At 46.5% G+C, this 134,465-nt stretch overlaps 1 protein-coding gene across 1 annotated transcript; it reads left to right on the plus strand.

Moving 5' to 3' along the window:
* The first annotated feature begins 47,954 nt into the window (after positions 1-47,954).
* Positions 47,955-101,668, plus strand: DUSP22 (dual specificity phosphatase 22). Its single transcript, XM_060244255.1, has 8 exons — positions 47,955-48,102; positions 48,278-48,364; positions 59,157-59,190; positions 68,280-68,362; positions 79,678-79,727; positions 86,575-86,649; positions 89,999-90,170; positions 99,589-101,668. Exons 2-8 carry the CDS (start codon positions 48,344-48,346, stop codon positions 99,763-99,765), a joined length of 612 nt encoding a protein of 203 aa, XP_060100238.1. The 5' UTR covers positions 47,955-48,102; positions 48,278-48,343; the 3' UTR covers positions 99,766-101,668.
* Positions 101,669-134,465: the final 32,797 nt, after the last annotated feature.

Raw genomic sequence — 134,465 nt, forward strand, 5'->3', positions numbered from 1 at the left:
CACTGTGTGAGACGGGATGCAGGACTAGGTGGACTTTTGGTCCATCCGGTGGGGGATGGGAGGAGGGTTGCAGATTTGAGGCTGGACAGGCAACAAACAAACCATTAGGAAAGACCATCAAAGCATAAACAGTATTAATAAACCAAAATTGATTCAAAAAGATGTCAGGCTGGTTATAAACGACTGAATGGCTGAATGTTGAATATGAGTATTACTGCTGGTCTTTTTTGCTCCTATTAGAATTTCTTTTGTGCACATACATAGACAGCCAGTCTACTAAAGCTGGATATGTACATCACTGCTAGTCCTTTTGCTCCTATCAGAAACTTTATTGTAGATAAAGCCAGTTTGGTGTCGCGGTTAAGTGCGCGGACTCTTATCTGGGGGAACCGGGTTTGATTCCCCACTCCTTCAGTTGCACCTGCTGAAATGGCCTTGGGTCAGCTATAGCTCTTGCAAGAGTTGTCCTTGAAAGGGCAGCTGCTGTGAGAGCCCTCTCAGCCCCACCCACTTCACAGAGTATCTGTTGTGGGGGAGGAAGGTAAAGGAGATTGTGAGCCGCTCTGAGACTCTTCGGAGTGGAGGGCGGGATATAAATCCAATATCATCTTCTTCTTCTAGATATATTTTAAGAGCAAGAGACAGCAATTCTGTAAAATTAGAGACTTTCTTCTTGGACACAGATTATTGGATATTGGATATGGAACTTTGTCATGTATTACCCTACGACTGTTACTCTTTGTAATCTGTAATATCGGCTGTGAGTATATACTTTAACATGTTTTGATTGTTTGACCACCGATTATATTTTGGAATTATTCTATTTAAAAAATTGGAGTCTTCTAAAATTAATTTTGGTTTATTAATATTGTTTATGCTTTGATGGTCTTTCCTAATGATTCTTTTGTTGTCTTTCCGAGTGTTGGGTTTCCCTTGTTTCTTGTCTACGTTGTTTGAGATTTGCAGGGCTTTTTTTCTAGAAAAAAACCCAGCAGGAACTCATTTACATATTAGGCCATACTCCCTGACATCACCATGGCTTTACACAGGCTTTTTGGTAGAAAAAGCCCAACAGGAACTCATTTGCATATTAGGCCACACCCTGACACCAAGCTAGCTGGAACTGCCACCAAGCCAGCTGGAACTGCGTTCCTGTGCATTCCTGCTCAAAAAAAGCCCTGGGGATTTGAGGAAGGAGCCTGGGGAGGACAGGAACTTCAGTGGGGTGCAACGCCAGAGTCCACCCTCCCAAGCATCCATTTTCTCCAGGGGAACTGGAGATGAGCTGCAATTCCAGGGGATCCCCAGGCCCCACTTGGAGGCCAAAGACAGCAGAACTAAAGTTATAGTGACCGAATAACTAAGAATTTATTGAAACAAAATCATACAAACATGTTCAATAGAAGACTAAATAGCAATAACAATTCCCCCAAAATTTCACAGTTCCATCATAGGAGCCCCAACAAACAGGAGGTCGACTTGATTGTTCCTGATTATTCCCAACAGACAAATAGGGAAAGGCCTTGAGCCTTCTGGAGTTTAGTGCCATTTTGAAATCTTACTGGAGACTTTCTGTCCCATTGGTCCGCTGGGAATTCTCTGTGCAGTCTTTGGACACGCTGGAAAAGAATCTTGTGGGTTCTCCCACTTTTTGCAGCTTATTCGTGCATCAGAAACACTTTGATATTTTCCTGAGCTTTTTGCCTTTGGTTGAGAGATGTGGTTGGAGCCCCCGATGCTAGAAGAGGATTTGCAGCAGGAATAATCAAGTTGACCTCCTGTTCATTGGGGCTCCTTCGATGGAACTGTGAAACTTTTGGGGAATTGTTATTGCTATTTAGTCTTCTATTGAACACATTTGTATGATTTTGCTTCAATACATTCTTAGCTAACACCTGTACACCTGTTATACAAATAGGCTTTCTTATACTGGCTCTTTGTTGGCCTCTTGCCCTGAATTCTGAGTCGTCGCAGAAGGCTGATCAAAACCGAGGTCTTCAAGCGCAACTGAATACAACTCGGTTGGTCTTAAAGGTGCGACTTGGCTCCTGCTTTGCTCAACTGCTTCAGGCCAACACGGCTGCCCTCTTGGATCCCTCTGCGGCGCTTTTCGTTTGGGTTAGTTCCTCAACTCACCTCCCTTGCGAAGCCTAGCAGCTGGGCAGAAAGGGAAGAGAAACAGGCACAGCTGAGGAAGAAGAGAAAGAAGAGTTCGGCCTGTGCCCCTGAACTTTTCTGTGCAAAAAGTCACTGAAACCGTGGAAAACCCACCAGCTGTTTGAACAGGCAATGGAGAAAAAGTCTATTAAAAGAGCCGCAGGAATCAAAGTAGCTGCTATCGAACCAATATGCAGCGCGTACAGTTGTCACTGGGACAGCACCTTGTTGCACCTGCTGAGATGATCTTTTTTTTTTTAAGAATGGGGAAATCACCACCATATTTTTACTCCCCTGGCCCCTCGCTTGCCGTCTCTCACCCACTTCTGCAGGCCTTGGACTGATCTTGTTTCATTGGAAATAGCAGTGGAGAAACTGAAGGGAACAGAGCCAATCAGAAGGAGGTGACAAGGGAGAACGAAGAGCGCCCATTCCCTTCAGGAAGGGTTGCCAGTCAGCGCCACCCAGTGGGCATCAGGAGGAAGGCAGGGACATGGAGCCCAATGGCATTGCATCACTTCCAGGGGAAATCAGGCAACGCCATGCCGGGAATCTATGAAAACGCTATGGTTAAAATCATAAAAGTTTCCAGCAATTTTTTAGAGAGAGTCATAGAATCCCAGAGAGTCATAGAATCCCAGAGAGTCATAGAATCCCAGGCCATCAAGTCCAACCCTCGGCTCAATGCAGGATCAGCTTAGAGCATCCCTGACGAGGGATCTGTCCATAGAACCAGCCATGTTGGTCTGAAGCAGTAGAACAAAGGAGGAGTCCAGTAGCACCTTTAAGACCAACCAAGCTTTATTCAACAAAGCAGTAGACAAGTGCACCTCTAAGACCAACTAAGTTTTATTCAGAATGTAAGCTTTCGTATGCTCTTAAGCAGACTTCATCAGATGTCGGATGAAGTCTGCTTAAGAGCATACGAAAGCTTACATTCTGAATAAAACTTAGTTGGTCTTAAAGGTGCACTCGTCTACTGCTTTCTTCTATTGCTTCAGACCAACACGGCTGCCTACTAAGTTTTATTCAGAATGTAAGCTTTCATGTGCATGCATACTTCTTCAGGCAATGGAATTATTATTATTATTATTACATTTTATTTGTATCCCGCCCTCCCCGCCTGGGCAGGCTCAGGGCGGCTAACAACATTCAATGTTGGGGTACAGTGAACAGGGCTACTTATAGCTGGTGGACAGAGGTTAAGAATGCAAAGTGGTACAGTTAGAATCCAATGGCAAAACAGTGACATTAACAAATTGAAAGACCATTTGGTCTGGATAGCATTTGCACGGGAAACCAATAAAAGGTAATAAAAGCTGTCTGTTAATTGCTCTATTGCTTACAAGTTTGAGTTAAACAAAGGACATATTTCTCCTAGTGATGTTCCTGTTCACCTAATTTACTTTTTAACATGTAATATATATTTTAAACATCATTCTAGTTTGCCATTAGGAAAAAAAAAAGAATACATTAAAATATAGTGAAAATGGGTTTAGTATGTGTAATGAGATAAACAGCCAATATCTCGTATTTGAGTAGGTCAATACAAAAAACATTATTCTGATACGCTAGTCTAAAAGAGAAGCACATTGCAATACTGTGGGTATATAACTATACTTAGTGACAGGGGTCGTTTTGTAGAAAAATAGGTGGTGGAGCTCATCCAGGGATTGTTATGCAGCTGCACCTACTATTCAATGGACAAGAAGGTGGAACTCTCAGAAGGAGGAGGAGGAACTCTCAGAAAGGTTCAGGAGCTGCACTCCTGTCAGCTCCCACTGAATCTGAGGCCTGCTTAGTGAGAAAGGGTTACAAAGGAGAATGCAGCATATGTGTCCTTGGGGAGGTGTTTGTTCCAAGTTTCACAATAATTTGTAATTCAGCAGTTTTCCTCTCCATTCTGTTCTTGAAGTTCCGTTGCAGTAAAACAGCTACTTTGAGGTCATCAATTGAATGTTCTAGAAGGTTAAAGTATTCTCCCACAGGTTTCTCAGTTTTGTAATTCCTGATGTCAGATTTGTGTCCATTTATCCTTTGGCATAGCCACAGTGTATATATGTGTATGTGTATGTGTATGTGTGTGTGTGTGTACACGTACATACACACACACACATATTGGCCACTGTGTGACAAGAGTGTTGAACTGGATGGGCCATTGGCCTGATCCAACATGGCTTCTCTTATGTTCTTATAGGGTTTGTCCTTCTTTGCCCTATGTAGAGAACTGAAGGGCATTGTTGGCATTTAATAGTATATAGACTGTTGTAAGATGAACAAGTGGATGAGCCTGTGTAGTTAATGCTGTTAGACCCAGTGATTGTATTGTCTGGGTGTATGTGGCAGCAAAGTCGGCACTTGGGTTTATTGCGTTTGTCCAGCCGCTTCTTCAAGACTGTGGTTGATTAACTAACCAGATAATAAGTGGATTTTCAATTGTAATATTTGTCATAAATAATGTCACAAATCACAAATTCATTTCAAATTCCATACAACAATATGAGAAATATTGCAATTTGAAAATCAGTTTATTATATGGTTAGTTAATCAACCACGATCTATTTTTGTATTATGCTGCTACTTCTGTGGTCCTCTGCATTATCATTGCTGCTTGAAGACTCGCAGCTGAATCTCTCTCTCTCTGTGTCTCTCTCTCTCACACACACAAACATTTTTATCCTGTCCTGGGTAATCCGAGGAGACTCCATTGTCGTCCCTTTCCCTTTTATCTTTCCAACAACTGAGTGAACAAGTGAGGTTTAGAGAGAACAATTGATCCAAGACTGTCCAGGGAGTGTCGTGGCCAACTGGCGCTTTGAGATCACAGCCCAACCCTCTAACCACAACACAACGTCAGCCTGACGGTGTCTAGTACGCAGTGACCTGTTGTTAAAGACACAGCTAAGCAGGCATTTGGAAAGACAGTTCAGAGTTGCTGAGGTCCAAACTTTTATGGAATGTATCATTTCTATTGCCTCTCCCTCCCCACCCTTGGCACTTACAGGGGTTAGGAAACTTTAGTGGGATCTTCCATCAATTCCTGAACTACATCTTCTTGGAGAGAGGCAGCTTGGGAGTATCTCTGTGTCTCCCATACGGTAAAGCGGTGTTTCCAGGCCTCAGATTCAGCAGGAGCTCACTGGAGTGCAGCTCCTGAACCTTTCTGAGGGTTTCCCCCTCTTCCTCCCCAGCTACCCTGTCCACTGAGTAGAAGGTGCAGCTGCTTAACAATCCCTGGAGTAGGAGAGCGGGCAGCCAGCCAGCCACCAGGGGCTTTGCCACAGCCCCAGCAGCCCTCATTAACCCCTGGAGAACCCCGCACCACCCTTTCTCCACTTTTTTTGTGATTTTGGGTGGTGGGTGGCTTGCTGGCCTTTTGACTGGGGGGGGCAGCCCAGAAGAGCCCCAGGCGAGTGAGGCCTGCTTGGGCTGGCTGGATCTCTAGCCAGCCCAAGCAGGCTTCGCTTGCCCAGGGCTCTCCTTTTTTGCATCAGGTTTCTTTTGGCTGGGGGGGGCATATGCTAATGAGTTATGCTAATGAGCTCCACCACCTATTTTTCTGCAAAACTACCCCTGACTGTTTCCCAACTTGTGCGTCAGTACCCAAAAAATGGTGGTCCCTAGAAAGAGAAAGAATCTTCACAGAGATTTAGCAGAAGAATCTTAGCAGGACTTGTAGGTCTCCATACTGAAAAGGTCGAAAAGCACTGGTTTAAAGCGTGATTAAAAAAAACAACCTGTGCTTAGATCCAGGCACTGCTTTTGCCTCCTCAGCCACCAGAGGGCGCTATGCAACCAAGCATCTGGCTATTTACGCACCTGTAGAACTGTGCAATGCCAGATTTCGCTCTTAGCCGACGGAGTGTATATATGCTGTTCTTTAAAAACGTTTTCTAAAATGAAATAAGTGTATTTTTATAGACATGAGCTCTGGGCACTTAATGTTCCTTCAACCGATGAGAATATCTTCTCATCTCAGGGATGTCTTAGTGGTTCCAGGATCCTGGGCAAATATCAAGGATGGGACGACAGAATCACAGGGTGTGGCGGGGCGGGGGCAATCGGGGCAGAGGCCTCCCACCTGCCTGAAGTCGATTGTCCTGCTTTACAGGCCCAATGGCACTAAAGGTGGGGAAGCGTCACCTGCTGAATGCCTGCCTGTCCGGTTGCTATACAGCAAACCCAGTCCCAGATGAGACAAGAAATCCAGTTCTTCATTTCTACTGTGGGCATTGTTGAGTCTGGGATTACCTGGTTCTCCCTGCACTGTTGCTAACTGAATTAGCAGGAGATCTCCAGGTGCTGCAGCAGTGCCCTGTGGTGAAGAACGTTCCCATCTTGGCTTTGTAACATCCTTGAATGATGAGAGAAGGGGACTATACCTTTCATTTATTTCAAGTGCAAATAGCAAATAGCAAGCCTTTATTGGCATAAAACAGATTTAGCAGTAAAATAGCAGTATAAATAATATAAAATCCTAGATTATAAAGTACATAGGGAGCTAAAATACATAAAATAAGTAAAATATATATGAGTTGAGTTTAGCCAAATTAAATAATTAAAAGATTAAATGTGGTCATTCCAGAACCATTCTCTGTCGTATTTCCATGGCCTGCTGGAGAAATCTAGCCACCATTAAAGTTACCTCAGCGCAAGTGTCATTTAAAAGTTTGTGGACTTTGCCTGAATCAGCACAGCCCAACATATCTGCTAAGATATCTTTCAAGTATATACAACGGATATCATCATAAAGAGGACAGTTCAGTAGTATTTCAAGTGATAGAAATTCCCTTCTTATGACCTAGGCTGTATGTAAGCGGTTGATGTCACTTGGTGTAGCCATCGTGGCTTCCTCCCAAGGGAAGAAAGCTGGGACTGCAGGCCAGAACTTCTGAGCCAGATACGCCCTGTGCATTCAGGGAAGTTCATCCTTCCCCGGGGGTGGGGGGGTCAGGCTATTTTTGTGCCTCAGGCTAAAATGACCAACCACCCCAGAATTTTGTTGCATGCAGCCGGGCGCAGGGTTGTTGTCCCACCTCCAGCATTTTCCAGATTTCAGGCTCCACACTGCAGCACCAGAGTGGTGTAGTGGTTAAGTACGCGGACTCTAATCTGGAGAACCGGGTTTGATTCCCCACTCCTCCTCCACATGAAGCCTGCTGGGTGACCTTGGGCAAGTCACAGAACTCTCTGAGCCCCACCTACCTCACTAGGTGCCTGTTGTGTAAGTAGGGTTGCCAAGTCCAATTCAAGAAATATCTGGGGACTTGGGGGGGGGGGGGGGTGGAGCCAGGAGACTTTGGAGGTGGGGCCAGGAGACTTTGGGGTGGAACCAGGAGCAAGAGTGTGACAAGCATCATTGAACTCCAAAGGGCATTGTGGCCATCACATTTATAGGGACTGCACTCCTTTTAAATGCCTTCCCTCCACTGGAAAGAATGAAGGATAGGGGCACCTTCTTTGGGACTGTCAATCCAGTCCTGGAGGTTGGCAGAGGGACTTTTCGCCTGTCAGTCTAGTCCTAGAGGTTGGCAAAGTACATTTTTCTCCTGTCAGTCTAGTCCTGGAGGTTGGCAAGGTGCCTTTTCGCTTGTCAATCCAGTCCTGAAAGTTGGCAAAGTACAGTTTTGCTTGTCAATCCAGCCGTGGAGGTTGGCAGACAACCTACTTTGGAGGCTCATAGAATTGGACCCCCTGGTCCAATGTTTTTGAAACTTGGAAGGTATTCTGGGGAGAGGCACCAGATGCTATGCTGAACATTTGATGCCTCTACTTCAAAAAAACAGCTCCCCCCGAGCCCCAGATACTTGCAGAGTAATTCATTGTACCCTATGGGAATTAATCTCCATAGGAAATAATGGAGTGCCCAGCAGACATTTCCCTCCCCCGCTTTCTGATGACTCTGAAGCGGGGGAGGGAGGGCCTCCAAACTGGGGGATCCCCTGCCCCCACCTGGGGATTAAATAACCCAATATGAATAGAGAATCACAGATAAATGACTAGCAGGGGAGCCCCTAAGGGTTCTGTGATTAAACCAGCCTCCAATATAATCAACAAATTTTCATTGAAATTTATAAAGGAAACATAAACAACCACTTAAAGCAGTGAATTGTACATAAGGTGAAGTCATCCAGTATGCTCAGTCCTTTATAAGGACAAAATTAGGTGAAGTATTATAGTATGCACAGTCTTTCTTGGGACCAATAGGCCTCCAAATGGTTTCAGCCAAGAACTGGCAAAGTAGAGTCTTCTTCACAAGTCAAACTGCTGTAGAAAAAAGCCAACAGTAGCAGACAGCTACGAAGGCGGCGCCTCTCTGCCTCCGTTTCTCTGAAGCTTCCACAGGCTTAATGCAAACGATTACAATTTTGATAATGGAAATTAATCCAAGTGCAATGAAAGTTATGTTTATAATGTGGTGAAATGAAAATCTGTTGATTATATTGGAGGCTGGTTTAATCAGAGAACCCTTAGGGGCTCCCCTGCTACCCTCCTGGGGATTGGCAACCCGCTTGGAAACTACTTAAGATAGAGAAAAGGGAGGTATAAAAACATGATAGACAATGGCTTCCACACCATGGAACATTCTTTCAAGAGTCAAAGGTGTACATATATATGGATTGTTTTTCCTTCAAGGAGGCTTCTAATCTGCGGCCACCTCTGCAATTTTTTGGCTATTTGGCCAGCTTTGCACCAGGTTCTATTATCACCAGTTAAGTGTAGCAGTTAAGTGTGTGGACTCTTATGTGGGAGATCCGGGTTTGATTCTCTACTCCTCCACTTGCAGCTGCTGATATGACCTTGGATCAACCACATGTTCTCTTGAGGCTGTTCTGGGAGAGCTCTCTCAGCCCCACCTACCTCACAGGGTGTCTGTTGTGGGGAAGGGAAGGGGAAAGAAATTTGTAAGCCACTCTGAGACTGCTTTGGTTAGCGAAAGGCAGGGTATAAATCCAATCTCTTCTCCTTTTTCTTCCCCACAAGCAACCACATGGTATAGACTGAGGACAGCCTTGGTGAGGCTGTGACTTCGGGAGACCTTCCCACATGGCTTAATAGAAGAAGAAAAAGACAGAAGAAGCGATTGGATTTATATTCCGTCCTCCACTTTGAATCTCAGAGTCTCAGAGAGGCTCACAATCTCCTCTATCTTCCTCCCCCACAACAGACACCCTGTGAGGTGGGTGGGGCTGAGAGGGCTCTCCCAGAAGCTGCCCTTTCAAGGACAACTCTGCGAGAGCTATGACTGACCCAAGGCCATTCCAGCAGCTGCAAGTGGAGGAGTGGGGAATCAAACCCGGTTCTCCTAGATAAGACTCCACACACTTAACCACTACACCAAACTGGCTCTCTTAATACTTCCAGAGGCTGAGGTGGTAGTTGTTACCTGATCTCTTCAGAGAGGTGGAAATGCTGTATTTCCCTTTTCCTCACCTTTGGTCCATAATATGGGGCTAGAAAAGGGGCCATATGTGATGCTGGGAGGGTCAGCGATTGGGTCACCAGGGACTTGTTTAGATGCTGAAGGCTGAAGTAGGATGTAGTATAGATTTGAGGACACAACTCTGCAGAGTGGTATAGCGCTTTTCGGACCAGCACTTAAAACTTACTGCCTCTGCACAAATTCTCTGGTCAAAATTGGCTCTGCTAGGTTGTTTGGTGTTCTGGTAGGGGTAAAAGGAAGAACATAAGAGAAGCCATGTTGGAGCAGGCCAATGGCCCATCCAATCCAATGCTCTGTGTTACACAGATCCAAATAGGCAGCCGTGTTGGTCTGAAGTAGGAGAACAAAATAGGAGTCGATTGCACCTTTAAGACCAACCAACTTTTATTCAGAACATAAGCTTCCGTGTGCATGCACACTTCTTCAGACGAGGAATGGTGGTCAAAACCCAGGTACCATCAGGAGGACTACCAGCGGGGACTGGTACAGAGTTTTTGTTGTCGTTCAGTCGCACAGTCAAGTCCTGATGAGGAAATGGTCCAAAATGCCTCCTCTCATCTTCTGGCTTCAGGCCTCCTGAAAATGCCAGCCACAGTGTGCTACAGGGGTTAGAGTGTTGGAGTAGGCTTTGGGAAAACCCAGGTTCAAATCCCCATTCCACCCTGTAAGCTTGCTGGGTGACCTCTGGCCAGTCACAGACTCTCGGCCTAAGCTCCCTCACAGGGTCATTGTGAGGATAAAATGGAGAAGAGAACAACGTGAAGGGCTTCTGGGGCCCCAATGGGGAGAAAGGCGGAATAAACATGAAGTAATTTTTTAAAAAAAAAATTAAAAGACAGGTATATATTTTAAGGAACTTCCTCCCTCAAGGCCTAGGAGAGGAAAAAGTGGGTATTCGTGTCATTTTTGTCTTTCCTCCCCTACTGGGGCTTAAGTGGCAGGGGAGGGATTTTCCATGAGGGAAGTCGCAGGTCTCCAATCCCATGGTGTAGTCTGGCTCCGATTTACCAGGCTAGTCTGATCTCGTCAGACCTCAGAAACTAAGCAGGGTCAGCCCTGGCTAATATCTGGATGGGGAGACCTCCAGGGTCATGACACGGAGGCAGGAAGTGACAAACCACCTCTGGAAACGTCTCTTGCTTCAAAAAACCAAGTCTAGCGGGCCGCCTAGCAGTGCATAATCTTAGGATCTCCTGGCTATACTACACACACTGGCGTACAATATTATTATTACTTATCTACCTCACAAGGCCTGATCTAACATGGCTTCTCTTTTGTTCTTAAGGCTACCTCACAAGGCTACCTCACAATCCTCATGTATTTGGGGTGGTTATTTTGGATGGTGTAATATTGAATCCATGTATGATCTTGTCAGGGGTGGAATTCTAGCAGGAGCTCCTTTGCATATTAGGCCACACCCCCCCCTGATGTAGCCGATCCTTCAAGAGCTTACAAAAAAGAGCCTTGTAAGCTCTTGGAGGATTGGCTATATTTGGGTGTGTGGTCTAATATGCAAAGGAGCTCCTGCTAGAATTCCAGCCCTGGATCTTGTGTGCTTGTGAGTTGGAACCTTCACAACTCTCTGACTTTTGATGTCTTTCCTGACCTACTGAATATATAAATCGTTCCATTTTAGGATCGTCATTGCCTGTTAGATGGGCACTGATGGAACATAACTGAATGACATCTGTTAATCCTAGCATCTTTTCACATTTCTACACAGCCAGCTCACTCTGCTCCACGTAAACTCAAGAGCGCTGTGAAAACATGGCAAAGCATCTAAGACTTATTGGGCAAAATCCATAGAGTTAATTGTCTGGTCTAGTTTTGTCCCCCCCCAACCCCCCATCACAATGGTTTTTTGTTTGTTTTTTAAATAAACTTTATGGAGCTTTAATATTCAAGTTACATCCAAAGCTATGAGATGGAAGTTTTAAACCGCTTACACCACATAATTTCAGATCCCCTAAAAGGGATGATCTTTGTCTGTATACATACATGACGACTCATAACAACAACCAGTACAAACCAGTAAACAAATGAAACAGTTCGAACAATTACATTCGTTGTCATTATTAAACCAATTGCACAGTTGATTTAGTTAAAGAAAAGCAAGATTACAGTTAAATATATAAACTCATTCTCATTAATAAAAAGCAAAGTCTAAGTACTTATGTGGTACTCTGAGCTCAGGTGTTTGATAAGATTGTATTAAATCAAAAAAATCCAAACAATTTTTCTAGAAATGTATCTTCCTTGTTTCCAGAAGAATCCAATGTTATTTTGTGTATTATTTATCTAAATCCCTAGGTGATGCTCAAATATTTGGAAAAATAGCAGTGGTGTTTACTACAAGAATTAACAGTGAAAAGAGTGCCCAGTGTATCTCTGCAAGAGACCCTGTTGCGGCCTGGCTTCTTTCCAATCAACCTTTATGTCAGATGAGTGATTTTGCTGCCTCATGTAGCTCTTTTAGTCACTCCCAAAGGAAAATTGCAGCAGAGTTTCACATATACGAGAAAAGTTGCCTATTGCGTCTCTGCATGTTCTTCCAATAAGGAGACAAACCCTTGTCATGGACTCCTGCAAAAACAATGTGGGGTGGGCTGTATTTTGAGGTTACGTGTGCTTTACCCACTTTAAAAGCAAACCTTCTCAGGCGTGAAAGTGATGTTTGCTCCCACTTCAAGTACAAGCACGCCTCGGCCCTGGGAACCACCATGGCCTTAGAAGCAAAACACACTTTTTGATACCACTCATATTGCACTGGCCTCTACAGAAAGCCTCTTTGTGAAGAAAGGAAGGAAGGAAGGAAGGGGATCTCAGCCACAATGAAACCAAACTGGGAGTAATGAAAGCACCATCTGTGCTGTCCTTCAGGTTGCCTTTTCATTGTTAGAGGACCAAAACTGAGAAGGGAAAAGAATATACTTTGCTGATCCTTTTTTTTTTTTTTTCATCTACCCACCAATATTTTAACTATTGGGAGCCAGTTTGGTGTAGTGGTGAAGTGAAGGGACTCTTATCTGGGAGAACCGGGTTTGATTCCCCACTCCTCCACTTGCACCTGCTGGAATGGCCTTGGGTCAGCCATAGCTCTGGCAGAGGTTGTCTTTGAAAGGGCAGCTGCTGTGAGAACTCTCTCAGCCCCACCCACCTCACAGGGTGTCTGTTATGAGGGGAGAAGATATAGGAGATTGTAAGCCGCTCTGAGTCTCTGATTCAGAGAGAAGGGCGGGATATAAACCTGCAGTCTTCTTCTTCTATGCTCAAGTACATATTTTGTCTAATAAGTGTCAAGTGCTGCACAATCCCCATCCACGATCACCTCCATGACGAAATCAAATAAGCTTTATTCATTAAATGAAGACATTGCAGTTCCATGACCAAGTCTCGGTGAAACTGAGACCTCAGGCTCAGGCATACAATTATAACCTTGGGTCCAGACTGTTACATGTTTGAAGCGCTAAGCACCTTTCTTCTCTACCAATGAAGCGTCCCCTATTCCCCCCTTTCTTATCAGTTTTGGCTGAAATAGGTCACTCCAAAAGCGAAAGTCTCTGAGCTGCGGCTGACCTTCACAGCCTAGTCGTACCCAGGGCTTTTTTGTATCAGCAACTCCTTTGCATATTAGGCCACACCCCCTGATGTAGCCAATCCTCTGAGAGCTTACAGGGCTCTTAGTACAGGGTGTACTGTAAGCTCCGGGAGGATTGCCTATATCAGGGGTGTGTGGCCTAATATGCAAAGGAGTTCCTGCTATAAAAAAGCCCTGGATACGATTACCACATTCCCAGGATGGAAGAAGTTACTTGTAGCTTGTTACAGACATAACACAGTTAGGGTTGTCAAGTCTAATTCAAGAAATATCTGGAGGCTTTGGGTGTGGAGGCAGGAGACTTTGGGGGTGGAGCCAGGAGCAAGGTTGTGACGAACACAATTGAACTCCAAAGGGAGTTCTGGCCATCACATTTAAAGGAACCACACACCTTTTAAATGCCTTTCCTCCATTGGAAATGATGAAGGATAGGGGCACCTTCTTTGGGGGCTCATAGGATTGGACCCCCTGATCCAATCCTTATGAAACTTGGAGGGTACTTTGGGGAGAGGCGCTGGATGCTATGCTGCAAATTTGGTGCCTCTTCCTCAAAAAACAGGCCCCCTGCACCCCAGATACCCATGGATCAATTCTCCATTATACCCTATGTGAATCTGTCTCCATAGGGAATAATGGAGTGCCCAGCAGACATTTCCCTCCCCCCCCCCGTGCTTTCTGATGACCCTGAAGCGGGGGAGGGCTTCCAAGCTGAGGGATCCCCTGCTCCCACCTGGGGATTGAGCAACCAAAAGAGCAACATGGAAAAGTAAAGCAGGTGTAAAGCACAAAAGCATCCACGAACAACCAACAACTCTGGAAAACTTTTGCAATAATATATTGATTAGAAAAACACTTATAGAAAATACAAAGTACAAAATCACAACAAACACATTCCCCCAAGACACAATCTTATCTTTCCGGTGCAAAGTTCATCAACAAAGTGAATGTCCGGGGAAACTTTCTTGAAAAGCCGTGAGCAGGAATTCCGAGAGTGTTCTTTCCCGTCGAATTGGATGTACAGTGTTATTCCACTAAGGCAACACAGCGCAACTTCGCAATTTTGGAAGCGGCAAATTATAGACAGAAGCGATAGATCGCTATTTCGCAAAAGCAGCAGAGCTCATTTGAGCAACAGGTAAGCGCATATAACCTTGTTTCACCAGAGGCTTTAACAAGCTGCATAGAAGAAATAATAATAGTAAAAAGTGTAAACAACAAATTGAGACTCACGAATATGTTACACGACTAGTTAAAGTATATGCAGACCTTCACTAAGCCTTAAAAATTCGTAGACTGCAATTGCTGGATACATTTTCTGCAGAAGAAAGAGGCTACCACACCTCAAACAATATATATGAGCATGTGTCAAGTATTACTTACATTCTTAAAGTTACAGTACATGGTAAGTTCTTTAAAAGTACAGACACAAAACCACAGATATCCACAGTACAATTATTTTCATTTGCAAACAGAAATTGAATAATCATAAAAAAACAAGAGAGATCCCAGTCATTATTCAAACCATTAGGTGACAAAGAATTCGATTTAAAGATCCACCTCATTTCCTGCCTGAGTAACCATTTTTGAGGATGTACTTTACTTTGAAGTCGTAAAGGAAATTTTTCCAAGACAAAAAACCTCAAATCGTTAGAGTCATGAGCAAGTTGGCGAAAACGCTCAGCGAGAGGAGCCTCAGAAATGAATTTTTTAACGCGAGACTTATGTTCAAAGAACATAATAACACTGTGCATCCAATTCGACGGGAAAGAACACTCTCGGAATTCCTGCTCATGGCTTTTCAAGAACGTTTCCCCGGACATTCACTTTATTGATGAACTTTGCACCTGAAAGATAAGATTGTGTCTTGGGGGAATGTGTTTGTTGTGATTTTGTACTTTGTATTTCCTATAAGTGTTTTTCTAATCAATTTGTTATTGCACAAGCTGCCTCATCTGGGGACTGACAACCCTAAACATAGTAGATTAGCAAGCAAGCAAGTTAAACATAGCAAATCATTACAAGTACAATCGTCTGGACCAAAATGAATGTGCTCATGGCAAGAAGCATTCCTGACCATAAGGATCTCAGGCTCTGGGCCTTTGACATCTTCTGATCCACAGACCCTCCCAACTAATCCAGCATTTCAGATCTGAGTTTGGGCAAGCATTGGACAAAGAGGAAAAACGGGCAACTGAGGACAATTCCCCACTAGCTTTATGCTGCTCTCACTCTCCTCTTCTCTGGGGGGGCTTCTGTTGGATTTCACACTCTCTTCCCCAGGGATGCAACTTGCTCTGCCTTTTTTGTGTAGCAAACAAGATCCTCTAAAAAACAGTTTCTGTTTGCCATGCGAAAAAGGCGAAGCTAGTTGCAACCTCAGGGCAGATAGTGTGAAATCTGATGGAAGCCCCGCAGAGAAGAGCGTGAGAGGCTAGTGGGAAATCAGTCTGAGAAACCTTAAGGGAAAAGATGACTTACAGGGCTTTTTTTGTAGCAGGGACTCCTTTGCATATTAGGCCACACCCCCTGATGTAGCCAATCCTTCTTGAGTTTACAGTAGGCCTTGTGCTAAGAGCCCTGTAAGCTCTTGGAGGATTGGCTACAGCAGGGAGGTGTGGCCTAATATGCAAAGGAGTTCCTGCTACAGAAAAAGCCTAAAGTTGTGCCTCTCACTGTGGCCATCCTCTTGTTCTTTCACGTCTTTTTCTCTGGTCGCATGGCCACAAAGAGCTGGGGTAAAAAACCAAGATGTTATTTTGACTATTACACTGAAATATTGTATACTGTGTCTTCGTGCCTGCGTCTTCAAGTTAACGAGCAGTGATTTTCTTTTGTTCCTTTAAAGCAAGAGGTGCTAAAGTTGAGTACAACTACAGGGAACTATGGTATGGAAGGGAAATCCCACCCATTTCACTCTCTGCCTTTAAAAAGTAACCTGCTGGTAACACTTCCAAATTCTTGTAAATAACCCCCATAATCAGTTGGGCTGTCATGCAGAACCACTGGTTGGGGTGAACAGGGGTTCACATGACTAGAACGCGGAAAACACAGTGGGACAAAACGTTAAAAGCAGGTTGGATGAATCATATGTGTGAAGGAGGGTATGGAAATCAGAAAATGATTTGACCTTGAGGCAAAGAGTTCTGGGGTCGGGGAATTATACTTGAAGAGGGAGGGAACCATCAAGCCGGGTTTGACAAGCTGAGATCTATAAAGAACTGCTGTATGGAGGATAGTTGACGGGAACAAGGAGGAAGAGGAATTGGCCACTTAGAAGGTTTTAGTAAGGTCAGGGGTGGAATTCTAGCAGGAGCTCCTTTGCATATTAGGCCGCACACCCCTGATGTAGTCAGTCCTCCAAGAGCTTACAAGCCTCTTTTGGGTAAGCTCTTGGACGATTGGCTACATCAGGGGTGTGTGGCCTAATATGCAAAGGAGCTCCTGCTAGAATTCTAGGGTTGCCAAGTCCCCCGCAGCCTCCGGGGACATTGTGCACTGGCCACTCTAGGCATTTTGGGAGGAAAATACTCTCTGGTACCTGTTGTACTATAGAGCTTTCCTTCCCAAAATGCTAGAGCATCTGGGGAAACTATAGAGTTTTCCCAGAAACACCTAGAGTGGCCAGCGCGCAACGTCACCGGCACAATGATGATGTGGACCAGCAGGTTGGGAACCTCCCAGATGGGAGAACCCCCGCCCAGCCCAGGGGCTTGGCAACCCTGGTAAGGTCACATGGGATCCAAAGCTTTCTGAAGTTTTTACAGCGTTGCACCCTTTCAAGTCCACTGAAGTCAACGGTCTTAGAAGAGTGTCTGGTTAGGACAGTTTTGAGTGGGTCATCTTGTTACTCTGTAGTAGTAGCAGCAGGGCTTTTTTGTAGCAGGAACTCCTTTACATATGAGGCCACACCCCTGATGTAGCCAGTCCTCCTGGAGCTTCCAATAGGCCCTGTACTAAGAGCCTTGTAAGCTCTTGGAGAATTGGCTACATCAGGGAGTATGTGGCCTAATACGCAGAGGAGCTCCTGCTACTAAAAAAGCCCTTAGTAGAATAGAATTCAAGGCTCAAAGCACCTTAAACACCAAAACAATTTCCCAGGGTAGGCGCTTTTATGAGTCAAGTGTTGATGAAGTGAGCTGGCCAATCATTTGTTCTTTAAGGTGCAGCCAGCTCTGAATTTTATTCTGCTTACGGTAGCACTGCAAGTCCCTGGAAACAATCTGACATGACATTTTAATATAAAGTCATAACTTTATTTATTGATACGGCATTTCTATTGATACGGCAGTTCCAGCTGGCTTGGTGTTGGGGGTGTGGCCTAAAATACAAATGAGTTCCTGCTGGGCTTTTTCTACAAAAAAAAAAAGTCCTGGGCACAAGCTTTCGTGTGCAGGCACACTTCTTCAGTCACCATATTCAGATAGCATATTCCTAAATCATCGTTCCTAAAGGGACTTGGAATTTTTCTCAGCGCTTGTTATATACTGGGTTCAGTGCATGAGGAGGCATGGTGATTAAAGCTCTTTATTAGTGATTCAGCATCTCTGCTAAGTGACTACAAACTACTGTTAAGTATCGGAATATGTGGCAATATATACAGCTGGGGAAGGAGAAACCCAGCCCTTACGAAGCAGAAACTCTTCTATGATTATGCCCTTTTTGGATCCTTCATCAGAATATGCATCCTCATTGGCAGATCCTAGGATTCTCTGATACTGCCTCCCGATTGGCCAGTTGGAATTATGCAGCCAATCGGGATGCAGATCTCTGGATCCTCCCAGTCTATTGTGTTGCGCCTCAAGCTCAGGACATACGAACATGTGAAGCTGCCTTCTACTGAATCAGACCTTCTTTGGTCCATCAAAGTCAGTCTTGTCTACTCAGACTGGCAGCGGCTCTCCAGGGTCTCCAGCTGAGGTTTTTCACGCCTCTTTGCCTGGACCCTTTTTAGTTGGAGATGCCGGGGATTGAACCTGGGACCTTCTGCTTCCCAAGCAGATGCTCACCACTGAGCCACTGTTCCTCCAACATGTCCAGGCATGCCTTCACATACATAACAGTGCTCCTCACCTCTTGTGCGTTTCACAGGCTAGCTTCTGCTTGTGTCTCGCTCATCCCCTTCCCCCCCACCCTTTTACTAAGCCAATACCTGATAACGGGTAATGAGTGTACTTTTCCCCTCCAGCCGGCCGTTACATTCAGGGTTTCCCCCCATTTGGTGACTTCCTTCAGGCATTAATTTTCTTTTTGAGCCAGCATTTTCTCTCTCTCACCAGCACCACTCCCCACGGCGGCCCATCCATCCCCACTGCCTTTGCCCTCAGGTTTTGCTTCAAGTTGGCAAGTTCAATAGAAGCCCAACCCTGATTTCTTTTTGATTTCATAAAAAGCCCACATGGATGGCAATACAGAGGCGTCTTCATCCCTTTGTAGACTAAGAGGTAACAGCAGTTCTTATTTTTAGGTACTTCGACAGGGTGTACAGTTTCATTTAAATGCTTAACCATGTCTGCGCCCGATACGTTTATTCACAAAAAACCTGGCTGATTTAAAACTGACTCACTAAGTAGTTGAATTTCCCCAGTTCTGCCGCCACTTTTTTCAGAATCTTTTTCAGTATGTGTTAAGCAGGAACTCCTTTGCATATTAGGCCACACACCCCTGATGTAGTCAATCCTCCTGGAGCTTACAGGAGGCCCTGTACTAAGAGCCCTGTAAGCTCCAGGAAGATTGGCTACATCAGGGGTGTGTGGTCTAATATGCAAAGGAGTTCCTGCTACAAAAAAAGCTCTGGTTACAGGTGAAACTAGAATAGCAGCCCCCCCCCCCAGCTTTCTGAGAACATCTCTAGGAGAGAGAATAGGGTTGCCAATCCCCAGGTGGGGGCAGGGGATCCCCCAGTTGGGAGGCCCTCTCCCTGCTTCAGGGTCATCAGAAAGTGGGGGGGAATGTCTGCTGGGCACTCCATTATTCCCTATGAAGACCGATTCCCATAGGGTATAATGGAAAATTGATCTGTGGGTATCTGGGGCTCAGGTGGGGCCTGTTTTTTTTAGGTAGAGGCACCAACTTTGCAGCATAGCATCCGGTACCCCTCCTCAAATCACCCTCCAAGTTTCAAAAGTTTCTATGAGCCCCCAAAGAAGGTGCCTCTATCCTTCATTATTTCCAATGGAGGGAAGGCATTTAAAAGCTGTTCAGTCCCTTTAAATGTGATGGCCAGAACGCCCTTTGGAGTTCAGTTATGCTTGTCACAACCTTGCTCCTGACTCCACTCCCATGCCACCTGGCTCCACCCCCAATGTCTCCTGACTCCACCCCAATGTCTCCTGACTCCACCCTCAATGTCTCCTGACTCCACCCCCAATGTCTCCTGACTCCACCCCCAAAGTCCCCAGATGTTTCTTGAATTGAACTTGTCAACCCTAGGAGAAAAATTCACCCAAGGCTTTTGGGTAACTGAGCCTACAATCTTTATTAAGGATGATCATCCTGAAGCCTGCAAGGGCAGATCCTACAGGCACTCTGAAGAAGCTACTGAGGCCTTCTTTTGTAGGCTAAAGTAGGTAAAAGGTCAAGGTCCAGAATTTCAAAGAGAGTTCCTCAGTTCCGTTCCCAATCCCAATTCTCTCTCCAACCTCTTTTTCAGAATACATTCTACATTCCCAAAAGAAAAACAAAAAAGCCCTGTGTGAAACAATGGTGATGCCAAGGGGTGTGGTCTAATATGCAAATGAGTTCCAGCTAGACTTTTTCTTTTTCTTTTTTTTTAAAAAAAGCCCTGGACAGATGTATACTAGAACTGAAAGAAACCCTTCTAGAGAAACAGCCAGTGGGAAGGTGGGTAGTTAGAGAAACTCCCATGTACTGGATCCCTTTAAGTTTTTGAACACTTCAAGTCAGTTCTTCGGGGCTCAATGATATCATTACAAGGTACACTAAAAAAAAAAAAAGATGGTTTGAAAAGGGTTTCTTTTTCACTACTCCATTCAGCCTCTTGGGAAATCTGAAGACACGCTTTGTCTGCATTTGTTCTTCAGTGAGTCCCCTTGTCTTGCGGGGAACTTCCCCTTTCGTTGGGAAATTCAGATGTATTTGCAAATGGGGGAATCCCTGATCATTTGAAGATGTTGTGTTGCACTGTGTTGCAATGGGCCTGTAAGGGTCCATTTGGAGACAGAAATCTTGGGAGTTGTAGGTAGGAACCCCAAACCCAATCTGTAAAGGATGACGTCTTTGGCCATAAGTATCTTTTTTGGAAAGAGAGGAGAGAGACTGCTACACCTCATTTTCATATTTATTACTCTCCGGGAGGGGGGAAAAACCCAATGTGCTGTTAGCCATATGAAAAGCCAGTTAAAACTAGGGTTGCCAAGTGCAGAGCAAAAAAGAAATGCATTGATCCGAAAGCAAAAGTATTTTCTCTGTGGCTCCGTGGAATGATGGATGTGGGCATAGCAGCCTGATGAAGGGACAAGAAACGAAACCGTAATTTGATCGAGGAGTCTCTCTCCAGTGGAATTTTTTTGATTCCTTGGTAGCAGCACAGAAGATAACAGGAGATGTGCACAGGAAGTAGGCTTTGCCCCATATATATGGAGTGGTGTGGACTTTTTCACTGTTAGACATCTTCCGTGATTGCGTTTTGTAACCAGCAGCTATTCTGGAAGCAGTACTATATGTTTAAATGTTGTTAAGTCTTTGTCACTAAAACATATGTTCATACGCACTTTGGTGTGATAACAAGTATATTTCTGGTGCTGACTGTATTGTTCCAACCTCCAGGTGGTGGCTGGAGATCTCTTGGCATTAAAACTGATCTCCAGGTGATGGAGATCAGTTCATCCGGAGAAGATGGCAGCTTCGGAAGGTAGACTCTGTGGCGCTAGACCACACTGAAGTCTCTCTATTCCCCAAATCCAGGCTCTCCCCGCCATTCTCCAGGTATTTCCCAACCCAGAGATGGTAACCCTCATAAACAATGAGCATATGGCCACTAAAAAAAGACCATGCAGCTGCCATGCGTTGTTATTTAGTGGTTTTCAGCAGGCCTCAGATTCAGCAGGAGCTCACAGGAGCACAGCTCCTGAACTGTTCTGAGGGTTCCCCTTCTTCCTCCCCACTTGTCCATTGAATAATAGGTGCAGCTGCATAACAATCCCTGGATTAGGAGAGCGGGCAGCCAGCCAGCCACCAGGGGCTTTGCCACACCCCCAGCAGCCCTTATTAACCCCTGGAGAAGCTAGGCCTGCCAATCCCCAGGTCCCAGCGGGAGTTCTTCCGCTTTCCCAGGCTCGTTCCCGCCCCCAGTCAGCTGGCTGGCGGGGGGAAGCCCCGCCCCCAGAGGACCATGTGCCTTTGCACCTCCAGAGGCTTCAGTCTCTGATTTAAAGGCTTCCTCTTGGGATGGTATGTCTGTGTTGTTGTGAAGAAGTTGGCAGCAACTCGTGAGTAGAGAGGCCAATCCCTCGCTTCAGACTCGCCAGAAACGGGGGTTGGGGGGGGAGGGAAACGTCTGCTGAGCACTTCATTATTCCCTATGTGGAGATCGATTCTCATAGGGTATAATGGGGAATTGATCTGGAGGTTTCGGGGGCTCTGGGGGAGCTGGTTTTTGAGGTAGAGGCACCAAATTCTCAGTATAGCATCTAGTGCCTCTCCCCAAAATACCCCCCAAGTTTCAAAATAATTGGACCAGGGGGTCCAATTCTATGAGCCCCAAAAGAAGGTGCCCCTATCCTTCATTATTTCCTATAGGACATTTTAAAAGGTGTGCTATCCCTTTAAATGTGATGGCCAGAACTCTCTTGGAGTTCAATTATGCTTGTCACACCCTTGTTCCTGGCTTCGCCCCCAAAGTCTCCTGACTCCACCCCCAAAGTCCCCAGATATTTCTTGAATTGGACTTGGCAACCCTAGGAGAAGCCCATGCCACCCTTTCTCCACTTCTTATGTGATTTGGGTGATGGGTGGCTTGCTGGCCTTTTGACTTGGGGGTGGGCAAGAGAGCCCCAGGCAAGTGAGGCCTGCTTGGATTGGCTGGATCTCTAGGCAGCCCAAGCAGGCCTTGGTAGTCCAGGGCTTTCCTTTCTTGCATCAAATTGCTTTTGGCTGGGGGGGGCAGCATATGCTAATGAATTATGCTAATGAGCTCTGCCTCCTATTTTTCTACAAAACGACCCTTGGCTTTAAGGCATTTATATTGCTGTCCTGACAGACAAAGTGGCATACAACAACAAAATTAAAATTGATAAAACACTTTAAAACACCAACAATAACACATAAACAGCAAAAGCAATAAATAGCCATAAAGCTAAAAATACAAAAGCTAAAACAGTAGTTAAAAATTCCTCCTAAAATCAACAGTTTGTCTGCTTGGACAAAACCTTCAAATAGGTTAGAATGGCAACAGAACAGTTCCAAGAATAAAAATTCTCAGATTTTTATTTAAGTCTGGTAGGAAGTTCCATAGAAATATAGGGTTGGAAGGGACGTCCAGGATCATCTAATCCAACTCACTGCACAGTGCAGGAAATTCACAAATACTTCACACACCAACACATCAAGTAATACCTGCTCTATGCCCAGAAGATAACAACAACAACGAAATCACCCTGCAAGATCCCTGGCCAAACTAACCGGGAGAAAGATTCCTGCCTGACCCCCAAACGGTGATCAGCATTTTTCAGAAAGGACCATGAGAACTAAGCATTGATACAACCCTTCCTGCCCTCCTTCCCATAATCTGCATAAATTCACAGAATCACCATTGCTGTCAGATGGCCGTCTAACCTGTGTTTAAAAACCTCCAAAGGAGGAGATCCCACCACCTCCCGAAGAAGCTGGTTCCACTGAGGAACATCTTTAACTCTCAGGAAGTTCTTCCTAATATTTATCTGAAAAGTCTTTTGATGGGTTATTTCAAATACTAATCTGAAACTGTAACCACTGCACTACACTGGTGACAGTAGGAAGTGGCCAGGCCCAGTTGAGTCATGCAGGTCACATCATAGCAAATTGTCAGGTGGTCACCATCAGGCCTAGCCCCAGTGAACCCTCAAAAGTCACAACAGCCCTGGAAAGGGACCAGGCCTTTTAATGAGAGAAACCAAGGCTTGAAGGCTAGCAGTACTGTTGCAGTTGCCTAGCAACAGCCACCAATAGTATTCATTTCTTAAAGCAACTTTTTTTAAAGCTATGAGAATGCTTCTGTCATTTTGGAGGGCTTTAAACTCCAGTGGTGCTTTTGTTTGTTTAGTTCTTTAGAGTTCAGAGTTTTCTGCAAACCTAGGGCTTTCCTCAGTTTTATAGAAGGATCTGTCTTGTCTGTCCATGGCGTCAGTCTCTGGATTTAAGAATCCACAGATGGGGCCACATAATAATTAGATTGATGATTACACAGATTGTTTGGAGATCCTGGATTTTTATAATTTTCCTTTAAAAATGGATAATTCCTAAAGGATATGGCTAACTAAAAGACAAATGATAAGATTTCACAGGTCTGAGTGCCATCTTACAAGGGTGCACTTGTCTTTCTTCTAGGAACAGTGTCTCAGGGAGTGTTGTCTTTTTAATTTTGTTGACTTTTACATCCAAACAGTAGCTATAATTCTGAATGTCAAATTATCCAACTAGATTGAAATAGTATTCTGATGTGAAGGTTCTTCAAGCAATTATGTGTATTCTTCCTCCAGTTTTCTCTTTTTCAGTTTCAGAGTGAGTGAATGCCTGCTAGGAAGATGCATGATGGTTCTCAGATATGGATGCTGGGAGCACATGTCGCTGAAGCAGGCAGGTTTAATGATAGATTTGGTCATTTGAGATTACACAGTCACCTCAGAAATAGCATTTCACACAATGCCCAAGAACAGTGATTCGGAGTTCCATGTTTCTCGTAGAGGTCTTTCTTACCTTCTACAAGGGTAGTATATGAAGCATGATACTAACAGTGCAACCCGAAGAGAAGTTACACCCTTCTATTGAAGTCAGTGCTCTTAGAAGGGTGTAATTTTGCTTGTGCTTGTGCTCAGGACCGGCCCTCCCGCCAGGCAAACTAGGCAGCTGCCTAGGGCGCCGGGAAGGTGGGCGCAAAACTGGGCTCCCCACCCCCCTCCCGGTGCCCCAGGCAAGCACCTAGTTTGCCTTTCTCCCCAGCACCCTGCTGCTACTGCCACCCGCCGCTGCTCCATTCCCTTCCCTCCCTTCGCCTCCCCCCTCCCTGCTGCAACTCCACGCCCCTCCACACCTCCCCGCCACGCCTCCTCCTTCTCCCTCTCTTCGGACCCTTTCCCATCCCCCCGTGCCAATTTCAACACCGGAACCGGCTCCAGTGCCGCGTTCCGGCTCTCTAAAGCACTCCTCCCCGGCCGAACACTGGAATCGCGGGTAAAACCATGCCACGGGGCTGCGCTCACCATCTCTCAGGAATAACATCCTGAAAGGGCGACCCTCACTGCCACTGACTCCTCCCCGCTTCCTGGATGGGAGAGGAGGCAGCGGGGGTCACCCTTTCAGGACGCTATTCCTGAGAGGGAGTGAGCACAGCCCGGTCCTGTGGCACGGTTTTATCCGTGATTCCAGTGTTCGGCCAGGGAGGGGGGCCTTTAGAGAGCTGGAACGCGGCGCTAGAGCTGGTTCCGGCATTGAAATTGGCACGGGGTGGGTGGGAAAGGGTCCAAAGGGAGGGAGGAGGAGGAGGCGGGCGCGGAGGCACGGGAGGGGGGGTTCAGAGCCGTGGTGGGGAGGGGAGAGGCACAGGGGGTGCCTGGCAGCAAATCTGCCTAGGGCGCCATGGGGCGTCGGGTCACCCCTGCTTGTGCTGTAAATGTCATAATTAGTGTGAGTTAGGGTTACTTTATACCAGGAGTGGCCAAACTTGTTTAACGTAAGAGCCACATAGAATAAATGTCAGAAGTTTGAGGGAGGGAAGGAAGACAGGAAGGAAGGAAGGAAGGAAGGAAGGAAGGAAGGAAGGAAGGAAGGAAGGAAGGAAGGAAGGAAGGAAGGAAGGAAGGAAGGAAGGAAGGAAGGAAGGAAGGAAAAGATTGGGAGGAGGGAGGGAGAGGTGAAATTAAAGGAAGTTTAACTTTAACTGCATTCTCCAAGCCGCTCGCTAGCATGGCTTGGAGAACAAAGTTGGGGTCCAGTAGCACCTTTAAGACCAACTTTAAGTCTGGATTCCAGCTTTGTTCTGTTGCTTCAGACCAGATCCACCTGGATCTATTTTGGCTTTGAGAAGTGATTTAAAGAGACAAAGGCCTTCACCAAGCTGGCTGATGGAGCAGTGGGGGCTTTGAGAGCCGCACAGTATGTGTGGAAGAGCCACGCGTGGCTCCCAAGCTGCGGTTTGGCCACCCCTGCTTTTTACCATAACGAAACTCTAAATTATATCAGTTTAAGAAGTCTCATGTAATAAGAACAATATTTATTGTTGTTGTGATGATCAGTCACTGAGATGTATCTATCATCTATCATTCATTCCTACCTCCAGCTGGAGATGGATGAACCCACCCATCAGATTGCAGAAGTGTCTCTTTCCAAAGGTGAAGGCACAAGGGGGAAATTATCCTCTTCCTACTAACCTACTATTGAGAGGCCCAGTGTGTAGGTTACCAAGTTTATCCCTCAATAGGAGTCTGATGTGGGACTGGGAAACGTGGGGAGTGGTGGTTTCAACGCTATGTGGTCACCAACCTGTGAAGAACTTGATAGAGTAAACTTGGCACCTTGAATGAGGCCTGGAAGCTTGTCAAGAGTCTCCCATTTGAGAAACCAGAAGCTTATGGTTTCTTCTGAGAAAGCTCTGGGTCTGTTTTCTCATCACGTTTCATTCTTAGTGATGAAACAGCAGCTTCATGTGATACCACCGCATGGAAAAGAAACTGCCCACTTAACGTAACCAGTATCTGTATGTGGTGACTGCAGGTCAGAGACATTCAAAACAAGGGCCGTTTGACGTCGGCACCTATTGCAACCGATCGCATGTAATACAGCTCCTGCCTCCCCCGAAATGCATCAGATCAGCAGGAAACGCGACTGTGATTTCTGCAGCCAACTTCATATTTGAAAACTAAGTGATAAACTGTCAAAAATAACCTGCATTAGAACCAGGGGCTTTTCTCCTCTCTGTCTCGTTGCCCTGTGTGGTGAGCTGCTTAAGACCAAAGCGCAAAGGCTTTCAGAAGGTGACAGACTGTTGTCAGAACAGAAGGCATACGGTGCATGGCGATGACCCGCTCGCCCACGCTTTCCCTGAAGTTTGGAATCTTCGTCTCTTCCATCCGAGAGCGCATGGAGGCATGCAGTGTGTGTTTCCGCATGCCGCATTCTGACAGCCAATATGCTTCAAAACCCTGTCTGCAGTGAGATGTTAGATGTGAAGAGACAGGGGTGGTTGTAGTGATTCTGGGGCCATAGGCAAAAGTCACAAATGAGGCCCCAAAACCAGGGGTCATTTTGTAGAAAAAGAGGTGTCGGAGCTCATTAGCACATCTCACATAACTCATTTGTATATACCACACATATACCACTACCCGTGGCGCAGAGTAGTAAAGCTGCAGTATTGCAGTCGGAGCCCTCTGCTCACGACCTGAATTCAATCCCAGCGGAAGCTGGTTCAGGCAGCCGGCTCCAGGTTGACTCAGCCTTCCATCCTTCCAAAGTCGGTAAAATGAGTCCCCAGCTTGCTGGGGGGGGAAGCGTAGATGACTGGGGAAGGCAATGGCAAACCACGCGTAAAAAAGTCTGCCATGAAAACATTGTGAAAGCAACATCACCCCAGAGTCGGAAATGACTGGGGCTTGCACAAGGGACTACCTTTACCTTTTTATATGCCACACATCCCTAACATCACTGGAAGGTGTACTGAATTATATCAGCTCAGCATCTACCTTGAAATCCTTCTTGAATTAAAATTGTCATAACAGAACCTTACTCCCATCATACTTTTAAAATTATGCCTCCTATGCGGTCACAGTGGCATGATGAAGATTTCCATCTGTCTGCTTTATATGTTTTGGTTATCTTTTGTGGGGGAAAATATTAGAAAGTTTGTCAGATCTTTGAGTTCAGCTCTAAGATTCTCGCAGGGGGGGTGTGCAATGGAGGTCAGAAGCAAGTATTAGGGGGGCGGGTTTCAAGAGAGAAAGAGCACGATCAAATTTAAACCTTCCGGAGCTCGACTTCTGTGAGCTCCTGCCCAAAATGAGGCCTGCCCGGAAGCACAGGGTGTGGGGACAGGACACTGGATGGAAATCAGCTGTAGGGCGGCCAGAAGGAGCCTGCTATCCAGCCGATTGCTTGCTACGGCTTATTGCTGCAGAGCCAGTGTGGTGTAGTGGTTAAGTGCGCGGACTCTTATCTGGGAGAACCTGGTTTGATTCCCCGCTAGGGTTGGCAATCCCCAGGGGGGGGGACAGGGGATCCCCCGGTTTGGAGACCCTCCCCCCCGCTTCAGGGTCATCAGAAAGCGGGGGGAGGGGAGGGAAATGTCTTCTGGGAACTCTATTATTCCCTATGGAGATTTATTCCTATAGAAAACCATGGAGAATTGATCTGCGGGTATCTGGGGCTCTGGGGGGGCTGTTTTTTGGGGTAGATGCACCAAATTTTCAATATAAGGTCTAGTGCCTCTCCCCAAAATACCCCCCAAGTTTCAAAAAGATTGGACCATGGGGTCCAATTCTATGAGTCCCAAAAGAAGGTGCCCCTATCCTTCATTATTTCTTATGGAAGGAAGGAATTGAAAAGGTGTGCTGTCCCTTTAAATGTGATGGCCAGAACTCCCTTTGGAGTTCAATTGTCACAGCCTTGATCTTGGCTCCACCCCAATGTCTCCTGGCTCCACCCCCAAAGTCCCCAGATATTTCTTGAATTGGACTTGGCAACCCTATTCCCCACTCCTCCACTTGCACCTGCTAGCATGGCCTTGGGTCAGCCATAGCTCTGGCAGAGGTTGTCCTTGAAAGGGCAGCTGCTGTGAGAGCCCTCTCAGCCCCACCCACCTCACAGGGTGTCTGTTGTGGGGGGGGGAGATATGGGAGATTGTGAGCCGCTCTGAGTCTCTGTTTCAGAGAGAAGGGTGGGGTATAAATCTGCAATTCTTCTTCTTCTTCTTCTTCTTCTTCTTCTTCTTCTTCTTCTTCTTCTTCTTCTTCTTCTTCTTCTTCTGCCTGAGTGAAGCTGTAGGGTGAACTGAAAGGACCACCTCCCACCACCCTCTACAGAAAGTGTGGCCAAACTGGGGCTTGGGAGCCAGGTGTGGCTCTTTCACACCTATTGTGTGGCTCTCGAAGCCCCCACTACCCCATCAGCCAGCTTGGAGAAGGCATTTGACTCTTTAAATCATTTCTTCAAGCCAAGGAAGCCAGTGGCTTGCATAGGGTTGTCAATCCCCAGGTGGGGGCAAAGGAGCCCCCAGTTTGGAAGCCCTCCCCCCGCTTCAGGGTCATCAGAAAGCAGGGGGGAGGGAAATGTCTGCGGCAACTCTATTATTCCTTGTGGAGACTTATTCCCATAGAAAATGAACTGAGAATTCATCTGCGGATATCTGGGGCTCTGGGGGGGGGGGGGGCTGTGTTTTTAGGTAGAGGCACCACATTTTCAGCATAGCATTCAGTGCCTCTTCCCAAACTACCCTCCAAGTTTCAAAAATATTGGACCAGGGGGTCCAATTCTATGAGCCCCCAAAGAAGGTACCCCTATCCTTCATTATTTCCTGTGGAAGGAAGGCATTTAAAAGGTGTGCAGTCCTTTTAAATGTGATGGCCAGAACTCCCTGTGGAGTTCAATTATGCTTGTCACACCCTTGCTCCTGGCTCCATCCCAAAGTCTCCTGGCTCGTCCCCCAAAGTTGAATTGGATTTGGCAATCCTAGGCTTGCAGAATGCATTTAAAGTTGCTTTTCCCCCACCTCTCCTCCCTCCTCCCTCCCCCATCAAATTGCCTTCCATCCTTCCTTCCTTCCTGTCTTGCGGCTCTCAAACATCTGATGTTTATTCTATGTGGCTCTTATGTTAAAACAAGTTTGGCCACCCCTGGTATACAATCTAACCCGCTTGAGCGCACATTTTAGTGGGGGAGAGTGGTCTAAAGGTCTTCTAATGAACAAACAAATAAAATGAAGAGAGGCTATTGTACTTTGACTACATCGTGAGAAGCCGACTGGAAAAGACATTGCTAGGAAAAGTCATAGGTAGGCAGCAGGGGGAAAACAAAAACCCAGCGTGTCATGGACGGACTCATGTGAGGAAACCACGAGGGCCCTCAGTTTGCAAGACCTGAGAATGGCTGCTAACGAAAGGACATTGCTTTCATTAGTCATTCATCGGGTCACCATAAGTTGGAAGTGACTGGACAGCACTGAACACACCAACAACCCCTTTGCGTCGAATTCAAATCTGCTACCCACACATGATGCAAAATACTGATTTCCACATAGATGCAACATGCTGTACATTTGCATCCACTCACCAATACCTGGCATGTTGAAAGATTTTCAGTAAATTGCAAGGGGGGTTCCTCCCCTCCCCCGCAGCAGGAAGATATGCAATGAAAGAGGACCCTCCGCCAGTTATGGTGTGGATTTTATTATCCAGTTTGTTAAATAATAATAATAATAGTGTGCTCTTGAGTCACGACCGACTCATGGCGACCCTGGGCTAGGCTAGGCTATGGGGCTGTTAATTTGTTAAATGCAGCACATAAATTGCTGAAATGATGAAATAGTCCATTTGTTTACAGGGTTACCAGGTCCAACTCAGGAAATATCTTGGGACTCTGGGGGTGGAGCCAGGAGACTTTAGGGATGGAATAAGGAGCAAGTGCCCCGTGGTGTAGAGTGGTAAAGCTGCAGTCCAAGCTCTGCTCACGACCTGAGTTCGATCCCGGCGGAAGCTGGGTTCAGGTAGCGAGCTCAAGGTTGACTCAGCCTTCCATCCTTCCAAGGTTGGTCAAACGAGTACCCAGGTTGCTGCGGGGGGTGGGGACAGGGTTGTATCAATAGCAGCCCTGTGGTGCAGAGTGGTAAAGCTGTAGTACTTCAGTCCAAGCTCTCTGCTTATGACCTGAGTTCGATTCCAGCGGAAGCTGGGTTTAGGTAGCTGGCTCAAGCTTGACTCAGCCTTCCATTGTTCTGAGGTCGGTAAAATGAGTACCCAGGTTGCTGGGGGGGAACTGTAGATGACTGGGGAAGGCAATGGCAAACCACCCCTAAAAAAAGTCTGCCATGATAACGTTATGATGCGACGTCACCCCAGAGTTGGAAACGACTGGTGCTTGCACAGGGGACTACCTTGACCTTTAAGGAACAAGATTGTGACACTGGAAATAATGAAGGATGGCAGCACCTTTTGGAGGACTCATTGAATTAGACCCCCTTGTCCAACCTTTTTGAAACTTGGGGTATTCTTTGAGAAGCGGCACCAGATGCTATGCTGAAAATTTGGTGCTTCTACCTCAAAAAACAGTCCCCCCCAGATCCGCAAATACCCACAGATTGATTCTCCATTATCTCTCTCTCGGCTTGACTTCGCGAACGAAGATTTAAGAAGGGTGCAATAGTCCACGTCTGCTGCAGGCTCGCTGGTGGCTGACAAGACCAATGCGGGACAGGCAGATCCGGCCACAGTGGCTGCAGGGAAAAGTCTGATTTGGGGTTGGCGCTGTAGCAGTGCGATTCTTCCTCAATCTCCTTTTGTCCTCAAGACCAGCTATGCGTGCGTTCTCAAAGGAAGAGACAGCCTGGTGGATGGTGTGCCTCCATGCTTTGCGATCTGAGGCTAGGTCAGACCACTGGTGATGGTTGATGCGACAGGTGCCAAGGGATTTCTTCAAGGAGTCCTTGTACCTCTTCTTTGGTGCCCCTCTATTTCGATGGCCGGTGGAGAGTTCGCCATACAGGGCAATCTTGGGAAGGCGGTGGTTTTCCATCTTAGAAATATGCCCTGCCCAGCGCAGCTGCGTCTTCAGCAGCAGTGCCTCGATGCTGGTAACCTCCGCCCGCTTGAGGACTTCAGTGTTGGTCACAAAGTCACTCCAGTGGATGTTAAGGATGGTGCAAAGGCAGCGCTGATGAAAGCGCTCAAGGAGTCACAGGTGATGACGGTATAAAACCCACGATTCGGAGCCGTAGATGAGGGTTGTCATCACAACCGCTTTGTAAACATTGATCTTTGTGCCTTTTTTCAGATGCTTGTTGCTCCACACTCTTTTGTGCAGTCGGCCAAATGCACGGTTTGCCTTTGCCAGCCTGTTGTCAATCTCCTTGTCGATCTTGGCATCTGAGGAGATGATGCACCCCAGGTAGCTGAACTGCTGGACTGTCTTCAGAACTGATTCACCCACAGTGATGCAGGGAGGGTGATAATCTTCCTGGGGTGCAGGCTGGTGGAGAACTTCTGTCTTCTTCAGACTAACTTCTAGGCCGAATAGCTTGGCAGCCTCTGCAAAGCAGGACGTCATATGCTGCAGAGCTGATACCGAGTGGGAGACGAGTGCAGCATCATCAGCAAACAGTAGCTCTCGGATAAGTTTTTCCATTGTCTTGGAGTGAGCCTTTAGTCGCCTCAGGTTGAACAGGCTGCCATCGGTGCGATAGCGGATGTAGACACCATCGTCATCATCTAGATCTACTGCAGCTCTTTGAAGCATCATGCTAAAGAAGATTGTAAAGAGAGTTGGCGCGAGAACGCAGCCTTGCTTTACACCTGTGCCTATTGGGAAGGGCTCCGAGAGGTCGTTGCAGTGTCTGACTTGGCCTTGCTGGTCTTCATGTAGCTGGATGATCATGCTGAGGAACCTTGGGGGACATCCTAAATATTCCAAGATTTGCCACAGGCCTTTCCTGCTAACGGTATCGAAAGCTTTGGTAAGGTCGACAAAAGTCACATACAGAGCCTTGTTCTGTTCCCTGCATTTCTCTTGGAGCTGCCTGAGAACAAATACCACGTCGGTGGTGCTCCTGTTAGCTCTGAAGCCGCACTGGCTCTCTGGGAGGAGTTCTTCTGCAATGGTGGGCACCAGTCTGTTCAGGAGTATTCTGGCAAGGATTTTGCCTGCGATGGAGAACAGGGTTATCCCCCGGTAGTTGGAGCAGTCTGACTTTTCCCCTTTGTTCTTGTGTAGAGTGATGATGATTGCATCGCGAAAGTCCTGTGGTAGTTTGCCTTGTTCCCAGCAGGTGACAAGTACTTTGTGAAGTGTGCTATGTAGTACTGTGCCCCCATGCTTCCAGATCTCTGGTGGGATTCCATCAACTCCCGCTGCCTTGCCACTTTTCAGTTGCTTGATGGCTTTAACAGTCTCTTCTAGGGTGGGGATCTCATCCAACTCTGTTTTCACTGGTTGAAGTGGGGTGAGGTGGATTGCTGAATCTTGAACTACGCGGTTGGCACTGAAGAGAACCTGAAAATACTCCGACCACCGGTTCAGTATGGATGCCTTGTCTGTGAGGAGCACTTGGCCGTCTGCACTACGCAAGGGACTCTGAGCCTGATATGATGGGCCATATACTGCCTTCAGGGCTTCTCCATTATACCCTATGAGGATTGGTCTCCATAGGGTATAATGGAGTGCTCGGTGAACATTTCCTTCCCCACCCCCAATTTCTGATAACCCTGAAGCAGGTGGAGGAGGACCTCTAAACCAGGGGATCCCTCACCCCCACCTGGGGACTGAGTAACCAAAAGAGTAATGTGGAAAAGTGAAGCAGGAACAATGCCTGAAGGCATCCACGAAAAACCAGCCTCAGTTATGAAAAAATTAACAAATTTATTCAAGTGACTTCCTACGTAAGCAGATGATACTTCTTATAAATACAAATACAATATAGCCTGAACCCAAAGTCCTTTCATTCAATGCCAAAGTTCATTTCTTTGGTGGAAGACCTTAAACAAACCGTGAAGTCGGAGTCTGATGCTTAGACAGTCCTTTTCAGCAAAGACAGGTGTAAAGACAGCACAGGTGTAAAGCAGCACAGCGCAATTGCCGTCTTTGCTGAAAAGGATAAGAAGTATCGTCTGCTTATGTAGGAAGTCACTTGTATAAATTTTGTTAATTTTTTCATAACTGAGGCTGGTTTTTCGTGGATGCCTTCGGGCATTGTTCCTGCCCCACCTGGCGATTGGAAGCCCTGCTTGTTTACAGTTGTTCTCCTAGTTGCTCCCACTGAATTAAATCGAATTTTGAAAGCGCCTTATTTGAGAGAGTGGGCACTTAATATCTTTTATAGAAACTAAAGCCTGGCTCAAATGATTAGCCAAGCAAAGACGGTGTATTCATGGCTGAACATCAGTGCTTGCACACTTCCTCCATCTGAGATACTTTGCACGTAGAGCGGTACGTGCAATATGTTCAGTTCCTGCAGTCCTTTCTCTGTCTTTCTCTCTCGTAAGGGAATAAGGAACTGAGCATACATTTGTCTCGCTATGTTTAGTGCAGGTTGCATCCAGTGAGTAGTTGTGGGCATATGTTAGGGTTGCCAATCCCCAGGTGGGGGCAGGGGATCCCCTTGTTTGGAGACCCTCCCCCCTGCTTCAGGGTTATCAGAAAGCAGAGGGGGGGGATTGTCAGTTTATGTGAAGGTAAACAGTTTCTAGCACATGCTGGGAAAGTGAAACTGAACTGCCAGGTAGATCATCTAAGTGACAGAAGGTGGCTGGTTGCCAGATTGCATCAGCCTAAGCAATGTCAGCATGACTCAGAAGGAAGCTGATTGGTTACCTGGCTGGACCTGATGTATAAATGTACAAAGACACTTTACTGTGTGTGGGATATGTATGGTGGAGAGCAGCGGAGCATTCTGTCGGATTGGAGAGTGGGGGTGTAAATAAATTGTATATAGTAGTTTTAACACTACTGTGTGCAAGCCTTCATTCTTTGCGTCACTAAAACCACCCTCACTAAGCACAGGCGCATCAACAGGGATGTCTGCTGGGCACTCCATTATTCCCTATGGAGACAGGCCTCTATAGGGTATAATAAAGAATTGATCTGTGGGTATCAAAGGATCTGGGGGGGCTATTTTTTGGGATAGAGGCACCACATTTTCAGCATAGCATCTAGTACCTCTCCTCAAAACACCCTCCAAGTTTCAAAAAGATTGGATGAGGGGGTGCAGTTCTATGGACCCCAAATAAGGTGCCCCTATCCTTCATTATTTCCAATGGAGGGAAGGCATTTAAAAGGTGTGCGGTCCCTTTAAATGTGATGGCTAAAACTCCCTTCTGAGTTCAGTCATGCTGGTCACACCCTTGCTCCTGGCTCCACCCCCAAAGTCCTCAGGTATTTCTTGAGTCGTATCTGGCAGCGCTAGCAGATGCTCACCTGCACATACAGGATTCTTTAGGATGGCCTTTACCTGACTGATCGACTGATGGATTCACCTTAAGTGATTTCCACCGTCATATTTATATTTATATCTAATACAATAGCACCAGAAATGTGAATTTTAAATTGGAATGTTTTAAGTGAATGTGATTTTAAATTTGTTGTATAATTTATTGTATGGATTGAGATGTTGTGAGCCGCCCTGAGCCTGCTTCGGTGGGGAGGGCGGGATATAAATAAAATGTTATTATTATTATTATTATTATTATTTTGCTTGACTGTATCAAGGCTAACACTGCCATCCTAAGCAAAATCACACCCTTCTGAGCCTACTGATTTCAGTGGACTTAAAACTAGTTTTGGATTGCGCCAAAAGATAAGTCAGTACCATTTACAACATGACTATAAATACTAACCCAATTTTGCCTCAGTCACTGCGTAGCTCATAAGAGCTTGGGATATTTTTGAACCTCAAGATATACTGGAATGTTGCGGGTAATATGAACATGCCCCAGAATACCGTTAGTGAATATTCCCCCCTCCTCCCCGCCCCAAGCATGTTAATAGTTATTAAGAAAGCTAATTTAATAGTCAAGGGGAAATTTGCAACTTTTAAAGTTATCTCCTTGATCCTAAGGGACTGGCATGCAAATGAACAGCACAGCAAGATCAAAGCTAGTCATTTAGCACAATAATATCCCATCTTCCCCTGCCCTTTTAAGTTGCAGCCTTTATAGCTGCATTTTGTAAAAGCAAAACCCCTTCCTTTAAAGCAGGGGTGTCAAACATGCAGTTCAGGGGCCAAATCAGGCCCCCAGAGGGCTCCTATCAGGCCCCCGAGCAACTGGCTTTCATCTGCTTCCTTTTCCCTATATCTTGCCTCCTCCTGCGTAACAGCTTGCTTTGCAAGGCTTTCTCAATTGCACAGGCGCTTCAGAGCAAAACCTCTATTTTCTCCATTGGCTGAGGCTCCTCCCTTGAGGAGGAAGGGGAAGGAATAGCTTGCTTTGCCAGGCTCTCTCAATTGCACAGCGGAGCTACTGAGCCAAGCCTCTCTTCCTTCTATTGGCTGAGGCTCCCTCCCCCCAATCCCCTGTGGAAGGAAGCAAAGAGCCAGAGCTTCCTTTGCCCAGTTTCCTGGATCCCATGGGAGAAATACAAAGAAAGCATCTTTAAGACCAATGAGTGCTAATGTTTTAAGTTTTTAAAATATATTTGTGTTTGTCTGTGTTCTTTATAAAATTTATATATCTGCTACCTAATCTTAAATAGGTACACACATGGCCCAGCCCGATATGGCTCGGCCCACCCCGACACGGTCTGGCCCAACAAGGTCTCATTTATGTCAGATCCGGCCCTCATAACAAATGAGTTTGACACCCCTGCTTTAAAGAGATGCAGAACTACACAACCTCCTGGAGTGCTAAGTCCAGGGCTTTTTTTTTTTTTTTTTTAAAGCAGGAACACAGTTCTGGCTGTCTTGGTGTCAGGGGTGTGTGGGCTAATATGCAAATGAGTTCCTGCTGGGCTTTTTCTACCAAAAGAGCCCTGGCTAAGTCAGATCCCCCACACTGCTGACAATGCTGGACCAGGCTCTGTCCAGCATTATTATCCCATCTGTGGAGCTCAGAGCAGTGCGCTTGTCTCTCACTTCCCCATTTCTCCCTCACAAAAATCCTGTGAGGGAGGTTAAACTGAGAACATGTGACAAGCTTAAGTTCCCACACCAAGCATCATGGCACCAGGGGGCTTTGAACCCCCAGTCCCCCAGATCCTGGTCTGACACTGTAGCCCTTACACTAGGCCAGGATCAAGGTGAGCTCGATGTGACAGGGACTTCCATAAATGGAGTCGGGCACCACTGAGAATACGCTGCTCGGCATGCTCACCAACCTCAGATTTCTCACGGAAGACGTGCAGAGCGGGGCACCGAAGGATAGCCTCATGGCCAGACTCACGTGATAAGAACATAAGACAAGCAATGCTGGGTTTTGAGATAAGAGAAGCCCTGCTGGATCAGGCCAATGCCCCATCTGTGTCACACAGGGGCCAAAAACCAGGTGCCATCAGGAGGTCCACCCGTGGGGCCAGACTCCAGAAGCTCTCCCACAGTTGCCCCGCCCCAAGCACCAAGAATATAGAGCAGGGGTGTCAAACTCATTTGTCATGAGGGCCGGATCTGATATAAATGAGACCTTGTTGGGCCAGGTCATGTCGGGTTGGGCCTTGTGTGTACCTATTTAAAATTAAGTAGCAGAGATATCGATGTTATAAAGAACACAGACAAACACAAATATATATTTTTTAAACTTAAAACATGCTTAAAACGTTAGCACTCATTGGTCTTAAAGGTGCTTTCTTTGTATTTCTCTCATGAGATCCAGGAAACTGAGCAAAGGAAGCTCTGGCTCGCTCCTTCTTTCCCCAGGAGACTGGGGGAGGGAGCCTCAGCCAATAGGAAGAGAGGTTTGGCTCAGTAGCTCTGCTGTGCAATTCAGAGAGCCTGTTAAAGCAAGTTATTCCTCCCCCCCCCCTCAAGAGAGAAGCCTCAGCCAATAGAGAAAATAGTGGTTTTGCTCTGTAGCTCCTGTGCAATTGAGCAAGTCTTTCAAAGCAAGCTGTTATGCAGAAGGAGGCAAGATACAGAGAAAAGGAAGTAGATGAAAGCCAGTTGCTCGTGGCCCTGATATAAGCCCTCTGGGGGCATGATTTGACCCCTAAACTGCATGTTTGACACCCCTGATATAGAGCATCACTGCCTCAGACACACCGTTCCACCTACACCTTGTGGCGAAAAGTCACTGATGGATGTCTGAGTTTACTTAGGAGCCTTTGATGAGGAACTTTACTGAAAGCTTTCTGGAAGTCCTTCAGGTTTCCTGCTCTGAAGCCATGAAGGACTTCAAGGTCAATAATGTATGAATGTGTGTATCAGTGGGTCTCTCAGGGAAGATATAATCTGGTTAGCATTGGATCCATAGAATGCGCATAATGCAGTCAGTTCCTTCTCCTATGTGGCCACAGTGGTCCTACCTTGATCCAAAAGGTGGTATCGGCATTTCAAGCCATGTGAGTTCCTACACCCGGTGAACAACTACCGCTTCAGGGGAGATCTCCAAACCTGAATTTTGATCAAGAAGTGGGAGCTGCCACAAAATAGCAACACGGGGTAGGGAGGGGCCGATCCTATAATTTTTGAAGGTGCCAAGATCTGCCTCCTCATGGGGTAGCTATTTCCAAATGGGCAACTAGTCTGAGGTCACCCAGCAACTGCCATGACAGAATGGAGATGTGAATCCTGACCTCCCAGATCTGACTCAATACTCTGCACCAGGGCCAAGGTGAATTTAGCGCAACTGGGAATTTCCTGATGGGTGCTTGGGGTGGGGGGGGCTGCCAACACACAGGTGAGACCTCCTGTGGCCCTCTGAAGCACCTCCTACCCCAGCGAGGTGGAGGACAGTCAGAACTTTGGTTTAGGGAACAAGGAAATGGATACTGGGAAATACATTGGTGGGCACCACATTGAGATTACACACATGCCCGCAGACACATGTATAACAGGCATACACATGACTCCTTTTGGGCAGGAGCTCACAGGAGCAGAGCTCCGGAACCTCTAAATTTTATTGTTCTCTTTCTTTCTTATCCCCCTCCCTCCAAATACTTTCTTCTGGGCTCCATTGTTCAAGCCCCCCTGTGAGAATTTTGCTGAACTCTAAGATTTGACAAACTTTCTAATATTTCCCCCCACAAAAAAAATGGGAAAGGAACCAAAACACATAAAGCAGACAGATGGAAATCTTCTTCATGCCACTGTGGCCACATAGGAAAAAGTAATTTTAAAAGTACGATGGGAGTGAGGTTTTATTATGACAGTTATAATTCAACAAGCATTTTAAAGTAGATGGTGAGCTGATATAATTTAGTACACGTTCCAGTGATGTCAGGGGTGTGTTGCATATGCAAATGAGTTGTGCTAATGAGCTCCAGCACCTCTTTTTAATGACTGCTGGTATACAATTTTTTTTTGGTAAGACCTCAATTCTCTTCTATTTTATCTGAAATTAGACAGCAGTTTTGATTGGTTCCATGCTGAAAACTGTGTTGAAACACACAGCTGAATAAACCGGTAAAAACATCTGTTTCATGACACCAGAACAAACAGTGAAACTCTGAAAAGGGTTCCATATGGTTTCATCACTGAAACTGTGCGAGACTTCTCCTCATGGCTTCGCATAAGACTTCAAGTGACACAGGAAATCTACCTTCATATCTATAGTGATTTTTACTCCCTCCCCGCAGAATATTTCGGCAGATAGTATCGGCTTATATTAAACAGTAAAATTACTCAGCACTGGAAACGCTCCTGCATATGAAATTGACTCTCTGCGTTTCAAGTTCAGATATTCTATGCGATTAAGATAAGTTTCATTTTCTGCTCGACAGTGACAAATAAAGTAACCATCTTAGCAGGTGAAATAATAATAATATAAAAGGATATTGTGAAATTTCCTGAAGTGTCTGCTTTCTTTATTTACAGAAATATTAGGTCAAGTGATTCTTTTCTGGGGGGACCATGACTTTACTGAAAGCTACTATCCCTGGCAGAAATCTGTGGCAAAAAACTTCTCATCCTTTTGAAAAGAGTTCATCCAGTTCTGACAAGGCAAGTTCTGCATTTAGGTAGGAAAAATCAAATGCATGATTATAGAATGGGGAATACTTGCCTTGGCAATAGTATGTGTGAAAAGGATCAAGGAGTCTCAGTGGGCCATGTACTGAACATGAGTCAGCAGTGTGATGTGGTAGCTGAAAAGGCAAATGTGATTTTGGACTGTATCAACAAACGTATAGTGTCCAGATCATGTGAAGTGATGGTATCGCTTTACTCTACTCTGGTTAGACCTCACCTAGAATATTGTGTTCAGTTTTGGGTGCCACAATTTAGGAAGGACATAGATAAGCTGGAATGGGTCCAGAGGAGGGCAACAAAGATGGTGAGGGATCTGGAGACCAAGTCCCACAACCTAGGCATCTGCAACCATTGTTCTTAGCTGACTGTACCAACCTAAGCAGAGTTACACATTTCTAAGTCATCAAGCTTACAAGGGTGTAAGTCTGTGTAGGACTGCCCTGTGACACACCTTGTCCATACTGACAATGAAGGTGGCATCAGTCATTGTAAAATCAGATCATTTCTGGGCATAATGTTCAGTCCCAGCTACCTTCTGTTCAGTATACAGCATTGGAAAGTCTGAGACCCTGGAGAGGCCTGGGCTAAATAAATATTCTGTGGAAGAATTGTACACACTACACTAGAATAATTCAGGTGGGGAGCCATTTTCATCTGAAGTGATAGAGCAAAGTTTGAGACCCGTTGAACCTTTAAGACCAACAACATTTAATTCTGGGTATTGAACTTTGTTGGTCTTAAGGGTATCACTGGACTCAAACTTTGCACTAATGTGATGGTTCTGGAGAGGTACTGTGCTAATCTTTCACAGCAAAAAATAAAAAATAAACAGGAGTCTTGTGGCATCATGGCTGCGATGTGACAATTCTCTCTGAAAAAGGTGAGCTAGAAATGATTTTGTGTGAAAAGCTAACCCAATTGTATTTCACGCCCCCCCCCCGAGTTCTTTAATACCCCAGATGCCTTTAATTTACCGGAGGGGATCTATATGTGGAAAGTGGCTGTACTGCGGAGCAATGTTCCCTCTAAGCTGCAGAGTCTTGTGAGCAAATATTCTACTTGGTGAGCTACTGGTATTAAAGTTGTGAGCTGCTGCATAAATCATTGTGCTCTGGGGCCATCCTTCCTGAGCTAAGACAAAAATGTGTGAGCTGGAGGCTAAAGATCTGTGAGCTAGCTCACACTAACTCAGCTTAGAGAGAACACCGTTGTGGAGATATTGCTTAACCAGGGCTTTTTTTTTGAGCAGGAATGCACAGGAACGCAGTTCCAGCTGGCTTGGCTTCAGGGGATGTGGCCTAATATGCAAATGAGTTCCTGCTGGGCTTTTTCTACAAAAGAACCTGCCAGGGACAGTAGCTTTCAGTAAAGTCATGGTCCCCGCAGAAAAGAATCACTTGACCTAATATTTCTGTAAATAAAGAAAGCAGGCAAGCGGTGGGGCCAGGCAGGACACCACACAGGGGGGTGGGGGGCGGGAGGGGGGCATGGAGCCGCAGAGGGGGAGCCATGGGGGGTGCTTTGGGGGGGCACCAGGCAGCAAGTCTGTCTAGGGCACCCCAGGGCATCAGGCCGGCCCTGTACAAGCTTCCTCAGGAGGTGGTGGGCTCTCCTTCTTTGGATTTTTTTAAACAGAGGCCAGATGGCCATCTGACAGCAATGCTGATTGTGTGAACCTAGGCAGATCATGAGAAGGAGGGGAGGAAGGATTGTATCAGTGCTTCGTTTCCATAGCCCTTAGGGTGTGTGCAGTAGGGGGAGGTATTTGAGAGTTTCCTGCATTGTGCAGGGGGTTGGGCTAGATGACCCTGGAGGTCCCTTCCAACTCTGGGACATGAAAGATGAGGATTTTTCTCACTGTCTCAGGCCACCCACAACAGAGGCCAAAGCAAGCCAGGGATTTGCCACCTACAACAGAGGCCAAAGCAGCCTACTAAAAAAAAGCCCTTCTACCCTCCCCCCCCCCCCAAAAAAACAGACTTGGCAAGTGTAGCAACTGAAATATTTTTGGCTGTTGCTTTTTATCTCCCCTGCTGTGCAAAATTAGCTTTGATGTCGTTTTATTTGATTGCTGTTGTGGAAATAATGCCTCCTTCTTATCAGTGCCTGGCAGATGACTGAAGGATGACATTTGCTTCTCTCTTCTTTTTTGGCCTTGGTAGCCTGCCCAGTTTATCTACTTTGGTTATATAAGGAGAGGCTCATTTTCAAAGTAGCGTGAAACCAGGCTGTTTCCTGTGCCTGCTCTGTTTACCTACCAAATCCATACTTAATGATCCACATTTCCTCTCTCCCTACTGTCACAATGGGTAAGATGTAATGAATGACACAGAGTGCAGTACCCGGAGTGTTAAATTTCCGTGTGGAAAGTCAGGTTTCAGATCCCCTTACAGCAAGCTGGCTCCGTGGCCGGCGTTTCTTGTATTTATGTAGCCCAGGGGTGGCCAAACTGCGGCTCGGGAGCCACACGTGGCTCTTTCACGCATACCGTGTGGCTGTTGAAACCTCCACCACCCCACGAGCCAATCTGGATAAAGCATTTCTCTCTTTCAATCACTTCTCTACACCAGCCATCAGCTTGGAGAATCCATTTAAAGTTAAAGTTGCTTTCTTCCCACCACTCTCTTCCTCATCTACCTGGCTACCAAATACTCCCTCTAAGCTGTGGAGTCTTGTGAGCAAAACCTCTGCTTCATGAGCTACTGGCCTTAAAGCTATGAGCAAGCAATTTGGCTACTGCATAAACTGGTTTGCTCTGGAGCCATCCTTCCTGAGCTCAGACAAAAATGTGTGAGCCGGAGGATAAAAAACTGTGAGCTGGACCATACTAACTCAGCTTAGAGGGAACCTTCCTTCCTTCCTTCCTGCGGCTCTCAGACCTGACATTCAGTGTTCCCTCTCAGCTGAGTTAGCTCACAGATTTTTAGCCTTCGGTTCACACATTTTTGTCTTAGCTCAGGAAGGATGACCCCAGAGCAGATTTTTGCAGTAGCTCAACTTTAATGCCAGGAGCTCACAACCTTAATGCCGGTAGCTCACAAAAGAGAATTTTTGTTCACAAGACTCTGCAGCTTAGAGGGAACATTGCTGACATTTATTCTATGTCGTTCTTCATTAAGCATAAGAACATAAGAGAAGCCATGTTGGATCAGGCCAATGGCCCATCCAGTCCAACACTCTGGGTGTTTTCGCACTTACCTTTTACTGGCGCGACGACCCTCCTCACGCCGGCGGATCTGCAGTGATTTCGCACTAGAAGCGCCGGCGCAGCCCATTGCGCCGGCTACTTCCGTCGCTAAGCCAGCGCAAACGGAAACCGCCAAGAAGCTGGAAAACGTTTGCGCTGGCTTAGCGACGGAAGTAGCCGGCTCTTTGGGCTGCGCTGGCGCTTCTAGTGCGAAATCACTGCAGATCCGCCGGCGTGAGGAGGGTCGTCGCGCCAGTAAAACGTAAGTGCGAAAACACCCTCTGTGTCACACAGTGGCCAAAAAAATTATATATATTATATTATATATACACACACACACACTGATGGACCTCTGCTTCATATTTTTATCTAACCCTCTCTTGAAATTGTCTATGCTTGTAGCCGCCACCACCTCCTATGGCAGTGAATTCCACATGTTAATCACCCTTTGGGTGAAGAAGTACCGTACTTCCTTTTATCCGTTTTAACCTGACTGCTCAGCAATTTCATCGAATGTCCACGAGTTCTTGTATTGTGAGAAAGGGAGAAAAGTACTCCTTTCTCTACTTTCTCCATCCCATGCATTATCTTGTAAACCTCTATCATGTCACCCCGTAGTCAACGTTTCTCCAAGCTAAAGAGCCCCAAGCGTTTTAACCTTTCTACATAGGAAAAGTGTTCCAACCCTTTAATCATTCTAGTTGGCCTTTTCTGCACTTTTTCCAATGCTATAATATCCTTTTTGAGGTGCGGTGACCAGAGTATACCATCGATTTATACAGGGGCATTATGATACTGGCTGATTTGTTTTCAATTCCCTTCCTAATAATTCCCAGGATGGCAATTATTGCAATCGCACACTGTCTTGACATTTTCAGTGAGTTATCTACCACGACCCCAAGATCTCTCTCTTGGTCAGTCTCTGCCAGTTCACACCCCATCAATTTGTATTTGTAGCTGGGATTCTTGGCCCCAATGTGCATTACTCTGCACTTGGCCACATTGAACCTCATCTGCCACGTTGACGCCCACTCACCCAGCCTCAACAGATCCCTTTGGAGTGCCTCACAATCCTCTCTGGTTCTCACCACCCTGAACAATTTAGTGTCATCTGCAAACTTGGCCACTTCACTGCTCACTCCCAACTCCAAATCATTTATGAACAAGTTAAAGAGCATGGGACCCAGTACTGAGCCCTGGGCACCCCACTGTTTACCGTCCTCCACTGCAAAGACTGCCGATTTATACTCACTCTCTGCTTCCTATTAATTAGCCAGTTTTTGATCCACAAGAGGACCTGTCCTTTTACCCCATGACTCTCGAGCTTTCTAAGGAGCCTTTGATGAGGAACTTTATCAAAAGCTTTCTGGAAGTCAAGGTAAACAACATCTATTGGATCTCCTTTGTCCACCCCCTCAAAGAACTGTAACAGGTTAGTGAGGCAAGATCTTCCCTTACAGAACCCATCCTGAGTCTTCCTCAATAACCCGTGTTCATCAGTGTGCCTACTCATTCTGTCCTTGATAATGGTTTCTAACAACTTTCCCGGTATTGAAGTCAGACTGACTGGCCTGTAATTTCCCGGAAATCCTCTGGAACCCTTTTTAAAGATGGAGGTGACATTTGCTACCTTCCAGTCCGCAGGAACGGAGGCAGATTTCAATGAAAGATTATATATTTTTGTCGGAAGATCAACAAGTTCAACTTTGAGTTCTTTCAGAACTCTTAGATGTATGCCATCCGGAGCTGGTGACTTATTAGTTTTTAATTTGTCTATCAGTTGTAGGACCTCCTCTCTTGTCACCTCAATCTGACTCAGGTCTTTCAACACCCCTTCCAAAATTAGTGGTTCTGGAGCGGGCAAACACTTCTCATCTTCCACAGTGAAGGCAAAAAATGCATTCAACTTCTCAGCCATTTCCCTACCCCTGATGTAGCCCATCTTTGTATTCAGGTACTCATGATGTTATACATGGTTTACTAGCCTTCCCCTTTAAATCCTCACAACCTTGTGCAGTAGGTGAGGCTGAGAGGCACAGCACCATCCTTAGGAGATCTAACTCAGTTTCTCACGCAGGTCTATGCAAATGGGCTGATGCATAGGGAAATGGCTTTGGATTGCGGTGATAGTGACTGATTGAAATCAGCCTGTGAGCTTTGCAGGAATGTGACCTTCAGTCTTCCCAGTCCAGAATTCTGATTGCAACAAATCTTGGCTTCTTCTTCTGGCCAATTAAAAAAAAACATGATTGCTCCTAACTTTGAACAATTTGAACAATTTTGAGGAAGAGAAGAAGAAGAAGAAAAAGAAGACCATAGATTTATACCCCACTCTTCTCTCTGAATCAGTCTCAGAGTGGCTTACAATTTCCATTATCTTCTTCCCCTACAGCAGATTCCCTGTGAGGTAGGTGGAGCTGAGAGAGCTCTTCCAGAAGCTGCCCTTTCAAAGACAACCTCTGCAAGAACTATAGCTGACCCAAGGCCATTCCAGCAGCTGCAAGTGGAGGAGTGGGGAATAAAACCCAGTTCTTCCAGACAAGAGTTCGCACACTTCACCACCACAACAAACTGGCTCTTGATAGAAAGGATAAACAGGATAGAAACCTGGTAAACTAGTCACTAACTGCTGTTAATACACCTATGTCCTTAGTAATGTTTGATTTTTTCCCTCTTCAGTGTTGGATCCAACCATTTTCTCACCATAAATACCAACAACTGTCCATAACAATATAATTCCCCAGGGTCCTGGGTGGGACGTGCCAAAAAAGTGCCTTTTCAGGTTCAGGTATATTGGACTGGGAATATATTGGTAATTCCAATATTCCTGAATTCCAGATACCTGTATGGTAATCGGATTTGGAGGGTTCCCCCCCCCCCCCATTTCCAGTATTTTCAGGACCATTATTCTGTATGGGGAATGGCTGGGGAAATGGTACAGTTGTTTTGAAAGATTTCCAGGTGGCTGGGGGAGTTGTTTTTAATAATGATAATAATAATAATATTTTTTATTTATATCCCGCCCTCCCCGCCGAGGCAGGCTCAGGGCGGCTTACAGACATGGAAAGTGCCATGATTACAGTTAATACATTATATGGTAAAATACATTAAAATACATTAAATTAATTAATTTATTTATTAAAACCATTACAATTTATGGTGCTATAATGCAAGACATCAGATGTATATCAGATGGCTAGATGTCATTTCAGGATTCAATCTTGTAGGCCATTTGAAAAAGGATAGTATTGCAGGCCCTGCGGAACTGATCATAGTCCCGCAGGGCTCGAACCTCCGCTGGTAATTGGTTCCACCAGTGAGGAGCCGTTACTGAGAAGGCCTGCTCTAGGGTTGTTTTCAATTTGGCCTCCCTTGGTCCAGGGATTTTTAAGAGATTTTGGGAGTTAGATCTCAGTGCTCTCTGGGGGATATATGGAGAGAGGCGGTCCCTAAGGTAGACAGGTCCTCGGCCATATAGGGCTTTAAAGGTAATAACCAGCACCTTGTAACGAACTTGGAACACAATTGGCAGCCAGTACAGCTTTTAGAGGCACAAGCACCACAATTGCAGGGAAGCTGCTGGTGCCTGTTCCCAACCTTTTTGGCACCAGGGACCAGTTTTGTAGAAGACAATTTTTCCACGGACTGTGGGGGCGGGGGTGGTGCAGGGGTTCTTGCTGCCCCAGGCCACCCTGCTCCCATGTCCCTGCCCCCATGTGGGACTTTAAATATGGGGGAGACTAGGGCTGCTTCTGGCCACCTCCCCTGGAAGGGGAGGCAGACTCAGAGCGCAGCCACACTGCCTCTTTCGTCCACCACCGTCTTTGGAGTGAGGCTGTGTGGGTGGGCAAAAGGGGTGGTGGAGCAAGCCTGTTCTCCTCTAAGCTTGGGAAGCAGGCCTTGGAGGAGAGCACACGCCGCTGATCCATCCCACCGCTCTCAGCTTCCCGGATCTGTGACCCAGGAAGCCAAGAGTGCTGTCCCTGCGCAACCTGGATGCTAACACACCACGGACCGGGACCAGTCCATGGCCTGGGGGTTGGGGACCCCTGCTTTAAATAACCCCCAAGTTTCAAGTCGATTGGACCAAGGAGTGAGTCCAATTTTATGGGCCCCTGAACATTATTTCCAGTGGAAGGGGGGACAGAAAACCCTGCAAGCTGCTTCCAGGGCAAACCCCTCCCCCCCATGTCTGCAAGTAGGAATCACTGACAGACAGCGAGTTCAGCAGAACTTCTACAGAACTCAGTAATCCCAGAGGAACCACAAGCCAATGTGTCAAGCCAGAGAACCAAAATCAAACCAGAGAATCTCTGCAGTGGAACCTGAAGCGGGGTGGGGGTGGGGGGTTCAAACCAGTGTACAGACTGCTATGGGAGTGTCAAACTCATTTTGTTATGAGGGCCGAATCTGACATAAATGAGACCCTGTCTGGCTGGGCCATGTCAGGCTGGGCAGTGTGTGTTCCTATTTAAGATTAGGTAGCAAAGATACAAACTTTATAAAGGACACAAACACAATTAAATATATTTCCTAAAAAATGTAAAACATGCTAAAAGCATTAGCACTTATTGGTCTTAAAGGTGCTTTCTTTGTATTTCTCCCATGGGATCCAGGGAACTGGGCAAAGGAAGCTCTGGCTCTTTCCTTCCTTCCCCAGGGGACTGGGGGGGGGGGGAGCCTCAGCAAATACTGAGGCTTCACTCAGTATCTCTGCTGTGCGATGGAGGGAGCCTGGCAAAGCAAGCTATTCCTCCCCCTTCCTCCCCAAAGGAGGAGCCTCAGCCAATGGAGAAAATAGAAGTTTTGCTCTGCAGTTCCTGTGCAATTGAGGGAGCCTTGCAAAGCAAGCTGTTATACAGAAAGGAACAAGAAAGAGAAAGAAGGAAGCAGATGACAGCCAGTTGCTCAGGGGCCTGATAGAAGCCCTCCGAGGGCCTGATTCGGCCCCCAGGTCAGATGTTTGACACCCCTGGTGTTGCAGAACTAAGTGTCACTCTGGCAATGTGAGCTTAAAAGGCTGACCTCCCTAAAAAAGCAGTGTGGCAACCAAAGCTGGTTATACAAGCTTGAGCAAACATGGGTGGAGAACTCACATGTCCAGGCAGAGCTTTTTTTTACCATCACCTGAAAGCTACTACAGTTGGGGCACCCAAACGCATGCCACAGAACCCATCTGAACAGATTAACCGTTGGCTGGGGAAAAGCCCGGCTATCAAGCCTTGTTTTGCATACATGGCAACACGCTCCAATATTTATCTCTCTGCAAAAAGAAAAATATGTCACCTAATTTGACTGCCATTTGCAAAAAAACCAAACAAGCCCGACGCCCCCACAAGCGTTTGCAGCCAACAGACCTTCGCCTACTCATCCTTCCAGGAATGAAAGTGGGCGGGGCTTCCTGACTCCGCGAGCGCGCACCAGCGAGCGGAGCCCTTCTTTGCCGAGGGGCATACCGGGTCTGGTAGTCTTTCGAGCCTCCTGCCCGCTGCGCTACCGAGCGCAAGGACTACAAGTCCCAGAAGGCGCCGCGGTGGTTAACTTGAGCTGCTTTTTCCTCGGCGCCTGGGTTTTAATCACACGTGGGAGTGGTGAAGCTGGAAGGGGCTGGAGGGAGTGAGACGCAATTCCTGGCAGGGCAAGCGTCTAACTTGTTCGCTTGGGCTTTTTTGCAGTCTAGTGAGGAAAAGAAACTGGTGAGTTTTAAGCACTTAGAGGGGAAAGTCCCCGTTGATCCGAGGGCGACAAGCTCTTTTGCAGCATAACCGAGAAGATCCTAGCTCTCATCTCCTCCAGCCGCTCACGCCTTCCAAGTAAACACCCCCCGTTCCTCCTACCTTCCCACCTTGCATTTTTTGTTTCCATCTGCAGCTCTCCGCCCCTTGGGCTGCTGCCTTCAGCTCTGTGGTTGCCAAAGTTTCAAGTCGCTTAAGAGCCATGGGGAATGGGATGAACAAGGTAAATGAGCTTCTATTCTCCCCCCCCCCCATCGCGTGCTCGCGTGCCCTCCCCCACTCCGCCCCGATCTTGCAGAAGGACTCCGCCTTGTTTTGAACCGGACCTCTTGCTCTTAGGGAAGAAGTTTGTGGTGGTTTAAGGGACTCGGTGCAGGCGGCCGCCTTTGCAAATGTGCATGCACCGCTTGGCCCGCAACGCTGATCTGGGCTCCCCCGGTCCCCCGTTCACGTATTGATCCGTCTCAGCAGCGAATATGGGCTTGCTGTGCGTTTCCTTCCTTTGCGTATTTGCGCTTTATTATTTGCATAGGCAGGGCGGAAACGCCGCGGAGGTTCGAGGAACTCGCAGCTGCTTGCTCAGGGGGCCTCTTTGGACTCGCACCGTTGAGCAGGGAGCCTGTCCTGCGAGAAAGACAAGGGAGGCGCTGGGCTTCCTTCTTGGCCCACTGCCTCTGGGCAGCGTGGCTGGTGTTCCACGCCACCTCGCCGTATGGAGCTGGTCTCTTAAACGCGGGGTGACTTCGCGATTGAACGTGTGAACGGTGTCGATGATCTGCGGTCTGCAGTGCTGGGTCTGCGGTCGCTCTTGTGTGCCCGCGGGTAAGGGCCTGCTGATGCAATTACGAAATTATGACTGCAATTTAAAAAAAAAAAAAAAAGTAAGAATTTCTGTAGTAACCTTCCACCCAGATTAGTGTCCCCAAGACAGCGAAGAATCCCCCCCCCCCCAAAATGAACAAAGCATTTGATACCCACGGTATAAAAAGTAACGAAAACAACAATCGAACAGAATATATGCACAGGTAAAACACATAACCAGGAAGGAGGGGCAGAGAAGGAATGCCAGAGGAAACAGATAAGGAGAGCCAGTTTGGTGTAGTGGTTAAGTGCACCGACTCTTATCTGGGAGAACCGGGTTTGATTCTCCACTCCTCTACTTGCACCTGCTGGAACGGTCTTGGGTCAGCCATAGCTCTGGCACACCTGTCCTCGAAAGGGCAGCTGCTGTGAGTCCTCTCAGCCCCACCCACCTCACAGGCTGTCTGTTGTGGGGGAAGAAGGTAAAGGAGATTGTGAGCCTCTCTGAGCTTCGGAGTGGAGGGCGGGATATAAATCCAATATCTTCTTCATATGTCCTCCCCTGCTGGTGGGAAACAATGATTGAAGAGGATGGATGGGTAGCCCCAGGGAAGGAATTCTATAAGTTTGGTGCTTGGACCAAGAAGGCTTTTTCCTTGGGTTGCCACCCCTTTACCCACAGAAGGTGAGGATGCCCACAGAAGAGTCCCTGAAGATGACCACAGGTGGGGTCCAGTATTTGTTTATTCACACAATTTACAGTTTGCCTGTCTCACTGATTACATGGCGTCTGTGGGCACCATAAAGGTAAAAGGTAGTCCCCTGTGCAAGTACCAGTCGTTTTTGACTCTGGGGTGACGTTGCTTTCACGGTGTTTTCAGGCAGACTTTTTACGGGGTGGTTTGCCATTGCCTTCCCCAGTCATCTACGCTTTCCCCCCCAGCAAACTGGGTACTCATTTTACCAACCTCGGAAGGATGGAAGGCTGAGTTGACCTGGAGCCGGCTACCTGAACCAGCTTTCGCTGGGATCGAACTCAGGTCATGAGCAGAGGCCTCCGACTGCAGTACTGCGGCTTTGCCACTCTGCGCCACGGGGCACCATGGCACCCACTAAATCAGGGCTGGTCCTAGACTGTCTGGCATCCTAGGCAAGGCTAACTTCTGGCATCCCCGCCCCCCACACTGATAACGTAACTGAGTCACATGGGAGTGCCCCCAGAAGGCCAGCACCCTAGGCAATTGCCTAGTTTGCTTGGTACCATGGCCAGCCCTGCACCAAGTGTCTTCAGGAAGTGGGTGGTGCCAGGTAGGGCTTTTGCCCAGCCAGACTTCTGGTTGACTATTTTAACATTTAATTGCCTGTGCAGAATTGTTTAAACGTTGCTTTAGCAGCAGCTGCCACCGCAGCACAAGGGTCTACAGCTATGCTGTGTTACTGAAGCTGTGTCAGTCGTTTTGTGGCTGACTCTGCCCCTTGTGGTGGCCATTTGGTGGCAGCCATTTTGTTGCTGCACTCACCATGCGGCGTCGGAATTCTGAATGTGCCCACAGACTCAAAGAGGTTGGGATCCCCGGATTACACAGTGTAAGTCAGTAAAATCAGCAAAATAGGTTCATAACATCCTTAAGGTGTGTTGATCCCAAGCCGTATGCAGGGGTCTCGAACTCATTCGTTATGAGGGCCGAATCTGACATAAATGAGACCTGGTTGGGTTGGGTTGAGCTGGGCTGCGTTGGGATGGGCCATGTGTATACCTATTTAAGATTAGGTAGCAACGATATAAACTTTTTAAAGGTCACAGACAACCAGGACTAAAGATTTAAAACAAAACAAAACAAAACAACCTTAAAATAAAGCATGCTTTAAAACGTTAGTTCTTGTTGGCCTTAAAGGTGCTTTCTTTGTAGTTCTCCCATGGGAACCAGGAAACTGGGCAAAGGAAGCTCTGGCTCTTTCCCTCCCTCCCTAGGGGAGCTTCAACCAATGGAGAAAATCAAGGTTTTGCTCTGTAGGTCCTGTGCGATTGAGCAAGCCTTGCAAAGCAAGTTGAGATGCAGAAGGAAGCGAGAGAGAGAGAGAGAGAGAAGGAAACAGATGACAACCAGTTGCTTGGGGGCTTGGTAGGAGCCCTCTGGGGGCCTAATTTGGCTCCTGTGTCATGTGTTTGACACCTCTGCGTATAGGCTGTTAAAAGGTCAGTACCAGCAACTTAAATTAGACAGGAAGTTAATTGGGAGCCCCTGTAGGTAGAACAAACCTGGAGTGATGAGGTCCCTACAGCCCCCTCCAGTTTGGGTTTCAGCTGCAGGATTCTGTACCAGCTGTAGCTTCTGAACTCTTCAAGGACTGCCCCACACACAGTGCACTGCAGTAGCCTGCTCCCCCCAGCGGGGGCCCATTAGTCTTATGATGTCATACTACCTGCCTCCATTTTTATCCTTGCAACAACAACCATTATGTGGGAGATTAGAGTGAGAGAAATTCACTGGCTCAGTGTGACCCAGTGAGCTTTCAGGGTTGAGCTGGCATCCGAATCTGGGTCTGCCACATCCTAGTCCAACGCCCAAACCGCTGTGCCACATACTCCATGTACATGTGTGGACAGAACTTGAAAAAGTGCAGAGGAGGATGATCGAGATGATGTGGGGGTTGGAACACTTTCCCTATGAGGAAAGGCTGAAGAATCTGGGACTTTTCAGTTGAGGAAAGAGATGATCGTGGGGGAACATGATAGAGGTTTATAAAATTTTGCTTGGGGTAGAGGAGCCCCATGGCACAGAGTGGTAAAACTGCAGTACTGCAGTCCAAATTCTCTGCCCATGACCTAAATTCAATCCCAATGGAAGCTGGGTTCAGTTAGCTGGCTCAAGTTTGACTCAGCCTTCCATCCTTCCGAGGTCGGCAAAATGAGTCCCCAGCTGGCTGAGAGGAAAGTGTAGAGGACTGGGGAAGGCAATGGCAAACCATCCTGCAAAAAGTCTGCAGTGAAAACGTCATAATCCAATGTCAGAAACGACCTGTGCCTACCTTTACCTTTTAGAGCAGGGGTGGGGAACCTCTGTACCGAGGGCCGTATGCAGCCCTCGAGGTCACTTGATGTGGCCCTCAGGGATTTCTGGGCCGAACCGAGCCATGTGGCAGCCTCTCTGGGGCCTGGCTGGCCAGCGAGGATCATGGGGCCCAGCTGCGCTGTGCAGCAGCCTCCCCAGGGCCAGGCAGGGATCACAGGGCCCAGATGTACTGTGAGACAGCCTCACTGGGGCCTGGCTGGCCGGCCAGAATTGCTGCAGGGCCTGGAAAAGTTACTGTCACAGTTCAGTTTGCACTTGATTATCCCAGATGGTGTGACTAATATGCTAGTGAGTGTGTGACCAAATATGCTAACATTTTAAGGGATGTGGTCTAATACGCTACTGAGTTTCTGCTGGGTTTTTCTACAAAAAAGCCCTGGACCTATGCATTTGCCTAGGGCAGTGGGCCGTGTGTGTGCGCGTGCCAGATTAGGCTCTCCCCACATGACTTCAAATAGAAAAACAATAATTTTGCTGGCCTGAATCATTCTCCCTTGGCGGAGCACTGTTTTTTAAGTTGATAATCTTTTATGGCCCACGAATGATGTTATAAATATCCATATGGCCCTTGGCAGAAAAAAGGTTCCCCGCCCCTGTTTTAGAGAGAGTTGACAAGAACTATTTTCCATCTCCCAAAATTTCCCTTCCCCTCCCCTCCCAGTGAAACTGATGGGCAGTAGGTTCAAAATGGACAAAAGGAAATACTACTTTACAGAGAGAGTTATTAAAATTCGCTGCTGGAGGATGTATTGATGGCCACAGGAATAGACAGCTTTAAAAAGGGCATTAGATAAATTCATGGATAAGTCTGTCAGTGGTACTAGAGCTTTTGGCCATGTTCAAAGGCAGTCAGCCTCTGAATCTCAGAGCCAGGAGGCGACATCACAGAAAGGCCTCGGCGTCTGTGCCCTGATGTTGGTCCTCCGGAGGAACGGCTGGTCTTCTCCCCTGTGCAAGACAGGATGATGGACTCATCTCATCTCTAGGCCACAGAGATCAGTTCCCCTTGAGAAAAGGCTTTGGATGGTGGCATTCTGTAGCATTATACCCCACTGAGGTCCCCGCCTCCCCCAAGCTCCACCCCCAAATCACCAAGAGTTTCCAAACCTAGAGTTGGCAACTCTCTACCTCCTCCTGGGGCCTGGGGGTGGGGGGGGGGAGAAGACCTGGGCAGCAGTTTGCAGTGCTTTCTCAGAGGCTGAATGTATTTGCAAATCTCTCTGTACTGGGCCTGTAAGGAAGCGGATTGTGAAGTTCTTTGCTGACTGAACTCAATTTCCCTAGCTGGCCCATGTCATGTAGGGTTTCCAGCCCATCAGTATTTACTGTCAGCTGATATTTCCAGCTGCCATTGGGAGAAATAGAAAATATAATACCTGGTTGTCAGGAGATGGTCTGAGCAGATTTGAACTGAGGGGTGACATGATAGAAGTTTACAAGATTATTCATGGGATGGAGAAGGTAGAGAAAGAAGTACTTTTCTCCCTTTCTCACCATACAAGAACTCGTGGACACTCAGTGAAATTACACCCAAAGGGTGATTAACATGTGGAATTCACTGCCACAGGAGGTGGTGGCAGCTACAAGCTTCAAGAGGGGATTGGATAAAAATAGCCAGCTTCAAGAGGGGATTGGATAAACATCTGGAGCAGAGGTCCATCAGTGGCTATTAGCCACTGGGTACTGATGGAACTCTCTGTCTGGGGCAGTGATGCTCTGTATTCTTGGTGATGGGGGGGGCAGGGCAACAGTGGGAGGGCTTCTAGTGTCCTGGCTCCACTGATGGACCTCCTGATGGCACCTGTGGTTTTTTGGGGGCACTGTGTGACACAGAGTGTTGGACTGGAGGGACCATTGGCCTGATCCAACATGGCTTCTCTTATGCTCTCATGAACTTGGCCTCTTTCTCCCTATTATCTTGTTCTTTTTCAAAGCATAGATCAAGAAAGGGTAGCCCTGTTAGGCTGTCTGTAGCAGGAGAAAACCACAAGAATCCTGTAGTAGTGCCTTAAAGACTAACAAAATTTGCGGCAGGGGATGAGCTTTTGTGAATCACTGCTCACTTCTTCAGGAATCTGACTCATGAAAGCTTCTCGCCTGCCACAAATTTTGTTAGTCTTTAGGGTGCTGCTGGACTCTTTCTCCTTTCAAAGCACATTCAAGGACTGTTCTCTCTCAGAAGAGGTCACCTTTGTCATGTCTGACTCTCTTTCCTCTCACGTGAGTGCATTCTCCATGTGATGGTGTTGGCGCGTTAACAGATGTTGAGGTATAATCTCCAGTCCACTTAACTCAGGAGTGCTTCTGTCAAAGTCAAGGAGCCCACTTCAAACGGGGCAGGGAGATGAGTGATTGATTGGCAACCTTGACCTACAATCCTGTGCTGTGTTCAGGACCATGGGGCTCCAAATTAACATGTACAAGACTGAGCACTTTGTTTCACCTGGTATTTAGAGGTATAGTATGAAGAAAGTCAGCAACATTTGGATTATTTGGGGCGGGATGGAGTCCTTTTTGTAGTCATAAAAGGCAAAGGTAGTCCCCTGTGCAAGCACCAATCATTTCTGACTCTGGGGCGACGTCACGACGTTTTCACGGCAGACTTTTGACGGGGTAGTTTGCCATCGCCTTCCCCAGTCATCTACACCTTCCCCTCAGCAAGCTGGGGACTCATTTTACCGACCTCGGAAGGATGGAAGGCTGAGTCAACCTTGAGCCAGCTACCTGAACCCAGCTTCTGCTGGGATCGAACTCAGGTGGCGAAGCAGAGAATTCAGACTGCAGTACTGCAGCTTTACCACTCTGCACCATGGGGCTCGTCTGCTTCTTAGTCATACTCGGGGCTTTTTAAAAAAAAAAAGCCCAGCAGGAACTAATTTGCATATTAGGCCACACCATTGTTTCACACAGGGCTTTTGGGTAGAAAAAAGCCCAGCAGGAACTTATTTGCATATTACACCACACCTCCGGACAACACCATTGTTTCACACAGGGCTTTTTTGTAGAAAAAGCACAGTGGGAATTCTTTTGCATATTAGGCCACATCTCCTGATGCCAAGCCAGCCGGAACTGCATTCCTGCTCAAAAAAAAAAAAGCCCTGGTCATACTGACTGCAAGGTCAGTACAGCCTAGGTTGGCTAAGATCTCGCCTCGCTCTAACATCTCTCAGAAAAAGGCCTGGAACGTTTCAGACATCACATTTTGCCTGTGGGTCAAATGCTGGTAAATCACCCTGTTGCCCTTGAGGAGCATTGGTTTGTTTGAGGTAAAGGTTTTGTAAAATCCGAGCCATTTTCCTGACAAAAGAGTCCCTGACAATATTCTAGAACATTCTGTGCACTCTCCGGTATTTATTTATTACTAAGAACTTAGAACAGCTGGGCCCTATTTTAAATAAAAACCCACGCAAAAAGAGCTTTGGGGGAAGGCTGTGTTTTACATCAATGTGTAACACGGGCGTTTAGAAAGAGAGGGAAATAGAGCAGTTGCTTTTATTGAATCAAGTCTGTTTAAACAAAAATTGAGTCTTAAAAGTTAGAGGTGACTGAAAACAACCTCCGCTTGTATTCTCCTTACTGGGGTGATATCATACTGGAGAGATAAAGGCAATTTTGTGATATCTAAGGCCTTCCTACTTACTGGACTCTTGTCACTGGAGATAAGCATTTAAAAAGAGTTGCAAGTCCATTGCTGTCTGCAGACACAGCGTAAAAGGAATTAAACCGAAGGACTTTTATAAGGAGTTGCTGTTAAAGTGCACACCAGTGGCCAGACAGTGACCTCAGGGACAGAGCATTTTTGTAGCTGCTTACCGGGAAATGACTTCTGCAGTATCGATATGTAATGGTGTATATATCCCAGTTATGGTGCTGGAAGAATTTGGTTTACTTGCATAAGGGTTAGCCAGTGTGGCATAAGTTTTAGCCTTGGATTTGGGAGTCCCAAGTTTAAATATCCCCTCTGTTGTGAAATGTTGTTGGTTGACCTTGGCCAGTCACATACTCGTAGCCTGACCTACCTCACAAGGTTGCTGTGAGGAGAAAACAATGCAAGCCACTATTGGGCCCATTGGGGTGAAAGGTAGGGTGAAAATGAAGGAGGAGGCGATTGGATTTATACACCACCCTTTGCTACCCAAAGGAGACTCAGAGCAGCTTACAAATCTTTCCCTTCCCCTCCCCACAACAGACACCCTGTGAGGTAGGTAGGGCTGAGAGAGCTCTCTCAGAACTGCTCTTGAACAGAATAGCCCTGAGAGAAATTGTGGCTCACCTAAGGTCACATCAGCAGGTGTATGTGGAGGAGTGGGGAATTAAACTCGGTTCTCCGAATAAGAGTCTGCACACTAAACCACTACACCAAACTGACCATAATTGTGCACACTTTATGGGCTGCATGCATGCATAACGTTGTCAGCAGTATTTGAAGTCTTGCAGTTATGTGGTGGGTATGATTTGGTTGATAGACTACTGTCAGATTCAACAATATTCATTTCTTGCGAGTAAAGGGGGCCTTGGTTTGGCCTTTGCTGCAGGATGTCTGTGAAGCAACCCACGCGTCTCCCTGGGCTGCTCAAGTACCAGTTTTCTATGTCACCTTATTTACCAGAGAGGATCATCATAAATCTTTCAGTAGTGAACATCGCATCAGCATTCTAGCATCTGAAATTTAGGTTATACGGTTGCAAGTAGGGCATGTGCAAGGAGGGGTTAATGATTCTGTTGTTCTGTGGAATTTTGGGATCCTGAAATAACTCCCAGAAACCCCCTATTATGAATACATCAGTGACTTCGTTAGTAATTCATCAGAATTCTGATGAGCAGCTTTAAAGCACTTTGAAATATCTGTATAATTAATTCTACAGCTGTTGGGTAGAGCGGTTGCTGAAGTTTTAAGGATTAATTTCTCTGTGATGACCTCTTGAGAGTCAGTTTGGTGTAATGTTTAAGTGTGCGGACTCTTATCTGGGAGAACCGGGTTTGATTCCCCACTCCTCCACTTGCAGCTGCTGGGATGGCCTTGCGTCAGCCATAGCTCTCGCAGAGCTGTCCTTGAAAGGGTAACTTCTGGGAGAGTTCTCTCAGCCCCACCTACCTCACAGGGCGTCTGTTGTGGGGGAGGAAGGTAAAGGAGATTGTGAGCCGCTCTGAGACTCTGAGTGGAGGGCTGGGTATAAATCCAATACTACTGCGACTACTACTTCTCCTTCTCCTCTTATCTTTTGCCATTGTGACTGTAGCTCTGGCCAGTTATGCTGTCTTTGAAGGAATCTGTTCTGGGGTTGCCAAGCACCAGTTGAGGCCTAGAATTCTCTCAGAATTAGAGCTGATCTCCGGACTACAGAGATCAGTAACCCTGGAGAACATGGATGCCTTGGAGAGTGGACTCTGTGGCATCGTACCTCACTGAGGTTCCTGTCCTCCCGTGGCCCCACCCCCAAATCTCCAAGAGTTTCCCAACCTGAATATGAATATATATATGAATATATGAAGCTACCTTATACTGAATCAGACCCTTGGTCCATCAAAGTCAGTATTGTCTTCTCAGACTGGCAGCGGCTCTCCAGGGTCTCAAGCTGAGGTTTTTCACACCTATTTTGCCTGGACCCTTTTAGTTGGAGATGCCAGGGATTGAACCTGGGACCTTCTGCTTCCCAAGCAGATGCTCTACCACTGAACCACCGTCCCTCCTGGATGTCAACACTATCCCACCCCCTGGCAGTGGCCAGAGAGGACCTGGGGGACCCTCTCTTGTCCACCAGATTAGACTGCCGGCAAATCCATTTCTAGAGCGATCGCTCCTTGCACCTCTTCTAGTTTCTAGGCTGGCAAAGAGAGGACAAACTGGTTTTCCTGAATGCCCAGATCTAACTCTGAAGTCTCCAATCCGAGCCTGAGGCCTCCAGAGAGCCAGCCTGCGATCACACACAATAAGTAATGCACTTTCAATCCACTTTCAGTGCACTTCCCAACTTGATTTTGCCAGTTCACACAGTAAAATCCAGTTGGAAAGTGCATTGAAAATACATTATTTAGTGTGTGATCACAGCCCCCATTGTGGTGGAGTGGTTAAGAGTGGCAGTCTTCAATCTGGAGAACTGGGTTTGATTCCCCACTCTTCCCCCCCCCCCATGAAGCCTGCTGGTGACCTTGGACCAGTCATGGTTCTCTCAGAATTCTCTCAGCCCCACCTGCCTCACAAAGTGTGGGGAGAGGAGGAGAATGTGATTGTAAGCTACTTTGAGACTCCTTGAGGTAGAAGAAGAAAACATTGGATTTATATTCCGTCCAACACCCTGAATCAGAGTCTCAGAGCGGCTCACAATCTCCTCTACCTTCCTCCCCCACAACAAACACCTTGTGAGGTGGGTGGGGCTGAGAGAGCTCTCGCGGAAGCTGCCCTTTCAAAGACAGCTCTGAGTTAGCTATGGCTGGCCCAAGGCCATTCCAGCAGCTGCAGGTGGAGGAGTGGGGTGTCAAACCTGGTTCTCCCAGATAAGAGTCCACGCACTTAACCACTACACCAAACTGGCTTATACCACTACACCAAAGTGGGGTATAAAAATCAACTCTCCTCTTCAAATTAGCTGTTGCATGGAGAATATCCCTTTATTAACCATGAATTTGCCTTAGTACATTTTAAACCAGTCTAATCTAGTGGTCGTCTTTGTGTGTGGCAGTGAATTCTGTACATCCGTCACATGTTTGTGAAGGCTTTCATCACCTGTGGTTACTGCTGTGATTACACCTAAAACACAAACTAGGGTAATGCTTTTTAAAAATGTTTTAAAACCCCAACGCAAACAAAGAACTGTCTAGCTGAACACTTTAGACAAGCGAATTCCAGCACCCAGTTTCTAGGTGTTTATGTTCTACCTAATATTACAATCACGTGAAATATGTGAATAATTTTTCAGCCCTATTAGGCTGTGGGACACTGGAACTAAAAAAAAAAAAATCATGTTCACGGTCAATCGTTAGTGTCGGAAACATTACAAAGAAAACGTGTTAAACGTTGCTGTGTTTTCATACTGTGCTGGCTTCTAGCAGCGTTCTGTTCCATCCTGTATGCAAACTGGCCTGCTTCAGCTTGTATTACCACAAGAGATCGACATGTGATATTCTGTTTCTTTCTTTCAGATTCTTCCTGGCTTGTTCCTTGGAAATTTTAAAGGTAAAGTTATTCTCCGTTGCAGCTTGAGTGTTTACCTGCTTGAGATTTGTAAGTTAAAGGTGTCTTGTCTGAGACTCCCCCAGATGTTTGGGCCTTCCAGAGGAGATTGGAGGTGGGGGAGAACAATGTGAAAGCACACAGTCCCTGCCCAATCCTACCACATCTTTGTTTGGCCAGCATACAGGGTGTCTATCCCCCCCCCTCTTCCATTCAGTACAGAGCTTAGGGCCCTGTGACTGAAAATTGTGCCTTGAATGATAATGCTTGGCACCAGTAAAAAGGTAAAGGTAATCCCTGTGCAAGCACCAGGTTGTTAACGACCCTTGGGGTGACGTCACATCAGGACATTTTCTTGGGAGACTTTTTACAGGGTGGTTTGCCATTGCCTTCCCCAGTCATCTACACTCCCCCCCCCACCACAGCAAACTGGGTACTCATTTTACCAACCTCAGAAGGATGAAAGGCTGAGTCAACCTGGAGCTGGCTACTTGAACCCAGCTTCTGCTGCGATCAAACTCAAGATTGTGAGCAGAGCTTAGTCTGCAGTGCTTCAGCTTACCGCACTGCACCACAGGGTTTGTCTTGGGACCAGTACATGAGCTCTAAAATCTGAGGAAAGATAATCAGGTTCACTCGTGTTAAGGGATATAAACATAGGGCTCCCAATAATTTTTAGACAAAAATTGGTACCCATAACAGGGGATTGGGTCTATTGGAGTTTGGCAGGCTTACAATAGGCCCTGAGCTAAGAGTCCTGTAAGCTCTTGGAGGATTGGCTACATCAGGGGGTGTGGCCTAATATGCAAAGGAGTTCCTGCTACAAAAAACCTCCTGGAAACTGGCAATGCCCACCTTCTTTCATTTTGGCCTAACTAGCTGCAAAACAGGAATGAATAAAGCCTTGTCAGTTTCACCCTTTCTGCTTGAAAAGTTGGATCCTTATACTAGGCTGGGGTGAAATATGGAAGACTGAAGGGAACCTCCTCCACCCCACCCCACTTTCCCTCCTTTTATCCAGGACTTTACATCTGTGGCCTAGATCATGCTATGTATTTTTGCTTTAAAAAGTGATATTTACCATTTTCACATCTGGGGCACCACAACAGGGTCTCGTTGAGAAATTAACTGTCAATTTCACGATGTTTCACATTGGAAGGGTAATGAGACTTCTTACAACTTTACTTCCTTGGGTACAGGGCCGACCCTAGGTTGTCTGGTACCCTAGGCAAGCCTAAGTTCTGGCGTTCACCCCCCCCCCACACACACACACACTGATAATGTCACAAAGTCATATGGGGGGGGCACCCAGTTCAGCGCCCCCAGAAGGCCAGCACCCTAGGCAATCACCTAGTTTACCTAATTTTTTGCGGGAGGGGAGGTTCGTACTGCCATCAAGCACAGCAAAGCCATCTCATCAAACCAGATCTGACGGTTGTACTACTTCACACCTGCAAAGACTGAAACTCCCAAGAATCACTCTGCTCCAGAACTTTACAAAATGAGGAACTCCAGAACTTTACAAAATGGGGTTTTGAGCAGGGATACACAGGAACGCAGTTCCAGCTGGGTTGGTGTCAGGGGCTGTGGCCTAATATAAAAACCCTGAGGAAAAGGAAGGTGGAGGAGGAGGGGCTTGGTAATGCGACAGTTTTGTGCAGGATTCCTCAATGTGGGTGCCATGATGTCTGCCATGTACTTCCCATGGTGGCCACCAAGTTTTTTAGAACATGGAACAAGGCCATTGTAAGGCAGGGCTTGTTGGCTGCCTTCCTTCAGCTGCAAAGGTTTTCCACCAGAGGGTCAGGAGAACTGATAAATATCCATCTGGGCTTTTCTTAGGCCATGTGGTCCCACTGCCCCTTCAGGAGGTGTGAGGAGAACAGCATCTCATTTGGCTCTGCCTCATGTAGAGACCACTTGGGTGTTGGGTCCACCTGATGAGAAAGCCATTTGTTTGAAGTGGCACCACCCCACTTCAGAATTTCCAGATGTGCCCACAGGCACAAAACTTTCTGGGTTAGTGTGTCATCTTGATTTCATGGGTTTTCTAAACTGGCTTTGATTTAAAGTTCATAAGAACATAAGAGAGGCCATGTTGGATCAGGCCAGTGATGCATCCAGTCCAACACTCTGTGTCATACAGTGGCCAAAAAACCCCAAGTGCCATCAGGAGGTCCACCAGTGGGGCTAGAAGCCCTCCCACTGTTCCTCCCTCCCCCAAGCACCAAGAATACAGAGCATCACTGCCCCAGACATAAGAGAAGCCACGTTGGATCTGGCCATTGCCCCCTCCAGTCCAACACTCTGTGTCACACAGCAGCCAAAAAAACCCAAGTGCCATCAGGAGGTCCATCAGTGGGGCCAGGCTACTAGAAGCCCTCCACTGTGCCCCCTGAAGCACCAAGAATACAGAGTATCACTGCCCCAGACATAAGAACATAAGAGAAGCCATGTTGGATCAGGCCAATGCCCCCTCCAGTCCAACACTCTGTGTCACACAGTGACCAAAAACACCCAGGTGCCATCAGGAGGTCCACCAGTGGGGCCAGGACACTAGAAGCCCTCCCACTGTTGCCCCACCCAAGCAACAAGAGAGAGAGAGAGAGAGAGAGGCCTTCTCTATCACCTACAGTTTTTAAACTGGTGGTGGTGGGGACTGAATCTGTGACCTTCCACATGCCAAGCGGAGGGTCTTCCCCAGAGCTGCAGCCCCCTCATCTCACTGTTGAATCATAGAGTTGGATGGGACCTCCAGGGTCATCTCATCCAACCCCCTGCACAATGCGGGAACCTCACAGATACCTTCCCCCACACAAACGCACATACCCAGTGTCCAATGCTCCCTCTAAACTGTGGAGTCCTGTGAGCAAATATTCTACTTTGTGGGCTGCTGGCATTGAAGTTGTGAGCAAGCAATTTGGCTACTGCATAAATTAGTTTGCTCTGGGGCCATCCTTCCTGAGCTAAGACAAAAATGTGTGAGCCAGAGGCTAAAAAAACCCCTGTGAGCTAGCTCAAACTAACTCAGCTTAGAGAGAACACTACCAGTGACCCCTTCTCCATGCCCAGAAGAAGAAGAAGATGATGATATTGGATTTATATCCTGCCCTCCACTCTGAATCTCAGAGTCTCAGAGTGACTCACAATCTCCTTTACCTTCCTCCCCCACAACAGACACCCTGTGAGGTGGGTGGGGCTGAGAAGGCTCTCACAGCAGCTGCCCTTTTCAAGGACAACTCCTACGAGAGCTATGGCTGACCCAAGGCCATTCCAGCAGCTGCAAGTGGAGGAGTGAAGATGGCATAAACCTCCAGGATCCCCTGCCAAACTGGCCTGGAGCAAAATGTCTGACTGACCCAATAATGCCTATCGCCATTTCCCTGGGCGAATAAGAAAGGGCCGCAAGAACTACGCATTGATGCAACTTCCCGCTCTCCTTCTCATGATCTGCCTAATTCACAGGCAACCCCCCCCCTCCCTGTTAATTCCATGGTTATCCCCTTCAACAGTTTTCTAAACTAGCATCCCTTGCCCAGGAACGTAACGTTGTAAGGAGTCTCACCACCCTTCCAAGGTGAATGAGCTGTCTAATTCTCTACATTCTCTGAGCAGGTCATAAGACAGCATGCAATTAGGCAGGGCTTTTCTTGTAGCAGGATCTCCTTTGCATATTAGACCACACACCCCTGATGTAGCCAATCCTCCAAGAGCTTACAGTAGGCCCTGTACGAAGAGCCCTGTCAGCTCTCGGAGGATTGGCTGCATCAGGGGTGTGTGGCCTAGTATGCAAAGAAGTTCCTGCCACAAAAAAAAACCCCTCCAGTTAAGTAATGCTGAATGTGGTGGGGTGGTAGCCTTTTCAGATGCCTGACTTAGTGTACGTGGTAAAAGTGAATTTTTTTTTAAAGAAAACACACAAATGCCTGGTATGAAGCTTGTAGAACTTGGTACTGAACCAGTCTTCATTGTAATGCTTGCACTTAGTGACAAAAGTTGGATGACGCACCCGACTTGAATGATGAAACTGTGGCTGGGTTCAGTTTCCCAATGTAGGTCTCTTAATTTCTCCATCCATAATTGAGTCGAGAACAGAAAAGGAGCAGGCTGAGATTTCGAAAGTGACTCAGCACTTCGGCGGGTTATAAAAGCCCTGCCGCTTTCCTGCCTTGTAAACTCTGTTCTAACCACTTGGTTTCTGTCGAGTAGGTCTCTGAAGTGTTGTCATTGTAGACATGAAATAATGCGGTGATAGCAAAGCAGCGATATTCTCTCAGCATTCAGGGGGCTACTGGATTAGCTTGGCAGGGAAGCCAAGGAGGGTTGTGTGTCTGAAAACTAATTGGAATGTCAAATACCAGACTTTGAAAAGAAGGCTTCTATTCCTTGTAGTTGGCCAAACTGCAGCTCTTTCACGCATATTGTGTGGCTCTTGAAATCCCCACTGCCCCATTGGCTGGCTTGGAAAAGGAATTTCTCTTCTTCAAATCACTTCTCCGAACCAAGCCAGCCAGCAGCTTAAGGAGCGCATTTAAAGTTAAAGTTGCTTTCTTTCCACCTCCCCCATCTATTTTCCTTCCTTCCCTCCCTCCCTCCAATATCTGATGTTCATGTCTTGCAGCTCTCAAACATTTGGCATTTATTCTATGTGGCTTTTACATTAAGCAAGTTTGGCCACCCCTGGTCTAAAAGCATAAGTGCTCAGACAGACTAGAGATCCTTTTCCCCATAAAGTTCTGATTGCTGGTTGATGCAGCTTCAATTTACCTTGGGGCTGTGCAGGAATGAGGGAGGGAATTTAAGCCTTCAGCCCCTGAAAACTAGCTCCTGTATCCTCCTGTATTCGTATAGTGAAATCAAGTAGGATTAGCCAAACAAACAGCCCCTATCCTTTGTCTACACAAGCCTGCAGTTTGTATTTTATGGGTGCAGGCTTGATCATCTTACATGTAGGGATGCCAACCTCCAGATGGGACCTGGGGAATCCCCCTGAATCACAGCTCATCACCAGACTGCAGAGATCAGCTCCTCCAGAGAAAATGGATGCTTTGGAGGATGGAGTCTATGGCCTTGTATCCCACTAAGGTCCCTGTCCTCCCCAGGCTCCATTCCCAAATCTCCAGGAATTTTCCAACCTGGATCTGGCACCCCCTGCCAGTGACCAGGGGGGACCTGGCAACCTTCTCCCATCTCATCGGACTGAGCCCTAACACAGCCTCCAGGTGATGGCCCTTTAGGAGAGACTTTGCATGATGAAGAACTGGTTCGTCATTTTTAGATTAGGAGTTCTCAAAACTGGTGGGCACCCAGAAGTTTCCCTTCACGGCCTCATGTCATGTTGACCTGTAGCGAAGTGAGGAAGATCACTACTAGGGCTGTCTCAGTCTTGCGTTGCTTAGAACGGCGACTGTGTGTGTGTCAAGACCCCAGAGGGGGTTGTGACCAATACGCCCTCTAAACTGTGGGGTCTTGTGAGCAAAAATTCTACTTCATGAACTGCTAGCATTAAAGTTGTGAGCTACTACATCCATCAGTTTGCTCTGGGGCCATTTTTCTTGAGCTAAGGCAAAAATGTGTGAGTTGGAGGCTAACAAAATGTGAGCTAGCTTAGAGAGAACACTGGTTGTGACCACTTTTCTGGTGTGTCATGAGGCCAGGAGGGAACAAGGTGGACTAGGGTGATATGTGAGAAAGGAGACTGTTGGAGACTCTGTGGCAAAATCTGTGTTTGCCTCTGCTTGGCATGTGCAAAAAGAGCGAGGAGAACACAGCCTGCTGCTCTCAGTCACGCAATGTACGTTTTTGAATACTAAAAATGAGAAACAAAATTTAAATGGCTTAACTGATCCTCCGTTAATGGAGCATTGATGTCTGTTGTTGAGGTTACTCGGCAACATCTTCTGAGGGAGGAGCTCCAACCTCTGAATCATCTTCGCCCTCAGGCCCATCTTCAAGGCTGAGGTGAAGACTTCTGCCCAGCCAGCTCGATCTATTTACATCCCCTGCCAATATTCCCCAACGCTATGAAAAGCAGTTTCGGAACCGCTGCCAACTTGTTTTAAAAAACACTAATAGTTTTGTTAACCGACTCATTTCTAGTACCGTAAGCCACATTAGATTCGAGGAAGAGATGAGGCAGAAGAGTAGTAAAGAAATAATAGTCCTGCTGGATCCGTGTGGTCAAGCGTGTTGCTTTCCGCAGTGGCCAACCTCATGCTTCCCGGAAGCCCACAGTGGTGGCAATAAGGGGTGGAATTCTAGCAGGAGCTCCTTTGCGTATTTGGCCACACACCCCTGATGTAGCCAATCCTCCAAGAGCTTACAAGGCTCTTTTTCGGTGCCAAGCCAGCCAGAACTGTGTTCCTGCTCAAAAAAAGTCCTACGCTCATGCATTGTAGGGTCCAGTCCTTTGTCATTTACTCTCTTGGTGCTGGAATTAACTTAAAGGAAATGCAGTTTCAGAAAAAGAAGGGTGATTTTAAAAATTTACTTGGAAAGAGGAGTGAGAAAGAATAAGCCCACACTGTGGTAGCAGCTGCCAATCAAATCTTCAGGGGCCCGTCAGACAGGACCAGGTCGACATGCTTTTGAGGGGGGGATTAAAAAATGGCACCCCCTTATGGGCTCATTCTACCTTATAGGCCCATAGAATAGAATGGCACCCCCTTCTCTAGTAACGCCTGGGTCAAGCACCGCCCTCTGCCCCCCCCCCCCGATCTGGCCCTGCCGTCAGATGCCCTTCTGGGTAAAAGTCCCACCTTCTCCCGTTCACTTCCTAAAACAATTGGCAGGTCCCAGGAAGGGTATCTGTAAGCACCGTGTCGGGTACCCTGGTCTTCTCTCACCTCTTCTTAAAGTAAAAAAATTGTGAATCTTTCAGAATTGGAAGCTCACCCCCTACCCTCCCACCTTGATGCTTTAGAGTGGAGCGTGTGAAAGTTTTCAGCTTGCATAGAATTAAATTCCACCTGCCCTGACTTCTGCAATATAAACTGAAGGAAGACTTTTTAGGTCACTGAAGGTTTTAAAGAGAGATTTATCCCCAGTGGCGTTTGCAATTTTGAGTTTTCACTTTTCACAAATGAGTTTTGTTAAATGGAAATCTTAACAGGAAAATTATTGGACTGGAACAGGTTAACTACATTTCAGAGAACTATTGACTAGGCAAAGATCTTCTTTTGTGCTAGTGGCTTATAATGATAAAAGCCTGGGATTTTCCATTGTACAAAACAGCTTTTCCCTTGACTTTAGGTATTCAGAAACTTCCTATCTAACTACAAATTCAGAAATTTTTCTGACCCAGAGAGGCAAAAGTTAGAGGGAGCTTTCATCGTGTTTTGCTGGGCATTCTACAGTTAAAGGTTTAGGGCTTAGGGATGCCAGCAATGGATTGGGAAATACCTGGAGATTCTGGGGGAGGAACGTTGGGAAGGCAGATTGTGGGGAGGGGAGGGACCTCAGCAGGGTATAATGCCATAGAGTCCGCCCTCCAAAGCAGCCATTTTCTCCAGCAGACCTGATCTTGGTAATCTGATCAATTGTTATACAGCAGGAGTGGCCAAACTTGCTTAGCATAAGAGCCACATAGAATAAATGTCAGATGTTTGAGAGCCGGAAGGAAGGCAAGCAGATAGATTGGGGAGGCAGAGGTGGAAAGAAAGCAACTTTATCTTTAAATGCATCCTCCAAGCCACCATCTGGCTTGATCCTTGTGCACACTCGTGTCAGTTTAGTTTATTTATATTGCTGTCTTTATGCCCCATAAGAAGAACCACAGTTCACCAAAAAAACCCCAAAACAGCTATAAAATGATGTATTGAAGCCCAAAACAGCTATAAAAATATATGTTAAAGCCCACAAAGCAACTGAATCCTATAAAAGCAACATATCAAGAAAGGAAAGTAGTACAATCAGGCATCAGAGTTGGTCCAACGGCCTCCTCTTAAAAGGGAGATTCAGCAAAACAATCCTGGTGCATTGTCAAAATGGTCTTGATCCTCTCTGGTAGTTCTGGGGTGATGGTGCAGATCTAACCATCTCAGAGAAAGGGCCATTCTTTGGGTTCCTGCCAACCTGATGTCGGGTAAGGCTGGTTCCTTTAGGAAGGCTTTGTTCAAAGCTCAGGCTGATGGCGATGAAGGTACTGTCCACCCAAGTTTCTCTTGAATGCCAGTTCTAAAGACCTGGGTTCCGGCTTCCTGGATGTCTTTGGGCCAGCTGCTGGTTCTCAGGACTGCTTGTGAGGCTGTTTGTGAGGCTCAAATGAGGAAGAGAAGAAACTGGCCCAGTGTCCTGAGTTCTGTGGAGGTGTGTTTGTGTATGTTTGCACCAGCAAGTCACAGCTGGCTCACGGTAACCCCGTAGGGTTTTCAAGACAAGAGACACTCAGAGGTGGTTTGCCATTGCCTGCCTCTGCATCACGACTCTGGTATTCAGGCCCAGCGTGTGGGGTTCTGTCACATGATGCAGGACCCCCAATGCACCCCCCTCAGTAGATTTTTCGTATGTGCAGCGTGATGATGTCACCCAGAGATGACATCACCCCGACCCCGTAAAGCCAAGGAAAAGCTGTCGCCGCTTCCCCTCCACAGCGCTTACCTAATTTGAAGGGTGCTGCGGACGGGAAGCGAGTCCAAGGCTCGGGGGCACTGCGAGCTAGAAGGGGGGCGACCGTATCTGCTGGGAGCTGGCGCCCTAGGCACTTGCCTAGTTTGCCTACTCCCACGTACCGGCCCTGTTGCTATTCCTCAGAGGTCTCCCATCTAAATACTAGCCAGAGGTGGCCTGGCTTAGCTTCTGAGATTGGAGGAGGAAGGGCAGAATCAAAGTGCAAAGTGCTTCTGAGATTGGAGGAGGAAGGGCAGAATCAAAGTGCAATGGAAATAACTTCAGTGTTGACTTTGGAGGTTGCATTCTGTTTAGGAGCTGAGGTTGTACGTTCAAGAGGGAATGCCTTCCTTTCCAGTCTATAACCCAACCGTACAAGTCCAATAAGGCAAAAGCATGCAGTAGAACTTGATCTTCCTTGGGGTATATGATGATTAAACGGGATGTAGCTGACTCTGCTTACAGTCTTTCTTTTTGCGCTGCAGATGCTCGTGACACTGAACAACTGAAACGGAACAACATTACACACATCCTTTCAATCCATGACAGCGCTAGACCTATGCTTGAGGTAAGGGTGGGGTGGGGAAATGTGTGGTGGCTACCTTAGCCGCTAGAATTTCTTCAGCCACAATCAAACTATAAATGCCTGCTTATGTATCTTACATCACCTAATAAGACATGGAGTCTCATCCTGGCACATGGGCTCCACCCACATATCACTGGGTGTTGGTGATACCATGGCAACTGGAGTCTCCTTTGTAGTGATGGTTGGATGTAGGCCTCAGTTTTTTCCTCCATTACCCGCTTTGGATTCTTTACTGTTGTTTGGCATGATGGCCATACATAAGAACAGGGCTTTTTTTTTGTAGAAAAAGCCCAGCAGGAACCAATTTACATATTAGATCACACCCTCTGACATCACCATTGTTTCACACAGGGCTTTTTTGTAGAAAAAGCACAGCAGGGACCTGTTTGCATATTAGGCCACACCCCCTGATGCCAAGCCAGCCGGAACTGTGTTCCTGTGCGTTTCTGCTAAAAAAAAAGCCCTGCATGTGAAAGGAAATCCTCATGAGAATTATAAAATCACTATTTGAGGGTTCAGTGAAATCCACAGGCACTAAACCTTGAAGATTCAGGCTGAAACTAAAGGTCACTTTCTGTTAACAGGTAGCACTCACACCAGAAAAACTGGACCTTTCTACCCTCATTTTGATGGAATTCACTTAAATGCTACTTCTGGGGGGCAGGAAACCATCAGGAGTAGCAGGGATGGGGAGTTATCAAAATCACCTGCCCTTCTGCGAGTAGAAAACTATCCCCGGATTCAGCCGGTTGTCCTTGATGATAAGTAAGAGCCCCATGGTGTAGAGTGCTAAAGCTGCAGTACTGCAGTTGGAGCCCTCTGCTCACGACCTGAGTTCGATCCCAGCAGAAGCTGGTTCAGGTAGCTGGCTCCAGGTTGACTCAGCCTTCCATCCTTCCAAGGTCGGTCAAATGAGTCCCCAGCTTGCTGGGGGGGAAGTGTAGATGACTGGGGAAGGCAATGGCAAACCACCCCGTAAAAAGTCTGCCGTGAAAACGTTGTGAAAGCAACGTCACCCCAGAGTCAAAAACAACTAGTGCTTGCGCAGGGGACTACCTTTACCTTTTACCTTGATGATAACATAAATCATAAATTGAGGATATTTACTTTTTCACTGGAAATCTTTCCCAGTGTTTTGAAAATTAACACATTGCCCTGATTAGATTTCTACAGGATTTTCCTTTGCTGCCCCTTGGGAATCGAGAAGAATGATTTATAGCTTGAAATTCTCTGTTTTCCTTAAAGAAAAAGATAATTGTCCCTCCTGTGACTAATTATTGCCCTTTAAGTGGGATTTGGCTGACAGAATTCAGTGGAAATATTTTCAACCAATTGAGAGGTAGCCAAAGAAAGGCTTCTTTTTCAGATGGCCAAAAGTTGTTTGCAAGATGGGTTGGCAGTTTAAATGTGTTGTATATTGTTTGCACAGTTTATGGCAGCGCATCTTTAAAGAGCAGCGTTCAGTCTGGAGAAATATTTCTGTGCTATTGTTTTTTGGGTGCAGTATTTAGGACTAGTTAAACAGAAGGCTTGTTGTCATGGTAAACGAGAAACGATACCGATACTTCAAAGACTTTATTCTAGAGAATGATATCTCTAGAAACTATTATGTAAATTATACTGAGTTTTCCTTTTTGTTATGAATTCATTAGACAATATAAAATAAAACTAAAAATTGCACTCCTGAAAAGAGTGCAACTGTACAGGCACTTTCCTGAAACGTGTTCCAGAACTTCACAACATTTGTCCATCCCTCAATAAGCTTCTCAGGGATTATCCATTATAATACGTCGATTTGAACATAAGAGCTGTTAAATCCTTGTGAACAACACTCCCTCTAAGCTGTGGAATCTTGTGAGCAAAAATTCTGCTTCGTGAGCTACTGGCATTAAAGTTGTGAGTTACTGCATATATTAGTTTGCTCTGGGGCCATTTCCACTGAGCTAAGAAAAATGTGTGAGCCGGAGGCTACAAAACTCTGAGCTAGCTCGCACTAACTCAGCTTAGAGGGATCACTGCCTGTGAACCGATCAGAAATATGAGGTGTATCAGCCTTTCCCCAGCCCATCACAATACACATTTTACCCTGTTAACTTACAGCAGTTAACCTGGGTTGCCGATGCCCTGAATTTTCTGTACCAATCTGTGGCCAAACTGAATTGGAAGGCAGTAAAGTGCAATCAGGAGCCATTCAGATCTGTGGAAAGCCAGACCTTTCTTCCATTTAGAGATGGATCTCTTCCCAGACTCTTCAAGTCCCCCAGATATTCCAGAAAAGGGCTTTGGAGACATTACATTTTAAAGTCACAGCCGTTCACTGATTAATGCTTTTGAAAGAAGACGCTACTTGGGTTACATTTGTATGTCGTCTAATCCATGTATTACAAAATTCTAGGGGGAAATCTGCTGCTAGAAAGAGAAAAAAGTTTCCGTGCCATCTCAAAATAAAGTACGCGTGTGGCTGGGTTGGGTAGTCCCATATATCTTCAGAAAATAACCTCTCCACCATTGTCATGGGCTTTGTGTACTTTTATTAAGCTGGGGTGCATTCCATCTCCCAGGGCAATTCATTGTCATGCTCAGTGTCCTACAGTTTAATAGAGAATTCTTTAAAAAAAATTAATAGGTGTTAGAGGCTGTTTAAATTTTTACCAACTGTTCTTCGTTCTGACTAATTCTGCGGAACTTGTCATCAGAACTTTGAATCATGTCTTAGGATTCACAGGTAGAATAATACAGACTTCAAAAATAAAGAGTTCTCCATTTTATGCTTGAAATTATTAGTAATACTATATGGTTTTTTTTAAAAAGTGGTGTATTACCAAGGTATTTTGGATTTTAATCCGATTCTCCTTAGATGACTGTAGTTCCTTCCCCTTTTCTGTTCTCTGCATGTTGCATTTGAGTCTACGTTGTGCTTACTGAAATTTTGAGAGAATAGAAACCCTGGAGAAAAATTCTGTTTTCATGGGGAGGGGGGAATTATTAGGTTTGGGTTAAATTCACCTTTTAACTAACCTGAAGAAGTGGATCGCTGGAGCTCTAATGCTGCAGCTGACCTTGCTGTTAAGAATCTATTTACAAATATATGTTTTGGTAAAGTGATTTCAGCATGAGCAGCCTCATTTCTCAAGCAAATGTTTAGAAGAGGGTGATTCAATCACCACTAAATATTGCTTCACCGCCTCAAGACTCAACATCTGTCCGAAAGTCATTCCTCCATGTTCAAAAATATTGCATGATTTTCCAGCCTTGGTTCTTTATCTACCTATTCATTGAATTATTTTTTAAATCCCGAACGCCTGTTTTGTTCACCCCGGGGGTACTTTTTAAATGATGAAATAACAGCGTGACCATTTTATTTTTTGCCAAACGGTCTGAATATTTTCAAGAATAAAATGAGTAACGAATGTACAAACTGTCCTGGGCGATTGTTCCTTAAAGCAACTGAAAGGACAAAAAAACAAATTACTGGGCTTTTTTTCAGTTTAGTGGTTGTGTAGTGGGGCCAGTCAGAACTTTTGGTAACCTCTTGAGTTCGGCTTGAGGAACTCTTGCATACCAACTGTTTCCTACATAAGCTGTTCTGAGGAGATGCCCTTGGTCCAAAAGAAGGGCTTCGATCCCTCATCTGTTGATGAGACAAGTCAAAATAACACACGAGGGGTTTTTTTTGGGCTAACCTGAAAGAACTTGCCAGGTGTTCGAGGTTTTCTATTTGCATATGGCTTCAACATGATCTAAACTTGAGGTTTTGTTTTTGGCTCTATAAAAAAGTATTTCTTGGAAGTCATCGTTGAAAGTTTTACATAAATTTAAATACTGAGAAGTTTGACGCCAAAAATAATGCTTTAAAAAAAAAAAGATTTCCAATCTAGACGTTTACTGTGAGGTTCGAATAACTAAACAGGTCCTGGCTATTACCCATCACTTAAAAGTGATGATTCATTGTGAAAAATGGCCACTTTAGGTTTAAAAGTTATGATATGGACACAGAGGACATTTACATTAAAATGCACCTGTAGCTACTTCATTTAAGAGCCTTTGGAAAGATTTATTCCCTGATTCTGAACATACATTTTTACGAAAGCAAGTTCTCTTGGGTTTTAATAGAATTTATTTTGAAAGGGTTGGCTAGCATAACTTTAGTGGTTCTTAGCTAGATGAATTTGAAGAATATTCTTTGACATGGCACTGTATATCTTAAAATTAGAAGGGGAAACCCTTACCATATAATTTGGACACAATTGCGTTGGCTGAAGGCTTTGGAAGTCAAGAAATTACAGCTGGTTTTGGTCTGACTTCGCTCTGTTTTCTTTCTACTCTTCAAATTGGCCACACTTTGTTGTATGCTATGTGTTGTTTGAACTGAGATTGAAGCCATGTGTCTTTGACACTTCAGATTCTCTCTGATACCATTTTCTTTTAAAAGATGTAGTAGCAGCAAAAGGGGATAAGAGGACAAAGTATCTTTTGGATTGGGAGGGTATTATGTGACTACATTTAAATGTTATTTAGTAATCATGAGACATTCTACAGTAAAAATCAAACGCAGTATAATTTTCCATTTACAGCAAATTTAAAATATATGTGTGTGGCTGAACTCCACCCTGATATTTAGAATTATTCCAGGATATCATATAGTTTGAATTATCTTGTGTTTAAATCTTTGGTTACATTTAATTTCCAAAATGTTGTAAATTGTTTTTGTTTTGCAAAAGCTTAATAACGTACGTTAAAAATTCTATCATAACATAAACTTTTATTATATTTTTTTAATTTTTTTGTAGATTGAAGTGTACTCTTCATAGCCAGCATCACCAAAAGATTGCTTTAAAATATTTATGGTTGTAATTTAGTGTTATCTGGTGTTTCCCCCCAAAAGCCTAAAAGTTTTGGAAAAAAAATGAAATTAGCATATCTTTTAAAACGTGCACACACATACAAAACTAAAGGGAATGGCCCTCATTTAGACCAGTAAACTATGATGCCCAGCTTAGAGTTCTTTGGCCCAAGAGCAGGATACCAGTGCAATGGCTGTTTTTACAGTCAGATCGAGTGTTAGAAAATCCTTTTGAACTCTTGCTTCTTTCAGCTTTGACAATCTTGAAATCAGAATACTTGCGCTAGTTTTGTTAACTCTCCCTTTGTATCGGTTTAGCTGTTTTCTTGACTTTCAGGGCCTAAGAGAAATAAAAGTCTTGTCTCTGTGGTTACGCTTGTCTGCTGAAATAGAAAACCGAGAGGAAAATGAATTTATTAGTACCGGCTTCCCATACGGGCTGATGCCCCGGAATTTGGGCGAACGGCCACCAAAGACTGAATGTGGCTGTCATTTATTCTCGTTAATTCTGCTTTCCATCGATTGTTGCTTCAGATGGAGCAGCAGCAGCCTAGGTGCAGTGATTTCCGGGATGTTGCCCTTTCATAGCGGTCAGCACAGTCTACCAATAAATTTTGGTCTTGTGCCATTTTAGTATTTAGAAAATTCCACCATTGCAGTGGGAAAAGAGTGCAAAGCCGTCCATGCCCAATTACTGACTTACTTTCATGCTACTCTATTACACTTCTCCTGCTCTTCATTTTGGAAGTTCAAAGTAGTTGCATGGCGATTCTAGCAATCTTCTATATAGGCATTGATGAGATACAGAAATGCTTAAACTAGTGCATTGAGTGTATGCCAATTGTGCAGAAGAGAGATGTACTCATATGCCCATATTCATTTCTTTTTGCTTTTGTACATCTGTGTTGTGATCTCCTTCTCCTCCTCCTTCCTCTCCTTCTTCTCCTCTTCCTCCTTTTCCCTTCTTCTGTTGCTGGCATTTCCTATTTGCTTTCTTTCTCTGTGCCATTTTTATCCAATTGATGCAGAAACAGGCATCAAAATGGTAATAATTCAACTGGATTTTGTTAGTGTCAGGGGGAAAAAAACAACAAAGGGGATTTTTTTATTAACAATTTTTTTTATTTTTTACAGAAATTCAGACAACTAACTTCACCAAATTGCCCAGTGCTGAACTAAAATAACACTGTTACTGTATAACAAACTAAAAGTAAATCATTTTTGCAGATAAAAGATTATTAGGCTTAAAATAAAATAATCCCCAATTTTTTTTAATCCAGTTCTGAGGAGCAAGACTTTGTTTATCTAACCATTTATAAGCTATTAATGTATTGGCTATTGAAAGTAGGGTCGAAATAATTTTTATCTTCAAAACTTCATTTTGTGGGTTTTTTCCTCCAAAATTCTAGCAAAATTGCCTCAGGCTGAAAAGAAATATTGACTTGTAACATCGTGTTGATCAACACAGGTGTTTGAAGTTTCACTTGGGTGGGGACAGCCAGTATCAGAAACTGGGATTTTCAGAGTGGCTGTGTGACAGAGCATCTGTTTTGTATGCAAAAGTTCCCAGGTTCAGTCCCCGGTACATCCAGTGCAAAAAGGATCCAAGTAGGGGATGTGAAATACACCTGAGACCCTGGAGAACTCCTGTGATTCATGGTAGACAATGCTGATTGGGAGATCAATGGTCTGTATTGGTGCAAGGTAGCTGCTTGTGTTTATGTAAAGTAGAAAATCTGGATGTAAAGGAGGAAGGCCATGCGTTTGATCCAGTCAGCTTTTCCATTGGAAGAAAAGGCAGGGGTGGTCTCATTTGGCCACCAAAAAAGGATATGCTGTGGATCGTGGGACCTGCATGAGCCAAAACTATGTAGAAAGGGGGCTGAAGTAAGGACGGGAAATAAGTGAGATGGAGTGAAAAAACCGGCTGAATCCAGCCCCATGTCTGCAATGTAAATCAAGGGCAGCAGGAAGACCTGTACCGGAGAACAGGCAGGTAGACGGGATCTGCTTAAACATTTCTGTATCCAAGGGTTGTTTTGTAGAAAAGCAGGTGGTGGAACTCAATATCGTAACTCATTAGCATATGCTGCCCCCCCGCCAAAAGCAACCCACAAGAAAAGAAAGCCCTGGGCGAGCGAGGCCTGCTTGGGCTGGCTAGAGATCCAGCCAGCCCAAGCAGGGCTCACTCACGTGGGGCTCTTCTGGATCATCACCCTCCAGTCAAAAGGCCAGCAAGTCACCTGCCACCCAAAATCACATAAGTGGAGAAAGGGTGGTGTGGGCTTCTCCAGGGGTTAATGAGGGCTGCTGAGGGTGTGGCAAAGCCCCTGGTGGCTGGCTGGCTGCCCACTCTCCTAATCCAGGGATTGTTATGCAGCTGCACCTACTATTCAATGGACAAGGTAAGTGGGGATGAAGAGGTGGAACTCTCAGAAGGGTTCAGGAGCTGTGCTCCTGTGAGCTCCTGCTGAATCTGAGGCCTGTCTGTATCTATCCTGTCTCCCCTTCAAATGAACCTCCCAGCTGTTTTTCCATACAGTCAGTTTTGTTTCCAATTTTCTAGCCCAACTAAGCAAAGAACATTTTAAAAAACTGTCAGGGAGAGAGCAGAGGAGGTTTGTGAGGGACAATCAGCAGGTAAGGGAAGGATCAAATAGCTCCCTCCTAACCAATGTGTTCTGTGGCGCAGAGTGCTAAAGCTGCAGTACTGCAGTCCTAAGCTCTGCTCACAACCTGAGTTCGATCCCCGGTGGAAGCTGGATTTTCAGGTAGCTGGCTTGAGGTTGACTCAGCCTTCCACACTTCCGAGGTCGGTAAAATGAGTAACCAGCTTGCTGGGGGGGGGGGAAGTGTAGATGACTGGGGAAGGCAATGGAAAACCAATCCGTAAAAAGTCTGCCGCGGAAACATTGTGAAAGCAGTGTCACCCCAGAGTTGGAAACGACTGGTGCTTGCTCAGGGGACCTTTCCCAACCAGCGTTCCCTCTAAGCTGAGTTAGTATGAGCTAGCTCACAGTTTTTTTAGACTCCGACTCACGCATTTTTGTCTTAGCTCAGGAAAAATGGCTCCAGAGCAAACTAATTGATGCAGTAGCTCACAACTTTAAATGAAGCAGAATTTCTGCTCTCAAAGACTCCACAGCTTAGAGGGAGCATTGCCCCTAACCACTGATTCTCACCTGCATTGTCATTGCAAGGTACACGTTGCGGGAAACCCCAAGTCTGCTTCATAACATGCGGTTCTCCACCCTTGGATAATCAGACAATTTGGATCCACGCTAATTATTATGCAAGAAGTTGTGTTGTACTGTGTGAAGGTGTCCTCCTAACTGGGCCTCGAAACTGCCATTCTCAAATTTAGTTTTTGACAAGGAGGGGAGGGAAGAGTCTCGTGTTGGCTTAAAGAAGAAGGAGAATTGCAGATTTATACCCCGCCCTTCTCTCTAAATCAGAGACTCAGCGTGGCTTGCAATCTCCTCTACGCCCCCCACAAGAGACACCCTGTGAGGTGGGTGGGGCTGAGAGGGCTCTCACAGCAGCTGCCCTTTCAAGGACAACTCCTACGAAAGCTATGGCTGACCCAAGGCCATTCCAGCAGCTGCAAGTGGAGGAGTGGGGAATCAAACCCAGGTCTCCCAGATAGGAGTCCACGCACTTAACCACTACACCAAACTGGCTTGGGTATCCTCCAAAGGCTAGTTTTGCATACAGGGGCGTCCCAAGCAGAGCGACATCCTTCTAGGCCTCTTGATTTCAGCGGACTAAGAAGTGCCAGGGGCCAGTGGGCGCTGTGCTGATCTTAGGGGAAAAAAAGAATTTGAGACATTTCAGAACTAGGAGGATAAATATTTGATTTCAGTTTAATTAAAGAACATGTTGAGCTAATCCTCCAAAGAGTTTTGCTTTGAAGCAAGGAAGTGGCACGTAACCACAGACCTCGGGATCTCTCTGTTCTATCGGCCCCCTAATAAATGTGTGTGTTTGACAAGAGTTGTTGCAGACTTCAGCTAAGTTAAACCATTTTTTTAAATGGGCACTGTTCTCTTGCAAATTTCAAGTCACTTGGCATTGGTTCAAATGCTGCCTCGAGGCTTTGGAGTTCCTTAATTATACTGCTGTGTATTCAGACCTGGTGTGTTGTACTAATGACTCTGTGTGTGTGTGTGTGGTGGTGGTTGATTCCCCCCACCTTTTTGCCCTTTTGATTATTTCCTTGCTTTGTACGGATTTTAATTTCATCCTCAGTCCCCCACCCGGTGAATATTGCCTTTTGAAACCAGCACTTGAGTCTGATCTTTTAGCTTTTATATATTGTAGCTTTCCTTCGGGCACTCTTATTGTGGCTTGTTGACATGAATTTGTGCTGCTTTGGTTAGAAGTTTCTTTGGGACCGTTCTTAGATGTCAGCCTGCAGGCCGCGTGCACACGAAAAAGTGCCTCTTCTCGCTTGGGCATGACTGCAGAAGGTTCATTGCAGTACTGAACTTCCTTTCTTTTTTGTTTTGTTTTGTACAACTGAGTTCAACAATTGACTTGCTCCTGTTCGTAGTTTTTTTAAAATCTTGTTTTGTTTTTAACAGCCACTTTTAGATAAATGGAATAATGTAAAGACATTTTACGAAGTAATATTTAAAACAGGAGTGTCAAACATGCAGCCAGGGGGCCATATTAGGCCCTCGGAAGCCTCCTATCAGGCCCCCGAGCAACTGGCTGTCACCTGCTTCCTTCTCCCTCTCTCTTGCTTCCTTCTGTATAACAGCTTGCTTTGCAAGGCTTGCTCAATTGCACAGGAGCTACAGAGCAAATCCTCTGTTTTCTCCATTGACTGAGACTCCTCCCTTGGGGAGGAAGAGAGGAGGAATAGCTTGCTTTGCCTGGCTATCTCAATCACACAGCAGAGCTACTGAGCCGAGCCCCTCTTCCTTCTATTGGCTGAGGCTCCTCTCCCGTCAGTCCCCTGAGGAAGGAAGGAAAGAGCGAGAGCTTCTTTTGCCCAGTTCCCTGGAAAGTACCTTTGAGACCAAGTGCCAACGTTTTAAGCATGTTTTAAGTTTTTAAATATATATATATTTAATTGTGTTTCTCTGTGTCCTTTATAAAGTTTATATCTCTGCTATTTTGTCTTAAATAGGCACAGCCCGACATGGCCTGGTCCAACCTGACACGGCCTGGCCCAACAAGGTCTCCTTTATGTCAGTTCCAGCCCTCATAACAAATTAGTTCGACACCCCTGATTTAAAAACTGTTTGCCTTTTCTCTTTTAAATGCAGGATCTTTTTCAGGGCTTTTTTTGAACAGGAACGCAGTTCCAGCTGGCTTGGTGTCAGGGGGTGAGGCCTAATATGCAAATATGTTCCGGCTGGGCTTTTTCTACAAAAAAAGCTCTGGTCCTTTTAAAGAAACTTGCATGAGCTTGTGACCCTCCCCTCTGCCCAGCCAAGTCTGAAGTCTTTTTCCAGGCCAGGGAGCCTTACTTCAATGGAAGAGTAAGGAAGGAAGGAAGATGGATAGAGGAAGGCTTTGTACTTGCATACAGGCTGTTATCCTTGAAAGCATCTTTTACAGAGCTCTGGAGGCTCTTAGTTGTAATACCTAAATGGAGCCTTCCGGTTCAGAGGCTGTGGAGTTCTCAGCACTGGTGACAAATTGAAGGGGGAGTACCACCCCCAATTTGCAAATGTCATAGTCTCTACTGGCTTCTTTTAGAACCTATTTGCTGGTGTGACCCAAGAGGCAGTTCTTAAGAAGTTTCCCCCTCTTTTCCAAAGAATGTGTTTAAAACAGCGCGGAAAGATTTGATATTATTTGGGGTGAGAGTGGACTTAAAAAGTGAGTCTAGCACTGCAATAATCTCCACAAGTGAAAATGTTTATTTTAAAAAATCCACACTGCAGTTTGGTTAAGTAAACCCATTAAATATAGTGCTGAACGGCATATAGCATCCTTTCCCACATGCTCGCGCACACGTTTCTTTACACTCGTTTTGAGAAAGCCAGAAGTACATATGGAGTAGCACATTAGCAATTTATAGTATTCAGATGAATGAGACATTTGTGGAAATAAATATCAGGGCTTTTTTTTTAGCAGGAATGCAGTTTCGACTGGGTTTGTGTCAGGGGTGTGGCCTAGTATGCAAATGAGTTCCTGCTGGACTTTTCCCTACAAAAATAGCCCTGGTAAATATAATTCCAAATCTTGAATGCAGTGACTCCCCTTTGCAGAGATTCAGTCTGACATGTGCATACTTGCCTTTGCAAACATGAAAATGATCTTGTTTTTATTCCATGGTAGAGGGAACAAAATCTTTAAGTGGGACTTCATTTGTTGCCTTCTGCGGAGCTACAAAACATTAAAAAGCCAGAACAGAACTTGCTTCTGCTTCTTGAATATGTTTATATCTTGTAACTTTCTTTTCTTCCCATTAACATTATTTTTTTTTTAATCTAAACAGGGAGTGAAGTATCTGTGTATCCCTGCTGCTGATTCACCCTCACAGAATTTGTAAGTATTTTTGTAACAAAAGGTTGCAATTGAATATGTTGATTGGTTTTACTTAATTGCTTTGCTGCTTTTTGCGAGAAGCAGAGGCAAAAGGCCATGTTGCTGGCCATGAATTTCTATACATAAAATGTTGGATTCCTTCCTTGCCATAAAGCTAACCATGTAGCAGAAGTCGAGTGGAAATAAAGCAGAAGTCGAGTGACACTCATGAACTGATTTCTCGTTAACGTTGCTCTGCCCCCAGGCTTCTGCCTGTCCTCCCCAGCACAAGCTATCGATTTCCCACCAATTGCTCTATGGGCGCATTTTGACACAGGGCTCCCTCCAGTTCCCCTCACAGTTTCTTAATCCTTAAAAGACAGCATCACAAAGCCGCAAGGGGAACTGGAGAGAGCCGCACATCAAAATGCACCTGCGGACCAAGTGGTGGGAAATAGTTAGCTTGCACCAGGGAAGACAGAAGCCTAGGGGTGGAGGAATGCTAGCGAGAAATTGGTCCAGGAAAATTTGTTCCGGCATCAACTTTCATAAACCAGAGCTTGCTTCATCAGATGGGTGAGGTGCTGGTTCATCAGGTCTTTTAATATAAACAGCAGAAAGGGGCAAGGGGTGTATGCATGTCTATAAATTGTGGATTCATGGATTTACACACTAGTGCATCTGATGCAGTGGCTCTTGAAAATAATAATAATATTAGTATTTAAGGCAGGGGTGTAAAACTAATTTGTTATGAGGGCCAAATCTGATATAAATGAGACTTTGTTGGGCCGGGCCATCTGTGTTATAAAATGTAATGCCAGGAAGCGGAGATACAAACTTTATAAAGGATGCAGAGGTTTCTTTCTTTCTTTCTTTCTTTCTTTCTTTCTTTCTTTCTTTCTTTCTTTCTTTCTTTCTTTCTTTCTTTCTTTCTTTCTTTCTTCCTTCTCTTTCTCTGTATCTCTTTCTCCCTCCCTCCTTCCCTCCGTTCCTTGTAAAAAGGTGCTTTCTTTGTATCTTTCTCATGGGATCAAGGGATCTGGGCAAAAGAAGCTCTGTCTCTTTCCCTCCCTCCCCAGGGGACAAGGAGGAGGAGAAGCCTCAGCCTGTAAAATAAAAGAAGTTTGGTTCAGTAGCTCTGCTGTGGGACTGAGAGAGCCTGGCAAAACAAGCTGTTCCTCTCCGAGAGAGGAGCCTCAGCCAATGGAGAAAATAGAGGCTTTGCTCTGTAGCACGTATGCGATTGAGCAAGCCTGGAAATGCAAGCTGTGACGCAGAAGGAAGCAAGAGAGAGGGAGGAGGAAGCAGACTTGCTCACGGGCCTGATAGGAGCATTTATTTATTGCCAGTCCTAATTGGAGATTTTAAATTGTCGTCATAGTTTTTTTAAAAAAATAATAATTGTTTTTATATTGTAAGTTACCCTGAGTTCTGCAACGTAGAAATCCTCCTAATAAGTGTGTTAAATAAGTAAATAAATAAATTTCCCAATTGTTCCCGCAGCTAGGGATGCCAACTCTGGAGATTTGAAGGTGGAGTCGGGGAGGGGGGGATTTGGGGAAGTATGATACCATTGAGTCTACCAACCAAAACAACCATTTCCTTCATGGGAACCGATCACTGTAGTCTCCATCCCCCTCTCCTGGAAGTGGGCAGCCCTATCCCCACCCACTTCCCGATTCCTTAAACTCCCCCCTCATTTAACCCCCCCCCCACTTTAACTGTTTTGTAGTTAAAGTACCAAATAACTTTTCTTATGGTGCCCTACACGAGTGGGGGGAGGGAGTGTTCCTGTAGACACCTGTTTATGTCAAAAGGAGAAAGGTGTTTTTAGCAAAACTGAAATGTGCAGCTGACAGTTGCTAAACCTTCCCCCCCACATCTCTCGCCTCACCTCTCTGTGCTCTGGTGTTTTTAGCTCTTTTCATCCTGCTCAGCTTATTTCCATTAGTACAGATGAAGTGGAAATAAAGTCCTTAAAGTGTAAGAACATAGTGAAGGGAAAAGGAAGGAAAGGCAGCTCTGTGTTTTGTTTTGGGTTTGTGCAATCAAGTTCCCCCACTTCACCTGTGAACAGGTAGACGCGTGTATAAACAGTCTCAAATGGTTGCCATGAGAACAAAGGCCAGCGTAGTTGACGCATCAAGGCCTCACCATGTGTGGCTCTTTTTTGATGACCATTGGGTTTGTTAGAATCCCCAAGATCTTAATAAAAATCTGATTTTGCAGTTAAGTTCCACATGATCACACACGGAGCTGCCTTATCCTGAATCTGACCAGTGGTCCATCAAGGTCAGTATTGTCTATCCAGACTGGCAGGGGCCTTCCAGGATTTCAGGTGGAGGTGCTCCACCTTACTTACTATCTGATCCTTAACTGGAAATGCTGGGGATTGAACCTGAGATTTTCTGTGTGCTAAGCAGATGCTCTCCCACTGAGACTCAGCATCCCCACCCCTCAAGTTGAAGATGCAGTTACACCAGGAACTAAGTGGCATCCAGTGTTCCCTCTAAGCTGAGTTAGTGTGAGCTAGCTCATAGATTTTTGCCCTCCAGCTCACACTTTTTTATCTTAGCTCAGGAAAAATAGTCCCAGAGCAAACTAATTTATTCAATAGCTCACAACTTTAATGCCAGTAGCTCACAACTTTATTGTCAGTGGCTCACAAAGTAGAATTTTTGCTCACAAGACTCCATGGCTTAGAGGGAACATTGGCCATCATCTAGGATGATGTCAGAATAGCTCAAATGATTCCAGTATACCTCAGAGCCTCCACTCACAAGTAAAAAGCAGGGCTTCTCTCATTCTTTCTCCCCTTTCCCCAAGCCAGATTAGACAAGTAAATTACAGATGCAGCGTAAGGAAGAGCCCAAGGAACATCCTGCCACTCAGACTTTTTTTGTAGTAGGAACTCGATTGCATATTAGGCCACACCCACCTGATGTAGCCAATCCTCCTGGAGTTTACAGTAGCCCCTGTACTAAGATCTCTGTAATCTCTTGGAGGATTGGCTACATCAGAGGGGTGTGGCCTAATATGCAAAGGAGTTCCTTCTGCTGCTGCTGCAAAAAAAGCCCTGCTGCCACCCTAAGCAGCTCTATTCAGAATCCAGCAGAAGTCTATTCAGGGGGACCTTACTCCCAAGAAAGTGTCTTTAGGATTGCCCTGCCAGTAATACATCATTATGGATTGCTTTTGGCTTGTTGGAAGGGTGTGGCCGAGTGATTCTCATGTAGAATGTTCCAGGTTGAATCCCAGGCATCTCCAGAGAAAAGGAGCTGGTACTAAGAAATACAGAAGATCTCTCCCTGTGACTTGAAACATAGAGCCTGAAGGGACCTCAAGGGTCATCTAATTCAACCCTCTGCACAATGCAGGAAATTCACAACTTTTCCCCCCACCCCCCATCACTTTCTCCTACTCCTTGCTCTGTACCTGGAGGAAGGGGTGGGGGACAGGATCCTTGGACAGTCTGTCCTGGAGGAAAATTCATTCCTGACCCCCAGGTGGTGATTAGCATTACCCTGGGCATGTAAGGAAAACCCATGAGAGCTGAGCACTGACTCATGTCTTCCTGTGCTCCATCTCATGATCTGCCTAAGTTTACATACTCAGCATTGGTAGTATATGGCTTTCTAGCCTCTGCTTCAAAACCTCCAAAGAAAGCGAGCCCACCACTACCCGAGGAAGCCTGTCCCTGGGGAGGGACGGTGGCTCAGTGGTAGAGCATCTGCTTGGTAAGCAGAAGGCTACAACACCACCCAAATGCAAGTCACAGATGACATATGGCAACCCGTCATGGGGCTTTCAAGGCAAGAGAAGATGAGTAGAGGTGGTTTGTCACTGCCTCCCTCTGCGTAGCAACCTTGGACTTCCTTGGTGGTTTCTCATCCAAGGACAAGCCATAGGCAGTTTCTAAGCTTTGACAGGCTCACAGGCTGCTGTTTTAGAGTTAGGTACTATTTTTATAGTGCTTTACAGTACTTGAATGTAAACTTCTTTGAAAATGGGGGGAAAGCAACACAAAAAACCTAGGTGAAGATCAACAAGAGGGACGGTGGCTCAGTGGTAGAGCATCTGCTTGGTAAGCAGAAGGTCCCAGGTTCAATCCCTGGCATCTCCAAAAAAGGGTCCAGGCAAATAGGTGTGAAAAACCTCAGCTTGAGACCCTGGAGAGCTGCTGCCAGTCTGAGAAGACAATACTGACTTTGAAGGACCAAGTGTCTGATTCAGTATAAGGCAGCTTCATATGTTCATATATGTTCATATGTTCCACTGAGGAATCACTCCGTCAGGAAGTTCTTCCTAATGTTTAGCCAAAAACTCTTTTGATTTAATTTCAGTCCATTGGTTCTGGTCTTTGGAGAGACTGTGCTGGTCTTGAGACACCAGTGGTCTGATTCAAAACGAGGCTCCTTTATGTGTTCATGTGGTGGCCAGTGATTGGTTGGTTTTACCCAGACAAGCAGACGTTACAAAACATGCCACCTTTAAATTTGAAAAGACTGATTTTCATGGGCAGGCAGTACAATAACTCTGGTGCATCATTTCCAAAGTGAACTACTCGCTTCAATTTATAAAACATAGCTAATGTCAAAAGTTCAGGTATTTTCCAGTAGCTAAAAATGAGGCTTTCTGTCCATTATAGTCACCGCGTGCTTTAAATAGGTCCATGTGATTTGAAGCTGAAGGCTGCTGTATGTGACAGGAAGTCCTCGTTCTAGCCTGAGTTCACTTGTGTGGTTCAGATCAGCACAGCAAACCTCTGAACAGAGAGAGGGCAGCCTTCAGGAGATTATTTTTGCTTCTCCTCAGTCCCATCTATTATATAGCGATTTTTTTTAAAAAAGGACTCTCATACTATTATAGAACAAAATGTGAGTCCAATGGCACCTTTAAGACCAACAAAGTTTAATTCTGGGTATAAGCTTTCATGTGTTGTTCATGCACACGAAAACTTGCAGCTGCTAGAATTACCTTGGGTCAGCCATAGCTCTCGTAGAGGTTGTCCTTGAAAGGGCAGCTTCCGGGAGAGTTCTCTCCGCCCCACCCACTTCACAGGGTGTCTGTTGTGGTGGAGGAAGATAAAGGAGATTGTAGGCCACTCTGAGACTGATTCCGAGAGAAGGGCAGGGTATAAATCTACAGTCATCGTCTTCTTCTTTTCTTCTTCTTCTTACCAACATGGCTACCCACCTGAATCTACTTTATAGAATTATTGTAATTATTACCCTGGAGAAGGCCTGTGAAAGCTTTTCATGCAGTTCGTGATGGGAAATTCACAGGTATTCTTGCACCAATCCATCCATATCTAAATTGGGATTTCTGCCTCTAGGTTGTGAAATTCCTGGAGATTTGCCGCCATAGATCCCTAATGCCACCAGAGAGTTCACCTTCCAAAGCAGCGGCCATTTTCTTCAGGGGAAGTGATCTCTTGTCACCTGGAGATCAGTCGTAACAGTGGGAAATCACCAGCCCCCGCCTGGAAACTACAACCATGGAGGGATTCACAGGAAGAGGTAGAATTGGAAAGACACCATGAATAAATAACAAGACTTAGAATACAAATTTTTCAATACATACATGTAACAGTTCCTGTGTGTTTCTTTGTTTCATAGCAGTTCCTACTGGTAGGGAGGGATGGTGGCTCAGTGATAGAGCATCTGCTTGGTAAGCAGAAGGTCCCAGGTTCAATCCCCGGCATCTCCAACTAAAAAGGGTCCAGGCAAGTAGGCGTGAAAAACCTCAGCTTGAGACCCTGGAGAGCTGCTGCCAGTCTGAGTAGACAATACTGACTTTGATGGACCAAGGGTCTGATTCAGTATAAGGCAGCTTCATATGTTCATATGTTCACTGCCAGAAGAAAGAAAGATCCCGCCTATACTGAGGTTGAACAGCACCTTAAAATGTATTTTAAATTGGTTTTTTTTTAAAAAAAAATCATTATAAATGCTTTTGAACTGACTGTTGGCCACCCTGAGTCCACTTGTGGAGAGGGCAGGATATAAGACTAAAGCAATAAATAAATAATAAACATCTTCCCCAGCTTCTGATTCAGTATAAGGCAGCTTCATATGTTCATATATTTTCTCTGCAATAGATATAACAATTCATAAATAAATTTTCCAAGTGTCCACTGAGATTTAGAAAAGTCCCAAACTAGTCATAGCCTCCAAAAATAGCCTCCAACTTTTAAAAGTGCACCCAGCTTCACAGGAGAGAAAAAAATGCTTGTGCAGAAGTTCGTAAATTGGTACTCTAAATCTTATTTGTTATTTAATCATGGTGTCTTTCCAGTTCTACCTCTTCCTGTGAATCTCTCCATGGTTGTATATTCTAAAAAGGTAAAGGCAGTCCCCTGTGCAAGCACCAGTCGTTTCCAACTCTGGGATGACGTTGCATCACAATGTTTGCATGGCAGACTTTTTTACGGGGTGGTTTGCCATTGCCTTCCCCAGTCATCTACGCTTTCCCTCTGGGTACTCGTTTTACCGACCTCAGAAGGATGAAAGGCTGAGTCAACCTTGAGCCAGCTACCTGAACCCAGCTTCCTTGGGGGTTGAACTCAGGTTGTGAGCAGAGCTTGGACTTTAGTACTGCAGCTTACCACTTTGTGCCACTTGGAAACTGGCAACCCTAAGGAGGGTATGCAGGATTTTTAAAAAACACAGTTCATGTGAGTGAGGGATACTGAATCCTGCCCCCATCTGTTTTTACCTCTCTGCATTCGTACCTCTCTGCATTCTGTTTTAAAAGAAATACTGATATTAAGCAACTTTTCAGTCTTGTGACTTTCAGAAGCCTATTAACCTCTATCCCACAGTGTTGGATTTTTTGACATCCTTTCCCCTTCTCCTCTGATGTTTAGAGCCAGACACTTCAAAGAAAGTATTGAATTTATCCACGAATGCCGGCTTAGGGGCGAAAGCTGTCTCGTGCACTGGTATGTATTTCAGACACTCCTGGATTGATTCTTTCTGTTGTGCTGTTCGTTACTTCTAGGCCTGTGAAAACTCATGGGTGGGAAAGGCCGGCTGTATTTTTGAACAGCAGGGCTTAGGATTTCAGGAGTGGCTCCGTAATGGCAAACCGCCTCTGAACGTCTCTTGCCTTGAAAACGCTGTGGGGTTGCTGTAAGTCAGACTCTGTCACAACTCTGATATTGGCAGTCTCCCATCCAAACCTATTTTGTTTACTGTAGCTTGTGCTGCTGAATTCGCAACCCCTTTTTCCACATCACTACCAGGGAGAGGTTTAAAACGCAGTTGCGGGAGTGAAAACGGCCCTGGATCAAGCCACGCTGAGTGGCCCTTGTGGCATTTCAAGCCAGTGCTGCAGGGGTTAGTTTGTATAGCAGCGCTGGTGACAATAGGTGTTAGCGCATTTCAGGGCTTTTTTTGTAGCAGGAACTCCTTTGCGTATTAGGCCACACTAGGGTTGCCAAGTCTGACACAAGAAATAACTGGGGACTTTGAGGGTGGATTCAGGAGACTTTGGGGGTGGAGCCGGGAGTAAGGGTGTGGCAAGCAGAATTGAACTCCAAAGGGAGTTCTGGCCATCACATTTAAAGGGACCATGCTCCTTTTAAATGCCTTCCCTCCATATGGAATAATGAAGGATAGGGGCACCATCTTTGGGGGCTCATAGAATTGGACCTCCCAGTCCAATTTTTTTGAAACTTGAGGATTATTTTGAGGAGAGTCATCAGATGCTATGCTGAAAATTTGGTGCCTCTACTTCAAAAACACAACTCCCTAGAGCCCCAGATACCCATGGATCAATTCTCCATTGTACCCTATGGGAATCATTCTCCATAGGGAATAATTGAGTGCCCAGCAGACATTTCCTCCCCACCACACCCTGCTTTCTGAGGACCCTGAAACGGGGGAGGGCCTCTAAACTGGGGGATCCCCCGCCCCCCACCTGGAGATTGGCAGCCCTAAGCGACACACCCCTGATGTAGCCAGTCCTTCAAGAGCTTGCATTCAGGGCTCTTCTTACAGGGCCTACTGTAAGTTCCTTGAGGGATTGGCTACAGCAGAGAGTGTGGCCTAATATGCAAAGGAGTTCCTGCTACAAAAAAAAGCCCTGACTCATCGATTGTTTTCTGTTTCCAGCTGACAGTAGTACAGGAGAAAATGGGAGAACTGGCACTGATTACTATTGTCATTGATGTGCATCGAAGGGTCCCTTAGCTAGCAGAGTGCCTGAGGTTTGGCTAGGTGTATACCTGGCTGCCAGTGGCCCTCTAGGTCAGTGGCTCAGTGAGAGACTTCCGTGTCAATTAAATGGCCGCTCCACTGCTGTGCAATCGGAATGATGCGGTTTTGGGTTAAAGTCCCAATATATGCATTGGAAAGAGAAAGAAGTACATATCTCCCTGTCTCACAATACAAGAACCTGTGGGCATTCAATGAAATTAATGAGCAGTAGGCATAGAACTGATAAAAGGAAGTACTTCTTTGCCCAAAGAGTCATTAACATGTGGAATTCACTGCCACAGGAAGTGGTGATAGCTACAGGCATAGACAGCTTCAAGAGGGGATTGGATCAACATATGGAGTAGAGGTCCATGAGTGACTATTAGCCACAAGGTATAGATCAGGGGCATCAAACATACGGCCCAGGGGGTAAATCAGACCCCCAAGCAACTGGCTGTCATCTGCTTCCTTCTTCCTCTCTCTTGCTTCCTCTTCCTGCATCACAACTTCCTTTGCCGGGCTTGCTCCACTGCACAGCAGAGCTACTGAGCCAATCCTCTCTCCTTTCTATTGGCTGAGGCTCTTCCCCCTCCTGGTGCCCTAAGGAAGGAAGGAAAGAGTTAGAGCTTCCTTTGCCCAGTTCTCTGGGTCACATGGGAGATATATAAAGAAAGCACCTTTAAAACCAGTGAATGCTAATGTTTTAAGCATGTTTTTAAAAGTTGGGTTTTTTTAAATCTTTAATTGTGTTTGTCTGTGCCCTTTATAAAGCTTATATCTCTGCTACCTGGCATTATATTTTATGACACACATGGTTTGGCCCAACAAGGTCTCATTTATTACAGATCCGTATTTATTGCAGATGCACTCATAACAAATGAGGTGACACCCCTGGTATAGTTGGCTAATGCTCTGTATTCTTGTTGCTTGTGGGGGGCACAGTGGGAGAACTTCTGGAGTTCTGGCCCCGCAGTCGGACATCCTGATGGCACCTGGTTTTTGGCCTCTTGTGTGACACAGAGTATTCGACTGGATGGGCCATTGGCCTGATCCATCACCGCTTCTCTTATGTTCCTATATGACAACTCTTACCAAAGCTGAGGGTGCTATCATGTCTGTTTAACAGATGGTAGGAAGAAAGGCGTAATAAGAATATGATGCACCCAGGACCTAAGTCCTGAGCAAAACTGTTTTTTGTTGTTTTAGCAGATTGACTAGGCCAAAATATAGAATTGATTTGAAATTTCTCGGCATGGTTGCGTTCTTTAATGTCATGTGATACTGATGCCTTTTTTCGTCCTGATGGTCTTTGTTGTGCTTCACTTGGTTTATCAGGCATTCCTTCTTCCCGTAGAATCCTGGGAAGTGTAGCTTTTTAAGAAGGGCAGCTTCATGAAACTACAATTTCCATCATGCTCTTTGTCTATCTCTCTAGTGCACTAGTTAGTCATGATGGTTGTAAAACTGACATACATTTATAGTGTGTGCCTGTAGAAAACAACCTGGGCAAGAAGTGACATTTTGACTAAATCTCAACAACTACTTTTCTGGCAAGCATAAGAACATAAGAGAAGCCATGTTAGATCAGGCCAATGGCCTATCCAGTCCAACACTCTGTGTCACACAGTGGCAAAAAAATTATATATATATATACACACACACACACACTGTGGCTAATAGCCACTGATGGACCTCTGCTCCATATTTTTATCTAAACCCCTCTTGAAGGTGGCTATGCTTGTGGCCGCCACCACCTCCTGTGGCAGTGAATTCCACGTTAATCACCCTTTAGGTGAAGAAGTACTTCCTTTTATCCGTTTTAACCTGTCTGCTCAGCAATTTCATCGAATGCTCACGAGTTCTTGTATTGTGAGAAAGGGAGAAAAGTATTTCTTTCTCTACTTTCTCCATCCCATGCATTATTATTGTAAGCACACTGTCCTGTTTCTAGAAGAACACCTTGTTTAGTCCTGAACTTAAAAATATTTTAGGAAATGCACCTTACTTTGAAAGCTGCTGATCCTGGTATTATGCCCCATGACTTATTTTGGTTTTATGTTTCTATCTGTTTGCATTCGGGCGGTGTTGTAGCCTTGCTGGTGTTTCCAGAAGTGCCACATTGGTTGTGGCCTACATTATGACTATCACCAACTTTGGCTGGGAGGATGCCTTGTCAGTGGTGCGCGCATCAAGATCATGTGCCAATCCTAACACTGGATTCCAGCGGCAGCTAGAGGAGTTTGAGAAAAACTGTGTTGCTCAGGTAAGTGAGAGACTCCCAAGCCCAACATGTAAGCCGTACTGTGAATTCCCACTTTTTGTTCTGCATTGAAATGGGGAGGATTACTGCACCAGGGAGGAAAACCTGCGGTTTGGCTGTCCAAGGGAACTTTCAACCATTTTAAAAGTGAGTTAGAACATTCAGAGAGCACCATGAATACTCAGTGAGAGAGGAACAGGTTGCCTATTATCATTCACTTAATCCAAAGGCCTTCTGGAACTGAAATGTTTGTAGTCTTCCCTAGAAGGTCTGCAGAAGGACCACCAGCCTCATCTCCAAGGGGGGGGGGGGAAGTTCCCGACTCTGTGGTCAGCAATTCCAGGAAGAGAGGCCCATTCATAGATCATGGAGTTTGTTGGGTTAATATGGGGGAGACAGCCTTTTGGGTACTGTGCAACTCTCAGCTCACATCAGCTTTCACACAGGCAACAATTCTCAGCCAGGCATAGAACAGATGCAGATCAAGGCCTGTAAGCATAGATGGAAAGGCTTAAGCTTTCCCAACCTGAAATGGCCCTGGGGAGACATTGATGGACCTCCTGAAGAAACTTAAATATAGTCCTCAGCAGAGCTTTTTTGGTAGAAAAAGCCCAACAGGAACTCATTTGAATATTAGACCACATCCCCTGATGTCACCATTGCTTCGCATAGGGCTTTTTGTAGAAAAAGCCCAGCAGGAACTCATTTACATATTAGGCCACACCCCCTGATGCCAAGCCAGCTGGAACTGTGTTCCTGTGGATTCCTGCTCAAAAAAATCCCTGGTCCTCAGTACACATAAGTTTCTACAGTGGGTCCAGTTGCCAACCTTCAGGTGGTGGTTGGAGATCTCCAATTATTATAACTCATTTCCAGACAACAGAGACCAGTTCGCCTGGAGAAAAAGGCCTCTTTAAAAGGTGGACTCTATGTTATTATACCCTGTTGAAGTCCTTCCCCTCCCCAAACCCAGCCCTCCTGAGGCTCCACCCCCAAAATCTCCAAGTGTTTCCCAACCTTGAGCTGGCAACCCTACCAGTGGGTCAGTAGTGGGGACAACAAGCAGGAAGGCAGGAAGACTTGATCTAAATTGGGTCCACGCATACCTGAGAATTAAGAAGTTGAAGAAGACTGCAGATTTATACCCCGCCCTTCTCTCTGAATCAGAGCAGCTTACAATGTACTATATCTTTCTCCCCCACAACAGACACCCTGTGAGGTGGGTGGGGCTGAGAGAGCTCTCCCAGAAGCTGCCCTTTCAAGGACAACTCCTGTGATAGCTATGGCTGACCCAAGGCCATTCCAGCAGCTGCATGTGAAGGAGTGGGGAATCAAACCTGGTTCTCCCAGATAAGAGTCCGCACACTTAACCACTACACCAAACTGGCTCTCGTTAAGTTCCCGGCATGAGACTCTCAGCACAGACCAATTGTCCATTTGTGAATTGTCCCTCAGCCAATATGCTGATTGTAAATCTGCAGAGAACCTGTTTATCCAGTTTTCTGAACTTTCTGACATTCGCTAAGAGGTATGTTACAAATGAAGCTATGCAGTGTTTTCCTCCTGTTTGACATATGAAGCTGCCTTATACTGAATCAGACCCTTGGTCCATCAAAGTCAGTATTGTCTTCTCAGACTGGCAGCGGCTCTCCAGGGTCTCCAGCTGAGGTTTTTCATACCTATTTGCCTGGACCCTTTTTTGGAGATGCCAGGGATTGAACCTGGGACCTTCTGCTTCCCAAGCAGATGCTCTACCACTGAGCCACCGTCCCTCACCTGACTGGCAGTGGCTCTCCAGGGTCTCAAGCTGAGGTTTTTCACACCTATTTGCCTGGACCCTTTTGTGGAGATGCCAGGGATTGAACCTGGGACCTTCTGCTTACCAAGCAGATGCTCTACCACTGAGCCACCGTCTCTCCTGTTGATCTTCACCTAGGTTTTTTGTGTTGCTTTCCCCCCATTTTCAAAGAAGTTTACATTCAATACTGTAAAGCACTATAAAAATAGTACCTAACTCTAAAACAGCAGCCTGTGAGCCTGTCAAAGCTTAGAAACTGCCTATGGCTTGTCCTTGGCTGAGAAACCACCAAGGAAGTCCAAGGTTGCTACGCAGAGGGAGGCAGTGACAAATCACCTCTACTCATCTTCTTTTGCCTTGAAAGCCCCATGACAGGTTGCCATATGTCATCTGTGACTTGCATTTGGGTGGTGTTGTAGCCTTGCTGGTGTTTCCAGAAGTGCCACATTGGTTGTGGCCTGCATTATGACTATGACCAACTTTGGCTGGGAGGATGCCTTGTCTACTGTGTGCACATCGAGACGGTGTGCCAATCTTAATACTGGATTACGGTTAAACATAAATCTAGTTGTGCCAAGATGCGGTTCGGTTGTTGAAAGATCTCATTTACTGTTTGTGAGGTCAGTAACCAGTGGTCTCTAACGAATCTCAGCAAATAATCTTTTAAATGGTCTTAAGTCCAGTTTGCGTTTCTCATTATCGTCTAGCTGGGCTAGTTCTTTTTTCGTCAGTTATAGCTGACGTTGAATTTGTCTAGTGGCCAAACAAAGAGGAGCCTATCCGTTGTGAGAGCTTTAAAGTCAAGTCTGATTTCAAATGAACACAAGTGTTTCTCCAATGAAGAGAAGTCCATAATCCAAGACTTCATTTTTTTAAGCTACCCAAGATAATGATGTTTTAGAAGTGAGGCAGTATCCTATGTAGCCAAAATTAGATAGCCTGATTAGTAAAACATTTGAACTTATAAATGTCAACAAAGAAACTTTTAACCCATGATTGCACACTTTGTTACCTTTGAACTAATTCGATTGAAGTGTTATGTATTTCTAAGACTGAAATGGTGGTTTCTTTTACAGTATTAGCTTTCCACTTCTCTGGCTTTATTTTAACTTTTTTTAAAAAATCATAACTGAAGCCACTAGTTCTCAGGAACAACCAAGTCATCCACCTTACTTGCCGTTCTTTCCAGTATCCCTTCACTTGCTAGAAATATAACTTTTAATATGTAGACTGTAAATATAATACATGTAGACTGTAGTGTGTAGACTGTAAATATAACCTGTAATGTCCAACGTTTTAAGATTTAATAAAGGGCTTTAAAAAAAAAGAAAAGCTGTGCTTGGCAAAAGCCCCAAGTGGCCCCGCCCACCTTCTAGAAACATCTGGTGGACACCACATTGGGGATTCCTGAGCTAGAATAACAGATCTCGGTTTGCTGTACCATGAACATACCAAATGCGGGAAATCCTATGATGGTCCGTGCTGCTGCTTCTTTCGTGGCAAAGCATAACTTGTCTGATCCACTGACTGGTTTGCCCTGCTCCTTACCAAAAATGAACTATAGTTTGTTGTTCAGACACAGACATGCTGCACAAGTGAAAAACTGATTCCTCACTAGCAGTTGCGCCGATTCCAGGCTTCTGCTTTTCCCGGCTCAAGCGATGAATTCGTCACCAGTTGCTGCTTGGGCACATTTTGATCAGTGGCTCCCTCCAGTTTCCCCCACAGCTTCCTGCTCTTGTTTTTTGGAGATCCAGAAGCTGCAAGGAAATTGGAGGTAGCCATGGATTAGTATGTGCCTGTGCAGTAACTGGTGGGGGAACTGATTGCTTGAGGAAAGCAGAAGCCCAGGGATGGAGCAACTGCTAGTGGGGAATTGGTCAAAGTCTTGGAGTAGATGGCTGTGCGCAAGTGAAGGAGGAAGCTTGGAGGTTCGCATTGTTCATTGACTTAATGCCACAAACGATGGCTTGTCAAATGCGTTTGAGGCAAAATGTTATCCGCATATAAATCTTTATCACAAAACAGGGGTGGCCAAACTTGTTTAATGTAAGAGCCACATAGAATAAACATCAGGTGTTTGACAGCCACAAGACATGAACATCAAATGTTTGAGAGCCGCAAGACAGGAGGGAAGGAAAATAGATGAGGGAGTGGAGGAGGGAGAGGTGGAAAGAAATTTAACTTTAAATGCATTTTTCCAAGCTGCTGGCTGGCTTGGCTTGGAGAAGTGATTTAAAGAGACAATGCCTTCTCCAAGCTGGCTCTTGGGAGCTTCAAGAGCCACACAATTTGTGTGAAAGAGCCACATGTGACTCCCCAGCCACAGTTTGGCCACTCCTGTCACAAAAGCTTAATATTTCCTGGCTTTATACAGAACTCGGGTAAATGGGAATATAACTGTCTTTACAGAATAGAACACGGAGGGACTTTCCAGTCTAGTCTCCTGCCTCCTTATTTTGAACCTTACAGTCATTTCAGGTCTGAGCCGAAAAGATTTAATTGTTCTATTATGCAAAAAAGCTTCACCGAGGTCACAGTGTGTGTCTGTATGCGTCTTTTTTAAAACTCCATGTAGGAGGAGAATCTCCCGCTTTCATAGATAGGAACAATACTAGCTTGCAAAAAAAAGATGTTCTAAGAAATGACAGCACTTCTGTAATTCTAGAGGTGATGTGTATCCTTTTTCTTCGGGTTGTGCCTTCACTGCAGGGAGCCTGGCTCTCCAACAGCTATTGGGTCTTATTCAGGGCTGGAATTCTAGCAGGAACTCCTTTGCATATTAAGCCACACACCCCTGATGTAGCCAGTCCTCCAAGAGCTTATGTCACCAATCGGGGGGGGTCTTACCAATTGCTGCCACCACTCTGGATTAAGGGTCTCCCTTGAGAAGGCCCAGAGTACCCTCCCAAGCCCTTCCAGACCTCCCTTAGCTTAGGCCAAATAATGGGCGTGAGGACCAGGCAGAGTGAACAACGGGAAAAAAAGGTTTATTTAAAGGTCAGTGCAATATAACAAGCATGGTGCATAAAACAGTAAAAGGGTGAAGGGAAAATAAACGAATGCCCTAATGCATCTATCTTACAGTCCCTGCTCTAATACCAACACTTACCCCCTTGGGTAAGGGTCTTTCCCCTGCTTCAAGCTCTCCAGGCTACAGCCTGCCTCCAGCTCAGCCTTCCAGGGAAAGAACACCCCCTTCCTGGGCTTGGCCCTTTTATCGTCTCTTCCCAGGCCCCACCCCTCTCTGGGCCAGTTTCCCTCCAAACCCAATCAGAGGGACAGAGGGGATCCTGGGAGATGTAGGCTTTCCCCAGTAACTCCTAGGTAGGCTTCCCTGGGGCTTGCAGGCCTCGCTAGGCCCAGGATCATGACAGCTTACAAGGCTCTTTTTTGTAAGCTCTTGGGAGGATTGGCCACATCAGGGTTGTGTGACCTAATATGCTAAGGAGCTTCTGCTAGAATTCCACCCCTGGTCTTACTGGTTTAAATGTGATACTTGTCAGCTCTGGGACTATCTTCAATACAAGCAGATCTCTCTCGTTGCAGAAAAGGTCAGCTTTATTGATAGACAGGAAACAGTAGCATGGAAGTTCCGTGTCAGATCCGGCTCACCTGCGGTTGACTAGATCTTTATACCCTTTCAGGGACATTACAGAGCCTGCCAAATGTATCAGTAAGAGTCCACAAAAAGCAATACAAAATATTTCTCACCAACCTCTTTGGTACCAGACAGTGAGCAGTTCAAACTGTCTCTGCAAGGAGATAAGGTGGCCTTGAGATGCAAGCGCCAGTTTCCTTCACAGGACAGAGCGACTACATATGATGTTACAAAGGAATAGCCAGGGGTGGGATTCTAGCAGGAGCTCCTTTGCATATTAGGCCACACACCCCTGATGTAGCCAACCCTCCAAGAGCTTACAAAAAAAGAACCTGGTAAGCTCTTGAAGGATTGGTTACATCAGGGGTGTGTGGCCTAATATGCAAAGGAGCTCCTGCTAGAATTCCACCCCTGGAATAGCTAAGCAAGTTCATGAGTACACACCCCTCCCAGATTCCCAGAGCAAGAGTACAATAATATCAAAGCATATGTAATACAGTACAGAGCAATAGGACAGTGGCAAGGTCCCTTGACAATACTCCCCCCACCCCAGGCCACCCCAGACCCTCACCTGGAGTATTGTGTTCAGTTTTGGGCACCACATTTTAAGAAAGATATAGAAAAGCTGGAACGGGTCCAGAGGAGAGCGATGAAGATGGTGAGGGGTCTGGAGACCAAGTCTCCAGTTTAGCTGGGCATGTTTAGCCTGGAGAGGAGGCAGCTGAGAGGTGATATGATCACCATCTTCAAGTACTTGAAGGGCTGTCATATTGAGGATGGTGTGGAATTGTTTTCTGTGGCCCCCAAAGGTAGGACCAGAACCAATGGGAAATTAAATCAAAAGAGTTTCCGGCCCAACATTAGGAAGAACGTCCTGACAGAGTGGTTTCTCAGTGGAACAGACTTCCTTGGGAGGTGGTGGGTTCACCTTCCTTGGAGGTTTTTAAACAGGCTAGATGGCCATCTGACAGGAATGAAGATCCTGTGAATTTAGGGGGAGGTATTTGTGAGTTTCCTGCATTGTGCAGGGGGTTGGACTAGATTAACCTGGACGTCCCTTAGTTGGCTCTATGATTCTATGACCCTCAATATACACTCACAGGAGCTTGCAAACATGATGTTTCATTGCGATGGGCATCTTCTGGATGAAGAAGACCATAGATTTATACCCCACCCTTCTCTCTGAATCAGAGTCTCCGAGCAGCTTACCAATCTCCTTTACCTTCTTCCCCCACAACAGATACCCTGTGAGGTAGGTGGGACTGAGAGAGCTCTCACAGAAGCTGCCCTTTCAAAGACAGCTCTGTGAGAGCTAGGACTGACCCAAGGCCATTCCAGCAGCTGCAAGTGGAGGAGTGGGGAATCAAACCCGGTTCTCCCAGATAAGAGTCCACACGCTTAACCACTACACCAAACTGTTCGTAGCGTCGCCAATGATGAGATGAAGCATTTCCTTTCTTGCGGGTGTTGTGGCGTTGTAACTGGTTTTTTAGTAGCGATTTCTCGGGTGCTGGTGGTGGGAAGTGCCCTCAAGTCACAGCTGATTTATGTAAGGTTTCCAAGACAAGAGACGCTCCAGAGTGGATTGCCATCGCCTCTGTGTCATGACCCTGGTATTCCTTGGTGGTCTCCCATCCAAATAATTGCCAGGGCTGACCCTGCTTAGCTTCCGAGATCCGGCAAGATCAGTCTAGCCTGGGCTATCCAGGTCAGGGCATTCTCTGGGCAGGGCTTTCTCTTGTAGCAGGAGCTCCTTTGCATATTAGGCCACACACCCCTGATGTAGCCAATCCTCCAGGAGCTTACAGGGCTCTTCTTACAGGGCCTACTGAAAGCTCCAGGAGGATTGGCTACATCAGGGGGGTGCAGGCTTGTAGCCAGAAAATTTTAGGTGGGGGAGCCCAGGGGATAAAATTTTAGGTGGAGGGGCCCTGGAGCCCAAAATGACATCACACACTTTAAAAATAAATTTAAAAGGAGAGAGGCGGCGGCAGCAAGGGCAGCAAGAGCAACGGGGAGAGTGGGGGGCAGCTACAACAGGGTGGCGGGGGAGGCAAAAATGGGGCAGGGAGAGCGGGGGAGGTGAAAGGTGGCGGGGAGAGCAGGGAAGGCAAAAACAGGTGGCGGGGAGAGTGGCAGCAGCGAGAGCGGTGGGGAAAGGAGGGGCCATACAAGTGGAAGGGAGATTTGGGTGGAGTGGCTGGGCCCCCCTAAGCCCCACCGTAGCTACGGGCCGGGGTGTGTGTGGCCTAATATGCAAAGGAGTTCCTGCTACAAAAAAAGCCCTGTCTCTGGGATAACCATTGCTTATCTCTGTCTCTTGAGCTCTCGTGTAGCCTTCAGAATGTAAAATAAATGCAGCTTTGCGTCTTGTTCAGTGCTGGAGAAAGAGATGAGAACCCCAGATTCAAATCCCCCGTCTGCCGCGGAAGGGCACTGGTTGACCTTGGGCCACTCTCCATCTCAGCTTCACAGGGTTGTAGGGATGAAGATAAAATGGAGGAGGGAGAGGATGGTGTTTCAAGCCACTGCAGGGGAAAAGCGGGGCACAGTGTCTAAATAAAGAAATATTGCTCACATCAGACTCACGTCATAGGGTATAGCCATCTTGTGTTTAATTAATGTTGTGAATTGTATTCGTCTCATGATTTTAGGATTTTAACGGATGAATGTATATGTTTTTATGTTGTTACCCACCCTGAGCCTGCCTTGGGTAGGGTGTAAATCCCATCAATCAATCATTAAAATACTTACGATGTTAATAAATCATACAGCAACGTAACATAGCAGTGCTCAGGGTGGCCTGGTGCTGCCTCTTGTCCAGATGCAGTTTTGGAAGCAAAAATAGCAGCTGCTTTTGTCTGCAGCTTGAGCCTTCAAATAGCTTTCCAAAGGCCAAAAGGAACGGCTGCAACCGACAGACAGACAGACAGACACCCTCTTTTAGAGCTAAGGTTGCCAGCTGTGGGTGAGGAAATCCCTGGAGATTTTAGGGGTGGAGCCTGGGGAGGACAGGGTTTGGGGAGGGGCCCAGTGTTCCCTCTAAGCTGAGTGAGCATGAGCTAGCTCACAGTTTTTTAGCCTCCAGCTCACACATTTTTGTCTTAGCTCAGGAAGGTTGATCCCAGAGCACGATAATTTATGCAGGAGCTCACAACTTTAATGCCAGTAGCTCACAAAGTAGAATTTTTACTCACAAGAGGGAACATTGGAGGGGGCTAAAAAGACCCAAACCAGTGATATATTAAGAGGTGGGGCATGTCACATTGCCCCAATCCCAAGCAAAATTTCAAAAGTTAGGTAAAATATACGGTAAGTTCCAAACTCAGGGGTGTCAAACTCATTTGTTATGAGGGCCGGATCTGACATAAATGAGACCTTGTCAGGCTGGGCCACGTGTGCCATAAAATGTATTGCCAGGTAGCAGAGATATAAACTTTATAAAGGGCACATACTAACACATTTAAAGATTTTTAAAAACTTGCTTAAACCATTAGCAGTCTTGCAATATTTTGTTCATTTAACAGCCTCTGATAACTGACACCTCTTGCTCTGAATTATTGCATCAAAATCTGGAGGCAATGTTTGTGCTGTAGCAATCTTGAGTATGCTGTTCAGGTGTTTGTTCACATGTGTATCTGTAACTTGCAAATCTACTTTTGATTTATTGACATTAATTACAGAAATCTCATGGTCAATGAGATTTGAGCCTAAGACCCAAGGGAGCAGATGAAATGGCTGGACATTATGAGCTTTTGTACATAAGTTCCTTTGTGTGCTGGTCAGCCAATGGAGAAAACAGAGGCTTTGCTCTGCAGCTCCTGTGCAATTGAGCAAGCTTGGCAAAGCAAGCTGTGATGCACAAAGAAGCAAGACAGAGAGAAGGAAGCAGATGACAATGAGTTTCTCACAGGCCTGATAGGAGCCCTCTGGGGGCCTGATCTGACCTTCGGCCACAGGTTTGACACCCCTGATCCTGTTTCTGCCACTTATGTTGATATCTTTGTTTTCATTCCTTCCAGCATAGAGAGTGGCTCAGAGCGGAGTATGGCGACCCCTCTTTGCAAGATGAACAAGAGGCAAAGGAGCTCCTGCAGAAGTACAAAGCACATGCAGCTGCGCAGCTGAATCCCCCGGGAAGGCAGTGGGACAGTAACTTTTCATCAGTGGCCTCCTTGTCGATGACAGCTCCTCAGTAGAGCCAATCAGTGATTCACCCTATCTGTGAAAACACAAATCTGTACACTAAAAAAAAGTTGCATTTGCTAGGCAGGGCAACTTGCTCTCATTTTCTCCTGAAACTGCACAAAAAAAGAGAGAGAGAGGACTTGCTGGTTGTACATAATCTGTCCATCTTGGAGTGCCTCAATTCCCTGAGGAGCAGGTCTCCAGAATCTTCCCTATGATAGCATGGCAGTATCAGATGCACAATTTCCATTGGCTGCGTTATGCAGGTATCGGAGCCATTCTTTCTTGGCAGTTTACCCTTTCATATCCTTCCAGTGGATGGGCAAAGACCATGCCAGTTTCCACCCGCAGAGATGCCAAATAATTTTCTAGGTCTCCCTCTTTAGGCTGCCCACGTAGCCAGGAGTTTTGCACAAGTGCACTTTTATGTCAAAGCTTCCGATTCTTCATTTGGAATTGACTGGCCTAAAGAAGGGAAATGGGCAGGGAGGAAATGTTATGCCCATTTGGCAGTTTCACCACTGCCCAAAACAGAGACGCATATATAAAGACACAACCCCAAGGTTATAGTGACTGAAATTATTATGAAATATACAAGTTATGCAATAATAGTAATAAAGCTGAAGACAAACATCGTTGCATACAAAAACATTCACAATTTCATCAAAGCTAACATAGTACAGTTCAAAAACCCATATACATCATATGTTGTAAAGTCCCAACAGGGAGGTCTTTAAAAATTCAAAAATTATTCCAGCAAGGGACGCTCCACCGAGAATATTTTCATACAAAAAGGCTTCATTTTGAGCTAATGCCAGTTTGAAATCTGTGATGGATGGAATTCTAGCAGGAGCTCCTTTGCATATTAGGCCACACCCCCCCCGATGTAGCCAATCCTCCAAGAGCTTACAAGGCTCTTTTTTGTAAGCTCTTGGAGGATTGGCTACATCAGGGGTGTGTGTGGCCTAATATGCAAAGGAGCTCCCGCTAGAATTCCAGCCCTGGTGACAGAGACTTGGGTCCGGAGTAAGCGTGTCTTAAGAGTTTTGTTTAATACTCTTGACTATTGTGGAACTTTGGAAGAACGGTTGAAATATTGTTCATTTAAACCTTTTTTATATGAAAATGTACTAGGTGGAGCATCCCTTGCTGGAAGAATGTTCAAAGCAGGAGTATCAAGTCGACTTCCTGTCCATTGGGACTCTACAACATATGATCTATATGGGTTTTTGAACGGTACTATGTTAGCTTGGATGAACTTGTGAATGTTTTTGTATGCAACGATGTTTGTCTTCACCTTTGTTACTATCATTGCCAAACTTGTATAATATATTCCATAGTAATTTTGGTCGCTATAACCTTGGGGTTGTGTCTTTATATACTCTCTTGAGTGACCTCTCTCGCTATCAAAACAGAGAGGCAGCTGTGCAGTATCGAAGGTAGTCAAGTCTCTTCAGCAGAGGGAAATTCTGCAGCCCGGTCAAAAAGCAAAAGCTCTGGCTATGCTCACCCATATCTTCTGCTTGAAGTATCCCTCCTTTGGATCCCGACTGAAGTCAGTATACAGCTCATACAGTTGTACATTTTCACTGTGTTCTAATGTAAAACAAAAGTATTAACAGGGAGTTTTGTCAGCATCTGTTATCCTGGCTTTAGGCTTCCAAAGTAGTTCACTTTGAATTATTTTCTCAGGAGGGGTCTGAAAGAATATTGCAGATGTATATATTTAAAGATTAAAGCAGATTTATAATGGATATTGTACTACAATTAAAGTGACTTGTTCTCATTGCTGCCAGTACTACTGAACAAAGTTTCTTTGTATATTAATTGTCCTGAGGAAGATTCACTTTTCCTTGCCTTTTCCAATGGGATATATTCAATAAAAACTGCATATGTTTTGATAAATCAAAAAAACCAAGTGTTAATGATGCGTTATTTTTTTTTACATAAAAGCATTGGTGACTAGTGTATAACGTAGGATAATCTAAAGCCCATTGTAGGATAATCTAAAGCTCCAGTGTATAATGTAGGATAATCTAAAACCCATGGCTTGGATCTTGCACGGGCCCATTTTCTGAAATCGGAAAGCACCTTTGAAACAGCTACATACAATGTGGGTGTTGTTGATATTGTTGTGTTTTCTGCTTCTCATACTGTAAGTTTTGATTCTTCACTGGCATGAGAGGAAAGTTAGAGTCCAATGGCACCTTTTAAGGCCACCAAATTTTTATGCAGGGGGTAAGCTTTCTGTGCACGCAATGTGCGTGCACAGAAAGCTTATACCCTGAATAAAAATTTGGTGGTCTTAAAGGTGCCATTGGACTCTAACTTTGTTTTGTTGCTTCATATCAACATGGATCTATCTGATATGGGAGGAATTAGCGATATTGGCCTAAGTATACTCCCACACACCAACCTTGCTCTTCAGACAGCTTTCTTCTTGTAAGACCCTCTCACAGGCTGTTTTTGAGGTGGGCCCAAACCTTTGGCATGGCTTCTCAAAATGTAGGTTCTAATTCTTCACTATTATGGGAGGAATAAGAAATACTGGGCCATGTTATACTCTTACTGGGCCAGCTATGCTCTTCAGACAGGTTTCTTCTCGCAATGCCCTCTCACAGGCTTTTTCTGAGGTAGGCCCAATCCTTTGGCATGACTTGTCAAAATGTAGGTTCTAATTCTTCACTAGTATGGGAGGAGTTAAAAATACTGGACAACGTTACACTCCTGCACACCAGCTATGCTCTTCAGACAGCTGTCTTCTTGAAATTCCCTCTCACGGGTCTTTTTCTGAGGTATGCCCAAACCCTTGGCACGACATACCAGAATGGGTGTGGCAGGGCACCTTCACTCACTGCATGGTTTTATTCCAGAGGACATTTGATTTAGTGCAGTGATTTTGCTGCATGCTAATTTGCATGTTGCTCTTATCCCATTAGCAAACAATTACATTATGTTTGTGTCCTTCCAGCTTATTTTGTTAGCCGCATGAAGCCTAAGGGGAGAAGAAAGGATATAAATACCATATAAATAGTGGGGGGGGGGGGGGCGGGAATCCAGAAGCCCACATAGTAAAACAGTGTGAGAAAAACACTTGATGATTCAAACAAGAGTCAGGGTGACGAGTCATTCAAGATGTGTAGATGTCTTTGGTTGCCTTTCTTGAATGTAATTTCAAAGAATGTGATGGGAAAAGAAAAGTGACAGTCACTGGCCACTTAAGGCCTACGCTCAAAAATTCCAGAGGCCTTCCCCGTCTCGATTTTCTCAGTAACGACAGCTCTTGGCTGGCTTGCTTCGTGTTTGTGATTTAAAATATTTTGCTCAGGTTTAAGCTGACAATGTGGGATCCATAAGCTGATGAATAAGAATCACATGGGCCTCTGTCTGTGGAAAATGCAAGGTAAAGGGAATATATTTTTCTTCCACTTTTTGAGAGTCTCTGGTTTCTGTCTAAACTGGTGCTCAGAGAACTGGATGTGACTTATTTAAAGTGTACACAGATTGTAAACTTTGTGTCTAAAAGTGCCGCCCTAGCCCAAGTTGCGCCCTTCTAAGCCTGACTTAGAAAGGTGTAATTCTGCTTAGGATGGCAATGTTAAAACTGGATGCTGCAGATACCTTACTTGCCGTTGTGCTCTTTAGAATCCTTGCCTTTGGATGTCACTGTCTTTGGAGACTAGCCTTAGTATCTGAGTGAAACGGGGCCTTTTTGGTTTTGGCACCTTCCCTGTAGAAAGTGCCAAGGGATCTAAACTGGTTGAAATGTAAACCTTTTGTCTCCTGTTATGAAAACGGACTTGAGTTTGACCTGGTGGTGCCAGTGAGATTGTGTCCATTTTAAAGTTGCCCCCGAACTTACAGTACAATTCTAAATAAGCTTTCCTCCAGTGATCTCAGTGGGACTTACCGGTACTCCAGGGTAAATGTCCTTAAGATGGCAGCCTTAATTATTCTGTTAAAGCAGTGGCACATTTTTTTTGCAAAAGAAAGTTTTGAGTCCAGTGGCGCCTTTAAGACCAACCAAGTTTTATTCCTGATATAGGCTTTCGTGTACAAGCCCCGTGGTGCAGAGTGGTGAAGCTGCAGTACTGCAGTCCAAGCTCTCTGCTCATGACCTAAGTTCGATCCTGGTGGAAGCTGAGTTCAGGTAGCCGGCTCAAGGTTGACTCAACCTTCCATCCTTCCGAAGTCGGTAAAATGAGTACTCAGCTTGCTGGGGGGGGGGGGGGGGGAGTGTAGATGACTGGGGAAGGCAATGGCAAACGACCCCATAAAAAAGCCTGCTGTGAAAATGTCATGATGCAATGTCACCCCAGAGTCAAAAACGACTAGTGCTTGCACAGGAGACTACCTTTAACCTTAAGCTTTTGTGTGCAGGCACCCTTCTTAAGATACACGCACACAATACATGAATGCACACAGAATTTATACCAGGAATAAAATTTTTGTTGGACTTAAAGGCTCCACTGGACTCAAATTTTGTTCTGCTGCTTCAGACCAACACAGCTAGTTTTAACCTTATTTAAAAGGTAAAGGTAGTCCCCTGTGCAAGCACCAGTCGTTTCCGACTCTGGGGTGACGTTGCTTTCACAACGTTTTCACGGCAGACTTTTTACGGGGTGGTTTGCCATTGCCTTCCCCAGTCATCTACATCCGCCCCCCCCCTCCCAGCAAGCTGGGGACTCATTTTACTGACCTTGGAAGGATGGAAGGCTGAGCCAACCTGGAGCCGGCTACCTGAACCAGCTTCTGCTGGGATCGAACTCAGGTTGTGAGCAGAGGGCTCCGACTGCAGTACTGCAGCTTTACCACTCTGCACCACGGGGCTTGTATTGCTGCCTTATTACAAGCTTGTTATTACACAATTGCTGTGAAACACAACTCACTGCCAGCACCTGACCAGCGCCTGCTATTGCAGGGAGCAATCCAGCTTCCATAGATCTGTGAAAGCAAGGTGTGGGATGCTGTTTTCTTTTCAGTGAAAGCTTGCGAAGGCCCCCTAGTGGCTACTTCTGTTTTTTAGTCAGCAGCCTCTTCTGTACAACAGTCACAAAGGAGAAGACAGCTCAAGAATGTGTTGTTCTGCTTTCCTTCACAAAAGGCCTTTGCTGTAACCCAAGGCCATTGCGATTGGACCGAACGTTCAAGTATTAGTGGCCCATAACATTTTTTTTTACTTCTTATTCTTTTATTGAAGAACCACATGCAACCGATTAAATTATCGTATATCAGGGGAGGCCAATGGCTGGGGCTGATGGGATTTGTAGGGAAAAAACATCTGGAGAGCTACCATTGGCCACCCCTGTCGTATATAACCAAGGAAACAGCCTACATTATATCTTAGGAGCCCTGTGGCACAGAGTAGTAAGCTCTGCAGTCCAAGCTCTGCTCATGACCTGAGTTTGATCCTGGTGGAAGCTGGGTTCAGGCAGCCGGCTCCAGGTTGATTCAGCCTTCCCGCTTGCTGGGGGGAAAGTGTAGCTGACTGGGGAAGGCACCCCATAAAAGCTCTGCTATGAAAACGTTGTGAAAGCAATGTCACCCCAGAGTCAAAAATGACTGGTGCTTGCACAGAGGACTACCTTTACCTTTACCTTACATTATATATATATATACACGAACTTCAAATAATATTTACATTATTACAACACCTATAAAATATATAACTTATTTTTCTGTACTTATGAAATGTTAACTGTTCTGTTCTTCAAAATTAGCATATTTTATATGGTCTTATATTTAAACTATATTCTCCCCCCCCCTTACTTTTCAAAACTATCATTAATTATGCTTTAAAACAAACAGCAATAGTTGGTTTCCCAAGTTCTTGAAATCTGAAAGTCTTCTGTCTTCTTGCTTTAGTCTGATAATACAGCTGATTAACTGATAAGATATATATACATTAGAAACATGGAAACTGTTTAGGTCTAGGGAAGAAACTTCTGCCCCACCCATGGACCTACAATATGGGAGCACATACCTGTCTGCAGCCCACACCTCCTGACTCTTTAAGCTATACATATTTCCAAAGTATTAAGTATACAACTTGCTATTTACAGGCCCATAACATTCAATAAACTTTCAAAATGACAACTGAATCTTAAAATAGAATTTTACCTCCAGAGCACATAATATCTCTAATAACGTTAAATTAAATCAAGATAGATCAAGATGGGTAGCAATGTTAGGCTACTGTAGGCGCCATAGCTGGTCAGGCAGCCCTAGTCAGGCCAGCTTGAGCAATTTTTACAATCCATTATTTCAGTTACTTTTTCCTGGCTTTCTGAATGAAAACAAGCAAGGTGGCTAACAATCATAAAAAAGTATTAAAATGCAACCTGCCCCCAGTTTGGTGTAGTGGTTAAGTCCGCGGACTCTTATCTGGGAGAACCAGGTTTGATTCCCCACTCCTCCACTTGCAGCTGCTGGAATGGCCTTGGGTCAACCATAGCTCTGGCAGAGGTTGTCCTTGAAAGGGCAGCTTGTGGAAGAGCCCTCTCAGCCCCACCCACCTCACAGGGTGTCTGTTGTGGGGGAGGAAGGTAAAGGAGATTGTGAGCCGCTCTGAGTGGAGGGCGGAATATAAATTCAATTTTTTCTTCCCTCATGAAACCACAATACAAAATTTTGTAGTAATTTAGTGGAAATTCAAGAAATCAATCAAATGTACCCTAGAAAGGCAAATGCAATCTGTTTTTGTGGCTGTAGCAGTAGAAAAGAGCACAGGTCCAGGGGCACCAGAAATATGTGGTGGGGTAGTAGAAGATTTCGAGAATCATTGCTTGCAGTGCGTACCCTGTCACAAAGTGCTATTGGACTCTCGTTCTTTTCTAACATTAAGGTTAGTTTATGCAGATTATTCACACCAAATGTGTATTTGATAGCTTATTTATTTTTAAATACTTTATACCCAGCTTTTCTCCTCAGTAGGACACAAAGGGGCTTTCAACATTGTTTTCCTTTCCTCCATTTTATCCTGCCACCAAACCCTATAAGAGCAGTTACGCTGAGAGAGAAAGACTAGCCCAAGATCACCCAGTAAGTAACCTTCCGTGGCAGAATGAGAATTCAAACCTGGGTCTCCCAGATCCTAATTTGATGCTCTAACCATCACACTAAGATGGGCCAGGAGGAATTCTACAGTGGCAGCAGCATGTCATGCGAAGCTCCACAAAGCACCTGCAAACGGTACCTATGTATCGTAAAAAACAACTTTTTAACAATTTCAGATCTCAAAGAAAACCAGCACACTGTGGGGTTTCGGAGCAGGGAATTTTGCCATGTGAGTCACGGCTCTCTTGAAATTGGAATTGTCACCACAGGGGTCTTGAAATCAATTGGTTCACTTCAGGGCTTTTTTTGTAGCACTATCTCCTTTGCATATTAGGCCACACACTCCTGATGTAGCCAATCCTCCAAGAGATTACAGGGCTCTTATTTCAGGGTCTACTGTAAGCTCTTGGAGGATTCGCTACATCAGGAATGTGTGGCCTAATATGCAAAGGAGTTCCTGCTACAAAAAAAGTCCCGCAGTTTGGTGACATATGAATATTTCCCACATAACAGACACCAACAATTGTTGATGGTGGCTTGGAGTCAAAGACCTGTTAGACCACAGGTGCAAACCTTGCCCATTTGTTAAAGAATTCAGGTCCAGCATTGTTTAAAAAATTCAAAGTCATATTAGGGCTATAATGGGGTCTTGGTCCATTATGGAGTGTCTCAGGACACCTTTGAAATGTACTCTGTGAGGATCTCCAGCTCTCTCTGGCCACAACAAGAAGGACAGGAGTTGCTGTGTGACGGAAGGGTACCTTTTCTTTTCCTTTTCCACAGGGCTTTTTTTTTTGTATCAGGAACTCTTTTGCATATTAGGCCACACCCCTCTGATGTAGCCAATCCTCCTGCAGCTTACAGTAGGCCCTGTAAAAAGAGCTCTGTAAGCTCTTGGAGGATTGGCTACATCAGGGGTGTGTGGCCTAATATGCAAAGGAGTCCCTGCTACAAAAAAAAGCCCTGCTTTTCTGTAATATATTGTGTATGTGTCAAGTGCTGTCAAGTCGCTTCCGATTTATGATGACTCAAATGTCCTATTGATAACATCCTTGCTTAGGCCTTACAAATTTGAGTTCTGTGGGTTCCTTGATTGAGTCAACCCACCTCTTTTCCTGCTGCCTTCAACTTTTCCTAGCATTAGTGTCTTTTCCAGTGACTCTTATCTTCTCAGAATGTGACCAAAGTACCACAGCTTCACTTTCGGCACTTCAGCTTCTGGGGAGAGTTCAGGCTTCTTGATCTAGAACCCACTGGTTTATCTTTTCAGAGGTCCGCGGTATCCGTAAAACTCTCTTCAGCACCACATTTGAAAAGAATCAACGTCGTTCCTGTCAGCTTTTTTCATTGTTCAGCTTTCACACCCACACACAGTACTGGGGACAGGGACAGGCATGCCATTAGGCAAACTAGGCGATTGGCCAGGATGTCGGCCTTCTGGGGGGTACCGAACTGGGTGCCCCCCATGTGGCTTGGTGAGGATATCAATGTGGGTGGGCACCAGAAGTTAGCCTGGTCTAGGGTGCCAGATAGTCTACGGCCGGCTCTGACTGGGGGGTGCTATGCCCTGAATTAATTTGACCTTGGCCAACAGTGGCACATCCTTACCCTTAAAAATCCTTAATAAATTAGTGCCAAAAAGTAAGCATCAGACTTGTGTTGCCTTTTGCAAAGTTACCTCAGGAGACTTTTTTGCCAGTCTCATGTAGGTAGGCAGAGACTCATTCAAGACATTTTTATCATACACTTCCTCCAAGGAGCTCTGGAAAATCACCATGTTTCTCCTCTCTTCCATTTTTATCCTCCAAACAACCCAGTGGAGTAGGTTTTTATGAGAGCAAGGGAATAGTCCAAAGACACCTAGTGTATCCACTAGTCAATAAGAATATGAACAGGGCTTTTTTTGTGGCAGGAATTCTTTGCATATTAGGCCACACCCTCCCTGATGTAGCCAATCCTCCTGGAGTTTACAGGGCTCTTAGTACAGGGCCTACTGTAAGCTCTGGGAGGATTGGCTACATCAGGAGGGGTGTGTCCTAATATGCAAAGGAGTTCCTATTAAAATAAAAAACAAAACCCTGAATATGAACTTGCCTCTTCCCAAGTGAAATCCGGCATCTTACTTAGTATGCTGACCTGCCTGTTTTATTTTAAAGACTAGAGAACCTGATAAATTCAGAAGAAGAAAACTGGAGTCCTGGTGCGCTCAGAACCTCCTTTAGTTCTGACGTAGGCACGTTTCCCATTTGGATTTCCTGAGCACATTCAGACTTCCACATCTGTTACTTGGCAGCAACTCATCGTCATCCCGACTTGCCTCGGATTGATCTCGCTGCAATTTGACCCCAGAGAAAGTCCGGTCCTTCCTGCTTGGTTCGGCATACAATTGGGTTATTTCTGACTGAACGGCTCATCCGCGATGCAGCCGGTTTGCACTTCCCTCAAACTGCGACCATTTCTGGCGCCATTATTAACAGACGAATTCTGACCACATAACCGTTTAGCAGAGTTTTGCATTTTTCCTGTCAATACGGGCTACACGGGAGCCGAATCTTTCTTTTTTTAGAGGAACTGGAATATAATATCCCCATTATGTGGGATCGCCATGTGTCAATGTAAAGTCCCGCTTCTCCCTGAAAGCAGTTCTCTGCTGATCCGATCGGCAGTTTGAATGCGTCTGGCTAGGCTTCTCTCCCCCCTCCCCTCACAAGGATCCCTTCCCACAACAGCTGTTTTCCAACTGCACGAAATGCATCACAACTACCTCGGGCTTTTTTTTTTCTTCAAACACATGCACTGAAATTGTCATTCTCCAGGAAACGCTCCGACTCCCCCCCCCCCACACTCTCTTCCAAAAGTGTAACTGCATCCTTCAGCTCACCCTGTAATAAAAGAGCATCGTCCAGATTCGACTCTCTCTCTTTTTAAAACGGTTTTAGAAAGGGCTGCTTTTCTTTTTTTGGAAAGCGATCCATCATCAACAATAACACTAATAACGGGAGGGGGAGAAGGGTTGCAGGAGGCATGGAAAGCAAGAAAGCCCTCCTTGCTGCCTGAGGCCGAACCCAAGTCCTTTTTCCTTGCCATCCATCTACAAATGTCTTGAGTTCTAGAGCAACCATATCGACAAGGAGACTGCAACCCCCCCCCCCCCCCGCGGGAGGAGTGTGGGGTGTGTATGTGTGCGCGCGCATCAGGGAGGGAGGGAAGAAAAAGGCAATCAGGATCGCTTCATTCCACCCCCCTCCAAGTGCGTGTGCGTGTTTGCTTCTCTCTCCGCTCCAGGTTTTGCCGGAACTTGTTATTTCAAGCACATGCCCGCAGGAAGAAGCGATACAGGCCTGCGATGTCTGATCATTCAAATACGGGACAAGTGCGGGACCACTCTTATTCGGGAGTGGTCGTCTGATCAGAAATGTGCCAATTCAAAACTGGGCGGTTCAAATTGGAGCGTGATGCGTCCGCTTTTAGTGTAATGTCTGACCGCACCCCAGTGGCACCTTTAAGGCCAACAAAGTTTAATTCTTGGTATAAGCTTTTGTGCGTACACACACTTCTGAAGTGTGCGTACACACAAAAGTTTATACCCAGAATTATTGTTAGTCTTAGAGGTGCCACTGGACTCAAACTTTGTTCTGTTGCTTCAGACCAATACGGTTACCCACCAGCAAGTTTTACTTGCATAAAATAGGAATTTCAACCAGTGTAATGTGATGTAAAGATGGCAGACAAGGACCAAAAAAGACCCAGCTTCAGATTTCTAACCAATGAAGATCGCTGGATGATGCTGAGTTAGTTAATCAACCTACCCACCTCAAAAAGTTGTTGTGAGGGAAAAATTGAGGACAAAAGAACTGCCATATATACTGCTGTGAGCTCCCTGGATAAAAACTGGGATAAAAGTGAAATAGACGGGATTCAACCACCATAAACTGGATGTCTCATATATGTCAGTCTAGGATGCAATTCAGTTCCCCACTCTGCTATTGAATCATACTGAATGACCTTGGGCCAGTCACTCTCTCTCTCTCAGCCTAACCTGCCTCACAGGGTAGTTGCTGTTCTGAGGAGAAAATGGAGGGAGGGAGGAAGAGATGATATCTGAAGGCACTTTGAGTCACCTTTCAGGGGAAAAAAGGGGTATGTCAAATTAAAATTAATGGTTGACTGACTGATCATAGATTCCCTGTTTCTCAGTGCTCGAGGTAATTTTTTTTCCTACCCATTCTGCCTCAATTATATTTTTTGCCATGTCTATGCACCACTATTTTTATTGGTCTCTGCTTGGTAGTAAGCATAAAACCCCAATAAACACAGTTTTTAAAAAGAGATGGCAGAAGGCATTCAGCCATGTTAGTCGCTCAGTCTTTCGAGTATCCTTCCTGTTCACGCTGAGCAGCCAGGCGTTCAGAGACATTTTCCTTCAATAAATGACCCCCTTTGCAGGGGGAACTAAAGAACTACAGTTAAGATTCTATCAGCTGTCAACAGTCGTTGCAGCTGCTTGTCAATTTTTTCTTTAAAAAAAAAACCTTATGGGTCAGCATCAACTGTGAGACAAAATTAAACAATATTTTTTTTTCAGATTGCTATTTTCAAAGATTTTTATTTTTGTTTTATAGGATACCGAAATGAAAAGAGGAAAAGGGGAAAGATAAATGGGAAAATAACAAAAGACATGTATACATAAAAGTCCACCTCATCTACAATTTCTAAGCAGCTTGTACTTAAACCTAACAGCCAGTTTGGTGTAGTGGTTAAGTGTGCGGACTCTTATCTGGGATAACCGCGTTTGATTCCCCACTCCTCCACTTGCACCTGTTGGAATGGCCTTGGGTTAGCCATAGCTATTGCAGAACGTGCCCTTGAAAGGGCAGCTGCTGTGAGAGCCCTCTCAGCCCCACCCACCTCACAGGGTGTCTGTTGTGGGGGGAGAAGACATAGGAGATTGTAAGCCGCTCTGAGTCTCTGATTCAGGGAGAAGGGCGAGGTATAAATCTGCAATTCTTCTTTTTCTAACAATACTTTAAATTAAGGTTTTCATATCAACACCTAACACATTAATTTCTTTTAAACACTGTTATTCCTTTAATTATTATCACAATTTTCTTCTACCATTGCTATTTATCCTCTAATCCAGCATTCATTGACTGTTTAAATTTGAACATCTTTTTAAAAAGGAACACCAATAAACAAAATACATTCATTTATACAAACAGACATCCATATCAAATTTACATCTCTTATATATGAAAAATGTTATTTCAGAAAATAATCATGGAATAATGAAATTGCTCTCATTACTTTCATATTTAAGACCAACAAAGTTTAATTCTGGGTATTTGGACGGGGGTGGCCAAACTTCCTTAACATAAGAGTCTTTGAGCTTCTCTTGTGTCACTTATGTTTATGTTTGATGAAAAAGAAAATGGAGAAGTATTTGGAATGTGAATGAGCATTGTGGACGGCATAAGTTTTTCATTTTCATTACAAATCCGTTTGAAACGAGAGTAGAATAAACGTCAGATGTTTGAGAGCGGACGGAGGGAAGGAAGGAAGGAAGGCAAATAGATGGGGAAGGGAGAGGTGGAAAGAAAGCAACTTCAACTTTAAATGCATTCTCCAAGCTGCTGGCTGGCTTGGCTTGGAGAAGTGATTTAAAGAGAGAAATGCCTTCTCCAGGCCAGCTGATGGGGCTCTGAGAGCCACACAATATGTGTGAAAGAGCCACATATGGCTCCCAACCAACAGTTTGGCCACCCCTGGTATAAGCATTCGTGTGCAGTGTGCACCTGAAAGCTTATTTCCAGAATAAAACTTGTTTCAGACCACCTGAATCTGTTCCGTGTTAAGTGATCTTGAGTATGTCTGTTTCAGTTTACCTACCGATACAGAGCCTTTTTTTTTGTAGCAGGAACTCCTTTGCATAATAGGCTGTGCACACACACACACACACACACACACACACACACACACGATGCAGCCAATCCTCCAAGAGCTTACAGGGCTCTTAGTACAGTAACTAGTACAGTATGAAACCAAATTCACACGTGCATTTACAAGCTCAGGGATCTTCTCTCCACTTCTGTTAATCCCTATGGGCACCATTCACATGTGTTTCCCCCTGCTTTAAAAATTAGTATGCACACGCACACTGCCAGACTATTATGAGACATTAACATTTTATGCCAGCTTTCCACCCAGTTAGGGTCACCTAAGTGTACTATATATGTATACATATATTTAAGAATGACTCTTTTGACTATTTTGTATGTATGCAACGCTATTTTATGTTTGTCTTTCTGAACCCCCCCCCCCCCCCCCAAAAAAAACCCCCTCCAAAGTGTACTATGTCTTTACTACCTGCCAAATGATCAGCTCAGGAAAGGGTTCCGGTTCAGTGGTAGGCCATAAAATACCAGGTTCAATCCTGGTTATCTCCCACTAGAAAGATCAGATAGTAAACATTGTGAAAATCCTCTGTCTGAGACCTGGGAGAGCAGCTGCCAGTCTGAGCAGGCAATGCTGACTTTGATGGATTCAGATTCAGTATGAGGCAGCAGCATCTGCTCATGCATTCCTCCTCATGACGGGTGAGGCAGATGGAACGCAAGTCAAAGCAAAGGCAGCGAAGCATCTCTTGTTCTGTGAGAGGAGCTAGATATCTCTAATTCTATTCCTCTTCCCAGGGCCTTTTCTGTGTAGCAGGAACTCCTTTGCATATTAAGCCACACAGCCCGGATGTAGCCAGTCCTCCAAGAGCTTACAATAGAAGAGTCCTGTAAGCTACATCAGGGGTGTGTGACCAGTGCCAGCCCTAGACTGTCTGCCACCCTAGACAAGGCTACCTTCTGGCACCCCCCCTTACACTGATAACATAAGAACATAAGAGAAGCCATGTTGGATCAGGCCAACGGCCCATCCAGTCCAACACTCTGTGTCACACAGTGGCAAAAATTTTTATATATATACACACACACTGTGGCTAATAGCCACTGATGGACCTGTGCTCCATATTTTTACCTAACCCCTCTTGAAGGTGGCTATACTTGTGGCCGCCACCACCTCCTGTGGCAGTGAATTCCACATGTTAATCACCCTTTGGGTGAAGAAGTACTTCCTTTTATCCGTTTTAACCTGTCTGCTCAGCAATTTCATTGAATGCCCACAAGTTCTTGTATTGTGAGAAAGGGAGAAAAGTACCTCTTTCTCTACTTTCTCCATCCCATGCATTATCTTGTAAACCTCTATCATGTCACCCCTCAGTCAACGTTTCTCCAAGCTAAAGAATCCCAAGCGTTTCAACCTTTCTTCATAGGGAAAGTGTTCCAGCCCTTTAATCATTCTAGTTGCCCTTTTCTGAACTTTCTCCAATGCTATAATATCCTTTTTGAGGTGCGGCGACCAGAACTGCACACAGTACTCCAAATGAGACCGCACCATCGATTTATACAGCGGCATTATGATACTGGCTGATTTGTTTTCAATTCCCTTCCTAATAATTCCCAGCATGGCGTTGGCCTTTTTTATTGCAAACGCACACTGTCACCAAGTCACTTGGGAGGCACCCAATTCGGTGCCCCCGGAAGGCTGGCCCCCTAGGCAATTGCCTAGTGGCAGGGCTGGCCCTGGGTATGACCTAATATGCAAAGGAGTTCCTGCTACAAAAAAGGCCCGACCTCATCCTCACCAGATATCCAGCATCCCTTACCAAACATTAATTGCCAAGATTTTGGAGGAAATCCATGACAAATTAATCAGTGTTTGTTTGCAGTGTAGTTACAGGCTTGTTTTGTAGCAGGAACTTAGAGTTGCCAAGTCCAATTCAAGAAATATCTGGGAACTTTGGGGGTGGAGCCAGGAGCAAGGTTGTGACAAGCATCATTGAACGCCAAAGGGAGTTCTGGCCATCACATTTGCACACCTTTTTAAAAGATTGCGCACCTTTTAAATGCCTTCCCTCCATTGGAAATAATTAAGGATAGGGGAACCTGCTTTTGGGGCTCATAGAATTGGACCCCCTGGTCCAATATTTTTGATACTTGGAGGGCATTTTGAGGAAAGGGACTGGATGCTATGCTGCAAATTTGGTGCCTCTACCACAAAACACCCCCCCCCGAGCCCCAGATACCTACACATAAATTCTTCATTATACCCTAGGTATAATAAAGACTTGATCCGCGAGTATCTGCAGCTCTGGAGAGGTGGTTTTTTGAGGTAGAGGCACCAAATTTGCAGCAAAGCATCCAGTGCCTCTTTCCAAAATACCTGCCAAGTTTCAAAAGGATTGGACCAGGGGGTCCAATTCTATGAGCCCCAAAAGGAGGTGCTCCTATCCTTCTTTATAGAAGAAAGCATTTAAAAAGTGTGTGGTCCCTCTAAATGTGATGGCCAGAACTCCCTTTGGAGTTCAGTGATGCTTGTCACAACCTTGCTCCTGACTCCACCCTCAAAGTCCCCAGATATTTCTTGAATTGGACTTGGCAACCCTAGGCCTAATATGCAAAGGAGTTCCTGCTACAAAAAAAAGCCCTGAGCGTAGACATGCCCTAATTGTCTGTGCAATAGCAAAGCCTTGTCCCCAGAGCTCTATATAAGGCTCCCAGCAAGTCTCTGGTGGGAATGGAAAGTCCTATTAGGTCACTTATGGTGACCCTGTAGGGTTTTCAAGGCAAGAGATGAACAGAGGTGGTTTGCTATCACCTGGGATGGAAAGGAAGTGAGGCGGAAGAAAGCAAGGAATAGGAAAGGAAGTGGGTGTCAAATCATTTTTGACATAACAGTTGAAAAAAGATAAATCAGGTATGGTCCACAGAATACCCACAGCATATAGAGCAGAGCAGCAGGTTGGGTGTGCTGCTCTATTTACAGGAATGACACTGGTTCCCCTTCAACATCTTGAGAACTCCCCTCGGCCCTGTGGGGATTTTGTAGGTGGCTGCAGCTGGGTGGGGAAGCCCTGAATGAGGCATAATATTCAAGAAATGCTTGGTCTAACAGAGGTATGATGCCTTGGTGTGACTCTCACTCAACCACAGAGGCACAGTGACTCTCACTCAATCACAGCTCACTAGGTGACCACAGGCAAGGCAATGTCTCACTAACCGCCTTTCCAGTGGAACAACAGCAATACTTATGCTGACCTGTTGCCTAGGTTCTGGAAATTATATGAAGATCTGCAGGGGTTTTTTTGTAGCAGGAACTCCTGCCTATCTATGGGACCGCCTTTCCCCATGTGCCCCCCAGAGAGCACTGCATTCGGAAGGCAAAATCCTCTCTCCGTCCCCAAACCAAGGCAGGCCAGACTGAGCTTTACAAGGGCCAGAGCCTTCTCGGTGGCAGCACCGAGGCTGTGGAACACTCTCCTGGATCTCTCCCAATCCTGCAGGGCCTGTAAAATGGAATTATTTCGATTAGCCTATGACAGCTGCCACCCTTATAACTGAGAGAATACCAGCTATGAGAAATCAGATAATTTCTCAAGGACCACCGACAGACAGACCATCTAAGAAATTAACAGAAATTGAATTGGCCCACTAAAGAAACCATGAACCGCCGTAAGAAGTTTTGAATAGCACCATTATGTAATATTTATATTTTAATCGTTTTTAGTGTCATACTGTTTTATTGATTTAATATGTAATTTTTGATTGGTGTTAGCCACACTGAGTCCATTCATGGAGAGGGTGGGATATATGTTTAAAGTAAATAAATATATAAATAAATAAAATATCAGGCTACACCCACCTGATGTAGCCAATCCTGCAAGAGCTTACAGTAGGCCCTATAAGAAGAGCCCTGTAAGCTCTTGGAGGATTGGCTACATCAGGGGAGTGTAGCCTAATATGCAAAGGAGTTCCTGCTAAAAAAAAAAAAAAGTCCTGAAGATTTGAAATGTACTACACCAATATTAAGAGTTGCTATTATGTGTGTGAGGCAAAAGCACCCCTAACATCTCAAGGGTTAATGTGAATGGTAACAGGCTCCTTCCATCCTACGGGTGTTGCTAATTGGTCTTTCTGCCTACTCAGCCCTTATCACCTTCAAGGCCAGAGCCAGAAATGTGGTAATTGGCTTCTCCTGAGACCCTGCGGCCCACAGGATGAGAGGGGAGGAATTAGGGGTGCTGAGGTAATTTTCTAGAGGGTTCCAGCAAGAACTCCTGATTGAGTGTCATCATCACCTGAGCGGCTCTGAGCCATTTGTGGGAGGGGTGGGGTAAAAATCAACATAAACAAATATGCTGCTTGGTCAGAAACTATAAGAGCCTGGAGGGAAAAAACTTATTAGCTTGAATTCTGAAGACCTGGACTTATGCTTATATTGCAATAGACAACAATGTAGAGAATGCATCAGCTGCAGTTTTTGACTCTTGGGCTTAAGAACAAAGAAGAAGTCGGTTAGAGTAGCACCTTTAAGACCAACAAAGTTTTATTCAGAATGTAAAACTTCGTTGGTCTTAAAGGTGCGACTGGACTTCTACTTTCTTCTACTGCTTCAGACCAACACGGCTGCCCACCTGGATCTATCTTCTGGGATTTAAGGTTTGTGCCATCGAATGCAGGTCTTAGAAAATGTTGCGTAGTTACACTAGTTTTCTTGTTTCCTCCTGTGTGGCTGCCCCATTGGCTGGCTAGGAGAAGGCATTTCTCTCTTTAAATCACTTCTCCAAGCCAAGCCAGCTGGTGGCTTGAAGGATGCATTTGAAGTTGAAGTTGCTTTCTTTCCATCTATTTCCCTTCCTTCCTTCATTCCTGTCTTGCGGCTCTCAATCCTCTGACATTTATGTCTTGCAGCTCTCGAACATCTGACATTTTTTTCTCTGTGGCTCTTATGTTAAGCAAGTTTGGCTGCCTCTCGGTTAGAGTATCCAACTAGGAGCTGGGAGGCCTGGGTTCAAATCTACATGCTCCCATGGAAGCTTGCTGGGTGACAATTTAGCCAGACACTCACCTTTAGCCTAACTTACATTACAGGGTCATTATGAAGAAAAAATAGAAGAAGAGAATTATGTGAGTTGCTCTATATCTTCATTGAGGTGAAAAGCAAGGTACATCTTTAATTAGAGTCAGACATAGCTTTACAATGGAACGAGGCAGCTGTTCCTGGAGAAATTAGTTGTTTTAATCAAATGGTCAACTGTACATGTGTTGAATGTAGCATGAGAATTACTCAATGGATCTATAAACAAAAATACTGTGTACACTGTGTACAAAGCTTGTACTCAGGTTGTTCTCAGTAACTTGTGAATGGGGAAGGAGAAAGAGAAATTGGATTCATATCCCACTCTTCACTACCCAAAGCAGCAGAAAGCCAGTTTGGTGTAGTGGTTAAGTGCACGGACTCTCACCTGGGAGAACTGGGTTTGATTCCCCACTCCTCCACTTGCAGCTGCTGGAATGGCCTTGGGTTAGCCATAGCTCTATCAGAGGTTGTCCTTGAAAGAGCAGCTGCTGTGAGAGTCCTCTCAGCCCCACCCACCTCACAGGATGTCTGTTGTGGGGGAGGAAGATAAAGGAGATTGTGAGCCACTCTGAGACTCTAAGTTTCAGAGTGGAGGGCAGGATATAATTCCAATGTCGTCCTCTTCTTCTTCTTCCAATCTCCTTTCCCTTCCCCTTCCCACAACAGATACCCTATGAGGTAGGTGGGGCTGAGAAAGCTCTGACAGAAATTACTCTTGAGTTATGACTGATTTATGACTGACCCAAGGTCACTCCAGCAGGTGCATGTAAAGGAGTCGTGAGGAGTCCATGCACAGGACTACAGTGTGGTTCATCAGTGTCTCTGCCTTGCACCCAGGGGTAACCCAAGTCTGCAGCAATGATTCCCTACCTTCTTGGTATGGTGGACCCACTAGTCCAAATTTACTTTGTACAATGATCCATCTAGGGGTGGCTCAAGGGTTTGTGGGGCCCTAAGCAAACTATGATCTTAGCACCCATTGATTCCAGCATTCTGTTTTTCACAGTGCCTAACCAGATGTTTTTGAGAAGCTAACACATACCACACATAAGATGCAGCACCCCCTCCCCTACAAATTCCAAGCAGATCTCTGGGCAACAGAACCCATTGCTGGCCTGAGACCCACTTCCAGAGACTTCGTGACTGGCTTTTGGGTCCCGACAGGAGAAGGAGAAGGAGAAGACTGCAGATTTATACCCCGCCCTTCTCTCTGAATCAGAGACTCAGAGCAGTTTATAATCTTCTATATCTTCTCCCCCCACAACAGACACCCTGTGAGGCGGGTGGGGCTGAGAGGGCTATCACAGCAGCTGCCCTTTCAAGGACAGCTCTGCAAGAGCTATGGCTGACCCAAGGCCATTCCAGCTGGTCCAAGTGGAGGAGGGGGGAATCAAACGCGGTTCTCCCAGATAAGAGTCCGCGCACTTAACCACTACACCAAACTGGCTCCAGGTCATGGCTTGAAGCCACTCATGCCCTCTTTGGTTTCATTTTGATTGGCCTGAAGAAAAGGTATTATATCAGGAAGTCCAGAGTTGAACCCCGTGGGACAGAGTCAAGATTTTTTTTTTTAGGTTGGGAGTCTTTTTAAAAATTCAGGGAGCACTTGCATTTTTTAAAGCCCCCCCCCCCCATCTAAAAAGGCAGATCTCCCTGCTTCTCACAGCCAGCAGGCTGCAAGAAGCATGGAGACCCTCCACCTCTTGCTCTCCTATGCTGCTTGCTGAACAGGACGGGGGAGAGAGAAATGGGGCCAACTCAGGAGCCCTAAGTGGGGGGGCCTCTGCAAGAAGTCAGGAGTGGGGGCCCCAGAGGCCTGATGGATCCCAAGGGCTGTTGGATGCAAGTGACCAAACTTGTCTTTTTAAAAATAATAATAATAATAATAATGATATTTTATTTTTAATGTCTGTCAGGACAGAAGATTTATTCTACAGGCAACACAATGCTCTATAGTCATACAGCAGAAAAATGAGAAAACTACGTAGCTTGACTACCAAGCACATTTTCAAGCCTTGTATTAGATGGCACAAGTCTGAGAGCCAAAAGCCATAGTTTAAGCATTCTTTACATTGCTGTCTATTGCAATATAAGTATATCTAAACATATCACAGTCCAGGCTTAAACAGACAGGCAGCTTTCCCCTTCATGCATGTCCATTAGGGAGAGGATAGCACCCCTTCACTGAATTTGTATCGGTCTCCAAAGGGCAAATGTAGGGCTAAGAAGACAGGTGCTTGGAGAAAACAAATTGCACAGGTGGAAAAAAAAATGGTACGGTCACATTCGCCAAGGAACCACTAATTGAGATAAAGACAGAAGATCCATACCGGGGTGGAATTCTAGCAGGAGCTCCTTTGCATATTAGGCCACACACCCCTGATGTAGCCAATCCTCCAAGAGCTTACAAGGCTCTTTTTTGTAAGCTCTTGGAGGATTGGCTACATCGGGGGGGGTGTAGCCTAATATGCAAAGGAGCTCCTACTAGACCTCCACCCCTGCGTACAACTATCACCTTGGTCGCATCAAGGTTAAAACAACGAAAGAACCCTTGTGGGGTTTTTTTTTGCCTTTAACAACAATTAAGTTGAAATCCAACAGGTGTCGTTCCCCACCCCCAGCCCCAGTAAATAACGCTATATGGGTGAAATGCTGATTGCAGTGCAAGTGTTAAAGGGTCAGGAAGACCTGCCCCAAACAGAAGGCTGAGGGCGGAGCCCGGCTTTCGTTGAGGTTTAGAGGAAGGAGCCCCTCTTCCTGGCATGCTCTCAGTGACATTCAGAAATGTCAGAGACTCTGCTAGTGGTTAGGGTTACCAGAAAGTCAAAGTGGACTTTTCTGCCTTTAGGGGTGTCCTTCAGAAACCGCCTACAGAAGCCAAAGAGGAATTTTGTCTGTGTTTCTCAAAGGCCTGAGAGATCAAGGCCCTTTAGTAATTCCCCGCAGGCCACTTTGATAAGCCATGCTCCCCCAGGCTGCTTGGTTTGCACCAGGTAAAAACCAGAAGTCATTTCCTACTCATGGCATGTGTTCAAAATTACTGTTAAAAACACAACGCCATCCACACTAGGGAAATCAGCCTGCGCTAGCAGGCCCCATAAATTGTTTAAATATTTCTAATATTGAGGAAATTATGAAATGGTGATAAAATGCCTGTAATTGTCCCCTGTTAAACAAGAGCTTACGGTAGACCCTGTAAGAAGAGCCCTGTAAGCTGTTGGAGGATTGGCTACATCAGGGGTGTGTGGCCTAATATGCAAAGGAGTTCCTGCTACAAAAAAAAAAGCCCTGCTGGCTGGCTACACATTGCAGAAGCTTGTCCTTCTTTCATTGCCACATTCAACATCTTGCAATTCAGGGCTTCTTTATAGCAGGAACTACTTTGTATATTGGGCCACACACGCCGGATGTAGCCAATCCTCCCAGAGTTTACAGGGTTCTTAGTACAGAGTCTACTGTAAACTCCAGAAGGATTGGCTACATCCGGAGGGGTGTGGTCTAATATGCAAAGGAGTTCTTGCTAAAAAAAAAAAAAGCCCTGCTGCAATTAACCTTTGACGCTTCCTTTGAACCAGCCATTTATCTGGCCGGGACTCAGCCGTGTCTACTCAGCGGCCTCCAGGTTTTGCAGATCTGGAAACTAGTGGGGAATGCCAGTCACCAAAGTCGCAGAAATCAGCCCTTGAGGGGCCTCTAACCCGAGACCTCTTTTCCAGAAACTTTGCATCCAGGGTAGGGTTGCCAAGTCCAGTTCAAGAAATATTTGGGGACTTTGGAGGTGGAGCCAGGAGACTTTGGGGGTGGAGTCAGGAGACTTTGGGGGTGCAGCCAGGAGCAAGGGTATGACAAGCATAACTGAAATCCAAAGGGAGCTCTGGCCATCACATTGAAAGGGACCGCACGCCTTTTAAATGCCTTCCCTCCATTTGGAAATAATGGACAGGGGCACCTTCTTTTGGGGTTCATAGAATTGGACCCCCTGGTCCAATCCTTTTGAAACGTGGAGGGTGTTTTGGGGAGAGGCACTGGCTGCTATGTGGAAAGTTTGGTGCCTCTAACTCAAGAAACATCCCCCAACCCACAGAGTCCTAGATACCTAAGGATCAATTCTCTGTTATTCCCTATGGGAATCAGTCTCCATAGGGAATAATGGAGTGCCCAGCAGACGTTTCCCACTCCCCCCCCCCCCCCGCTTTCTGATGGCCTTGAAGTGGGGGGAGGGCCTCCAAACCAGGGAATCCCCTGCCCCCACCTGGGGATTGGCAAACCTAATCCAGGGGCACCTTGAAGACCAATCAAATTTAGCTCTGGGTGCAATATTCCCTCCAAGCTGAGTTCGTGTGAGCTAGCTCACAGGTTTTTTAGCCTCCGGCTCACACATTTTTGTCTTCGCTCAGGAGAAATGGCTCCAGAGCAAGCTAATTTATGCAGTCACTCACAACTTTAATGCCAGTAGCTCACAAGGTTGATTTTTTTGCTCACAAGGCTCCATAGATTAGAGGGAGTATTGTCTGGATGTAAGATTTTGTGTGCACCTGAATGACCATCCCAGCTACCAACCTGATTCTATCTAGATCAGGGATGGCCAAACTGTGGCTCAGGAGCCACAAGTGGCTCTTCCACACATATTGTATGGCTCTCAAAGCCCCCACCACCCCGTCAGCCGGCTCAGAGAAGGCATTTCTCTCTTTAAATCACTTCTCCAAGCCAAGCAAGCCGGCAGCTTGGCGAATGCATTCAATTCAGTTCAGTTCAATCCATATACTTTTATTGGCATAAAAGCAGTGGTCATTTACAACCAGGAATAAATACAGAGGCCTGATAAAAACAAGAACATGAAACAGTCAATTAAAATAAGAGCCAGTAATACAAGTCTAGGATAAACAGGACTCCAACAATCAAGGTACAGCTTAGACTTAATGCATTTAAAATTAATGCATTTAAAGTTAAAGTTGTTTTCTTTCCATCTCTCCCTCGCTCCTCTCTTCCAATCTAGAAGATAATATTGGATTTATATCCCATCCTATACTCTGAATCTCCTTTACCTTCCCCCCGCACACACACACATAGACACCCTGTGAGGTGGGTGGGGCTGAGAGAGCTCTTACAGCAGTTGCCCTTTCTCAACCCTGAGCTGGCAACCCTACCAGTGGGTCAGTAGTGGGGACAACAAGCAGGGAGGCAGGAAGACTTTATCTAAATTGGGTCCACGCATACCTGAGAATTAAGAAGATGAAGAAGACTGCAGATTTATACCCCATCCTTCTCTCTGAATCAGAGCAGTTTACAATCTACTATATCTTTTCCCCCCACAACAGACACCCTGTGAGGTGGGTTGAGCTGAGAGAGCTCTCACAGTAGTTACCCTTTCAAGGACAACTCCTGTGAGAGCTATGGCTGCCCTAAGGCCATTCCAACAGCTGCAAGTAGAGGAGTGGGGAATCAAACCCGGTTCTCCCAGAGAAGAGTCTGTGCACTTAACCACTACACCAAACTGGCTCTATCTGCCTTCCTGGCTGTCTGTCTGCCTGCTCTCAAACATCTGACATTCATGTCTTGCAGCTCTCAAACATGTGTGGTTTATTCTATGAGGCTCATTAAGCAGATTTTTAGGATTAGTATTTGGCCGGCCTAGACAGCCTGCCCTGAGAAAGGCCTTCTCTCCTCCTCAGCCCCGTCCCAATTGTCAAGTGGACCTCAGAAAGGAAGGACCCTTAGGCCTCCCCCCTCCCTTCTTAGTTTGCATGTGACAACGCCCGGTTTCAAAGGGACCTCCCTGGGAAAGTTATTCGGGCCCCATGGAGTCAGGTGCTGGTTTCTAACTTTACATACATGCAGATGAACCTGTGTTGGACTTCCTTCCCGCGTAGGCTTGCTACAGATTTTTTTATTTTTGAGGTGGGGTGAAGGATTGCATCAGTTTCTCACGCAATCGGGGTCCAAGGCGGGGTCAGCCTCCGGCTCCAGCCCTTGCAAAGCCTCTTACCCAACGCTGGGCGGCGCTGTTCTCAGGTTCGATTATGAATCGACTTCGAGAAAACGGAATTCAGGGCCTCGAGAGACGCTAAACGGCGAGTTCTGGTACGCTGAAATACCGAGAGTGTCGCCCAGCGGCTGGAGAGGATCACTTTCTCCCTTGAATAGGAAGGGGATCTGATTCTAGGAGAAAGCAAAACCAAAAAAACCCGAGGGTTCCTCTTTGATCAGATGGCAGGTCAGGCGCCCTTGGGGGAAGAAATCGTCGGTTTTGATCCAGAAGACTAAGCCACTGTTCTGGACACGATCCAGCCAAAGCCCTTCTTCTAACAGCCCAATCCTGAATGACATGTAGGATCGGGTTGCACTGATTTCCCAAACACGACAACTCAGGACTCAATCGAACAAGGGCCGTGAAGCATTTCATCACGGTTGGAGCCCGCCTCTCATTTTGGGGAGGTTGAAAAAAGTCCACCCTTTTGCTAGATCCCCCGCTGCGTGTGGCTTGGCTGACTTGCGCGAGAGATCTATGCAAGGCGGGTGGGAATTATTCTTTCCGGGTAAGACGGAGTTAATTGGTGGGGAGCGACCGGCAAAGAGCCTGCCAAGGCGGGGGAGACTTGGAAGGGGGGGGGGGCTTTGGGGTCTCTGATCCGCTTCAGCCGTCAGGTAAAATGGGTCTGTTGTGGGGAGGGGGAAATATGGATGGTATACAGAACGGGGGGCGCACGGGAATAATGATCCCTGACTTGTGTGCAAAGTGGGGGGGGGGACACCAGTCTAGGGCTCCGACCCTCTCTCCGTAAGAACTGGCCCCAAGATTATCCTCCCGTGATTGGTGAAAGTCAAAGAGCGAGGGGCTTTCCAGCGGGGGTTGGTGGGAGAGGGGAAAACCCGCAGCCGAGCGCAGCCTGCCTTTCGTTCATCGCCCAGCGAACAACATCGGATCTACTCATACAAGCCCTGCAGGGCTGAACGCTTGAACTGCCCTCGAAGCAGAAGGCGAAGCGCGTTCACACGTGCAAGCTCCGCCGGAGAGGGGGACTGCCCAGCGTCGCTGTAACAGCGGCGGAAACTCCTTGGGGCCCGAGGCTCCCAGCAGGGGAGAGGAGAAAGGAAGCCGGGGGGGGGGGGGGGGCGAGGGAGTGCGGAGTCCATTCTATTCTGGCCCATAATATGAATGCCCCCCCTGCCACTAGGCAAACTAGGCGGTCGCCTAGGGAGCTGGCCTTCTGGGGGCCCGAATGGGGTGTCCTCATGTGACTCGTAGTGATGTTACCAGGCAGTCTAGGGCCGGCCCTGAATGGGCCCATAAGGGAGCCTCGTTCTTAAATTTTGCCCCCCCTCAAAAGCCAGATCCGGTCCTGCCACTTGATATGCTGCAGTGCCCTCCGCTGTGGGTGGGGGTGTACCCCCTGAAGAAGACGCCCCCCCCCCCCGCACAAAAAGCCTGCTGGTTTTTTCAACGTGTGGCTGGGGTCTTCTCAAGAGCAGAGCGGGCCCAGAATCGGAGCCTGGTGGGCACCTGCTCGGCACTCCAGGCAGTCAGCAGCAGAGGCCTAGATTGTCTGGCACCCTAGGCAAGACTAACTTCTCACACACACATCCCAGTGACAACATTACCACATCGCCCCAGGATGCCCGATTCGGCCCCCCCAGAAGGCGGGCGCCCTAGGCAATCGCCTAGTTCGCCCAGCGGCAGCCCGGGGCTTGGCTCTGGGCACCTGCGCGCCCGGCTGGGGGGGAAGGGGGAGTGGCCGGCCGGAGGGCGGCTCCTCCCCCTTCTCCCCGCCATCCGCTAGGGGGCCACCCAAGGCGCAGGAGGCGCTGCCGCCCCGCCCCAGGCCCGCCCCTCGCTGGGCCCGGCCCGCTGGCGGCGCTCATAAAAAGAAAGTTGCCCTCCCTCCCTCCCTCCCGCAGCTCCGCCAGCGCCAGGAGCCCGCCGCGCCGCGCCTCTCCTCTCCCCGAAGCCGGAGCGCCACGCCGCCGCGGACCCCTCCCCTCGCCCTGGTTGGCCGCAGAGAGAGCGAGGCGGCGAGAGGCGCCAAGTGAGTGGGGCGTCTTCCTGCGCTCGCGGGGGGGAGACACATGGAGCTGCCTTCGGCTCACTCGGACCCTCTTTGCTCCAGCCAGGTCGGTCTTGTCTACTCAGGCTGGCAGCGGCTCTCCAGGGTCTCCGGCTGAGGTTTTTCACGCCTCTTTGCCTGGGCCCTTTGGAGTTGGAGAGGCCGGGGATCGAACCTGGGTCCTTCTGCTTCCCAAGCAGATGCTCCGAGCCACCGTCCCTCCCGGCGGGGGAGTGGGGGGGGGTCTCTTCCTCCCTCCCTCCTGGGGGGGGCTGAGCCGCAGCCCCCCGGAGGCCCCTTCGCGCCAGGGGAGCTGGAGCAGGTGCAGCTATGGGGCGGGGTGGGGGGGGGGAGGAAGAGCTGAGAGGGGGGGGGGAATACTGTGTGCAATTCTGGTCACCGCATGTAGTACAGGCATCTTCCACATCTTTATTTAGCTCATCAGCAATTTCTTTGATGTCCTCCTTGTTGTAGCAATATAAAATCAGATCGTCAACTTAAGTCAATATGTACTGGTATTGTCCCTCAAAAAGGATATGATAGCATTGGGGAAAGTGCAGAAAAGGGCAACTAGAATGATTAAAGGGTTGGGACACTTTCCCTATGAAGAAAGGTTGAAACGCTTGGGGCTCCTGAGCTTGGAGAAACGTCGCTTGCGGGGTGACATGAGAGAGGTTGACGAGATTATGCATGGGATGGAGAAAGCAGAGAAAGAAGTCCTTTTCTCCCTTTCTCACAATACAAGAACTCGTGGGCATTCGATGAAATTGCTGAGCAGTCGGGTTAAAACGGATAAAAGGAAGTCCTTCTTCACCCAAAGGGTGATTGACATGTGGAATTCACTGCCACAGGAGGTGGCGGCGGCTGCAAGCATAGCCACGTTCAAGAGGGGGTTAGAGAAAAATATGGAGCAGAGGTCCATCAGTGGCTATTAGCCACAGTGTGTGTGTGTGTGTGTGTGTGTATACCCACACACACATATTGGCCACTGTGTGACACAGAATGTTGGACTGGATGGACCATTGGCCTGATCCAACATGGCTTCTCTTATGTTCTTATGACTGCGTTCGGATCCTTTCTCGTCGGCTGACTGGGGGGGACAGCTTCTCCGCCTGGCTCCTTAGCAGGGCTGCTTTGGGGGAGAGACAAGAAGCGCGAAGGAGAGGACCAGGGGCGAGGCGGGGGGAAGCCATTCGCCCCCCGCCCCCCCGAGTCTGCCCGGCGCCAGAAGTCGCCCCCCGTCCCGTACTGCTCACAGCCCAGCTATGCGCACCCCTGGCCCAGCTGAGTTCGAGATGCCGCGCACGAGTGGAGCCGGAATACTCCCCCCCCCTTTCTAGCAGCTCTCCAGCTGTGGGTTGGGGGCAGCAGGGGGGCCTCCGGGGTCTCTTCTTCTTCTGCCGAGGTCAGGACAAGCCGGCTAAGAAGAGGCGACTCTCCTCCTTCCCACGGAGGACTCTGGAGGGTGCCCTGGAGACACCCGAGCCGGCGGTGCGCCCAGGACCGTCCTCGGGGTCCCCCCCCCCACCCAGAGCAAGAAGGGGCCAGGGAGGTTTGGACCAGGCAGGGCAGGGAAGCCGAGGGCCCAGCCCTTTGGAAAGGCTCCCGGGTCCAGAGTCGCGTCCTGGCTGCGTGCGGGGGGCTTGCGGGTGGTGGCGCCCTGCCGCGCCGACAGAGCGGGCTGCGACGGGTCAGGTCAGTCGGCGGGCCTCTGGGAGGGTCCCGCTGCGATCACGCTTGCTCGGCCGTGCCGTTTCAATCCACTTTCAACGCAGCTTTTCGCTGGATTTGGCCAGTGAAAGGCACCTGGGAAGCGCAAGTCTGAAAAGTGGCTGGAAAGGGCAGGATTTCGCCCGTGTGGCTACGGCAGCCTCCCTGCCCGAGACCGGCAGCTGCTGCAGGGCCGGGGAGCCCTCGGCGGGGAAGGAAGCCGGCTCTGCTGGAGAGACCACCCCCCCCCCCCCCCCAGGCTGGCGAGGCGAGGGACCTTCCAGCGCGCCACCCACCCCGTTGAAGCCAGCTCCGCTCGGAACAGTCCGGCGGGTGAGAAAGAGAGACGGGGCGGGACGAAGGCGTCGTGGGAAGTCAGTTTTTGTCCCTGTCTCCAGCCACGCTTCCAGAGGGCAGCCGGTGTTGGCCGGCACCGAAACCGCTTAGCCCTGGCTGCGTCCCCGAACTGACATTCTACACTAGAATCGGAGAATCCGAGAAACCAACTCTCTGACTCTACGGCTGTGCTCACACGCGCTAAAAATAATACCGTTTCGACCCACTTTTAGTGCACTTCCCAACTGGGTTTTATTGTGTGGGTTGGCAAAATCCAGTTGGAAAGAGCACTGGAAGGGGACTGAACCCGCCTTGCTTAGCGTGTGTGATCGCAGCCTAGGATTCTCGGATTCTCGTGTAGGATGTCAGTTTGGGGACGCAGGCCTGAACCAAGATTAGTGCGGCGCTGCTCTTGAACTCTACAGCAATTTAGAGGCCAACCAGAGTTGTGGGGGGAGGCGGGGTCACCGAAAGCTCCCTTCCTCAGTCTGACCAAGACAGCTTTGACTCTGGAAAGCTGACTCTCTCTCTCTGTCTCTGTGAGATCAAGTCTTAACTGACTTCTGGTCACCTCGCAGGGGTTTCGATGCGCGGAGGTGGTTTTCCATGGCCTGCCTTTGCATCCCCACTAGGGTGTTCCTTGGTGGTCTCTCTTCCAAATGCCCACCAGCGCTGCCCCTGCTTAGCTTCTGAGATCCGACGAGATGGGGCCATCCTGGGCTAGCTAGGTCAGGGCACGTTGGGCTGTAGCAGGGGTGTCCAAATTTGCTTCGTGTAAGAGCCGCATAGAATAAACATCAGATGTCTGAGAGCCGCAAGTCATGAACTTCAGATGTGGGAGGGAGGGAGGGAAATAGATGAAGGAGGGAGGGAGAGGTGGAGGGAAAGCAACTTTAACTTGAAACGCATTCTCCGCGCTGCCAGCTAGAGAAGTGATTTAAAGAGAGAAAGGCCTTCTCCAAGGCAGTTGATAGGGCTTCGAGAGCCACACCATATGTGCCAAAGAGCCGCAGTTTGGCCACCCCTGCTATATAGCGACGAGTCAATGTTCTCCGAAGCAGAGCTCTTCCACTGTACAAGTGCCGAAGCGCTGCAACTGTGGCAGGGACCGGTAAAGAAGTCCCCGGCGTCTGGGAAAGAGTCCAGAGGAGCTCGCCTGCAAGGAGGGAAGCTTTTCCCCAAGTTGAATTGGGGAGGGACGGTGGCTCAGTGGCAGAGCATCTGCTTGGGAAGCAGAAGGTTCCCCGGTTCAATCCCCGCTGGCCTCTCCAACTAAAAAAGGTCCAGGCAAGTAGGGGTGGAAAACCTCAGCTGGAGACCCCGGAGAGCCGCTGCCAGTCCGAGTAGGCAAGACTGACTTGGATGGACCCCTGAGCGTCTGATTCAGCAGAAGGGAGCTTCACAGATGTTCATATATGTTCCTATTCAGAATGTAAGCTTTGGTGCGGATGCCCAATGAAATGGGGTACGGGGCGCAGAGCTGCATCGAGCTGGTGGGCCGCAAGGGGTTGAGGATGCCAAGCGGTAGAATCCAGTGGTAAAAGAGTGGAATCGACACATTGCAAGAACATTTTGGTCCGGGTAGCGTTTGCCTGGGGAAACCGCAAAGGCAGCCCCATGTCAGAATTGGAGTGATGGTTAGAGTGTCGCACGGCAATAAATGCGGCAGCTCGCTCGGCTGCCCAATAGCCTAAGGCGGCCTCTGTGTTCAGAAATGCAGTGTCTGCGGGGCAGAGAGCTGCAGTAGACAACGGTGGCCTTGAACGCATGTTGCTGAGCCCCGGGATGCTGGGCAAGCTCCAACGTTTGCCTCTTCCAGCAGCAGATCTCTCCTGATACCCCCCCCCCCGCCGCCCCAGGGAGTAAGAATGTGCTCCGGAACAAATAACGTCAACGTATCCCGTGTATAGAGTTGGGGGTGGGGGGGGCGGCGGAGAAATCTATCTGCGAAGTTTCTCAGAGAGGGTGTTAAGCAGTGTTCCCTCGAAGCTGAGTGAGTGTGAGCTAGCTCGCAGATTTTTAAGAAGAAGAAGAAGATATTGGATTTATATCCCGCCCTCCACTCCGAAGAGTCTCAGAGCGGCTCACAATCTCTTTTACCTTCCTCCCCCACCACAGACACCCTGTGAGGTGGGCGGGGCTGGAGAGGGCTCTCCCAGCAGCTGCCCTTTCAAGGACAACCTCTGCCAGAGCTATGGCTGACCCAAGGCCATGCTAGCAGCTGCAAGTGGAGGAGTGGGGAATCAAACCCGGTTCTCCCAGATAAGAGTCCGCACACTTAACCACTACACCAAACTGGCTCCAGCTCACACATTTTTGTCTTCGCTCAGAAAGGATGACCCCAGAGCACACTCATTGATGCAGGAGCTCATTCCTTCCTTCCTGTCTTGTTGCTCTCAAACATCTGACGTTCACGTCTCGCGGCTCTCAAACATCTGACATTTATTCCGTGCTGCTCTTACCTTAAGCAAGTGTGGCCACTCTTGGTCTCCGGCTTAGAGGGAACGCTGGCTGCTGAGGCCTTCGTTTTCACCCGGGTTGAGCGGCAGCCCCCGGGACTTCTGTCTGTCCCAGGACAGAGGAAGAAGGATTGGACCCAAGCAATGTTCCCCCTAAGCTGCAGAGAGTCCTGTGAGCAACAATTCCACGTTGTGAGCTCCTGGCATTAAAGTTGGGAGCTGCTGCATCAACGAGTGGGCTCGGGGGTCCTCCTTCCTGAGCGAAGACAAAAATGTGTGAGCCGGAGGCTACAAATCTGTGAGCTAGCTCACGCTCACTCAGCTTCGAGGGAACGCTGGGCCCCGAAGACCAATTTCGCACGAGGCTTTTAATCCTGGTTTATCTCTGTCCCCAAGCTGACATTCGGCACTAAAAACATAGTCATAGAATTGCGTTATCTGATTCTCTGATTTTAGTGCAGAATGCCACAACGGGGACAGGGCTAAACCAGGATTCAAGGTCTAGAGCGAAACTGGCCGAAGTTTTACTTTGATTAGGTCGGGCACAGAAACCCTGTACTTAAAGCCAAAGGAGAGAGGAGACCGACCGTGGACTTTCGGAAGTTTTTGTCTGGCAGAAATGGGTGGAGTTCAACTGAGGGGATTTTAAAAGGGAAAAAAGGGGGAGTTTTTTAAACCTTATTTTTTAAAGAGAGCTCTTCATACATTCTGGGTTGCATGAAACTCTAAAACAAGGGGTGTGTCGCGCGCAAATTTAGGTCGGCTCCAGGGGAAACCACCCATAAAAAGTCTGCCATGAAAATGTTGTGAAAGCAACATCACCCCAGAGTCGGAAACGACTGGTGCTTGCACAGAGGACCTTTCCTTTCCTTTCCAGGGGAATTGCCCCAGCCCTGCAAGCGATCTGAACCGAACTGAATCAGTGTGGAATGCGGGGGTGCGTTCACACCACGCTAAATAATGTGTTTTGCAACTGGATTTTTTTTTTTTTAAGACCCGGGGTACTTGGCGGGGGGAGAGTGAGGGAATCCCCGCCCGCAGTTTCTCCCTCTGAAGCTTGCTGGGTGACTTTGGGCCAGGGAGACATTCGGCAGGCTAACCCACCCCACAGAACTGTTGGGAGGCCAGAAAGAGTGGAATGATGTAAACCGCCTCAAGCCGGAAGGCGGGTTACAAAAGAAGCTAAGTAAATCAATAAGGCCAATTTGGGGTGGGTGGGGGGAGAAGCAATGAATCAAGCACCCTTTTATGCCAAACCTGTTCAAGGCAGGCAATACTAGCCTTTTTCACCTTTTAAAAACTATACCGCTCCTGCTTCCCTGTAACACGTCATAGGCGTTCCTCCTTATACTATCTGCATGCAGGCGATCGCATGTCGCTGCAGACCGATAGGGGAACTTGCGCCGCCTTCCCAGCTTGGCGTGGCCCATAGACGCGCCTCTTTCCCCTCTTGATAGATCCAAGCGGGCAGCCGAGTTGGTCTGAAGCAGTTGAACCAAGCAGGAGTCAAGCGGCACCTTTAAGACCAACCAATTTTTATTTAGAAGGTCAGCTTTCGTGTGCTCTTAAGAGTTTCTAAATAAAAATTGGCTGGTCTTAAAAGTGCAGCTTGACTCCTGCTTTGTTCAATCTTTCCCTTCGTCTTCGCTGTGCACACGTGCAACAGGCACCTCGTTTATTTCTGGCGTTAAACTTCGTGGTTTTATAAACAACTGCGAGTGCTTTCGCACACAGTCTGAAGAATGCTCTTTCAATCCACTCTCAGTGCACTTTGCAACTGGATTTTGCTGCGTGAAACGGTCAAACCCAATTGCAAACGATCACTAAAGTGCACTGAAAGTGCCTTATTCAGACTGTGTGAAAGCACCGTTTGTCACGCAGCACTGTGACTCCGGGTTTAAGTGGTGCATCGATGTACCCAGACGGTTCTAGAGGAGAGGGGGGGGGGGAGTTTTTAAAAGAATTTGCTCGCGCGCCGAAATGGGTCCGCTTGACTTGGAAATCCCCTCCCCCCCCTTGTTTGCTGCAGTGCGCAGGCGGGTTTATTCTCCTTCTAGCTGTCAAAGGCTGAGAATCTGCCTCGAGTTGCCCTCTCACTGGCACCAACGTCGTTTTGCCCCTTGCCGATGCGCCGCTGTTGGAAACAGGAAGGAAGTCCCATCTAGACTCACAGGCGCGCTCTCCGTGCGCTCTGCAGCAGCAGAGATCTGGCTCCTCGACCCCTGCTGAGTTTTCCCGGGAAGGGTGGGGTCGACCCCCACCCCACGCGGCTCCAATAGGACTTATCCCCCCCCCCCAAGCATAGGGCGGGGACTCCAGTCTAAACCCACTGATTTCCATGGGAGCCCCTTCCTCCAGATTTTCCAGTACTTTTGTTGCATAGGACTGCGCTTTTCACAGCGTAACCCCCCGGCTTGTCCCAAGGGGTTTAGGGTGGGGTGGCTGCAGACTTTTTAACAGTCAAGCTGTCTCCTAAGCACAGTCACTGGAGGTGGGGGAAGGACGAACCCCTGCGAACTCCGAGGGGAGTCGCTTCCAGTGAAATCACTGGAGCAAAGTTCCCTCTAAGCCAGGGGTGGCCAAACTTGCTTAAGGTAAGAGCCACACAGAATAAATGTCAGATGTTTGAGAGCGGCCAGACGTGAACGTCAGATGTCTGAGAAGTACAAGACAGGAAGGAAGGAATGCAAATAGATGGGGGGAGAGGTGGGAAGTAAGCAACTTTAAATGCATTCTCCAAGCTGCTGGCTGGCTTGGTTTGGAGAAGTGATTCTCCAAGCCAGCCGGTGGGATGGTGGGAGCTTCAAGAGCCACAGAATATGTCTGAAAGAGCCACATGTGCTCTAAACTGTGGGATCTTGTGAGCAAAAATTCTACTTTATGAGCTCCTGGCATGAAAGTTGTGAGCTCCTGCATCAATGTGCTCTGGGGCCATCCTTCCTGAGCTAAGACAAAAATGTGTGAGTCGGAGGCTTAAAAATTGTGAGCTAGCTCACACTAACTCAGTTTAGAGGGAACACTGCACCCCTCCCTCTAAGCTGCAGAGCAAAAATTCTACTTGGTGAACTCCTGTGAGCTGCTGCATAAATTATTGTGCTCTGGGGTCATCCTTCCTCCTAAACTAAGACAAAAATGTGTGAGCTGGAGGCTAAAAATCTGTGATCTGGCTCACACTAACTCAGCTTAGAGGGGAAACTTATTGGACCCTAGAATGCCAGCAGGCATCTAGGTAGGACCTGGGGACCCCCTGGAATTACTCCTCACAGGCAGATTACAGATATCAGTTCCCCTGGAGAAAATGGATGCTTTGGAGGGTGGACTCTATGGTATTGCACCTCTAGAGGTCTCTGTCCTCCCCAGGCTCCATCCCCAAATCTTCAGGAGGTTTCCTGACCTGGAGCTGGCAACCCTACCTGCCCATTTCCCCGGAGCTGGCCAGGTGAACCCATGTTGGTCCTTTCTTACAAGCAGATGTATGCACATACATGCACAACATAGATCTGTTCCTTGTGATAAGTAGACAGGGCTTGGGAATGGTTAGGCGAAAAGAAAACTTTGGGTGTGATCCAGTCCTTAACTTAGCAGGGCCAAAGGTTGCCAGCCTCCAGGTGGGACCTGGGGATCTCCTGGAATTACAGCCCATCTCCAGATGACAAGAGTTCATCTGGAGAAGATGGATGCTTTGGAGGGTGGGGTCTGTGGCATCCTACCTCATTGAGGTCCTGTCCTCCCCAGGCCCCACCCCCAGATCTCCAGGAGTTTCCCAACCTAGAGCCGGGAACTCTATGACCCCGCATCCCCTGTTGTGGCCAGGATGGACTTTACACCCCCCCTCTCCCAAGAAGAGCTCAGAGCACCTCTGCCTTCCACCCACTTGCAAGATTATGCATGGGACAGAGAGGGAAGAGAAAGAAGTACTTTTTTTCTAGCAGGAGCTCCTCTGCATATTAGGCCATGCCCTCTGAAGTAGCCAATCCTCCAAGAGCTTAGAGGGCTCTTAGTACAGGGCCTACTGTAAGCTCCAGGAGGATTGGCTACATCAGGGAAGCATGACCTAATATGCAGAGGAGCTCCTGCTAGAAAAAGAGCCCGCCGGAACAGAAGTCGACCAATGGCTATTAGCCACAGGGTATAGATGGAACT

This window comes from Heteronotia binoei, chromosome 7, assembly GCF_032191835.1.
Source record: "Heteronotia binoei isolate CCM8104 ecotype False Entrance Well chromosome 7, APGP_CSIRO_Hbin_v1, whole genome shotgun sequence".
Taxonomy (NCBI): Eukaryota; Metazoa; Chordata; class Lepidosauria; order Squamata; family Gekkonidae; genus Heteronotia; species Heteronotia binoei.

Excerpts from the sequence above, each read along its gene's own strand:
- DUSP22 (XM_060244255.1), top strand. The coding sequence starts at position 48,344 with ATGGGGAATGGGATGAACAAG. Across the intron at positions 48,365-59,156 it reads TGGGGAATGGGATGAACAAG|ATTCTTCCTGGCTTGTTCCT; the intron begins GTAAATGAGCTT and ends TCTTTCTTTCAG. Across the intron at positions 79,728-86,574 it reads GATTCACCCTCACAGAATTT|AGCCAGACACTTCAAAGAAA; the intron begins GTAAGTATTTTT and ends TCTGATGTTTAG.